This window comes from Anas platyrhynchos, chromosome Z (genome assembly GCF_047663525.1).
Source record: "Anas platyrhynchos isolate ZD024472 breed Pekin duck chromosome Z, IASCAAS_PekinDuck_T2T, whole genome shotgun sequence".
NCBI lineage: Eukaryota > Metazoa > Chordata > Aves > Anseriformes > Anatidae > Anas > Anas platyrhynchos.
The window spans coordinates 24,202,328-24,344,712 of record NC_092621.1 but is presented as its reverse complement, the minus strand read 5'-3'; the positions used below and the strand labels follow the sequence as shown (position 1 = coordinate 24,344,712).

Sequence of the window (142,385 nt, the reverse complement as noted above, 5' to 3'; positions counted from 1 at the left end):
AAGGGCTGGCTGCTTATGCTTGCAGACCATCTGCAGCCTCAAGCAGTAGAAGAAAAGCCAATCAATCACTGCAGCCAGTTTCCACCCAGTTTTGTAGCAATCTGCCTCTGAAGTTGGAAGCTAAGGCTTCCTTTACATGCAGTAGAGATGCACACTTTCAGGACTGAATTAACTTAGCTATTTTAAGTAGCTACTGTAAGGAGATGAATCACACCTAAACTCCACCTTTCTCCACTAGCCAGAGAAGGAGCTTTAGCTTGCTTTGGATGCAGATAGCTACCTTTACTCAAACTGATCCCACTCTGGACTTGTAACTGCCCAGGTTCAAAAACTCAGGCACACAAATACAGCAGTAAACTACTGTGCAAATTTGAGTTGTCAGGCTAGAAACGACACTTTCCGCATAAAGGAGTTTGATTTTGAATTGAACTCAGATGAAAATTAAAAAAGGAAGGAAGCACGTGGCTGTGCAATCACATGGGTTGTCTGGAGTTGTGTATACCACTGCAAGCAATGCTTGCTCTAGCCCCGTTGTCCTATCCCATCCAGTGACTGAAGCTGCCAAGCAGATCTTGCTGTCACACCAGCAAAGGGTCACGTTCAGTAAGATTAGAAAACCTGTGCTTCACCATACTGCCACAAAAGCAATTGTGTTGGAAAAGAAAGGGGTGGTATTGAAGAATTGTAACTAAAATTTAAATCGGACATTTTGGATACACTAAAATGTTTGCCCAAGGAAGTGGTGGCATCACTGTCACTGGGGGGCTTCAAGGAAAGGCTGGATGTGGTGCTTAGGGGCATGGTTTAGCGGGTGAAAATGGCAGTAGGGTCACAGTTGGACTTGATCTTGGAGGTCTTTTCCAACTTCAATGATTCTATGCTCCAACTTCTTGTTGAACAGTCAGCACTTTGTTGTTGTTGTTTTGGCTTAGTTTTTTATGGACAAGATAAAACTTTACACGAGGAAAAAAAAATATTAAAAAAAAACTCATACCTGAGAATCTGCATAAAAGTCACTACCAAAACTCCAATAAAAGTCTAAAATTTTAATCTTGGAACAATGACCTTTTTACAAAGAGATTTCAAAGACTGAGTGTACATATTCACAAAAGCAACAAACTAAGGAATGTTATCCATAGCTGTGTTCATAAATAAAAGATTCTAAAAGCAGTGTGATTGATCTCATTTAAACCTTGTCAAGATACAGGCAGTACAAATTTTAAACATTTGACTTACCTTTACACTTACTAGATAGCCAGTTTATTCAATTATAATGAGTCTGAAATAGATTCATTTCAAAATCAAAAACAAGTATTCTAGTAAGAGCAAAAGCTTGAACTTTAAAGTGCTTATTAGACACCCAACATTTTAGGTGTAATTAGGAAATGCTAATGATAAGATTATTACATTCCTTAAATAGTCTGAAAGTACAGTATGTACACGATCTACAGTCTTGTCTGTATAAACAGTAAATAATTTACCTTTGTATCTGAAATGTGTCTAGTAATGAAGTGATGCTGAAAGACTACCTTGATTTTGCTAGGAAAAAAAAAAAAAAAAAAAACACAACGGAGAAGTCATCCTACACATACAATCATCAGAATTCTGTGCCCTAAGTGCTGCCATTGTGGTAAATCCCCTTGACTAATTCTGTTTACACCACTCATGGAGCACCTACCAGTACATTACCATCAAGAATTACAGCAGATCTCTTGTGATGGAATTGCTTAGGTCCCTAGAACAGGCAAGGCTTCTACCAAGAGGAATTGTAATGAGACATAAGTCCCTCAATTAAACAGAAGAAATATGTGCTGCAGTGTATTACATTTTGTAGCAACAAAAGAACTTTGAACTAGACTGCCAAAACATAAAAATTTAGATGTCATATATTTTAGCTTTTCAGTGAACTGTAGTGCTTATAAAAAGTAAGACAAAATTGATTAGAGGCATCTGTAACAAATTAAAAAGCCTACATCAACTTTTTTACAAACTCATGATTAGTTAATTTCAGTGCAGAGCCACACTGTATTTCCCAGTCAAGTCTCTCACCCAAATCAAACTTTTCCATCTCACTACCAGTCCACTGCAACTTTGACTTAAGGTTTTGTAGCCTGTGGTATTATCATGCACACAGGTTAAGCCTGTTTCACACAGGACTAATACCAGGCATCTGTGAAACGTTCATATTGTGCCTTACTGTAATCCCCATGGCACACACACTTCTCAACATTTCCCCTCTAAGCACAACTTGACAAGCTTTCAAAAATGCAAACACCCTTAAAACACAAGAAACAAGAGCGTTCATGAAAATACAATAAAAAAATATTTAACTTCCTCTTGTTGCTTTTCATTTCTCATCTGCTGAGAACAGCAACACATCCTTCTCTTGCAGTCTTTCCACCAATTTTACAACTGGACTTTGTAATTTTTAGGAAGACACAAAACTACATTCACTCATACACAGTAACATGATTACAATAATATCAAAAGCCATACACTAAAACAAAAGTGAACAATCCATAAACATATTGGAATTCCATAAAAAGAGGATTTTAACTTTTGGTTAGCATTTCTGCTAGGCTAAAGGCAAAAATCTGCTGTACAAAATGACTTTAACATGTGCAGGAATAAGCCCCGTGTTTAATACTTTAGTTTAACCTCATCTTAGTGTGTGGTCAGCCTGAACTACTAATTTTCTTAAAATAACAGGTAGACAGTACACTGCAAAGCTGTATTTCTTCCCTACTTGTACCCATGAGCAGATTCCTCCCGTGCAAAAACACATTCATGTGAAAAAATTACTGTGAAGTTCAGAAGAGTTGAAGGCAAACACATGTGCATGGGCACCAAGAGCTGTCAAGGTGACAAACGATTCAATGGACTTTCTTCTCCACCTGCAGCAAGCTTCAGTGTTGTTAGCTTTCGAGGGGGGTGCTGTGGACTCTTACGAAGGTTGTCATCCATCTGCAGAGAAATAAGGAGAGCCGGATCTGGCAAACAGTAGAATACAAATTATACGATTAGTCTATTTGTCAGGACTCCTATTAAGAAGTACACTGGTTTGTTGGCTTGTTGGTTTTTTTTTTCTTTGGTTGGTTGGTTGGTTTGGTTTGCTGGTTTTTCACCTTGTTATTTCAGCCCTAGCCAAAACAGATGTCTTGGTTCCTTTCTACTCCCAAATATCTGCTTTTGTTTTGTTTGCTATTCATGCCATTAGCATATGGCACAATAAACCCAGGTCAAATGGGAATGCTTCTGTTTGAAGCATTTCATCAAGATTACCACAGAAAACAACATTGTTACCTTCTTCTAAGAGGTCAAAGTTTCAATTTTGTTCAATAGCCAAACCCTGCTAGAAAGCAGATCAGAAGTCAAATTGCTAACATCAATGGATACTTTTGCATGATCAGCACCTTAAAGGAACAAATCTTTTTTTCAAATTAGAAATGCTCTGTAGGTGTTGAACGAGTTTAGATTAGCTCAGGATTTCAAAAAGCATTTACAAAAGAGACTGTGATAAGACCTTTCCAAAGACAGGTTAAATTTTGTCTCTGAATATGAAGACTTTACATTTTTACAGGATATCACTCTAATGCCCTATGTGTACTGATGTATCAAAAGAAAAATGGCATGTAGCTACTACAGAATAAACAAAATCACAGAAGACAGCATAGGGGAGATCTTCAATGACAGTCTAGTCCATTGCACTTCCTCATGGTACAATCAGCTTTATCTAAATCATGTCTGATAGATGTCTACTTTACTCGTTCTTTAAAACTTCCACAGCCACACTTCAATACCGCATGGAGATACAATCAATACCTAATGCTACAGAAGCCATACATAATTACTGATCTATCTGATACTCCCATCTTTTTCAGAAAGAAGTGCCTTCTATCCTAGTAAGAGCTTTATATAGAATTAGTTTACTGATGGAGACTGAAGTATTTTTAACCTGAGTTGCACAGCTGTTGACAGGTGCTGAGTAACAGATTTGGAAACAAAGTAAAGAGAAATAAAAGCCAGACACAGAACAAGCAGAAGGAAGGACTGTGTATCAGTCACTACAGCATTCAGCTGAGATTAAGCTGTGAAGAGTGTAGGTCTTAACGAGACCAGTTTCTGAGTTTTGCTCAGAAGTTTTCTTGCTGAGGTCTTGCAAGACCATTTCTGACTGTTGATAATAGATTTGCTTTCCCCCTTGCATGGTATGTGCACTCACGGGTAGACACACTCCTACCGTTTTTATGCACACTTGCAAGACAATATTGATTGTAATAAACACACCTTTTATGTACAAGTCTTCATTAATTATTCCTTTAAAATTATGTTATTTTCTTTCTACATCTCTACACAAAGTAACTCATTAGAAAAGAAAATTAAACTAAAATGTCCATTGTATAGTTGCAAGTGTATCTGTAAGCAAGCACCCGCAAAGAAGCAGGAAGGTTAGAGACTGAAGTAAAAGTAACCTTTTCAATCAAGTTGGATTCCTTATTTACAAGCTGTGTGAGTTTCTGCAGATTAGCATCTGCGGTATCCTGTCCAGATGGAGAATGGCCTGGAGGGTGAAGGTAGAAAGATGAAGAGTGAAAAGGCATTAACAAAAGCTTTTACAGCCTTAAACAGAAACAAACATTGGAGAGAAAGTTCATTCAGTGTTTTTATCCTTTCTAAGAAGAATTTAAGTGGAAAAGCCGTTTTGTGTCAGAGAAACCAAAGCACTAAGCATTAGCCATAGCAGAGATACAAGTGCATTTTACCAAGGCTTGACAGGCTCTAAAACTGATTATTAAAACTCGCTTTTGATTTTCAATCTTTTCTGCACAACTGTGGAAGTTATTCTACCTCATTTCTTCACAGAAGCTTCAGCACAAATTATATAAAATCTAATTCTGCTTTAGTTACATGCAGAAACCACCATTTCTAATTCAAACAGACCATACACAAAAAAAAGCAGAAAAGAAACATATCTTACCTGAGACAGTTAACCTAAAGTAGCAAGTTAAAATATCATCACAGAACCGACACAGGTTGGGAAGCTGTTTCAAATGTTCTTGTAATTGTACTCTGGGGAAGCACACTTTATAAACTGGTGCAAGAAAACCAAATACAAAGGCATCCAGGGTCGTAGGCCTGAAAAGAGTGACAAAACAAAACAACAACACAAAACCAATGTGACGGAGGTGAGACATTAACAACTCTAGTACATAACCATTTTCTGCATATATCAAACAACTCAGGATAGAATTTGGTCAACTTCTCTGGCATTCCATCATTTCGTGTCTGATAAATGCTTTGTACAAATTATCTACTGATTTCAGCACCTTTGAACTAGTGAGGTGCTGGCAAGCTGAAACAGTAGCTTCTGTATTAAAATCCAGTCATGCACTGAAAAACAAGCCACTCTTAAACACGTTTCTGACATAAAAAAAAAAACACCACCACAAACAAGCAAGTAAGATGGATGCCACTGGAACAGGATCCTCTCTCATGTAGTGGTCCAACTTCAGTAGCTAAGGGAACAGATCGCTCCTCTTACAGTCTCTTGGTGCTATGCTATTGGCAGTATCTTCTTCCTGCTCCATGCACATATGAAGAACAGCTTTCCGAGACCTACACCCTCTTCCCAAGGAGGTAGTAGTGGTAACACATCAGGCATCAAGTATTTTTTCTACGTAAAGGCACAGGAGGTGACATTTAGTGGCTAGAAAAGAATTCTCTAGTGCTACACTAACTCATCAAGCACCCCACATGAGCAGCTGTAGGCAGCATCTGCTGCTCCGTGGAAAGATGCAGATAAGGGAGCCACTGGACTAACTGAGTCCAAAGATCTCATTTGTGCCCTGTTTACTCATTCACACTTATCTGAAAAAGTAGAGTGTCAAACATGAAACTACTGTGCAGCACCTTTCAACATTGTCAGGTTAAAAAAAAAAAGTCTAAGTGTACAAAGGATCGTGTGGTACCTGTTTTATTAGCCATTAAAAAACAGAAGAAAAAAAAAAAAAGAAAAAAAGAAAAGAAAGCATACTCACGTATTTCCAAAGAAAAACTGAGATGTTCCCAACCTCTTAGACAGGAGATTTAGGCATTCCTTGGCATCCCTGTATATCTGATGAGACACAAAACCATCCAAGAGCCCTAGCTGTAGTACAGGCAAGTACATACAGCATCACACACCATTTGGCAGTGTGCTAGACTATTTATTTCACTTCTAGTCTTTTTACAGCATCAAGTTATGAATTCTATACCACGCAACACATACCTGTGCTTCCACTTCAGAGAGACTGTACAGTGGAGGTCCCCCCTTGGTCAGCAAGATCCTGTTAAGAGCTTCCCTGGACATCTTTCCAGGCAGATACAAACTCAGTGGGAAGGGAATCCTCGAGGCAAACCATGGCTTTGTTACGCTGCAGTAATTTTCAGCCTCAACCCAAAATGTGTGCAGCTACATCAACACAAGAAAGAATATCACTGGAATTTAAGCAAGGACACTAGACTTCTCTTATATACATCTTAAAATAAAAGATAATATATTATGACGAATTTGACAGCCTTGAAGGATAGCTGAAGAAGCTAGCCTACGGTATTACCTGGTCAGAATATTTTTGTCTATACAAATTCAAGTCCAAGTCATTCAACAGACCCAAAGTTTGAGGATTTTTATAGCTCCAATGTACTTACACTAAATTGGTGAGGGCATGTGGCCATGTGTTATTTACTGAACTGAAAAATGAACTACTGGTGGGTATTTAAATTTCTTAAAAGTTCCCACTGAACAGTTCAAAAAGCCTTCACAATTGTGCACTCCACATCAGACATATCACATCTTACTCAAAACTTTTTCAAAAGGATCAAGTGAAACAAAAAATGGCCAGAACAGGCTGCTTTCAGGATACTGTTTCCCAAAAAATATCTAAGAAAAAAACACATCAGAGGTGCCATTTTAAAATGTCTTTCATAAATTCATTATTATTACTTCACACCTCCCACACACATTTTTCCTTTTCCAAAGTTGCTAGGCAGTCTTTTCAAAACTGCACTAATAATGCAAATACATTCAAGCCAGGACTATGGCTGACAGACTTCTCTCAACTGGACGCCTGTTATAATATTCACTTTTAAACATTCTGGCAATTATGAAATATTTCCTAGTATTTACCAGAGCAGGAAGCAGTTTCTCTTCAAGTAGTGCAATATAAGCCAGAGTGTCAGCTCCTTGTTTTGCAGACAATTCATAATCAGCATTGTATTTCTATGAATTTAAAAACAAACAAACAAACACATTACAAGTAGTATTACACAGAACTTTCCAGAAAGATAATCTACACAACCCAAAACTTCTTCAAACTTAACAGCTAGCAAGTTAGTAAATACCACAATATTTTTCTGGACAAAAAACATGCAGGTAGGCATTTTTTTTCCTTTACTTCTTCAGGCTAGCTACATCAAACATAGCTATGTACCCTCACAACTTCCATTTTAACTGTCCCATTCATTGATTTTTGGGCCCTCCCATTGCCAAAATAACTCTTGTGCCTACTTCCACTGCCTTCCAAGCATTTGCCCAGTAACACAGAGGCAATTTTTCAGTACTCAGGGCTGTAAAAAACAGGTGGCAAATCCCCATCTATATGTTTGAGGAAGCACCTGGCCCTTAACTTGTTAAATATAAAAAAAACAAAAGCATTCCTATCTTTTAATTACCATTCCATAAAGTCAAAAATTGGATGCTAATAATTGAAGACACCAAGTGCACAGCTAAATTAAAGCAGTTACAGCTACCTGAGCTCTTGATTCCGACACAGAATCCTTTTAATGTGTATTAAAAGGGTTGGTAGCTTTTTCGGGAACTTCATTAATTTAGAAACAGTAAAAGGTCAGTACTGATCTACCTTATTTTTAGATATCTGAAAAGCATTCCCATTACTGTTATACTTTGAGTTAAAGAGGGTATTTTTTTCCCCAACATGAAGGAATCTTTGGTATTCAAATGGCTATGAAACTTCTGAATTTTAAAACGACTGTCTGAAAACCCAGCTCAAATGCTCAGTTTTCAGATTCTATTTTTCTCCCCAAAAAGCTTTAAAGTTTCACTAACATGCCATTCATCAGATAATCTTCTTGACTAGGCAGGAACTGAATTTCTGATGTAAAGGCAGAATAGTGGGCTGGAAGACCATCTTAGAAATAAAATGATGATACCACGCTTTATAAGACTTTTTTATACTTTGTGAAAAGATGATGTTGTATAGCTTTATTCTTTGTGAATAAAACATTAGGAGATCTGCAAAAGGCAGGCAAAAGTTGACTACACAATAACATGATGTGCATCAAGAAGTGCTTGCAGACATTTTTATGCAACAAGCTACAGAAAAACTACGTAAATTAAAAACAACACTTATGTATTATCCCTCAAAAAAAACAAACCAAAACTGTGCAGTGGGAAATGCTTACTCATTTGAACAGTTAAAACCATACTTCCCTAAGTGTGATCTCCTAGGTCTGCAAAGCTGTAACAATGTTAATGTATTATAATTAAGAGCATGATGAATCTCAGCGAGAAACTGCTCAGTTGAGGCCAGCTTGTTGTCCTTTTCAACAAAGGGTTTTCTCAAGCCTATTTTTATATCTCTCACAAAACTAATAAACTTTCAAATAGCAATCTGTGATCCACCATTTCACAATTCTCATGTGTGTATGCAAAACAGGAAAGCACTGGGTCAGAACTGGGTTCCAGGGTTTTGGAATTCTGCATCAGTCTATATATCATGTAGATTCTTTTGAGATCAACATACCTGCTTCCTTAAGAAGTTTAGTATTTTTGCTGGCTGGGAAATAACAATGTCTTCTGATATCAGGACTGGTATATCTCCTAGAAGGCACAAATGATGCAGTCAACTGAATTTATATGTAATAATTATAACATAGCTGGGAAGTGACAAGTCACTTCATCTGCTTTCCTTTTCTCCATAGCACGCTCTGATCTTCCAAATATGTATGTATAAACTAGGTTATATGTCACTCAGTTCCACAAAGATCACAAACATGTTTAGCATAACGTAGCCTTTGTTAGTAACAACACATAAAAAGGGCCCAGACTGAAGGCAATGTCATCTACTAGCTATTTGACACTTTGAGAACCAGGCTACTGGTATAGATTTCAGATATCCATCTTAAGAAAAATATTCCAACCAGTCCAAATGCCCTCTCAACTCGTTTTTCTCTAGGCCTATCCTTCCTTCTAGTCCTATTTTTCTCCTGCTCTTTGTCTCCAAGCCACTTTTAGCCACCTGTTTTCTCTAGCCTTGCTACAACCACTGCCCAAGCTAATAGTGCACAAATGACCAGAACTAAATAAATCCCTTCTCCCAGAAGCATATTATTCTGCCTTTACTCATTAGATTGAAGAATCAAAGACTATAAAAATCTCTGTAGCAGGAACTACCTTATAGGGCACTCATGAAGTACCTACAACAATGATGAGTCTAAGATGACCTTGATGCAAAATACTATTAAAATTTCATTAATAAAAGACACATATTATTTGGATGTTGTTTTTTTGTTGTTGTTATTTTTGCTTCTTGATATGGATTTTAAGTATCTCGACTATGAAAAAAGCAACAGAACTTTTGAGAAGTATACCCAGCTTGTTCTTTGAATCTCTGCTAGCAGAACATAATAAATCAAATACCAAGAGGCAGAGAGCCAAATTCTACATGGACGTAGTAGTGCCTAAATTGAGGACATAGTAAGTTAAAGTGACAGACTACTTTAGCCTTGCAGTGATTTCTACCTCTCTGGAGTATATGACAATAACCTAAATGCTGAGCAAACAGATAAGGATTGAGTAGAGGCATGCAACATGCTTCATATCCTCTGACACCTTCAACCATATCTTCAACCTGTCTGGCAACTAGGTTGTTACTCACCTTTTATGATTCAACCTCTGTAACTCTGCACAGTACTAAACACCCCAGCTAATGTAAGTTACACTTTGGGGCTGATATTCTACTTCCAACTGTACCAGCCTGTTAAATTATGTATAATTAAAGAACGCTACTTCCATATGCAAGCCTAGTTACTATCACATAAACATGCAAACTGCTTTCACTATACCCTCTATTTAAAATGCCTGACATTCCTGCTTTGTTGATTCTCCTCTGCTTCACCCATACGCATTTTAATAAAGTGCCCTTTAAGGCATTTTATTTATGTCTTCCATTATTTTACCCCTGAAAAACCATCACACTTGAAAAGCTGTTTATCAACGTATAATGGATACAGGAATAGCATAGGAAGGGGCTGCTCATGGACACAAAACCCAAGGAAACTAAGAAAAGGAAACTTTGAAATTAGAACCCACATTTATAGTGATGAGGATTAGACTAATAGAAATGCAAACAAGGTACCTTTTGGAGTTCTCCAAGAGTTATTTATAGTATTCACTGTCAGAGGAGCACCAGAAAATTTAGCATAAGCCTGCAACAGATTGCAGAAAAGAAACACAAAATGAAGTCGGCATGTGCAAGGAAAGTGTACGACAGCGTTTTAGAAGAGCGGGTCACGGTAACACACGAGCACTGCGACCACTTGGGTTAAACAGGCAACGTCCACCGGCACCACCTGCGCCCGCTGTGGTTTGAACCGGCAGGTTTTTAAGGATTTTTTTTCCCGGAACTTCCAGCCGGGACTGGCACCGAGGGCACGAGTTTTGTTGGTGTCAGCGAGCTGCGGGCCGGGGCACGCCGCCCCCCGCTCCGCCGGGACCCTCGCCCCGCACAGGCCGCGCCCGGCCTCGGGGCGACATCGGGCGGGCGCGCCCCTGGGCGCCTCCACCACCTCCTTCTCCTCCTCCTCCTCGTCCTCCTCCTCGTCCTCCTCCTTCTCCTCCCCGGCAGCAGCCGGCAAGCCCCGCGGCGCCGCGCCTCCCTCCCCGCCGCCCTCCCGTGGTGGCGGGCGGCGTCCCCCCGCCGTTACCATGACGGTCAGAGACTCCGGGTGCAGGGACGGCAGCCCCCAGTCGCCTCCCCAGCAGCTCAGCTCCATGGGAGCCGCCATCTTCTCGGCCGGCAGCGCGCAGCGCCCCGCTGCTGCCCTCGCATGGCCGCGACGCGGGGAGAGGGAAGGGGGCGGAGGCCGTGAGGGGACGGAGGGGCTGCTGCTGGCCCTGGGGGGCTCCCTCCGGTCTTAACCCAGAAGGTTTCCCTGCCTGCTGAGCGCCACCCGTGAACATTGCGGTTGTGAAATTGCCGCCTCGCCAAACCCCAGGTGGTTAGTTGAGGCGAAGTTACGGCTTTCCACGGGAACGAGGACGTTGATTTTTCATCAAATGTTAGGAAAAGTCGTCAGCAATTTGGCTTCACAGATAAGGAACCCTTGACCATACTGTACCAGTCTTGACCAAGTTACAATAACAACCTGCTCACTGTATTTTTTTACTGCAGACATTTAAAAATACCAAGTCTGCATTTCATTTTTGCAGACATGCCACAGCACTATTTACTGTTAAAATACTACACCAAGTAAAACGGTTCCATCCTTCCCACACAAAGAAAAATACCACTGTGCCTTAAAAACAGACTGCACTGACCACCCGTACTCAGGTCTACCATTCATAACGAGATGAGGAGACCAAGGGCAAAGCTTCTTCCTCCCTGTCTCCTCAAATCACAGAATCGTCTAGGTTGGAAGAGACCTCAAGATCATCGAGTCCAACCTCTGACCTAACGCTAACAAGTCCTCCACTAAACCATATCACTAAGTTCAACATCTAAACGTCTTTTAAATACCTCCAGGGATGGTGACTCCACCACCTCCCTGGGCAGCCCATTCCAATGCCTCACAACCCTCTCAGTAAAGAAGTTCTTCCTAATATCCAACCTAAAACACCCCTGGCACAACTTTAGCCCGTTCCCCCTCGTCCTGTCACCAGGTACACGGGAGAACAGACCAACCCCCACCTCGCTACTGCCTCCTTTAAGGTACCTGTAGAGAGCAATAAGGTCACCCCTGATCCTCCCCTTCTCCAGGCTAAACAAGCCCAGCTCCCTCAGCCCTCCTCGTAAGACTTGTTCTCAAGGCCCCTCACCAACTTTGTAGCTCTTCTCTGGACCCGCTCAAGCACCTCGATGTCGTTCTTGTAGCAAGGGGCCCAACACTGAACACAGTACTCGAGGTGCAGCCTCACCAGAGCCGAGTACAGGGGGACAATCACTTCCCTCTCCCTGCTGGCCATGCTGTTTGTGATACAAGCCAGGATGCCGTTGGCCTTCTTGGCCACCTGAGCACACTGCTGGCTCATATTCAGCCGGCTGTCAACCAATACTCCCAGGTCCTTCTCTGCCAGGCAGCTTTCCAACCATTCCCCTCCCAGCCTGTAGCTCTGCTTGGGGTTATTGCACCCCAGGTGCAGGACCCGGCACTTGGCCTTGTTGAACTTCATGCAGTTGACTTCAGCCCATCGGTGCAGCCTATCCAGATCCTCCTGCAGAGCCTTCCTACCCTCGAGCAGATCGACACCCGCACCTAACTTGGTGTCATCAACACACACACCTAACTTACTGAGGGTGCACTGGATCCCCTCATCCAGATCATCGATGAAGATATTAAAGAGGACCGGCCCCAGTACCGAGCCCTAGGGAACGCCACTAGTGACTGGCCTCCAGCTGGATTTGACTCCATTCACGACTCTTTGGGCCCGGCTATCCAGCCAATTTTTAAGCCAACAAAGTGTACACCAGTCCAAGCCATGAGCAGCCAGTTTCTTGAGGAGAATGTTGTGGGAAACAGTATCAAAAGCCTTACTGAAGTCAAGGTAGACCACATCCACAGCCTTTCCCTCATCCACTAAGCACGTCACTGTGTCATAGCAGGAGATCAGGTTTGTCAAGCAGGACCTGCCTTTCATAAATCTGTGGTTTCATAAATCTGTGGTTTCAAATGTCCGTGAAGTTTGTGGCAGAAAGTGCAAGGAAGAAAATCTACCACATGGATCTGAGATCGTTCAACTACAGTTTATGAGGAACATGAGAGAAGAAAAACATACCCATTTTCTTTCCTCAGAAAAATACATAATTGGGAATATTAACAGTAGTGATTGGTTTTCTAATGGCTAATTTACATTTCCCCTTGTAAAGAGATACTTAAAGTACAGGTTCTAAAAGATACCTTTCTTCACCTCCCTTCAGCAGCAGGTAACTCCCAGTCAGTCCTCCCAGGTACTCTGCTCACCGTGGTGTCATCTCGCTGAGGCAGGCAAGCTATGGAATCAAGACTGGCTCTTACCAGCCTCAACCCCCAACATCTATTTCTCTATGGAGGCTAAACCAGCTTATGTCTCTCCTTAAGGCAGGTTGCAAGAATGCTTAGAGGTTAACAGGAGAGTAAACTTCCCTTGTGTTGCCTTAGGGCCTAGTTCATCTCTGCACTGTTTTGTAGTCCTGAGCAAAGACAGGAAAAAAAAAAAAGGCAATCTGCATCTTCCCTCCCCCATCCTGAAGCTTTCCAGGAGCTTTTTCCTCTTGGTTGCCTGAGTGGAATTCTTATTAGTGTAAATGAAAAGTAAATAGGTATGTGGATGGATGCTTTGACTTGAAAAAGTGGGGTTCCAATTTGTGTTTCTGAAAAAGCAAAACACCCTCTGAAACTTTGAAACCTCATCTTCTACACACCCTTTTAATGAAAATGTGGCAGAATCAAACCCATAAGTGTTGACATAAGTATAGAAGGATGTGGCTTAGAGTTGTACTTTCCTGAAATTGCACTTGCATTAGGATTTCTATATCTTAATTTCCCATGTATCCTGACTTTTAATCATCCATATAATTTCATAAGCAGTGAGTCTCTTGATGGTTATTAGGAGCAAAATATGACATCTGAATTAGGCAGTAGAGATTCCTTCCTACATCCTCTACCTCATTACTTAGAATTCGAACAAGCTATGGACACTTGCAAAGCAAAAAGTATCACATTGGCAGCTTCTCTGTATTCTCTACATTTAGAATTTTATCATTTTACATAAGATAAGCAGGACAAATATTTTAACAGTAGAGGTTTACTTACTTGCAGATCTTATATAAAAAACGACAGTCTTACATTCCTGTAATAAAATTCCTCATAAAAGTTTACCAGCTCTGTGAAAGTTTCTTGAAAATAAAATGCCCAATAACCACTTCCTGTTTTGTGTCCAAAATATTAACATCCAATAAGTTAAGTTGAAGTTTGTTCTTCAGTAGAGTTTGTTCTACAGAAGAGTAAAAAAGTGATAGATAATATTCTATTGTTATTATTGAAAATGATGGTTAGAAGGTCAAATTGTCCCATCCAGACAGCAGATAAATATTATACTCTGTGAAAATCCCTTAAAGAAGGTTGTGCTTGAACACAAAATCTCCTTCAGTCTGTAACATGCTCTAGTAATAAAACTGAACGTAGAAATGAAAACTTGAAAAATTGCAGCAACCTTTTTACGTACTGTCTAGGTTCATTTAAACATGGAGTTAAACAAAGATATTGTGAATTTACCCTGCTTTGTTTTATTGTGCAGTATGCTCTGATTGCCACATTTTGCTTCAATGGGTATTCTTGGTGAATAAGCACAACCAGAAAGCAGGCAGAGCAACAACAGAATTTGGCTCTCACTAATGTAATACTAATGAGTATATAATGCTACAAACAAGATCTTCCTCCCATAGGGATGATTTGTATCAGTCCAACAGACCCTACGGTAACTAAATCAGGAGTGGAAAACAAGTTAAAATGATGTATTAAATATTTTTGACAGAGAAGGGAACTGTACAAGAAAATATTTCCTACATTTTGATAAAGAAATTATAGGGTAAATGGTTGTAAATAATTGATAGTCTTCCCTTAGATAGGTGAAAGCAAAACTTTACCATCCTTTTAGCATTTTTTTTTTTTTTGTTTCTGTCAGCTCTTGTCACTGAATACTTTAATATGCAGCTGTGATGATTTTACAGATCTTCAAGACATTTATGTGTCAGGTGTGTAAACCTGTGTTTTCAAAGAACGCTTTTTGGTGACTAAGGGTTTCTCCTTCGTGCTCACAGAATGCAGAGCAACATCCCTGCTGCTCTAGGTCCAGGTATTAGCCTCTCCAAAAATCCTGTGCTGTCTCCATCCTCTTGCTCAGGGACAAGTTCTGGACTGAAACTTCCTTCTAGGAAGCTCATGCCACTGTAAGTCCCCACTTTTTTTGTTTTGTTTTGTTTTGTTCCATGTCTTTACCTCTATCCCTACTCCTTCCTTCCTGCTCTGTAGTGCTCTGCTCCCACTGCTCTGTTTTCTCTTCTCACTCAGCTGTGCTGCTGCCAGCTGAAACCACCACATCATACTCTCACTTCCACCACATGGGCAGGGATGGTGGGAGTGAAACCGAGGCGCTTCTTACTGCGTGGAGACATACACGTAAGAGCAGTGGGGTGAGGACGTGGGAGCACATTGTGCTGGGACACACTGGTTACGTGGGGAGGCACTCTCCAGCCTTGCAACAGGCAGAGAAAGAAAACAGGCAACTGAAGGAGAGGGTCAGCGCTTACACGAATAGGCTAAGGAGCACAGTGTGTTCAACGGCATGGGGTATGTGCCACGTGTGAGGGCCACTAAAGAGGAGGTGGAATATAGGCCAGCTGAAGGTGTTTGAAAATCCCACTGCGTGTGTTGGAGAGGAGCCCACGCCCGTGCCCTGCGCAGCCATGCAGGCAGCCCCTTCCCTGTGCAGCGTGCTGTGTCTTGCCTCGCACACAATGAGCCCCCTGAGGGCTGTGCTCTTCAGAGCTTGTTAGCTGTACGCGCCACCTGATGTGGCTGAACACTAATCAACCCTACTTTGCTCCTTAACATAAAATTTTTCCTCCCATTGTTGCCCTTGTTCTTGTGATGTAGATAGCATCCGACAGCTCCGGCTATTCCCGCTGTGTGCCGGGCAGCAAGCTGGCAGGGGAGCAGCCACGGCCTCACGGCTTTCCTCTGCTGTGGCAGAGGTTTGTCTGTGGGGTGGGGGGGCACACAGGGACACATGGGGTGAGGAGGGGTGCACAAGCAGGTCGGGAAGCTCGCTGCGTGCTGTTAGTTCATTCACTGTGTGCAGAAGCACCTGGCCGTCACCCGGTCCCTCGGGACACCTCCTGCTTTGCTGGCAGAAAGCGCAGAGGGGGTCAGCTTGCCTGCCAGCTGGTTTCATGGGGACGTCGAACAAACCCAAACTTTGGGGCTGAGTCGCCCCCCCCAAGGGGGCTGCCTTGCCTGTTCCCTCGGTTCTTGAAGTGTCAGCAGCGCAGAGGCTGGAGTTTCCTGGAGGGGACACAGCGGAGCAATGACACCCTGGGGGGGTGTCATCGCCCCAACTCGAGGGCTCCTCAGAGACCCCCACCGGCCCCGGGGCCGTACCCAGCCGGCCCCCTGCGGGCGGACCCCGACCCCCTCCGCCCCACAGCGGCCGAGCCCGGCCCCCGCCCGCCCCCTTCGGCCCAGGGCAGCCCGCCGCCGCCCCTCCCCGTTAAACAGCGGTCCCGGCGCGGAGCAGCTCGCCGTCCTGCCCTGCCTTTTACCCTCCTCTCCCTTCCCGTCCCCTCCTTTGCCCGGCCCGGCCCTGGCCGCCATGGGGTGGGATGGCGGCGCTGCCCTGCTGCTGCTGCCCCTCGCCCTGCAGCTGTGCCCGGGCCGCGCCGCGCCGCCCGCCCCCCGAGGTAAGCCTCCGTGTCTCTATATCCATGCCTCTAGAGCTCCTTTCTTTATTCATTTGGCCTCCCCTCGCTCACAGGAGGCTCTGGGTTTGAGCCTCCCTGCTGCTGGCTCGGGGAGGGGAGCGCGCAAAGTGCCTGCCGAGCTCCCCTCCCTCTGCCCCTCCGCCCCGCCTGGATTCAGGTGTCCCTCGCTGCTCCATCAGCCGGCGTCTGCCCCCTCGAAAATCGGCAGAAATGGTGGACCTGGGGGCGCAGGGGTGCGCGGCAGCCGCCTCGAGCACCCGAAGTGTGCTCCGCAGCTGCGAGGTGCCGGCTTTTGAGCGAGGGGTGAACCGCGAGGCGATGGGAACGCGCCCAGCAGCTCCAGCTTGGAGAGTGCATCTTACACGGGGAAAAAGAGGCTGCCTAAACACAGCCGTGCCTCGTACAGCTGTGTGGTGTGCGTACGAGGTCAGCACCTGCTCTGCTGTAGAGCGCGCATCAAGCGAGCTGCTGGCATTGTAATGTTATCCCTTGGCTCGGCAGGTGAAGCGGAGCTGCAAGAGAGGTTAATTTGGCTGTGATTTCTGAAAGCCTGCATAAAAATCCGTCGTGATTAGAAATATTTCAGACAATTAGTCATCGTTGTTTAAAAAACAGTTCAACAGAATTGATTTTTTCTTTCAACGAAATGACTTTTTTTTTCAACAAAATCAAGAAACCCACTTTGGCAGGGCAGTTGGCAGTGAAAGAGCCGGCTCTCAGCCTGGGAAATCTGTAAGCTTGTCAGCCCGAAATCATTGCAGTGGGGTCGGGCTTTCACTCAAAATGACCGATGGGTCAATAATTATTTTGAAACGTGCTGAGCAGTGGTGGAGCTCTATTTACGTATGTACAGTTATCATGGTTAGTTGTGACTGGAGAAGAATCCTGGAGGGTTTCTGAAAGCTGGAGAAACATGGCAGCAGTATTAAGGGAAATAAGGGTATTTTATTTTGTGCTCTGTGCTCTCTTGTGTCACTAATTTATTTTTATCATGTCCCTTCCTGACATGTATTTTAGCTCCTATTTTGAGAGCTAATCTTGATGTTTTCGGTCACATCTCCAAAGATTGTTTTGCAGCAGTGTCCATGTGTAGCTTACTTCTTGTTACCATTCTCATAGGATGGTGAATTGGTCCCTTCAAACAAACAAACAAAAAAAAAAAAAAAAGAAAGGGGGGAGAGCTGGGGGAGAAGATTTTTGGTCTGTGCTGAGTGTTCTGAGTTCAACCTGGTGGGTACACACAGTGGCACTTGTGCTCTCAGGCATGCCCAAGCTGTTGCTCTCACTGCATCAATTGAAACCAGATGCTTGTGCCTTCCAGCTTTGGCAGTCCTATCTTACCAGTTTGTTTTCAAGTCTGCCTTTCCAAGGAGAGAAAAGAAAAGATGAGATTCTTCTTTAAAAATGAAATCTGAAATCCTTGTAGATCTTGTTCCTTCCAAACAAGCAATTCTCTGTAAGGTTTAAGAGCTGTCTGCCTGCCAGCTCTACTTAGGGTGGAGGATGAGCTTTTCTTAACCCCACTGTTCTTCTGCTAGCCACTTCTGCTAGCACATGTGTAACTTAAAGCAAAGGATAGATTCTCACACCTCTACATGCTATTAATGAAGACACCACAAGAGAGGGTTCAGTAACATGCTGCTGAAGGATCCAGATCAGGCAGCATGCTTTATGGAATGCAGCTATCAAGTAAACTAGTCTGAGCATTCATTTAAATATACAAATTTAAAGAAATCAATCACGTTTTTCTGTAAGGTTAGACAGAAGTTTGCTGGTGTCTAATCATTACTTTTATAATACTTCTGTGCTTTGTATGAAATCGACCAACAGAGCTAGAAGTACTGAACAAAATGTGATAGCACACTTTTTTTCCTGTCAGGCTTAAGTGCTGTATTGCAGTGCTCCATTTGAGGACACAGCTGTGTAGTAATGGTTATTGCCTGCAAAATGGTGTTGTACAGAGTAGTGAGTTGCATGTCAGTCTTTTGTTTGAGGAACTGTTTTGCTTTCTGTGGACCAAATGTGCTGAAATTCCCAGCCTTTCGCCACTGCTGTCTGAATCACTGATTTCAGTGGGAGCTGTGATCGTCCTGGGTGCTGTAAATCTGAACTGAATGAAAGGGGAGAGAATTTGTTCAATTCATCTTAGGTATGTTTCTTAGCTGTTTAACAACAATATACAAGAGCGTGCTGGCCATGGGCCTGATCCCTTTTGAGTAGGGTGATTTGGGTGAGGAAACTGAGTGTATCCACAGTAAGTTTGCAGATGAAAACGTGCTGGGGGGAAGTGTCCATCTGTTGGAGGGTAGAAAGACTGTGCAGAGGGACCTGGACAGGTTGGGTCAATGGGCAGAGGCCAATGGGATGAGGTTCAACATAGCTAAGTGCCGGGTCCTGCACTTTGGCCACAACAACCCCGTGCAGCGCTACAGGCCTGGGGCAGGGTGGCTGGAAACCTGTGCAGAGGAAAAGGACCTGGGGATGTTGGTTGATGCTCGACTGAACATGAGCCAGCAGTGTGCCCAGGTGGCCAAGAAGGCCAACGGCATCCTGGCTTTTATTAGGAATAGTGTAGCCAGCGGGACCAGGGAGGTGATTGTTCCCCTGTACTCTGCTCTGGTGAGGCCACACCTTGAGTGCTGTGTTCAGCTTTGGGCCCCTCACTACAAGAAGGACATTGAGGCCCTGGAGAGGGCTATGAAGCCGGTGAAGGGCCTGGAACACAACTCCTATGGGGAGTGGCTGAGGGCATTGGGGGTGTTTAGTCTGGAGAAGAGGAGGCTCAGGGGAGACCTTATTGCTCCATGTAAGGAAGGTGTGGGGAGCTGGGGGTCGGCCTCTTCTCACAGATAACAAGTGATAGGAGTAGAGGGAATGGCCTCAAGTTGTGCCAGGGGAGGTTCAGGGTGGAAATGAGGAGACATTTCTTCTCAGAAAGAGCAGTCAGGCACTGGGACAGGTTGCCCAGGGAGATGGTCGAGTCGTCGTCCCTGGGGGTGTTCAAGGCAAGGTTGGACGTGGTGCTTGGGGACATGGTTTAGTGGGTGACGTTGGTGGTAGGGAAATGGTTGGGCCAGATGCTCTTGAAGGTCTTTTCCAAGGATCCTTGGACTCGGTATGGGTGTAGACTTGAGCTATGATCTGTATTCTTCTATGAGATGAAGGGAAAAACATCTTCACTTTTTTTTTTTGGAAATAACATCAGTGTCCAAATGAATGGATGCTTTAGAAAGAGCAACAGAAGCAGCACAAAGATGGGCTCTAATTTAAGGGAATATGGTTTACCATATGGCTGTGGGTGGGACCATGTGCCCATATGATTGTGCTCTGAGCACTCTTGAGTGGCCTTCAGCTCACAGTGTATGGAAACACTGGTTTAGTAGGATGGTCCCAGCTTCATAGGTTGGGGAAAAGGATGGCCCAGCTCTGACAGGCCTGTTGGAGTGGCAGTGGTGTGCATCTACTAAATATACCTGCATATTTAAATAGTGTTTGTGTATAGTCATTTATCAGTCTTCATTGGAAGGGTATAATGTACATACTGCTCTGATGGCAGCAGGCTGGAATAAGAGTTTACTGAGAAGCTTCATGTAATAATTTGAGCTTGGAGACATCACAGATTTAGGAACACTGAGGAATAACCCAGCTTGTTGTTTCAATGCCACGAGGGGGATCACTGGCGTAGTTATGAGTATAATACTTAGACTCTTTGCTGATGTATTGTGCAAAAATTAAAAAGAAAAATTGGAAACAGATTTCACTATGCCTTCAGGGTTATTTTTTTGTCAGGCCTGTCTTTCTTTGTTATCTGTGCCAGAAGGGAAAGATGAGTCTTATTTATATATTATATCTTCTCAGAAGTCAGTGAAGTGAGAAGGAGGCTATGAATATCTTATTACTTACCTGGCTCTTTAGCATTTTAATTGATGCCCTGCAAATGTCATCAAAATATTTCTTAGGATAAGCATACTGGAAATCTGTCTGAAATTTTGATGCTGGATTCTGAACGTAATAAAAATATTCATTTGAATTTATGAAAGCAGAAATAGTTTGAAAAGCTTTCTGTTGAGGTACATTGCCAAAGACGTGAATCTTGGAGACCCACCTGGAAATATTTGAAAACATCAATTTGAAGACTATTTCTGTTTTTCTAAATTATCAATAATTCCTTTTAAAAAAAAGTCACAGAAAGGTAGTTTGTTGCAACAAAATCTCTGTAATATTTTCATATTATTCACTTCTGTTTTCATATTCCTTATTTTAGGAAGGACATTTTGTGTAATTTTAGAGTATCTATATGGAAATAGAGAAGAGTGTGCAATCTTCTACAGGGTGGCGTGGGGATGAACAACTTGCAGGTGGAGTTATTCTCTGCTCATTATTGTATTTAAGCTGCTGTTGAAACTTTATTTTTCAGTTATTGATCTTCTTTCATATTCCAACAAGAGAGTGGTAACAAACTTCCTGCAACAAGCACTTGGCGATCCTACGCTGAATGAAGTGTTCTTGCTCTCAACATTCAAACTGCAGCCAAAGAGCACAGCCACCATATTTGGCCTGTATTCATCAACTGGAAACAGCAAGTATTTTGAGTTTACAGTAGTGGGACGGATGAATAAAGGTGAGTTGTTTGGAGTAAGTAGAGTAAAACTAGTATGGGACCCATGGTTATTGCTGCCTCACAGAGGGACATTGAAAATAGCACGACTAACCTTTGTGCTTGAGTCGTTCCTACTGAGGGTTGTGTCCACTTAGCCCCCCCCCCCCCTCAGAAGGCAAAAGAGTTGGCAACATCCACTCTCCCCTTCTGCTGCGTCCCTCTTGCTGGATGCTGCTTGCTCCTGGGCAGGGAAAGCTGACCTGACAGCCAGCTGGTATCTCTGCTCTACCATGCAGCTTGCTTTGAGTAATGCTGAGAAAGTGGGGGTGGGGGCAAAGTATTGGAGAAAGGAGTCAATTTTTTTTTTCCTCTTTTTCTTCCCCCTTGGGACAATCACTGGTTCTTATTAGTTAGGAATGCGAGGGACACACGCACATGCCGCCTCATGCATATGAAAGGCCAGTTCTTGTTCCATGACCCTGGAGGTTAGCTGTGACTACGCAAGACAAACATTCCTAGCACTTACAGGATCTTTTGGGTGAATTAAAGTGTATGTTCATAATTTAATGAAATTGGTTCATTAGGAGGCAGAGTAGAAACTTCAGTAAATTTTTAGAAATGGATAGTTTTCATTACTCTCTAGACCATATCTAGGATATATTGCAATATTAAGGTTCAGTGAAAAATGATCAGATGATGTAAATTATTGTTGCTCCATTGACTTCACCACTGCTATGATAATTTGTTGCTGTCGTTATTATGGTCAGGCAGCTGACTGAGCCTATATATAAGAAACTACTCAAAAATGACAGCTGAGATACAGCAAAATTATTCTATGTGCTGAAGAAAAGCACAACTTTTATTTGGGAAATGCAGGGAAGTGAGTTGGATAAAACACTGGCAGTTTTATCAAAGTCTTTCTGAGGTCAGAGAATAATAACTTTTCTGCTATGTTTGTACTGAGGGCAGGTAAGAAGTGGTCACTCAGTCATATCAGTAACTGAAGTGCAGTTCCTAAAACTGTTTACTTAATTTCTAAATATGTGATATATCACACATGCTTTCTCTCTATTCCTCTCTCACTTGTGCATGCACAAGATTATGCCTGTAAATGTTATATAGGAATGCATACGTATGTACACATGTGTATGTAAATAAGTGTAAGCTCATCAAGCTTTTCAACTTGCAACAATACGTGTGTGACTGATAGTTACTGATATGCTCTAATTAACAGACTTAGGAAGCTTCATGGTGGAAAGTTGCATGGTTTCTTTTGGTTTTGTCCTCAGTATATTAGAGTTGTATTTGAGAAGTGTCTGTGACAGGATTGTAGTGTACAGATGGACAACGTGTAGAAGCTTCTACTGTCAGTGACTAGTGCCATTTTTACTCTGAGTAGTTGTAGGGCTCTTGTAACCTACCTGTTGCAAAGGACTGGTTGAACATGGGGAGACTTTTCACAGCAAGTCTGTTCTACGGAGGTCTCTTTGCCTCCTTGTTATTTTAGAGCACCTTGTTTAAGACGTATGGCACTGTGTGAATAGTAGGCAGTGTTTCACAGTGTTTTCACGTGTGATTTCTCTGGAAGTGTCAAGTGTCCCATATGGCTACTTCATATAGTAAGTTAAACTGAATCCAGAAGATTATCACGTGAGCTGGAAGTATGGAGCGTGGGGGCTGTTTGTGATCCTCTCAAGGGTGGAGATCATCACTTCAGTGGTGAGCCAATGTTGGCATCTTAGCAAAACGTAAGGTTTAAATATCTGGGCTCTTGGAAGGAGGCATACAGGCATTCCTCTGCATGATATTTCTGCTTATGCACCCAGGTCTGATTTAAGTAGCCCAAAGCCAGCCTCAGTTACCTTTTAAAATGCTACATATGAAAACTGTATTCCCTGTGGTTTGCTGATGCTCTGTTTTTGTTATGGTAAACATGATAGTAAATATGTTCATAATACCAAAATGCTTTTTAAAACACAAACTTCGTGAGAATTTTTTTCCCTTTGATTTGCTAAGTCCATACTGAGGTCTCGCCAGCCCAGCATTAGCTTACCTATGTGATGTAATAACTTTTGCCATGGTTTCTCTCACCATTTTATAGTCTTATTGGTGCAAGATACATTGAGGTAAGATGTCCTAGGTGTATCTGAATTACTGGGCAACTGCTCAACTTGTTTTGGTTACACCAATGTGCTTCTTAGAGGCAAATTGCAAATGAAGTCCGTGGGTTTCTTATCCTTTTTGAACAATTCCTTTCTGGGGAAAAAAAAAACAGTGGTAAATGCATAAAACTAATATAACTTAACAACTCTGTAAGGTGATTCCTACTTACTGTCAGGATTAGTAGTTTCATTGAAAGTTTGTTTCCTAAATAGAGCATGTGAGCCACTGAGCCTCAGGAATATCAGTGTAAGACATCTTAGCAGCAAAAAATTAACACAGGGGCTTGGATGGGTTAAGTCTTATGGAGGCAGTGGTCCAGCAGAAATCTCCCTTCAAAAAGCCTACTCTAGTTTACCAGATGGGTATTTGGCTTTGGCTGAGGAAGGAATACTTGATCATTCACCCAAGCCAGACTGCTGCTTGTCTTGAAACTGTTCTGGCAGGGTCTGTTCAGAGCCCTGCCACCATCTCTCCTCCTCCTTTAACTTACTGCTGCACTTGGTCACTATGAGTGCCGGGCCCAGATCCAAGGACCTTGCTTTTATACGACCCAGTGTGCATAATATTTACATAAGTAAAATGTCTGCAACATTCTCTGTCTTGCCAGATCTTTGAGTTGGCCAATAAGTGCTAACTTTTAGCAAGTTCCTGGTGACCTCATGCACCTTTGCGGAAATCTCAGCGCTGGCAGCATTTTGACATAGACGGCAGTGAAAACATTCCTGATATTGATCACAGCTGCTGAGGCTTTAGCAGTAGTGTAGAATTGAAAGATGGAGACATAGCCAGCCCTGTTTATGCTGGTATAAATCTGAATTATTTTAATCATTAGACCTAGCAATTAAAGATTGTCAGGCATCTTCTGAGTTATTGGGTACATGTCCCCTACTAGCTGAAATAGCACGATGTCAGAGGGTACATTAGTAGTTGGAAGTTGAGAAGAAAATTTGTTATGTGAGTAGAAGTGGCATGAATTCAGCAAGTGCTAGACTAATGGCTTCTCTGAAGCCGGTAAGAGCTTTTTCCTTCTATCATATCCACAATTTTTAGTCGTCCTCACTTCAGTGAAGGCATTTCTTGAAGATCAGAGTATGTGTGAGCTCTTGCTTGATGCAATAGTGGCAGTGCTCTGAACTTCAGACAGATGTTGAAAAGAGCCGGCACTTAACTGCTTAGGTGCACAGTGTCTGTGCGGCTTGACTCCTCAGTGCATGGAACTGTTGCCACGAGGAAATAAAGGACACGGAGAGTTGGTGATCGGTGGGATCTTTAAACCAAGATCTATTTAACACCGTAGAATTGTTATATGCTGTCTGGATGCTCTCAGCTCAGTGTTTCTGCAGATAGCTGTGTGCATTCAGAGAGCTAGAGAGAGATTTCTGTGGAGAGAAATAGCTATCTTGTCTAAGAGATTTTTAGCTTGGAGATCCTAGCTTACATATCCAATTTCCTAAGGAAGGAGACATTTTTAAAATACTATGCCATATGTAAGAGTTTTTGTTTAGCTGCTCTTGAGGTTTTGATGGTGCATTTTATTTCTATTATCCATTGTGTGAAGTATCAAATACGTAATTCACAGAAGTCTTAAAGTAAGAGTGAGAAGGGAATCAGTCATCTTCAAGGGCGGGATGTGTCTTTTCTCCATTGCATTTTTGTTTTCATATCCGATTTCTTAGAGTAAAATGCAGATTATCTCATTGGAATTGTGCTTTCTTCAGATTTTCTAGTTGTACATTTCTGCTACCAAGTATTTCTAGGACTATCAGATATGTACCTGCCAAAGTGCTGACTGCATGCTGCTAGCTATAACTGCTACCTTTATCACCGTTTTTTAGCACTGTGTGTCCTTAAGGTGATGTGTTTCATTGTTTAAGCCAGTTAAAAAGGCTTGAGCAAAGCAGTGGAAAACTTCCTACAGGCAGGAATTTTTTACAAACGGGGCGTCACACAAGAGTTCTGGTAATTTGAGGGTCCACATCCCATTTATTCTTACCATGTCCAGAGAGCAATTACAGATTTCCACAGGATCTTTCTTGATCAGACATGGATTATTCTCTACCCTCTGATAGTCATTCTGTGTTTTGTTCCAGTGGTACTTCGCTATCTGAAGAGTGATGGGAGGTTGAACTCAGTGATTTTTAGCAACATCCAGCTGGCTGATGGGAAACCCCATGCTGTCATCTTGTGGCTGAGTGGTCTGCAGCAGGAATCAAGCACAATAGAGTTGTATCTGGACTGTCTGCAAGTAGGTGCCATTCAGGACCTGCCAAAAGCATTTTCAACTCTGCCTGAGAGGTCAGCAGCAGTAGAATTGCACATCTTCCAGAAGAAGCCACAGGTGAGTGGGAAAACTGGGAGCAGGGTGAGCACTTGGAGGGACTATCAGAGATCCTCTGGATCACTGAATCCAGATCTCTGAAATAAATGTAAATAACGTTCCCTATCAAACAGCTGAAACCTTAGCTTCACTGAACCCAGTAGTAGTTTTATAATTCATTGTAAACACAGTTTCTGGCTTTTTTTTTTTTTTTTTTTTTTTTTTAAATACAGCCTCCATCACTTCTGTTTAGGTTTTTGGGGACTAAACTTTTGTAAGCTCTTAGCCGATACAATAAGGGCAGCTCTTCATGAGCTTCTTACAGCCATTGAGCAAGGGTGAGTAACCTGTGGCTGGTTATGTGGTTCTTCTCTTCGTAAGCCACATGGACTTAGAAGATAAAAGTGGCAACTTGTGTGCTGCCAGCTGAGTGTCAAAACTCCATCTGTTGCACTGCAATGGCTTTTCTGCTTCCATCTCCCAATCAGGGATTGGCATAGCCTCCTGTCAGTTCTATATCAGTAGTCCAAGGTAAAGAATATCCTCCTCCACAAGCATCTTCTGTCACTGTTAATGCAAAATTTGCTTTAGGAAGTGCAAAGGCATTCTGCCCCCAGGTTGCTCCTAAGCTTTGTTTCATTGCAGACTTGAAAATGGGGAATCACCAAGGCGCTTACATACTTGATATGAATGTAAAGCTGTTTGAGAGGGGGACGAAGGACTGCTTTGGATTCAGTTCAACAACAACAACAAATTGTGTACCACAATATATTTAAAAACAAAAAAAAACAAAACAACAACAACAACAAAAACAACCCTTCCCACTATGTGAGATTATGAATTTTAACAGGTGGGGGGGGAAGCAAGGAAGAGTTTGAAATAAAAGCCATAGGTATTTGAAAATCTGCAAGGCAACAATTTGGGATTTTACTACAGTTGGGATGGTGATGGGCATTTCTTAAGGGAAGGCTTAGGAGCCCTACGTGCTTGGGAAGTACAGATCTTCTCTGAAAAAGTAATCTGCTTTCTCTGATATTTTGCATTATTCCCATTCTTGTAACAGAACTGAACTCTCACTTTTTGTTGTGACTGCAGGATACACTGGATGAGCTGAAGCTGGTAACCGGAGGAACGCTTGCCCAAGTGGGGAACCTGCAGGACTGTTTTCTTCAGCAAATTGAACCTGCTTCTCAGTACAATGGTAAGGCCTGCAACCAGGAGTTAAAGTGGTTCATGGGGATACCAGTGCAAAGAAGTCATTCTGGTGAATATTAAAAATGTGGAGAAACTCTATAGACAAATATGCTAATTATTTGACCAATTTACAGCCATGACAATAGTCCAGGAATATTTTAGAAATGGCTCAAATTGGAGAGAAAACAAATACTGTCCAGTGATAAAGAACTGATGATCTAGTGGAGAAGGAGAGTCAGATGATTAGAAGAGGCTTTTTAGTGTAATTTTGTAAGATGATACTTCTGTGAACACAGTCTGTTTGTGTCTTTTTTTGTGGGTCACCTGAACACTCTGGAGATGGGAAGGACAAAGCACAAGAGGTTGCAGGGTGTGTTGGTGCTGCAGTTACACAGCCTGTGCATCTGTGTGGAAAAAGCCATTGCAAGGCAGCTACTAGTCCTGCCATAAGTTAGCTGACGTATTTGTTTACCTGCTGGGCCAGAAATCTGCTGCAAAACCAATTCCTTTTCTTGCTGTGCTATGTATTGTGGAGACCAAGATGGGAGGAGGGAGGAAAGAAAGGAACAGAGTCTGTTGGGATTCCTGCAGGGATGCATTTCTGCTGCATGCAGTCCCATGTGACTGCACTCTCAGGCGAGGATGCTCTCTAACCTCTCAATGCCACAAATCCAGGCTAGACTACCCCATCTGTACTCCTTCCTAGTCCCTGTCATCTGCCTTACTGCTGTGGGTGTGAGGGAACTGAATGGATTCACACTGTGTGCAATATGTTAATATGTGACAACAATGGGGGAGAGAAAATAAGTGAGCTCGAGACTTGAAATAGAATCCATGTGAAATATCCTCTTTCTCTCACACTTTCCTGTCCTCCAGGACAGGCATTGCTACTTTTGTTCAGAGTAGATTTGATGTGACTGCGTAAAAAGATGCAGAATGTTTATGTGAGAGCATTCTGGATGCTAAATAAGAGTATAGGAATCAGTGCTGTGCCTTGCAGCTGTATAAATCCTCTGTTGTACATGCTTCTGTTTTCTTGCTTCTTAACATATATTCAACCAGGCAAAAAAGTAAAATCCAAAATTAAACTATTTTATCATTGAAGGTCTGCTTTTCTTTTTCCATAGATCAACAGGGACTTGCACGTATGCAGGAAGGGCAATTCAGTGTCTCCTCCTGGAAAATCTCACATCTTTGTGAGCAGCATTTCAAAATTGCAGCTTTCTCATTTGTCTTTTTGCTCATTAATCAGTCTGAACTGTAGTAATACAGAGAGATATAGTTTCACTCTCTGGCTGTCTCCACCTGGCTGAGCTATTTGAACTGGCAACTCAAATTCAGTTGTTTATAGCCTTCATGTGGATTTAGTATCATATTAAAACTATTCTAAAAAAGAAGAAAAAAAAAAAACACAAATGTATTCAAGGTCTTTATAGTCAAATCCACCAAAGGAAAAGGTGCAAATGTTCCAATGGCAATATTAACTCAGCTGCCTTATGCTTTATATATGCTTCACAGTGCCCTTTTACAGGAGCAATATATCAGATAACCACAATTTTGCCTTTAGCCAGAAAAAACAGCAATGCAACTGCTTAGCAGAATAGGGGTATGAGACGTATGTATCTTGGTAAAAGCACGATTTTCATGTTAATCAGAAAATCATGAACAGAGCTTTGGACCTGAACTGTACATGAGTTAGGCTGCATGTCTGGTCATTGCTCACTGCTGTGGCAGCAGCATTCCCTCCATGCTCAGCTTGTGAGGCTGAAGCACCTTATCAGTGTAGCTGAGACCTGAGAATATGATGATCAGATAGATATTGAACATGTATTTGGGTCTTCCCACATGTGCAGGAAAATACTCTGCAAGAGACTTTGGTAGATGAGATTAGTGTGCCACATGTAATCAGCATCAGAAAATCACTCAGGTTGGAAGAGACCTTTGGTTCATGAAGAGACCATCTGGTTCATGAAAGGTAACTGAACTTGACATAGTACGTTTTTAAAAACAAACAAGCAAAAAATCCTGTGTCCCATGCGATCAAGGGGTATTTTTGTTGTTGTGTTTGTTATCATTTTTTTTTCTCACCTCGCTACTGTGTACCAGTATAGACCTACAGGGAAGAGTCTGAGTGAGAGGAATGATAGTGTTGCATTCCCTGAATTTCCCCAACAGTTCGTGGGAAACAGAGCTCTGTTACTTTTGGTCTTTTCTCAGGGGTCTCTAGTTTTCTGTTTGGTATTGAGAACTGGCTTTTTTGCAAGTTTGTAGCCTGTTGCATAGATGTTTTGTGAGTCGGTACAAACTCTGCACCCCCCAGTACTCAATAGATGTTTTCTGTGATAAGTCTGTACAGACTTGAACAAATGTCTCCTGGCAAAAAGATCATTACACATCTGCGGAGATATTTCCTTCTGTTTAGTTTTGAACCTGCCTCTTAGTAATTACATGTATAACATCTGCATGAAGCTTCTTTGGAAGTAGGTTACAGACTGACAAGAAACTACTCATCAACTACTATCTAGCTAACTACTGTCTTCAACTACTGTAATCATGGCTGGATCTCTAACTTTGGCCAAGTAACCACAACCTCTTTAAATGACACTTCAGGACTGGCCTTGCTGAATGGTCTTCAGTGCGGTGCTTAAGCCAGTATCACTCCCAAGAGGACTAGAAGAAGGGCCAGTAGATCTATGAGGCATTTCAGTGGCCCATCACCCTGCATGGGTTGGTTATCTGAGCAAGGCAGCTGGGCACCTGCTCCAAATGCAAGGGCCTGTAGAAGATACAGGGAAGAGAAGGAGACTGTCATGACCTCAGACCTGAAGAGAATAAGTGGGCCAAGGGGCTTCAGTTCCCTCTTAGAGAGTAATTCTTCAGATCCATCTCTGAATTTAATAATTGTCATGAAAGATATTCTGTCAGGTTGTTACTGACTCAAAATATAGAGGTGGGCACTCACTGTGCTGGGCAGATGCCTAAGCAGGTGGGGGCATGGATGACAGTGACTACATGGTAGAACCAGATAGCCACATGTACATACTGAAGCTATATGGCTAACTCCTGGGAAAAGCCACTCCAAAATATGCTCTGCAGCATTCTGTGGCCCAGCAGCTCTCTGAAGAGCCTTTCCAAGCTCTGACCATGGACATTCAGTTATTCTGCTAGAGGTAGGGCTTACCACAGGACTTGGCTTTAAATGTAGGAGGAAAAAGAAATGCTATGGTTAGTCATCTGTTTATGCTCCACTACCTAAATTTGTAAACAGGACATGTAGTTCGTGTCAGTATAACCTATTTAATCCACCTTAACATCCAACATTCCTCAAAAGTGTACAAAATTGATTGGTTTTTCATTGAAATGCTAGTGAATAAAGAAGCATCTAATATCTTGAGATTTCTTTTGCAAGTTTCAGTCAACAATGCCTAGACCATTCTTTATTTAATTATTATAACTAATGTATATTTTTTATTAAAAAAAAAAAAAAAGGTAAAACGAGAACAAACTCCTGCATCTGACCTGACAATCAGTGGGCCAGGGTTTGTGATTGGATTCTGAAATACTCAGAAATTAATTCTTGCTATCTTCCTCCACAAATAAAAATCAGAAAAGGCTGGGACTAGAATAGAGGGAAGTCCTTGAACAGGTTGTTCCTGAGTCTTTAAACTTGTTTAGTGTTCTGATGGAAAAAATCTGAAATAAAGGAAAAGTAATATATGAGGAGTAGAACAACTTGCACCAGAATATTTGGAAACATTTAGAGACACTCTGAAGTACCAAACTTTGAGGTAAACATTAAGAAAAGCATTTTTCATACAGGCTAAGAAAAGCATTTTTCATACAGGCTACTGAAGTACTCTGAAAAGCAATATGTGAATAAACTTCCCTGAAGCCACTGGGCATAATATCAAAATATCCTGCTTGCTTAGAATGCAAAACAGCATGTATTTGTGAAGGTTGTTTTGACATGCAGACTTTGAGAAGTAAATAATGGGAAGTAAACAAATAGCTGCTTGAGAGAGCAAGAAACTCAGAAGTGAGCTACAAACAAATTACTCTGCTAACCATACTCTTTTATTTTTCCCTGTCATTGGATCAAAATTTGTTTCATTTAACAAATATGAGTTTTGCGTGAAGATCATGGGTCAGGTTTGCTCTTTCCTTACAGCTCTGTACAGATCTAGCTTTTGGTCTTTTCTATGAGTTCTTTAATTTTCTATTTGGTATTGAGAACTAGTTTTGATGACAGTTGGTAGCCTGTTGAGTGGATATTTTGTCAGTCCATATGAATTCTGCACCCACCAGAAGCAAACACAGCTGTGGAAATGGTGCACAGAGCAACGGCCTTTTGGAAGAAAAGCCAATGGACAGTTGCAGTTATTAAAACCGCTGTTTTGGCCAGAGCAACTGCTTTTGATGCATAGTCAGAGCTGCATGATGAGTTTGCTCAAAAAGTCGGGTAACTTCATGCTGGAAAGTGTTCAGGGGTTGGTTGTAGTGATGTGGAATACATTCACATAGCCTAAGTTCCTGTTGCATGGGCAGATGCTTCATGCTCCTGCGTTGCCCTGCTATCTCAAATGGGATATCACAAAAATACTCCTTTACAGTCTTAGAGTTTCACTTAGGGCCTCGTAGGATCTTGTAATGCTGGTAGCATTAGTTGCCTGTATTGCTAGATCTTAGCAGAGAGCTTTGATGCTAAATTAATGATGGAAAAATCACAGTCTGCTTTTCTCTCTGTGTGAAAGAAGTTTGTGCTTTCTCTGCCTCTTTCTGTGGCATACGTTGAAGTTCAGTCCAGAAAAGTGTTGATTTCATTCAAATCCCTCTGTAAAAATTGGAGCTAGATACTACATTTCCTCTAAGTATAGCCACAGCACTCAAGCAACTGGCCTCCTTGGCTTTTCAAGGTGCTTCCATCTTGTTTTTCAGAAACAATCATGACAAATGAAGGAGTTATGTGCATTGTGCACTCTTTTTCATTGCTGTTTCCCTACAGGAGATTTTAATAGGCAGCTAATGAGCCAGATGATGCAGATGAACCAGATACTGGGTGATGTGAAAGACCTTCTGAGACAACAGGTACTGTATAAAGACTTCAGTGTGAAATCTCCTATGCTTGCGACTTCAGTAGGGTCAGTGGAGAATCCAAGTAAGCAGCAAGATTTTGTTCGTTGCCTCAGGTGTTTGACACGGTGGAGGAAAAATAACCAGATAGTTTCTGGTACAGGCCTGTTGCACAGAACTGAACTTAAATTTATTCCAGTTGCTGCTTGGTCTCAGTACTGGATTTGCATGGCTGGTGTTAAACATGGCATTCTTAAAGATCCTATTGATGAAGGATGAAGTGAAGTACAACCATTATCACTGTTCTTAGCTGTATGAAATACAGAGAGCATCTCATTTCAAGATAGGGAACATGTGTTGCACAATCTGAGTGGCACCTTGGGAAAAATCATAACAGTTCTTCTGGCAAACTGGAGCTGACTGCATCCAATTAATTTTTATTTTCTATATTCTCAAGGTCAAAGAAACGACTTTTTTGAGAAATACCCTAGCTGAGTGCCAGGCATGTGGTGAGTATTCCTGAGCTGCTTGTAGAAGGCAACCAGATGAGATGTATGGTCATTTAAAAGACAATATTGATTGTATCAGTTTTGTTTGGTTTCTAACAAGTATGTTTAGAAAATCTTGTGTTCAGAATTCCAGATACGTTGGTCACAGATTTAGAACAGATTGTCATTAGAGAAAAAGCTTTTAGTTTCCATAGATTCCATATTCCAACTATTCCATAGTTTCCAGTCACTTAATGGGGTATAACAACCCTGTAAATAAAGCAGTGACAACTCACACTCTACTGTCAGTTCTCACTCTGCCACAAAGGTGTGCCACAAGTTCCTGGAGACAGAGACATTGCCAGTCAATTGTCTCATGAACAATCTTAGTAGAAGCTGAGGAATCAGAAATGCTATGTGGAAGCTGGTGTATGTCAGTCTGATGAGGCAGTTTCTGGGTAGTCTACCTGAAACTAATCTGGATCTAAGTATGTTGTTGTTGGTTAACAGCAGTAAGATCCAAAGGAAAGTTTCCATCTTTTCACTAAATGGAAGAAGTAAATTTCCAAATACTACAGCATGGCACTCCTACACAACTGTAGGACATGCATGCACTCAATGCAAAAAGAGAAAATACTTCCTCACTGGATGGAGTGAAGGGCCTTAAACTCATCAAGTCTCTTAGCTGCTTGCTTCTTGCAGGATAATCAAAATTCCCCAAATGCTGCTGGGCTCCAGCATTTCATGTGCAAATGCCAAAGAAAAAGTCTTAAAATCTTTTACAACTGCAAGATGCAGCCCCTGCATTGGTACCAGGATTCAGCACCAGCCACTCTTGGAAAATCTTGCTTTAGCCCAGTGCTGGTCTCTGTGTGTCTTAGCCTACGTGTCTAGCTGTGCATCCGTGGTTTGCCAGCTGCTGCTTCTTTATTTCCCTTATTTGTATATCGTTAAATATGTTTTTGCAAAACCATGGCACCATTTTTCTTATAAAGTTGTGGTGTTGTTGATTTAGCTGCAGAAATACTGTATAACTTTAGTCCTTTGGGCATCCTTCTAGCCATATGAAGTCGCTGGCTTTCAATTTCCTACCCTGGCCAGCAGCAGATCTGTACTAGGACTAACCTAGAAGGAGGGCCCCCACGTGTAGCCAGGAACAACACAGGAACATAACAAAACTGCCTTAATTTTCACCATCTGGGGACACAGCAACCTGCTGGGCTGTTGCCAGCATGAAGTCTCTTCAGCCACAGCACAGCTGGTAGCAATGCAGTGCAAAAACACGAAGTTCCTGCTGAGCAGCATCCTGGGGATCTCTTCAGAGTTCTTGCCAGCCAAAAGCCATGATGGATGTTTCTATCAATTACTAAAACTGCTCTTCTTTTTGCTTTAAAGGTTTGGGAACTGTGAATTTTCCAACTCCAATCCCTAGGCGCAGCAAACCCAAATGTGAACCAAGTTCCTGCTTCAGGGGAGTCAGGTGCATGGAGACAGCTGAGGGATTTCAGTGTGGCCCCTGCCCTGAAGGGCTCACAGGGAATGGAGTGACATGTTCAGATATTGATGAGGTAAAACAGTGACTTTCACTGAATTATAAAAATAAAAAGCAACTGTCTCATATATAGCAATGGGTTGCTGATGCTTGCTGTTTGTAGCATTTGCTGACTGCATGCACAGTGTGCATATTAATTCATTCTGATTTGATTCTACCTCCCTATTTTGCTGTTGCTGCAATTTTATAGAGGTTATACATGTGAAAACTTGAAATACCCTGGTGGGTTGAAAAATTACTTAAAGGAATTCAATGTTTTTGTTTTTGCTTTAAAAAGGCACTTTTGACATAATTTTTTCTATTCCACAAGAAGATCCAGTAACTTCTGTCATATGCAGAGCTGCAGAAGTACTTCTTGTTGATGTGGGCTTTGAATCTTTTAAACTGTAGTGATCCTGAGTTGGCCTAGGAGACGAAAGTCACCCCTAACTGGAGCAGTTTTTTCAGCCTAACCTTAAATATCTATGACAGCAAATAAACACTTATTGTTTTACTTCTTTATGGATGTGATGAAATCTGATAAGGTTGACTTAAATTTATTTTTTTTCCTATGATATGTTAGCAGTTCAGAGCTTGCTTGTATTGAGGACTGAGTTAATAGATTTACAACATCTTAAATGATTAAATAAAAACTGTGTTCAATGAAACGTGTCACTTACTCAGTATACTTAACACAAACAACAAACCATTTACAACTTCACCATGTTTTTTCTGAGTGATGATTTTTGCCATTACCCTTGACTGTTGTTTTTTCTTTTATTTTTTCTTGTGGAAAAATGTCTGGATGTATTAGGCTAGGGAACTAGGTCATTAATTGTGTCTGTACTATGTACCTACCCAATGATGGCAAAGAGCAACAGCAATTCCTTTTTTCTCTCTCCTAGCTAACAAGAGATGTGCTTTGACTGCTTGTTGGGTTTGTTCCTTCCTATAGGCCAGCAGCAGAGAGGCTGCTTTATGCCCAACTTACGTCTGTGAAAAACACTGGGGAGAAAGTGGGTTGAGTGTGGCAGTTTCCTGAGTTGTAGGCGATGTCTTTTATTTTACCTCACATGGCATGAACTGTGTCTGCTGCAACAGAAGGTGCAAAAAAAAAAAAAAAAAAAAAAAAGGAAATTTGGAAACTGAAATGTGAATGCAAGAGGTGAAGAGCTGAGGCAGCTGTGGCATGGGTTCCATGCCAGGAAACCATCGTGGAAAACTCAGGCCAGCTGAGATAGAGCCCATAAGTATGAAAGGGGTCTACCTACTGATCCATATTCAAACTGAGGCAGAACTCCTCCCTGCTATTTTCAGTGTTAGAGCATTTCTGCCCATAATAGCTGTGGTAGGGAAAAAAAAAACCACAAGACTGATGTGAAGTGTCCCAACCTTGAGATTAGTTTTCCCTGAGTGATTAGGATCTCCCACTGGAGGTTTACTTATGTTAAAGTTCAAGCCACTACCCCACAAGGTAGAGTAGATCTATTATTAGAAAGAGTAAGGAAATTTTTCCAAAATGATGTCATAGAGATACAGTCTTGCATACATGAGGACACTTCTACTAAAATGCCAACCAGTCTAGTACATTTTGTTCATCAGAACATACCTCCTGTAGCAGGTGGATTTTTGCTTATGTAAGCAGAGGGAGGAAAGAGATAAGTGATAATAGCCTTATTTTGTGTAATAAAGGGTTTGAGTTAGCTGAAACTGTAAGGATAATCATACATTTTTGAAAGTGATTTAGGAATCTCTTCTAGGATAACACCTTTCTCCTGATAGAACTATTTCTGTACTTCCTAAAAAAAAAAAAAAGGCATTTAAAAAGGAGTTCACATGCAAATCTGAGAAAGTGGGAAGCTTCTAGATTTTTCTAAGAGCTGCCGTCATTCTTCCAGAGGCTGTTAACATCTCTGCAATAAGCGCCCCTCTTACTCATTGCCATCTTGAAGAAATTACTTTCATATGTTGTGTTTTGTGAGCTGCAGCCGTGCTCTGATGTAATTTGAGTGCCCTCTCCTGGCTACAATAAAAAATCCACATTAAATAATTCTCTAATAGGGACAAAATGTCTGTCCTGGGTCTAACATTTTCCTTATGCTAATTGCAGACACACTTCTATGAGATCTTTCTGTCCAAAATGCTTGGATTTCTTTGGCTTGTATCCCCCTCATATTATAGATGTGTTTTTTTTCTGTTACTGATGGGAGTAGAAAAGGCATATTTTAAAAACTTTTATTTCTTTCTCATGTTTTTATATACTGTTGTCTCTAAGCCATAAGCAGCATGATGACATGCTGATGTTTCTAGTACTCTTACAAATAATACCTACTGGCTAGTGATGATACTTGAGAGGCAGCAATACAGGCTGCAGTTCCTGAGCTGGCACCCACAAGGCCACGGAAATGGGGTCACAACCATTCTGTGATACCACATGAGGTAACGAACTGAGTAATGTCTTCAGTCCAAGGGTAATGCTGTGGGTATGTGGTATGTTGGGAGAAGTGCTGAGGGTTGCCAGTGGGCCTCTGGTCTAGAAATGTGTGCGTGCTACTGACACATCCCTGTTCATCTGGCTCACATGTGGTTTATTCCTGACTAAATTACTTCTGAAATTTGCCCACATACATACAAGGGAAAACACTGCTGCTGCTTCAGTGTGTACAGAACACAACTGCAGGACCTTTTCTGGGTTGCAGCCTTGCTGCTTTCCAGATAATGTGGTCTGGGCCCTTCTAGGGAGATTCTCATCCTCCAAGGGAGCTGAACCTGTCCAACAAAAGGAAGGATGAGGATCAGAACTTAGGGCGTCAACTGCAGGCAAAAATGGAATATTGTAATTTAAATTATGGGGATAGCTGAAGACCTACTGGGGTCAGACATACCTGAAACTTTTCTCTGCAAGCCAGTTGTGAACAGAAGACACTTGCATTTAGCATTGCCTAGGCAGGCTGACTGAGAGGTCTATGCACGTAGTCGGTCTGGATGTTACTGAAGTGCGAACCAGTGCTTGGTTGATTTTTTTTAATTTTTTTTCCTCTTTGCAGTGCCGTTACAGCCCTTGCTTCCCTGGAGTGCGTTGTGTGAACACTGTTCCAGGTTTCCGGTGTGAGACCTGTCCCCCAGGATATACAGGACAAACTGTGCAAGGCGTGGGACTCAGCTATGCCAAGAGCAATAAGCAGGTGAGTGGCAGCATCTCTGCAGGAACCTCCATTGCAAGGTGCCGGTTTAAACCAGTATCACATTTCATTTACATTTTAGTCATTCCATGGTTACCTTGCATAGTTAGACAGAGCTTGGAGCGTTTCAGTTAGAAGATCTTAGGTTATGTTTGTTTGTCTTTGATGTGAGTATTAACAGTCCGATAATCAGGACTGTTGTGGAGGCATGAAAAAAAGTCATTATTTTTGTAGGTATCTAATCAATTTTAAACAGAAACTCTGTTGAGCTTTGTAAACTTATTCTGAACTAGGAAGAGTGGTGATAGGAAGCCCTGTTTTGCTGTTTTTTTTGTTTGTTTGTTTGTTTTTAAAATTCCTGTAGTGCCCTACAAGGGGGTCATAGTTCTTATCTAAATTCTTATGGTTGAACCAGAATCCCATCCTAAGGCTGAAGTTTCCTGTATTGTATGGTGTCTCTTCGGGGTTGGTATGTGTCTGGAGATCCATCCAAAAACTGAACCTGTGGGGTATGTCTCTGACATTCTGAGTGTAGATGAATTTTGGTGGCTTATCTTCAGATTTAGATCTCAAGCTGACGTAGTTTTTGCTATATGTTGTTTTGTTTTGTTGCTAGATCTGCTTAGATATTGATGAATGTCAGAATGGCGGGCATGGACTCTGTGTTCCAAATTCCCATTGCATTAACACTTTGGTAAGTAATTTTTCATTTGTGACTACTAAAAAAAGAGATTGTTTTAAAATTCATTGAAGCTAGAATGGGATTCTTGGCTCTGATTCAAGAGCTGAATAATATAATCTATTTGTTGGCTTAATCAAAACTAAAGAATCCCTTCCCATTTCCGTGACTAATAATGAAATAATCAATACTTGATTTGGCATTAATATGTCTACCTGAGTTGTGTCCATATCCTTTTCAATGAGGAATGGCAGTAACTTTTCTTTCCACATCCTCCAATTACGTGTTTATGAATCTGTTATGGCAAGGAAACTCCTTTCAAATACTGAATCTTTGCTTCCCCTCATCTCTTCCCATCTAGCAACTGCTGCAGCAAGCTGTTCCTCTGAATGCTCTTTTTATAGAAAGTCTCCACTTCATTAGGATATTTTTTGTTGTGTTTGTTATCCATTTATATAAGCATGGAGAGAAGGAGAGGAGAGCTGCAATTCATATAACACATTTAATACCTATAAGTATTAAATCCAGCAAAGCAAGCATAGCATGAGTAGAAATGGTTTGAAAGATGTTAGGATCCAGTAGAGTGGTTACACAACCAATTTAAGGCTCTGAAGCAATTTGGACACAAATAAGCATTCGTTGAACTTATGGCAGGGTCAAATGTTCTTCTGCTACCGCTGGCTGTATAGAGCAGACTTTGCTCATAATAAGAGAGGGGTTAAAATAACCTACAGGTGTAAGGGTGCTCCTTTTTTTTTTTCTTAGCTGGGTGTTGCAGAGGCTACCAGCAGTGTTCCCAGTGATGTGTTTTCCTTCCAAATAACCTTGTCTTTCTAGGTTCATTGTTCAGTTTTCACTATTCAGTATGTTTCTCTCTGTATATGTATGTATTCGGGTATCTGGAGTGCTTCTCACTCAGGTTGTATCTTACTGCATGACTAGCCCTCTTCTGGCGGCTGTCAGGCCTCGTTTGCAGAGGGCGACAAGAGGTCTGCCAGCTGTCAAACAGAGCAGCGTGGGTTTTTTTGCTCCTGTCTTCCTTTAGAAAGAGTTTGGTCTAGAAATGCTGCCTCAAAGTCTGGTTTAGTGCATACCAGAGCTTGATATAGAACAGAATATACTGAGTAAATTTAGCAGGCTCCTGAGGATACTACCCTGGTGTCCATTAGGAGGAAGTGCACATACTGCTGAGTTTTGCAAAGGCCATACCATCTGCATGGGGATCACGGTACTGCTCATTAATCTGTAAGTCTTTTAGTCTGAAAGTTATGAAAATGGCATAAAGTTAAAGATTGCACTGAAGTTAGCTAGGAACACAGGAAAATAAATAAATAATGCCCAGTTGAGTAGTGAAGTTATCTCTCTGTCATGCTGGACTGGGGCAGTGCTGAGAGTTCATGCAGCACGCTGTGTATGGGTGAAGTCATCTGAAGCACCTGTTTCAGAAAGAGGTGGGTAGACAAGTTTGTCAGAGGACTGTTTACTCCTGTTCTTTGACATATCAAAAATAATTATTGATAGAATCGTAGAATATTCCAAGTTGGAAGGGGTCCACAAGGATCATCAAGTTCAACTCCTCCACACAGGACCACTCAAAAGTCAAGCCAGATGTCTGAGAGAATTGTCCAAACGCTTCCTGAACTCCATCAGGCTCGATGCTGTGCCCACTGCCCTGGGGAGTCTGTCCCAGTGCCCCACCACCCTCTGGGTGCAGACCCTTTCCCTAACCCCCAGCCTGACCCTCCCCTGTCCCATCTCCATGCCGTTCCCTCGGGTCCTGTCGCTGTCCCCAGAGAGCAGAGCTCAGCGCCTGCCCCTCCGCTCCCCTCGTGAGGGAGCTGCAGGCCGCCATGAGGCCTCCCCTCAGCCTGCTCTGCTCTGGGCTGAACAAACCAAGGGACCTCAGCTGCTCCTCAGACATCTTTCCCTCTAGACCCTTCAACGCCTTTGTAGCCCTCCTTTGGACACTTTAATAATTTTATGTCCTTCTCATATTGTGGCATGCAAATTCTCTATAAGGAAGAAAGGTTATTTTCAGTTAACTTTTATGTGAGACAAAAGCTATATTCAGTGCTTGAAGAAAGTCTCTTCTTATCAGCATTTATCTGTTTATATCTTTTTTAGTGATTGTCCCAACACAAACTGAAATTCCATGCCTTAGCTCTTTTTGCATTTGTTTATATAAGAGAGTTGCACAAATATAACTCAAAAATACATATATGTTTCTAGGTAAATCACTGCAAAAGGTTGCATGTATGTTCTTACTGCAGTGTAAACGGAGATGACTGTCTTCGAGTCATGATTTCCTTTCTAAAAAATAAGATTTAGCTCAGATTGGCTTGAAAACATTCAAGTTTGAAAAAAAATAATGGAGCAAAGACAAAGATGAACTTCTTGTCACTCTTTGTTGTTCCCAGTTCAGTTTAGATAAGTAGTCAGGTCAGCTTTACACTGAAATAAGAGCATCAAATCTGAATAATCAGATGCTGCTTAGAATTTGACACAAAGTTTTGACTATTTGGAAGTAGCTCAGATGGAACAAAAAAATGGTCTCAGCAGTTGAGCATGTTTTACAGCAAACATGGATTTTGTGTGGAAAGAAAGCTTGTTCACAGTGGAAAAAGAATCAGGGTATGAAAAACTACACTTGCACAGCATAAGCCATATGACATGAGTCTTGCTCACAAACTTGCTTTTTGAAAAAAAAAATAAAGTCCTGTTAAAAGCATGATTAATAACTTTTTGTTCTTACAGGGTTCTTATCACTGTGGCCAGTGCAAATCAGGATACACAGGAGACCAAGTCAGGGGATGCCAGGCTGAGAGAAGCTGCAGAAGTCGAGCCCTCAATCCATGCAGTGTCCATGCCCGGTGCATTGAGGAACGGAGAGGGGAAGTGACATGCATTGTGAGTTCATAAGTTCATGCATTTGTACAGTGCAAAACAGCCTCTTTTAGCCTGGAACTGAGCTAGTCTTTGTGGCCATTTTATCACTATTGTTGGGTTTTCAACCAAACTGCAACACAATGGCCCAGACCAGTTATGAAAATAACTGAACTGAATCTGTCTGGCAATTTTTTTCTCCTTGCAGCACATCTATAAGGCAGCCATACTTATGTGCCATATTTACTGTGTGGGCTGCTAGTGTTTGCATGATCAGATTTTTGGGGGAATGGCTTTTATAGACTTCCTACAGTCTCCTTCAAAAGGACTATCAAGCGTCACTGTAAAAAGACAGCACAAGGGCAAATTCCTCTGCTGGTGCTCTTCTGCATGCAGGCTTTTTAGCTGTGTAGCAGTAATTAGGGATCCTGTCTGCATAAGCACAGTGCCCGTATTTGTCTGCTGACAAAATTTGGCAATTTTCCAAACACGACTACAGATCCTAGGCACAGGTAGGTTGTACTGTGCTTTCCAGCCCTGGGAACAGAAGAACGCTAAATGGCATACGAACTTTTATTGTAGGAGTTTAACTGAAGTATATTATGTATTATATATTATATAAGTATATTACATATTTTTTTCCATGTTGCAAGGGGAAGCAAGAAACTAGTCCTTTGTCCTAAATTTGGGTACAGTACATGCTTTTGCTGGAACTTGCTTTGGTCTCCTTTTTAAGTACATCTATTTCAAAGATGAAGAAATGAGGATATTTTAGGTTCATGCTGTAATGGAAAGATGTTACTTGTGTTAGGCAAGTCTTTGTTTTAAGGAGAGGCCAGCGTTTAATATGAAATTCTCTGCATGTGTGTTCAGTTACAAATTAGGGATTGTTTTGAAACAATACCAATTTCACTGGCTTGGAGAAACTTGTGTCAAGATGTACTTGCTTTGGCGATGCAAAATGAGTAACTGTCAGAACAGTTTTCTTCTAAAATTTCCTCTAGTTGCAGATTTATTCTTGAGATACTGAATAAAGCACCCACCTAACCATGGGTCCCTTGCTGAGATGCTGTATGCACATTCTGCCTAGGTCCTGCTTTTCTGTCTTTTCTCCATCCACAGATGAAGAATCAGAACTGACTCCTGTCAGGTATCTGAAATAAACCTATGGCTCCAACTGAAATCATTAGGTGTTGCAGGTAGAGTCCATTTAAAATAAAGCCTTAGCTTATTCTGGCTGTTTGTAGATACAGAGAGCTTGAACTAAGGATTTTCTGTTCACATTGAGAGTTGCTGAGGTGTACTTCATTATACTGCAGTGACTGTGCCTTCTGCATGTCAGCATTTTCAAGACTGATGCCAAATTTCCCTCTTAAATATTTCTGACGTGACTCGTTAACCTTTTGGTAGTACTACCATGGTGTTTTATTGATAGTGTGGCATTGGCTGGGCTGGTGATGGTTATATTTGTGGAAAAGATGTTGACATTGATGGCTACCCAAACGAAGAGCTCTCTTGCCCTGCTGAAAGCTGCAGAAAGGTAAGCAATTCTTTCTTAATTCTATAATAATTCCTATAATAATTCAGAGCATGAAGGGGGCTGAGAAACATGACTAGATCCTTTTTCAAGTTACTGTATTCCTGTGGATAAGTTTAATTAAAACAATAGTAGAAAAGCTGATAATTTTATATTTTTAGTGACTTTAACCCATAGAACACCAGACATATCGCACTTTTTGTCTAGGACAACTGCAAATTTGTCCCGAACTCTGGGCAGGAAGATGCTGATGGTGATGGGGTTGGAGATGCCTGTGATGAAGATGCAGATGGAGATGGCATTCCCAATGACCAGGTGCTGTGCATAGGACAGGGTAAAGGAGTCTGCGCAAACAGAAGAATCTCACACTACTGCAGTAGGCAGTGATTTTGAAATCTGCTTGCTACTATTTACTGAAGATTATCTCATACACAACACTGTCAGCAGCTCTCTAAATCCTACTTTTTTCTTTATATAAAGGTCCCTTTTATTAGACCTAAAAAAGAATATACCAAAAAAACTAGGGCTACCTCACCTATCCTTAAGTCCCACCAATTTATACTATGTTATATTTTAGCATTGAATTTTACATCTTTTTTTTATACAGAACTTGTCTCCTTTCACACTCTCCCATAACATGGCCTCTAGCAACATAGTGTCTTTCATTTTAAAGAGCAGTTTGGCCTGACATAACATTTCATGAGGGATCCAACCCCCCTGTATCTCCCCCCCCACATTTCATGAGGGATCCAACCCCCCTGCCCCCTCCCCCCAATTAATGGGTGTCTTGCCAATAACTTGAAAAAGCTTTGGATCATGTTCTGAAAGAGAAAGAGGTTTCCATGTGGGGATTCTGCTGCAGAATACACCAGAGTGTAAATTCATGTTGTAAAAGCTCTTTTCCATTCACCCCATATTCTCACATGTGTGGTATTCTACACAAAGACCCTTGTGTGGTATTTCTTCATGCACTTGCAAGGAAGACAGCAAGGATGCCCTGTCCAGAGTACACATGTCCATGTGGAGCTAGGGCAAACTAGCAATCGTAGAAGGCAATCACAGTCTGTTTTGCCACAGAGACCAACCCTCAATTCTGGTAGTCTGAGGAACTTCATTTTCTTAATGTTCTGGAAGGAAAGATATTAAATCCTCCTTCAACTGTAAATCCCTATGCAGATTCAGCCTTTTCACAATCAGGTAACTTCCATACTGTTGATAAGCTCTGTTTTGCCTCTTGCTCCACATGTGTGAGGTCATGGGTGTGCTAGATGTGAGAGACTGTTTACACTTCTTTGAATTTCAGTTTTCCCTGTGTGCCTTCTGAGGGGAAGATAAAGTCAATAGCAGCTTGTATGACAAAAGAGTAAGACTTGTACATTTTTTTGCATCAAAAATCCTATTTTTCCAAGTGTTTTCCTTTTGTTTGAGTCTCTACCAGAAGGGGGCAACCATCTTTCACTGAGAGCATCTACGAGCCCTATCGAGATCTCTGAACAGCAGCTTTTCAGAAGGTCCATGTAAGGAAGACAGGGCATCAAAACAGGTTACTCATGTGAACCCATCCAAAATGAGAATCAGAAGTCAAAGTTATAAATAAAAGCCTTATGGTACTCAGTGTTCATGTTTAGTGTTTCCATGGTGTGGCTCAAAGTAAAACTTTGAGGGGGAGCCAGTGAAATCTAGTCTGGAGCTGATGTTCACATAAAATATCCAACTGCCCACAGTAAACATTTCTCATGAAAACAGAAATAAATGCAAGGGTTATATAAATCCACTAAAGTAGAAATGAAAGATTCAGGGTATGGTTCATTCCTAATTTGGATCTATGTCTTGCAGGATAACTGTGTCTTGACTCCCAATGTTAACCAGAGAAATAGTGACCAAGATATCTTTGGAGATGCTTGTGACAACTGCCGCAATGTCCTGAATAATGACCAGAGGGACACAGATGGTGATGGGAAAGGAGATGCTTGTGATGATGACATGGATGGCGATGGTTGGTAATTCTTCACTTACAGCTTCTCTGATGTTCTTGAAATTGACCCAGAAAATGCTGTGCATTAGAAACTTCCTGCTAACAGCTGCTAAGTGTAATGTAACATGTTGTCTTTCTTCATTAAACCTCTGTTTGGAAGTTGTTTGTTTTTTTGTTGTTGTTGTTGTTTTTTGTTGTTGTTGTTGTTTTTTTTTAGATTAATTTATATCTTTTAGTCTCCATCTGAAGCACCGAATGCTTTATAACAGATAAATTGAGCTTTGTTTCATGTATAAGTTAAGGTCATTGGTCATTCGGTAACTCCTTAAAGATGTGAACATGTCCCAGAGTATCCAGCTCTGCCTGTCTCAGATGCTCAGGAGCTACAAAATGTATTATTTCCGTTGCTGTAAGAGGCTTCAAAGAATTGGAAAAAGTCAAAGCCCTTCAGATGTAATAACAAAGATAAAATGTTTCATCCTGTAATATGACGTGGGGAACAAGAAGTGTGTGTAACTAATGAAGTATGTGTGATTGGGTTATAAGCTGTTCCTCAGCAAGATGTTTCTAACATCTATTAAATGAGCGGATATACTTCTAAGAAAGATTTGCTGTGCAGATTTATTATTTCATTGCAAGATTAAACAGTTGCTGGAAAGGAATAGTGTTTTTACTATCCTTCATGTTTACCTTGTCCATAAATTGCTTTTAACTAACATCCTATCCACCTTCTGTTAGGTATTAAGAACCTTTTGGATAATTGTCAGAGGATTCCCAACCAAGACCAGGAGGACAAGGATAATGACGGTGTTGGTGATGCCTGTGACAGCTGCCCTACAGTCAGCAACCCAAACCAGGTTAGCAGGCAGAAAAAAAAAAAAAAAGTCCTTATTTAAGGGAAGGGACTGTTTAGATCCAAAAAGATGCAAGAGAATGAGGCGGCCAGTGTTTATTTTTTATCAGTAGGTATTCAGGATGTTTTGTGGACATTGATCTGCTTCTGTCATTGAAAATAGGAGCCACAATGTGTATTCTAATATCCTGGGATGTTGTTAACATCTCTCCCCTACTAGTATCTTCAGCTGTCAGACTGTAAAACGTAGGCCTGCTCCAGTCCCATGAAGTGCAATGCCACACACCACACAGTGGCATGATATGGTTACATTCAGTATTTCTTTAATTAGGACCAAATTTAGATGTCATTAATTCGTAAAATTTTCACTGCTTGTGGGTGAGAAGTCAATTAGACTTTTGATTTGTTTTAAATTCTGATTAAACCATTTGAAACTACTAAATGCTGGAAGCTTTAAAGAAACATGGTAGATTTTTGAAGCCACGTAAGAGATGAACCTCAGTTAGACATAAGGGGTACTTAATTCCAGTTGTTGAGGAATCTTGTTTGAACTGCTCATCCTGAACTACTCCAGTCTAGTTTAACTCTGCCTATTCATTGTATGTGTTTTTCTTTAATAAAACTGACTTTTTGGTTAAATGAATGATGCAAAGAAGAAAATAGGTTTTACAAAACAAAGATTTTTCCGTGCTTTTATTTTTAATTGTTTATGTTTTGATAATACTGCCTTTTTAATAGATGCTCTCAGCAGCTGATACTGGAATTTCCTCTGTTTTCTTTTGCAGTCTGATATCGACAATGACCTGGTTGGAGATTCGTGTGATACCAATCAGGACAGGTACAGTGTGTTATAGCTTATGACAGCAGCAGGGAAGAGAACAGGCTATTGTGAGCTGAAGCATTCTACTGGTTCTTGGAGAATTGTTATCCCTCATATTAGGCAGCATTTGATTTTAATACCTCCTCAAGGGGGTCATTTCAAAAACAACGTTGTGATTTATAAGCCTTGTTGGTTCACTTCCCTGTAGCAGTATGGTAATGGAGCCCTTCACTCCAGCCCCATGTTCACACACACTTCCTATGAATTTCTGTGGAAATGACACTAATAGCAGTGTCAGGAATCACACTATGAGCACCTTGCAGAGCTTTGTAGTGAGGGAACATGCTCTCTTTTTTTTTTAATTGTCTTCCTTTTTCATTCCTCTCTTTTTTAGCAGAAACAAGAAACAGTTTAGCATTCCTCTCTCTGCTTTAGCAGAAATTTCACAGTTAAGGGGTATGTGGTTTTCCATAAGAACACAGTGTTTCAGAACTTTATTAGCATGCACAAAACATTTCCAAATATACCACTTTGCTTTAGACACAGCAAGAGTGGCAAGGCTGCTCTATTGCCTTCACATGCCCCGACTGTTCAGGGGAGCATGTCCTACAAGAAACTGCATGACACCTCTCTGGAAGCAGGTTCTGCACAACCACCTTTGAGGGCATCAAGTCCTCCCCCATGCTCCTCACTTGAAGCGAGGGGAAAGGGAAGTGATAAATCCTGTGCTGACGCAACCAAGCTGCAAGGTCTGACCTTGTGGCTCTTGGTGGCTGCTATGAGTTCAGGAGTCTACTTCCCCACTTCTGCTGGGAGCACTTCTGAGAGTTTTGAACCACTAGCTGATGAGGCCCCCAGTGTTTGGGAGCTGTTTCACTCTTAAGTATGGCCTTGTTGTTTTTTTTCCTGTTTTCAAAAAGGAACATGTATTTTTTTCCTCAAACCTAACTAATCTGCAGGAAGAATCTCCTGGTAGAACATACTGTTGTCCTGCCTGAGGTTAACCTCTCAACAGACAGATGTGCATGGTCCTCACTGTATTTCCACTTGAGGACTTGTAGGCATTAGTTGCTCTGATCTAAAATTAAAGCACCTTTCTTAAGCAGGGTGGGACAGGTGGGAATATGCATAGCTGTAAACTGCAACGCAGCCTCTTTTGCTCTGCCTATGCTAAACAAAAGGCTGCGGAGGGGAAATATGTCCACCTTGCCAGAAAACATTTTGTTTGTGGTGTGTGTGCAAAACACACCTGACTTCAGGCCATTGCTGTGGCTTTTATCCTAATCTCTGGGCACATGTCTGAAGTGTCCCTGCACCTCCCCTGGGGAATAAAATCTCATCATAAAAGTGTGCCCAGAATCCTAGAAATACAACAGCTGCATTTAGCTCTTGGGCTAAAAAAAAAATAAAAATCTGTTGGAAACAAGAAGTACAAGCCCCTCAAGCCCTCTTTTTTTCTTTGTCCCAGTGGTTAAGATGTACTTAGCCTTTTAAATGGAAAAACAAGGCAGCCATTCCATAACCCTTTCCTATACTTTGTGTCTCTGGTACTGGTGACTCTTCATGTAACCACCTGATGTTTTTTGTTGTGCTTGGGAGCTGCAGACTCCTTACTGCTCAGCTACCCATGGGAAAGTAACATAACAAGATATGGTATGCAGGAGGTTGAAAGTGGTGCTTTTTTAAAAAAAAAAAAAAAAAAAAAAAGTCTGATTTCTGGTGCTCACACAGATTCTTTCACAGATTTCACTCACACTCACGCATTCATGAGCACCGAGACACTTGTGGATGTTATGGGCAGAGATGCCGACTGTTGACCTCTTACTGTGTCTCCTGGGTGCCTTTTGGTTGGTGACACGGCACTTGTTGGGTGTGCTTTAGGTGCTTGTTAGGAGCACGTGTCATTTGGGATCCTGGCTGTGGAATCTTTTCCCACTCCCTGTAAGGCTTTCTTCTGTTTTCCTCATCTGGGTAGCCTTCTTCCTCTGCCACCTTACTGTATGGCCTGATTGTTCCTTGTCTCTTTGCTGTTCAGCTGCCTAAGTGACACCAGGTCACAACGTCCTCCTTCTCTGTTTGCCAGCTCCAGGGGGGCCCCTGGTGCAGGTCCCCTTCAGATACAGGTGCTCTCCCCCGTGCAGAGGCAGGAGCTGATGCCAGTGTGCTGTTTGTTTCTCTTTGTCTCCGTGCTTGCAGCGATGGTGACGGGCACCAGGACAGCACAGACAACTGCCCCACCATCATTAACAGCTCCCAGCTGGACACCGATAAGGATGGGCTGGGTGACGAGTGTGATGAGGATGATGATAACGATGGCATTCCTGACCTCCTGCCCCCTGGCCCTGACAACTGCAGGCTGGTCCCCAACCCAGGGCAGGAAGATGACAATGGTAAGCTGGGCTTTCAGTAGCTGATTTGGTGCTTATAGTACCATGTTTTTCCCCAACACACACACTTAACCTGCCCCAGTCACCACGTGTGCATACACTCCCTGCACAGCACTGTGTCCCAGGACTGTGCCTTTGGCCAAGACAGAGCTCCTTGGGTCCCATCCCCAGGGATTTTTTTTGGTCATCAGGGCTGAGACTCCATTCACCTGCTCCTTGGACACCCTGGTGCAGTGACTAGGCCAGGTGTGGATTCCTGCTACACCATGAATCTGCTCTCGCTTCTCTGCTGCATACAGGTGATGGAGTTGGGGATATCTGCGAGTCTGATTTTGACCAGGATACAGTAATTGATCGGATCGACGTCTGCCCTGAGAACGCGGAGATCACCTTGACAGACTTTAGAGCCTACCAGACAGTAGTGCTGGACCCGGAGGGAGATGCGCAGATTGATCCCAACTGGGTGGTTCTGAACCAGGTAAAAATACATCTCTCTGGTCTTTGTCACCTGGCTGAGAAAGATCATCTGAAAGGCACAGTAAAACTGTCTCTATAATTGCTGGACCTCTCACAAACAAGTGAGAAATGGAAATTGCTTGTTGGCTGACTGTTTTACAGGTGTTACAGTGAAACAACTTTTCCTTCAGTGCGTGACAGCTTGAAGCTTGAAGCTGCTAATGAACTAAAATAACTACAAGCTGGTTGACTTGTGCTGGGTGGATTTCACTGCTGCCAAGATGGCAAACATGAGACTGTTGTGTCATCCTGATGAAATAACGAAGTCTCATGAGTCCTTTCTATTGTTTGAAAGTCTGAGCTGCCATATAGCAGAGCATTTACTCCTAGATAGAGTCCAGTAAATGTTATTTACACTGACACATTTTAGTCTTCAGGAGGTGAATGTGTTCAGAGTTGCAAGGAATGCACATTTGACTCCCACTGCCAAGTGGAGCTGAAATACATAAGCCTTCCTTAGGGCAGTCCTGGCAGTCAGTTTAGTCTTAAAGTCTGTTGTCAAATTCTGTGAGCTAAGCTTTGCAAAAGCCCTCTTCCCTCATTTGTTTTTTTCAGTCCCATCTCCAATTCTGCCCAGGTTTGGTGATTTCAGGAGAATTGGGAGAGGGAGGGAAAGTACCAGAATACCAGTAAATTCAGTCCTGCAGTGGGAAGAGAAAAATCCTTCCTGCCTCTGTGCGCACAAGCAGCTGAAACATTAGGATTTGATTATAGCTCTCATTTTAATTCAGAGCTACAAGTGTTACAGACATGTTATGAGCCAAAGGAGGAGATGGATGGAGGGGGTGCTAGCAGGAGGCCAGAAGGGGCTTGACAGGCTTAGCCAACCCAATTCGTCACGCACACTAACCACCCTGAATTTAATCTTACAGGGCATGGAAATCGTGCAGACCATGAACAGTGATCCTGGCCTTGCTGTTGGTATGTGTCCCTCTTCTGAGATTCAGGCTTTACAGCAGAAAATCTTTTGGCATGCAAACGTGTTGTCTGCAGGCTTGGTTTTAACCTATGTGTCCTCTTAGGTTACACAGCTTTTAATGGTGTCGACTTCGAGGGCACTTTCCACGTGAACACAGTGACAGACGATGACTACGCTGGTTTTATTTTTGGCTATCAAGACAGCTCTAGCTTTTACGTGGTAATGTGGAAACAGACGGAGCAGACGTACTGGCAGGCGACTCCCTTCAGAGCTGTGGCAGAGCCCGGCATTCAGCTAAAGGTACCGGTCCTGCCTCCTAGCTGGGGACATGGTGGTCACAGCCTGGCAGTGCCACCCTGACAGCCGACAGACCTCGTGCTGCGTGTTGGCAGCTCTGCTGTGGCCAAGCCACTGGGCTGTGTGTCAGCAGTGCTGCCCAACCGCTGTTCTCCCCCTGCTGTGGGCATCAAATCTGCGGTCAGACTGCTGCCACTCAGCCCTGCTAACAGCGCTGTTTTGTAAGGAACTCCATCGCCAGTCCTGCCCCTGCTCATCAGCTGGGGCATTTAGTCTCTGCTCTGATTATCCTCTGACTGTAACTGGTCAGGTTGCTTGCTTCTCCTTAGTCCCAAGTGCTCACTTATTACTCTGTGCAAGCACTAGCTGTAGTTATGAAGGCAGTTATGGGCTTGTGAGTGGGAGGGAGGGTGCTTCTGCAGACCTCCCCACTACAAAAGACTTGGAGCTCCTGGAAACAACATACCTCTGTGGTCAGCACTGGAAAATTATGTTTCTGCAGGCTGTGAAATCAAAGACAGGCCCTGGTGAGCACCTCCGCAACTCCCTCTGGCACACGGGGGACACCAGTGACCAGGTCAGACTGCTGTGGAAGGACCCCCGGAACGTAGGGTGGAAGGACAAAGTCTCCTACCGCTGGTTCTTGCAGCACAGACCCCAGATTGGATATATCAGGTAAGACAGGAAAGGATTGCTAAGGTAACTACAGGTTGTATTTCTGTTTAAACTGTGCTCAACACCTAATGTAAGTGGGAATCTGAGAAGCCACAATGTATCCGTGCTTTGCAGTTACGAAGCATTGAAACAGGTCAGAATTGTGAATTTCTACCTGCAATTCTTTTCCTAGGAAAGACAATTGCAAGCCAACCCTGTTTTGTGACTCTGTTTTGTACCACGTGTAACTGCCCCACACTAATAAGCCATTTAATGGCTTTAATACTTTGTTTTCCAAGGTACTGTTGGCCTCTGACCTGAAAAACAATGCATTACAATGTTTCTTAATTTTGATCTTTCAGTTGGAATTGTAACAGTTCGCTTTTATATTCTGTGAGAACAGAAATAAAGTTGTCCACTTAATGGCTGTGATCCTATGGTTAGTAATTATCACGATATGAAAGATCTGAGATTGCATAGCATGTACCCAGAAAGTTTGTTGATGCTCTTAAGTGCCTGCTAACCAGACTCATTTTGTTATTTGAAAAAACAAGTTATTTAAAAACAGATCACTATTCAGAAGGAAGAGCTTGATTATGAAAAAAAATGAAAAAAATAAACTGCTCCATCACCCTGAGCTCAGGTTTTGCAGCCTCATAATAGAATAAACACAGGGAGGTGAGTTGTTCTTCAAGAAATCACCACCTTGCAGCTGAGATGCAGTATCTTGGTGGTGTAATAATTCCACTTTTCTGGTGCAGAGCATCACCTTCAGCAGTAATTGGAGTAAGCGTGTTTGATTTAAGAACATTTGTACTGTCAGTCACTGTGCCCTAGCCACTGGGCAGCAGTGAATAGATTTTGGGTTCCCTTTAGACCAGGCTGTTTGTGAAACTGCTTTACAAGCAGTCATCTGCCTGTGGTTGCAGTCTCTCTAGCCAGCCTAATTAACAGACCCTGTAGCTGAGGAACGAGGTAATGCCAGTGTCACAAAATCTGTCGAACCAAATGCAGTCAGGCTTAAAGCAAGTCTCTGCCTGCACTCCATCCACAGCTCACTGTGGTCTGTTCAGGCTGGATGCCACGGACCATAATGTGTCTCACAGAGCTTTTCCGACGCTACAAAGAAGCCTAGGAAAAAGGCACTTGAGCCAGCCTCTCCCATGGAAGCTTGGAAGAAAACAAGCTCTGTTCATTGTACAGATAATTCTGAACTGCCTCCGCAAATCAGAAAATAAACTCAGGAACATAACAGGAATTGTTGTTTGTTTTTTTTTTTTCATATTTTATGGAAAGACATAGGAACTTTCTTTCCCTTCACCACCCACTATTTTCTTGCATTTAAACTGGCTCCTAACACAATGATGCCCTCATCCAAAATAGGGCCCTCCAGGCTCATCATCCAGTAAGTTGTTTACCCAGCACCCCAGAGGCTGTGGACTTGGTATATCCAGCAGTGATAGCTCAGCTGGCTCCAGTGTGCCCAGTACAGGGCATGTGCTGGAAATCTGGCAGGGTGCAGCTATTCCCAGAGTTATTTGGGAATTTGCTGACAGTTTCTGTAACAAGGAAGTGCCAGATCATCAAAACTGTTCCTGGAATTAATCATTTTCACATTTTTAAAAGAAATCTGACAGTCAGGGAAGCAGCTTTAAGATTCTAAATGGTTTGTTTGAAATTTTGCCTGTTTAAAAAAAAGAAGTTAAACTGCATGAGACAAAGTCCATCTGGCCTTCTTCAGCTGACCTAACCTGATTCCCCCTTTCTGCTATAGTGATCAGCTGTGGACTGACACAGGACTGATGGCAGGGTAAAACATTCTTTTGACTTTTGCTGGCTATGTTAAAAAATAAATAAATTAAAAAAAAATCACCAAAACACAAAACCTTCTCCCATCTGAGCTCTTTCTTGAGAGCAGCAGTGTTCCTGCAAAAGAGCACTGCAAGGAGCTTGAACTGCTTTTTCTTCCCTAGGCTAGCTGCTGGCAGGAAGGCATGTCCAAGGCTAGAATCAACATGGATTGTTAATGACAAATGGCACTAATAAATGACACTACTTTTATAAATGCTGCAGCCTTAGAGAAGACCTAACACAGATTCTGTTTGCTTTCACTAAGGGCAAGATTTTACGAAGGCTCTGACCTAGTGGCAGACTCTGGTGTCACTATAGACACCACGATGCGTGGAGGACGGCTTGGAGTTTTCTGCTTCTCTCAGGAAAACATCATCTGGTCCAACCTGAAATACCGCTGCAATGGTAATTTTTCTCCTTTTTTGCTAACAACTAGCAAGTGGCCACAGAGAACTGCTAGTGTGGTTTTCGGATTAAGCCATCTTGCATCTTCTCCTTTGATTTTCATTTACAAGTTTTTTGCAGCTGTGAAACGCCTCCCCTGACACCAGCAACGCACTGCAGCCCAGCCAGACGGGAACTAACACCCCACCACTGCTCCTCCCAGAGCAGTCACTGCTGCAGAGATTGTGCCAACTAAGTAGTACAGCTGTCATCGGAGAATTAAAGTGTTATTTAAAACCAACCAACCGTGAGGGTTGTACATGCACAATATACTGAGGTCATCATATATGGAAGATGCCTTAAGCTCCGAATGCAAGGTGAAGCAAATCTGGAGATTCTCTGGGATCAGTCAGCAGACCTCAGCATCGCATGTGTTAGGGGCTGGTTGCTCCTGTCTGGGGGTGGAGAAGATGCTAAGATGGCCTTCCTCCTGGGGCTCTGGGGAGCGCACTATCTGTCCACTTAGAGAGAGATCCCCCAAGCTGGCATAGTTCCTTTGCTCTCTGTGGATCCCAGAAGCCCAGCCTGGATCTGCGTTGGACACAGCACAGACAGGCCCTAGATCTGCAGCTTGTGCTGGGGATGGACCTTGGTTCTCAAGCACTCCATGCTCCTAGGTTGCTGCATGCAGAAACAGGGGGACAGTGAAAGAGGAACCTCTAGACAGATTGTGGTTCTTACAACTAAAGATTACTTGATAAGAGTCTCAAGCAGTATGTGGTTTCCCAGAAAGCACATTTCAAAACTGCCACTGAAGTTGCAGATACTTTTCCTGGCAGTGAGCAAGCAGTGGCTTTGCTGCAGGCGCCACAGTGATTCAATGAAACCACTCAGGGAAGCCTCTGGAGTTCCCAAGCATCATTGCATTTTTTGGATAAGTTCTTATAGTTGCATAAAAAGATTGGAAAGAATTGAGCCTCAAACAAAGAAGTTACCAAACCAACAGCTGAAAAAAGCAGAGGATTTGTCACTTTTTTCCTAAACATTGTGTTTATTTCCTTTTTTTAAAGTTTAGAGTCCTGCTCTATGTCAGGGTGGAAATAACCATATCAGGTGGCTCAGCTTCACTGCTGTGACTCCTTACTTGGGTACTGCGTTAGCTTTCCCCTTGGTTCTGGGCTCTCCAGGTGAGATGGTCTGACACCTGGCAAAGGGACACTGCAAACACAGCATCAGTCAGAACTGCAGTCACTCTTACAACAGTGACCCACCCAGCTCCAGCTTCTTTCACCAATTTTGAAGTTTTTCTAATATTTGCTGCTGGTCCCTGGGTTAATGTTTCTGTCTGCTCCTGTGGCATGGAACACCATTACAGGGAAGCTGGAGTAGGATACACGAGAAATAGAGAAGCTGGTGCCATGAACATATCTGGGGTGCACAGCACGATGCCTTTTTTTCTTTTTCTGTTATAGAATCATTTAGTTTAGAAAAGACCTCTAAGAACATCTGGTCCTACCTTTAACCTAGCACTGCCAAGTCCACCATTAAACCATGTCCCCAAGCACCACATCCACACATTTTCTGGAGACCTCCAGGGTTGGTTGGTGATTCCACCACCTCCCTGGCCAGCCTGTTCCAATGCTGCACAACTCTTTCAGTGCAGAAATTTCTCCTAATATCCAACCTAAACCTCCTTGGCGCAACTTGAGGCCACTTCCTCTTGTCTTATCACTTGGTAGTTAGGAGAAGAGCCTGATTCCTCACCTTGCTAGAGCCTCCTTTGAAGTTAGCCTTTTCATCTTTCCAGTCTGCTTTTATTCATACAAATAGAAGAGTGGAAGCCACAAAGTTTTTGGGTGGAAGTAAATACAACCTGAAGATTGATGGTACTCCAGCGTGGGCCGACATGGTAGCACGCACGCTGCCTTGCTAGTCTGTCTGTGCTTTTCAGTGGCATATACTAAAACTGAAACTAGTCCCAGTCCATTCTGAGTGTGTAAACAAAAGAGAAGGCGTGTTATGTAAAGAAGTAGTTGGATAATCAATTTGTTTAAGTGTTCCTTTATTTCGTTGGAAGATACTAAAGTTTTTCATATTTTCCTCTTTTCAGACACCATTCCAGAGGACTTTCAAGAATTTCAAGCTCAGCAATTTGGAGTTGGGGATATTTAAGAAGTAAAGGCAAACTAACGTTGCTATTGCAAACAATAAAACAGTATATTTTAAATCCTTATATGATTGTTGTAAGAGTACACACCGCAGCTTGTTCTCATTGATGTGACTATGTCAGACTTTTTTTTGTATAAAAGTGAAAATAAAAATGAGACAAAATATTCTGGGGTTTCAGTTGTGTTCAAATTTGCCCTAATGTCTAAGGAGTGGTGTGTGATGTTTAACGATACTTAAAACATTCCCAGGAATAGTTTGAATTTGCTGCCATTTGGGGTTCTGTGTTAAGCAGGCTGGTGAAAAAAGGCAATTTTGGCTGCCTGGTCCATGTCAGAAACAAAAGTTTGCATTCAGCCTGGAACTGGATGTTAGAGGAGAGGCGGGTGCTGCTCATCAGTGTCTTTTCCAAGTCAGCTTACACACTGGTTGGAAGATGTGCATTAGAGGAGTTTAACTCCTTTCAGACTTAGTTACCTTTAGGGGACTTGTACTCTGCTCTGGTGAAGCTGCCCCTCGAGTGCTGTGTTCACCTTTGGGCCCCTCACTACCAGAAGGACATCGAGGCCCTGGAGCGTGTCCAGAGCAGGGCTATGAAGCTGGTGAAGGGCCTGGAACACAAGTCCCATGGGGAGCGGCTGAGGGCACTGGGGTTGCTCAGTCTGGAGAAGAGCAGGCTCAGGGGTCGGTCTCTTCTCACAGATAACAAGTGATAGGAGTAGAGGGAATGGCCTCAAGTTGTGCCAGGGGAGGTTCAGGGTGGAAATGAGGAGACATTTCTGCTCAGAAAGAGCAGTCAGGCACTGGGACGGGTTGCCCAGGGAGGTGGTCGAGTCATCGTCCCTGGGGGTGTTCAAGGCAAGGTTGGACGTGGTGCTTGGGGACATGGTTTAGTGGGTGACAGTGGTGGGGGGGAGGGTTGGGCCAGATGATCTTGGAGGGCTTTTCCCACCCTAATGATTCTGAGACTTCCTGAAAGACCTGTTAGACCTCCCCACCCCCAGAAACTTAGGAGTACACCATCACATCCTGTAAAAGAAAAAAGCTGCCCGCCCCCCCCCCCCCCCCAGGAGTTTTAGCCAACTCTTACACAGTGCATGACTTGCACGTGACTTTAAGAGAAAAAAAAAAAAAGAAAACAGAAAAATAAATGCAGAATCCTCCACAGTGGTGGATTCTAACTCACACACGAAGCCAGGCATGGCCCTGCTGCCCATTCCCTGCCCCAAGCCAGGCTTTCTCAACAGGTACTGCAATCCTATGACACTAAATCATTAACTTAAACAAACAATAACCACAAAGAAACAAACCTTGAGTCAAGCACTGGCAACCATCAGGAAAGGACTGGAAAACAAAAAAAAAACCCAAAGAACAAGTTGTCCCAGTGCACTACACCATTCAACGGGCAGTGAGGTTGGACACCACGTGCACCTCTGCCACCTGCTTTTCCAAAATAGAGCTAGGGAAGGAGAGAGGACAGCTGAAGAGAAGGATACTGCAGGCTGTGGAAAAATTGCTCTTCAGAAGGACAAGAGTAAACAGTAGGGAGAAATAAATAAATAAAAAGAGGCAGGGGAGGAATGTGGCGAAGGTTTTAAAAATTCAAATTTTATTAAAAAATTAAAAATTTAAAAAGGTAGCCCTGAGAAAATGACCAGCCATGGCCGCTGCCCAGTACAAATGTAGAGTGGGAAATACTGAAGTTAAATGATCAGTCTCAGAAAAGGAGGTTCCTGTTCTCGCTATAGTGAAAACACCCTTAAGGTTTATGATGCTATCAGAGGCTTGTGACCCACCCTCTCCTAGCTGTACACAGGCTGTAAATGCAGTAACGCTCCCTTAGGAACTAGAGCAGAGACCATAACAAAAAGTTGTGTCCTCCCTAGCGTGCATTTGCATTTTCCTGGCAGGAGCACCTTCCCCAGGCAGGTGTCCTGTCTGAGTGGGCTGGGGACACCCCAGGCAGCAGCAGGTGAGGCTGCAAGGTGGGCTCAGAGCAGTGGCTGTGGTTTTAAGGAATGCCCTGACCCTCCTGCACCAGGTTGCCACCTCAGAGCTTGCTGTCTGAGCCCACACCTCAGCCAAGCTGTCCCCCCACTGGCTATGGGACTCAAAACACATTGCCTTGCTCAACTGCTTCCCACAAGAGCTGGTCACAGCCCCGACAGACGTTTTCCTATCAGGGATCTGCCAGGGGATGTCAGAGCTCACGAGTCTGCTGTGTTGGCACAGCGACTGCTGCGTGGCCTCCAAATTCAGGAACTGCAGAGCCCGACTCCTGAACCACCACCACCCCTTCTTTCTGGACTGTTGTACAGCAAAAACAGAGCTTCATGTGTGGCCTCTGGCAAGCCAAGGCACTGCAGTCCCACATTTTCTCAGCCTGGCATGCAGATCTTCCTCACCCCCACTGCCTGCGCCGTCGGGGTCCTGGGGCTGCGGCACACCAGCCTTGCGTCCCACCAGAGGTGAACTTTTCTCAGGTTTTACATATCACAGCACTTCGTTTCAAATGTAAGAAAAACTTTATTTATTGGTCCATTAAACATTAAACCTATAACAATACATTCACTCAGTATACAAAAGGAAGTGTCCATAAAAACCATTAACATGCTTTAAAAAGGCAAACGCTGTTTTACAATTTAGTTCTGAGAATTCTGAAGTCTACCAACCCTTAAAAGTCAAAGCGTTACAGTTATACGGGTCACAACACTCACAAAAAATGTTAAATAAACTAGCAAACCTCCACTTCACTGAGCTACAGATTAATAAAACAAAACCACACATACACACCAAAGAGTTCCCTTGAGATATTAAGAACCTTGAAAAGGACTAATTAAAAACCCTTCACCATTAAGAAAGTGTTTACATTTTCCCTAGTTTGCATCCAGTTTTCAAACATGGTATACACGAGACTAAACACCACTGGTTTCTGGTAAATAAAAACAGACAATGAACCATATGTTCCTTGTAAATATCTTCTCAGCTTGTAGAGACAAGTTGAAAAATTTTCTCTGAACATCAGTTTTCCTCGCTTGAAGTCTGCGTGGATACCCAATGACATCTAAGCACCTGGACGTGTATCAGCAAGAGGAAAAATAAAGCTAAAGGTATGAGTAACGGCACATTATTTTCCTACAGCTCTCCCAAATTTTCCTTGGCTTCGGACCGAGACTTCTTTGGCAGAGACACAGCCCCAGGGCTGCACCCCACAACTCCGACTAATGCGGGCCCTGGCAGCTGCCGGCTGCTGGAGCGGTGTCAGGGCTGACGGCTGCAGCTCCGCAAACAGCCGGGTGCTGCAGGGCTGCGAGCTGTGCGAGACTGGCAGACGGGGGGAGCCAATCTGGTTCGCATTTGAAATAAATCCGAAGTGTTTTTGTTTTTTAAAAAACACAGTATTGTTGAACAGATGTGGAATGATTCTAAACCAGGGTTGGGGAAAGAAAAAGCAAAACAACACAAGTGGATTTTTGAAACCTACAGAGCTTCTCCTGGCCTTAGGAAGTGGCCATCACAGTGTGAGGCCTCCTGACCCAGAGCCCCAGGCTGCTCCTCCGGGCGCTGTGCCCTGTACCTGCCTTTCCCCTGGATGCTCTGCACTGTGCCTTGGGGATGTTGCAAACGCAGACGCACCAGTTCCCAAGCTGCGTGTCCTCTTCAGAGCACAAAAACTCTTAAGAGCACAAAAAGCCCACGCTTCCTAAGCACTTGACCCCTGGCATTCCCTTGTAGCCAGACAAAGCCCCGGGTTCAGACTGCTGTTTACAAAGCTGGAAGCAGAGAGTGAAGCTCCACTGCCCTGGTTACGTGTTTTCCTCCCACCAGAACTTGCAGGCCACCTCAGGAAAACAAAAGATGCATTTTTCACAGAGGAAAGCTGATACCTGTACAAAACTATCATCCTGGACTTTGCTTCAACACTGCAGGCTGTCCTTGTACAGAAAGGCAAGGAACGAGAAAAGCTGGCAGAGAACTCAGCGCGTCTCTAGCACCGACCGCATCCCAGCTGCAGGCAGCAGAGCAGGAGTTAAGCAGGCTTACAGCGCCTTCAAAGAACAGACTCAGGGAGAGAAAGGTAAGGAAAATGAGGGGACACAACTTGCATGGAAGAGACACTGCATCAAAGCCCTGAAGGAAAGATATATATATTTTTTTAACTGCAGATAATCTCGCTGATTTAGCCCCGTATGTACAATCTCGCAGTATTTTGCTTCACTGACACATTTAGGAGGAAAGCGTGATGGTTTATAGCATAAAATCCTTTATAGCATGTTTTAAAAACAGCCAGTGAATTATTCTGTTACCGGTTTGTTCAGAGATCCCTGTGACGCTGTGGACTGTTCGCCCAGGTCCCCAAATTCCTGATGCAGTGGTGAGAAGCCAGCTCCCCTCCCGCCCCCCGCAGTGCAATGCTTGCTCCGCTCCTGGTGATGCCCCAGCCCAGAAAATGCTGCGCCAGTGGCTGGTGAAGCAGTTACAGGTGCACAGCTCACACTGCCAAAGCGCTCCAGGGCTCGTGAAAAAGGTGCTAAAACACAAAATAAATAAATAAATAGGTGCGCAGCGTGCAGAGGTCATGCTACCGCGAGGGGTGAGCCCTCTCTCTGGACTGCGCCCACACCAGCAGCACCCCATTACCCGTTTCAGACAAAAGCGGCCCAAACCTAGCCAGGATCCACCAGCTCAGCTGGGTACGAATGAGCTTTTCAATCCCAAGAGGAAACGCCCGAGGGACAGAGCAAGAAGCATCAGAAGCGCCGAGCCCTGACCTGTGAGCACAGAGCACCCAGCCGCACGCTGCGAGGAGGGGGGTGGCAAGCAGCAGGCAGACGTCTCCACCTGCTCTCCGCGTGCTTTTTGTAAGGTTTCGTGGCCTCACTTGTTAGTCCGGCTGTCTGGGCTCTCAGGGACTCGCTCTCCGAGTCCATCCCATTGATTTTTATCCCCAACAAGAACCAGTCACAATTTCAGCTCCTGGTTGCCCTCACAAGTAAAACTGCCCCAGCCTCAGGCAGCAGCGCAGCAACCAGGTTCCACCTAACCTTCCATCTGCTGGCAAGTTTGGGAAAGTAGGAAAATGCCAGTACGGTACTCCATTTTCCCAGCAGAATTGACTTCTGCCAACCCGGACCGTTCCTCCAAAAGTCCCCTAAACAATGGCATTAGTTCACATTTGAGTTCAACCAGAGGAAACGCAGCACAGGACATGTTCTCTGGTCTTCCTGTCTTTGAAACAGCAGTTTCCTCACTTCACACAGTTCGAAAATAGCAGGAGCCAGAAGTGCTGCGCTGCTGTCTTATTTCTGGGAACAAACTCAGAGCACAGCCACGGTGCAGGGCACGTGTCGGTGCAGGAGACACCGCACTGCCTCGAGCAGAGCAACCTGCCCTTTCAGAACCGGGGGAGAAGGTCTGACAGCTTACCGTGTAAGTGTCAGCAGCAGCTGCTTGTTTACTTACAGAATCATCAGGCTGTCTGTGAGTTTTCCCAGTTTGTCTTCCACTGCACCGTAACATCTGAAATCAGTCCCGCTCCAGCAGTTTGCCAAGCACAATTGTTTGGTCTTCCACATGCACCACAGGTCATGGCCGCACCTCGTACGCGCCGGTGTCGTGTACAAGGCAGCAGCACCGAGTCACAGGCTCAGCCCAGGCCTTCCAGTTCCAGTGCCACCTGAATTACTAGCTCTCATGGCAGTAGGTCCAAAGGCACTTGTTAAAAAGATTATAAAAGCCCATTTGTGTCAACTGTTCACAAAGTACGTTTTGGGCATTGGAATCTTAGACGCTAGCCCCGGGTTTGTATGAAGTAGTTGCATGTGGGCAGTTCACAGTACAGATTTCACTACAAATGCTAAGGCTGCAGGATTTGCGAGGCCATCAGGAGGCTGTCTGGGCCTCACTGAGGAGCCAGAGGCTTTGTGCACCGAGGTGCCAGCGATTATCAGTGCCGTAGAAAGGCCTGGAGACCCACAGCTGTACCTGGGGTCTCAGCATGGACAGACAGGTCCTAATAATTATTGTCAGGGTCATTTCCACAGTGTTTGCTCAGAAGCATCGGAGGCAGCATAGTCAGAATTCCAACCCTGTGCATACCTGCAGAGATCTAAGGTCTGGTGGAAGGGAAGGATGAAGGAACAACTCAGCAAGACAAGTGCTGTGAAGAAGAACAGACTCAGGTCTCACCGTGGATTTTCCTCTTACAACCCTGTTTCCTCTGTGCAAAACCTATTTCCCTAAATACAAACTACAAAAAAAATGAGCACAAGGAGGTACATCGAGTCTTTGCGTAGGAAGATGCTACCTACCAAAAATAAACATTTTTGTAAACAGATAAGATGTCATACACGCCTTCTTCTGTGGAGCTCCTTTCCCAGATTGTTCTGTTACAAAAACCAATGCTAATTTTAATAAAATACACTTGGTTTCTCATACCATAGCATACGTGACACGAGAAGGCCACTCCTAGGAGCCTCTGTATGTTAGGGATCGGCATTCACATTCACCACGCGAGAGGCAAGGAGCTGGACCATCTCAGTTGCAGCTCACAGTCGTAGCTCTGGATCAAGGCTGTCAGATAACTGCTGCCAGTAAGGTGAGGCAACTGTTCCTCATCACTGCACAGCCCATAAGCTCTTATCCTGGAGATGGGGCAGATAAACGCTTCCTGGATGTGCATTAACAAAGGCCTCCCTGCTGCAGCAGCATCTACGTGGCTAGACTCCAAATGCACGAGGGGATACTGACAGACCCCATGCTAGCAGAGCTCTTCATCAGACCAGGATCTCAGAGCATGAGCAAAAGCAATGACAAAAGCCTGCCACCACCTCCAGAGCTACTGGTTGCTCTTCTAACTCAACATCAAAGATAAGCTTCAACTGCTTTTTTTTTTTTTCCCTAGGTGAAAATAATGAGAAGAGCAAGGGGTTCACCTCTGAGCAGACTCCTCTTTTCCTCAGACTTCATACCAGAGGTATTTTGAGTCCTGATCACTGGGGTAGGTAATACAAGTATGCAGGACTACAAACCTGTGGATTTTGCTCAAGGTAAGAGTGCTTGGAGTTGGGAGGATCACACTCCTAGCACGTTCCAAGCAGGACAGAAGCCCTACGATACCACAGCAAGATGTCAGCTAAAAGTGTCAAAGGAAACGGAAGCAAAGCTGAGATTTGTTGCATTTTAGGATTACTCACCATGCGTGCCTTAGCTATCAGTTATTGCAACAGAACAAATAAGGCATGCAAATATTTTGGCCATCTCATTGACCTCTATGTTGTGCTTTTGTTTTGTAGAAAGCATTGAGTGAGGATTTAAGGCTCAACCATATTAAAAAAAAAAAGAACCAACAAAAATACCCTGCTAAATTGGTTGATTTTGTTTATATCCTGCACATTTCACATTGTATGTATATATATACACAGAGAGAGAAGAGAAAGACTCTGGTACTAATGTAAGTCATATTTTTTTCCCACTGGAATGTAGATAACTGAAGTGTGTTCAAACGTATTCAGCACTTAGAGCAGCTGAGCTGTTGTTCTACCACCAAATCATCTGCTTGAAGCAAACAAAAGCGATATAATAGGGCTTAATATTGTCAAGTCAGTCATTTGCACTAAGGCAGCTGCTGTCACACTTGTGTTTTCTGGTTTTACTTTCCTGGCTGCTTACCCTGCTGCCTGGAATAGGAGTTCTCCAAAAGAAGTTCAGTCTCCATGAATTAATCAGTTGTCTATCTCCCATTCCAACAGCAAAATGAACATCAACAGAGGGTATAGAATTATAGCAGTTAGGAAGAAACCTTCCAACCAACGCACAAGCAGAAAAGGAAGACGATATACTATAGTCCTTTTTCTGACTACCACTGCATTTTAAATATTATCAAATTAGGAATAGAAACAGAACTGAAGACCCTGGGAGATTTTCAGGAACAGGCTGAGACAGCAGGGTAGAAAAGTGACTTTAAAAGCGGAGTGCTCAGCCAACAGCAACTGGCAGCGCTCCGGTAATTAGCATTTTCTCAACAGCAAACATTCCAAATAAAGAATGTACCATATTAAATCCCCATACAGTACACAAACTTTATAGTTACTAATCTTACTCTGGCAAAACATCATTTAAGAATCTGTGTGTAAAACTCTCCTTTTGTTAACAACTAGACCAATTCTGAGTTACTTAAAATATTTAGGTGCCTGTTTAAGTTAAAATAGGATAAATACTCTATTATCAATGGTACATTCCTTTCTCAGTCTAGGTATACAATAACTTAAAATATATTTTAACATTTTTACAATTTTTAGAAGATGCTTTGGCAGTCAAATTCTTGCATATTCTCTATTTCTACAGAAGTATTTAGGTATCTTTCTGGAAAAAAATTATCTGGTTGCTACTTACAAGAATTATAGGCTGTAAAAACAGCAATCCAAATTATCATTGATAAAGACACGGTGAATAAGAGTATAAAAAGGAATGCATTTTGCTAGAAGATATTCAACATTCACAGGAAGAAGATACATCTGCACCATATTTTTTTTTCTGTTCTTATCAATGAAGTAAGAGAAAGATTGTCAGTTATTTGAAAAGTATTTCACCTATTCCAGTTTCTGCAACAACCAAATTTCCCATACTATACACGAGTGTTACAAAATTTTGGAACAGATTTATCCCCTTGGGCAACACTTGTTCCTGACAATTAGAAGAGGTTAAAAAATGTCTTCAGTCATTTTAGTCTGACTAAAAAGTTAATACCTGGTATATTACGGTAACTGGGCAATAGGTTTCTCCTCATTACAAAGTGACTGCTGTACTTTATTTGTAACAGGAAAAAAAAAAAAGTAAATATGCAGAAGGATCTTCTGAGTGTTCATACTGAGAACTGTCTGGTTGGGCAACACAGTGGAGCAATAAGAGTCCATAAATATAGAAAGACACAAACCCAACAGGAGACCATCTTAATCCAGAAGATGGACCAGGTTCCAGTGAAGAATTTTTCAATTTGAGCACTTTCATAGCTGTTAAAGGAAAAAAAAATGCAATAAATTCACCATTCTTATCTCAAATTGTAGCATCCCCTGTTTCTTCTAGGTGGGTCACAGACTTCAACTAGGTTATCCCAGCCATGAAGTAAAGGAGAGCTACTCTTTTGAGCAAGACCTTGCTCAAAAGTACCCCAGGATACACTTACATCCTCTCTCCCAGGTTTTTACTTAGGAGAGGAGACACACGAATGGCAGGCATTCCCATTCAGATATTTCCTCTCAATACAAGAGACATTATTTTTTCAGCTTTAAAAGAAATGCACTTACTGGAACCAGTGGGTTACTGTCATCATTACATAGAGTGAAGCCAGGAAGAAAACAAAGTGGAAGTAAGCATAGCTGTACACTGTGCCCTTCTTCTCATCGTAAATCACGGTCTGGCCTCCTCTTTTTTCAGTGTGCTCTTCAGCATCAGCTAAAAGAGACAGGAAACAAGAAAACTTTTGTAAATTTAATGAGAACTGAAAACATCAGCTGGCATCATGAAGAACAGAGCAACACGTCTACAGTGTGATTCAGCAAAGCATAATACAGAGCAATACTCAAACATTTTCTTGCCCTCGGGGCTTGAACCTAACCCTTTAGTAAAACAAACACTAATGCCACTGAAACGCTGCACTGCATCATGTTCCTGGTCCACTGGCTGCTTTTTAAGCATTTGAGCCATTTATATTGCTCTACCTGTAGGATATTCTCCGGGCAAGTACAGGTTGATATCCTTGATTGTACCAGATCTGCAAACAGGACACTCCCTCCTGAACTGGAGTCCCTGTAGCACTGTTCAGCCAAAAATCCCACAGTTGGTCACACCCACAAGCATACAAAGAACAGAGATTACTCTTTGTATGTTGCATTAACAAGACACCCTTTAAGAAATTATTAACTTGCCTCATGTTTTAAAACAATATTGTTATGTCTCTTACTTTCTTCCCTAGTCTAATGTTGAGTACTGCAGCTACTTCAGTTTGACACACTACAGAACAAGGCAATACAAGAAGCTTTGTCTGTGGCTGTGTCCTTAACTCTCTTTGGTTTGGTCTGGAAGCCACAAGCTAGATAAAAACCATGTAGTGCAAATGTAATTACCATCTCCATCAGGCACACAGCAAAAGCAGCAACGAGCTACCTGTGGAAAACAACAGGAAGGGTAAGAGTCTGTGCAAGACCAAAGAAGCAGAACAGTTGGTGGAGGAGGCCTTATTATGTCTAAGTTACAGGCACTAATTTAGAAAAGTCTGGTTTGTGTTTCCAACCAGCACAAACCTCAGATTAGGATTTGCCAAATTGTTCATAACAGCAGTTTCTAAGCTTTGGAAAAACCTACTCAGTAAGAGTTGGAGTAAATTAATTGTTCTTTAAGAATTACTCTATTCGTTTTATATAATTCAAGGTCAAGTACTGGTAGTGTTACAGTTCAAACAATTTATGATAAGATGGCGGAAAAGCTATAATAAAATGGTTGCACATTAGTAATTCACAGGGGACTAACCTCTTTAGACTTGCATCTAAGTGCTCTTTAAATAAATACTCCACCGAAACAAAGATACAAGGAACTGCATGGGTTGGGAGTCAGAATAATAAACACCTAAGTCTGAAATGTACTTATCTTTGCACGGTTTTGCTGAAATGGAGCCAGAATGAGTACAAGCAGAGAGTGGTTTTTACCATTTCACTTAAATTAACATTATTGGTTTTTAACTGATAGAAAAGGGAAAGCTGAAATTGCTGAAGGGTCAGACACTCCTTGTGTTGAGTGGTAATGTAAATGGAATAACGGTGCAGACAGTACAATAAATATATAACTAGGTGCATTTCTGCACCAGACCACTGTACAAGTCAGTATGTTCTGTACTGTGTCATCAACATCATTTGTTCTGATGAAATTCAACTCCAGGATTTATTTTTTTTTGGTGATCTGATAAAGACAATGAACTCCAAAAATCACGTACTAAGTCTTTACAGTTTCCAACAGAAACAAACTAGTTTTTACCCTGTGTACCTATGATTGATTACATGTATTCACTGGGTTCATAAATTTAGGAAAAGCCAAAAAGCTCGCTTTTTTTTTTTAAGAGACTATATTGAGAGTTTAAGGAAAGCTTTTATTCTGCATCTCGGTGGGTTAACATGCTCTTTCCACTGTTACACTAAGCCTCACCTAACACTGTTAGCCTGAGTTTTCCTTTGGCTGTATTAAGATTCTGAAGCAAGTCCTGGGTTCCCTCAAACATTTTAATTAGTTGCATTTGTCAGAAATTAAGTCCTTGCACACATGCTGATGCTAACAGCAATCCTGGCACACATACAACTAGCCCTTCATCACGCTTAGCTGTCTTCAGCATGGACACTGAAAGAGTTTCTGTATACCACCAGTAACTGCTAAGTTATGTTTATATTCATGTTTGGGAAGACAAGGGCCCTTTATTACAGAGAAAACAATCAGAATGCAATTAGTTGCTCTTTGCTAGTCGTTTCTTTACATTAACATTCAGTGGCTCTTGTACTGCTCTTTAAAATCAAATGGTGCAGAAATAACCCCACTGGCAAGTGTGGCAGGAGAAGAGCTAGACCTTCCTAGCAAACCGGCCACATCCAGCAGCTCACCCAGCTTGTGCCCCTCCTGCAGCAGGGCACGCATCAGCCATGAAGCCATAGGGTGACGCTATGAAGCCATGGCTTGTATGCTTTTGCTAGAAGTAAGGAGAAGCTCCCACAGCCCCTGATATGGTCCCAAGACTAAATGCGTTTTCCTTCTTCCTGTCCAGCTGCTACAAACAGCAAGTTCCTCATTATATGTTTCTGCATTTTTGTATTCTCACAAACACTTAAACATTTAGCTTCAATTTTTCAGTCCTTAATCAAACTGCAGGTGCAAGTAACAGCAGCAAAAAGTGAGCTAGGAATGCAGATCCATCCTCCACACACAAGCACACACTCAATGTGTGACACTACTAAGCCTAAGTATGGAGTAATTGTTACATACCAAAAAAAAACAAAAAAGCACTTTCTTCCCCAGTATTTCTGGGTATTGCTTGGACAAGTATGCCAAATTAACAGGCAGGTAGAATGAAGAACTGTGCTGAGGAAAGAAAACATGGATCAAAAATAAATACAATTTGAGATATAACTAAAAAGAAATTAAATACTCACGTACAAAAATAAAAATAAGATGATCTTGGGGTCATACATGCTTGTTATGTTGTTGCAAAACCAAAAGCAATCAGGATCTAAAGTGTTCAAGAACTGCTTTATCTAGATAGCTTCTTAGTGTCCTGCAGATTTTTTCTTTGAATGAGAGGACATGAGCTTATGAGGAGCAGAAGATTTACAGGAAGTTTATACAATGCTGTGTAAACTGTACTGAAATAATTTGCTGCTCTTGCATAAAGGCACTGCCAAGGGACCAGCAAGAGCTGCAGGAAGGCCAGTGTGGAAAAAATATTCTGTCAATTCCAGACCCAGAGACAAGTAGCACGTGTGCTAACAACCTTTTGTTTTTACGTAATTACAGATTAACTAGCCATGAAAACAACAGCAAGGAAAGCACACGACAAGTCTGCACAGAAATAATGTGGGAGGAAGCAAGAACTCACTTCAGTTTCAGGTGCTGCATATATTCCCCTCAATGCCTCAGAGCTTGCACGTGTTGTTGAGGTCAAACTAGGAGCAGAAGAAGATCGAGTCAGAATACTGGCATAAATATAAGCCTAGAAGGGTGGTTTTTCACACCCACAGGAAACATAAGTAGTCTACTCCCACGCTTAAGCATCAAGCACTAAGCATGTGAAAAGTTTCTTCTGCATAAGTATAAACCAGCCTGACAGAAAGCCACCAACCAACTCAGACAACCTTAAAAGTAGGTCGCTTCTGGAAAGCGGTGAATTCATCACCAGCAGACACCAGCAAACAGCTCAGCACTCCAATTTGCATTTTAAATGAGATCTCCCCTGCTGTGCATAACCAATGCTTTTATATTAACTTCACAGCCGTCAATTTTGCGCAGCATTCATAAAATGCTTCTCTAAAGGCTTTGCCAGAGAAGAAACCTGTCACTGGCTGGAGTCAGTTTTCAGCAGTAGTTTACCAACCTCTATTGTCAGTGTTCCAGTTGCAGAAAATCACCTTCCTGCATGACTGTAACCATCTGGGGGGAATCCTTCCTAGTTTCTTCTGATTAGAAATATTTCTTAGCCATCCAGCCTTCCCCTCTCAGGATGTGTAAAGAAAATTTCCCATTACCCACAAAGAGATGTGTGATACGCTTTGCTGTACACACTCATCCTTAGTAAGCAATAGGTCAGAACATTCCCCTTGACGGCCCTCATCTCCTCAGATACATGGTGCACTTCTCCAGCAGGCCACCTGAAAGCCATCCACATTCCCCAAACACCCTCCTGTCACATTGGAAATGCTGTTCTGCTGTGAACTAGATCTACGCAACCAATCCAATATTTGATATAGGAACTAAATGCAACAAATATCCATATTTGATGGCAGAAGAGACACCATACTACCTCTTCAAAAAAACCTCTCACATTCACTTCAGAATTATTACAGAGTCTCAGCACATCAGCTCCAAAGTGGACTTGAAGCAGAACATGCTCCAATACCTGCAGTACAGGCAGTACTGTTCCTGACAACCCACGCAGTCAAAACAGTGATGCATAATGTTTTTATGATCAGCAATTGTTTTCCACCCAGTGTATGGCTTAGTTCATTGGTCCAAGCTGCGATAATACATGGTGAGCAACGTAACTGTACAGCCACAGACAGATTTTAGAGGAAGACGTTGATGGTAAATCCTTACAGTAGTCCTGTACTCATCAGTTGTTCAAAGGAAGGCATAATCCCTCCCAAGTAGTTTTTAGCCTCTGCCAGGACATTACAGAAACTTCAGATACCTTTTTCAGATGGACCTAACTGCATGGAGTAACTCGTAAAGAGAAGATTAGATGCAGAATCAAAGCTCCTTGAGACTGTTTGCCTTCATGGACAGCTGGAAGCTTTCTCTCTCTACCTTTAGCTGTGAATTGCTCTAGTTGGTTTTAATGAAATGAAACATTTGTTTCAGAAGTTATATTATCTTGTTGAACATTTTTGGCTAGAGCATCCAACCATTCTGAAATTAAGGAGAATAGGAACCTTCCAGCTCAGTTTTATTTATCACCATGATGTTGTCTGCTTGAAAACTGCTATAAGCCTTTATTAGTTCGATGACACTGCATTTACAGCAAGGTTAAGTGCAGACCCCCAGACTTACCAAGAGTATAAAATGCAGCCAAAGAGAATGGTAGTACCCAGACCCGTAACAAGGTTTTCATCTCCATGCAGGCCTTGGCTAAATTCAGGTACACAGATCGTGATGTTCTGATTGTTTTCATCCAGGACTTCACAAAACAAAAATGAAATGAAAATAACAGTTACCAATACTCATTTCAACGCATTTCAAAGGACTGTTCAGAGTAAAGATATTCAGGGAAATAGTTTTATTACTTCAGACACTGGGTAGATACATCTCAGTTGTTGCCATCTATCTTTTAGAAAAGTCATAAATTCTATAAATCTGGCCTGGCAGATCACATGTTTTGGGGAAAACACTGCAACTTAGTAGGGTACTAGAGCTTCTTCTGTGACTAGAGCTGCCAAACAAGGAAAGAGACTATCTTGTGAACTAAGAAATAAAAAGCTGGAAGTTTCCCAGCCCTTCATGCAAGACTAAAAAGCTATATAAAACTGAGATAGTATGCACCGGAGACTATAAATTTATTTGGCTGCAGATGTGCTTTAAGGACGGCTATGAAATTAATAGTCAGAAAAAAGAAGTAGCATGTAGCTGTCCTGCCCTCAGATATACAGAAGACCAAACACAAAGAGATGCATTGGTTGCAGGCAAGATTTTACTTTAACATTTAAGCAAATATTACTTCTAGGTTCCTGAAATGAAACCAATTTAGTCCTTGATGTTCCAAGATGTGTCTGGCCTTTTGGCATCTGCTTTTGATCCAAAGCAGAGTAGTAGTCTAGCATCACCCCAAAGGAGCTTATTCCAGCTGCCCCTTATCTCAAATCAAGAGATTTTCATGCCAACACCACTCAAAGCAAGCTGTGTTCCCATCACCTCTTTCCTTCCACTGTATCCCCATTGGGGCAGCATAACTGTTTGGAGGGCCAGAGGGCAAAATACAGCAAAGGCTACACCCAGGTTAAAAATAAACTTGAAATCAGTCCCCTGACCTGGTTCTATGTAGGACTGCATAAACAGCGTTATCAGCAGATGACAGGGACAAAGTAATGCCAGGAGCAAAGAAGGGAAGACAAGCCTTTAGGGAACACCTTGGCAGGAGACAGGCAGAATCCCCCAACTATATCCCATCACAGGATACAGCAGCTAGGCAGGCCGCTGTTTGGCAGGCCTTTTAGCTAAGTCTGGCATCAGAAATCAAAGGCACACTGCGATAAGTACAGGTTCAACGGCAATTTCCTTTTGTTTGCCTTTCCCTTCTAAAGACATTGGCAACTGTGCTTTTTAATGTTGCAAATAAGTATTTGTAGCTTACGCTTTCTTCAGGCCTAGTTTGTGAGACAGCTTACTTGGAGGTCCCTGCTTAAGGTACGAGTCCACACTAGGTAGCGTGCGGCAAATCTGAGTGACAAGGTATGGGACACTTTAGTAAGTGTCAGCTCCAGCATGTGCCACAGTAAAAAGTACACAAGGCATTATAAAAGTCAGTATTATGAAAACAGGAGCAAAGACAATTAGGAACAGTCAATGCAGGGAGCCTGAGACAACATGCTTGAAGCAAACTCTGCCAAAGGCAATAATCACAGTTGCAATACATACCAGAAAAATCAGAGCATTCACTTAACTACTGAAAGCTTTGATTGTCACAAGTATGAAATAACACAAAACCAATGATTTAATATCATACATCACTTTCTTTTCTTTTAGACTGTGTCAAATCTTATGAGTAATTCAGATGTCATCTAAATGAGTTTCTATATTCATTTGAAAGTGCTGCTTATGTTACATAAGTAAATCTTCCACCAAAACAGCCTGTTTTTTGTTTTTAGCTCTGGAATACATTTGTTTATGTGTCTATGTTCACATAGACAAATGTGAGAGAGAGATTCTTCCCCTCTCTCCCGTTTCTTCTGGGCAAGTGTCTATAAAACTTCTCCTTCCTGCCCATGTACTTCTACTTGTTGTTGCTTCAGCTTTTCAACACTAAAAGCTGAGCAATAATAACGGAGGTCTTTTTTCATTACTGATCTGAAATAAGAGACGTCTTCTGTGAGTGAAAAGCATGTTCCCTGTCCGAATAGGTGAATATAATGATTACAATGATTATGCAGGAAAAGGAAACCAATTGAGTTGAACGTGTGAAGTCTTGATCTGTTTTTGCACCACAAGGGACTTAAGACACTAGGGAAGTTCCCTGCTTCTTGTTTGCAATGTGAACTGTTAGAATGTGTGGAGTACGGGAACTCTGCTGAAGAACACTGTCAACTCAAACAACTGCAGCATAACCCCAGGTCTTTTCCCAGAACGCTTTCTTTCATAGTGAAAGATGAGCAATACTCAAGTTTTTGTTCCATCAGGAGACTAAGGGAGCCTAGAGCTAAGGGTACCTAGCGAAACAATCGTAGGAGAAAACAAGCAATTTTAGTAACCACTCTGATGGCCAGCAGAGCAAGAACAGAACAAAGCTACCTGGGTGCAAGGTACCTACTAATGGTGGTGGACCTAGTAACCTTCTGGATAGAGCTGGTCACCAAACCTCTTCCAGAGGCATTTAACAGCCATTTCCATTTGTCCCAACTCTATTCCCATCATGTGACCAAACATGTTATGTATTTAGTCATGTCCTATTGTACGAGCACATACACTTGCCATACAGAGGGACAGAATGCAGGGCTCTGGGAAACTTATCAGTAGTAAACAAACTAGAATGACGCTGGTGCAAGAGATGCAACCCACACACAGTGAGTTGCAACTCCCCTAGACCAAAGTGTTCAAGGTACAAGGGAGAGCATCCATTGCACAGTCTTTCAAATACTGCAAAAATTTATTATCTGCAACTTCTTTTGCACAGGCCAGAGCAGATCAAAACCAGCACTCCTAAATTCCTCACTGCTAAGGTTTACTAAAGGCCACCTTGCTTTTAATACATAGCATGTCTCAAAGGACTTACATAAAGCAGAAGGTAACTTACTGGTTTCTGGTGGCTTGCTGGATAATGCTGAGAAAGTGAGGTACATGACATAGCAGCTGATAACTCCTGACTGCAGCAAACCAGAATGGGGCTGGCCTTTTGAAGAAAAAGGACAAGAGATTATTTTTGTGGGTATTTTAACAGACTGAAAAATAAATTCATATCCCTTAAAGAAAAGCACACTTGTATCTTTCAGAAGAGAAGAGTATCTTTTACATTTTACTTAAAGCAGTTCATAAGTCTTTGAGGCAGTTCAGATATGTTTCCTCTGGCAGGTAAAGAGAAAGGAGCCTGTCCTTTAGTTCTACTGACTGTTTTAGAAAGGAATTAAAGATTCCCACATAAGAAAAGAATCACCCCTCTGTTCTTGCCAAAAGAACCAGCTTTCCAAAAGCTATTGACAGGCTGCCATAATCGTTTTATTTGCCCATAATATTTGTTTTGGAGACACTCAAGTTACTATTTCCAGGTCCAATGTATGCAAGATACTAACAACATACATAAAACATACCAGAGAAGCATGAAATGCTGCTGTCAGCTGCTACAGACCCCAGCTTTACAAATGGTAAATCATAAGCAGCCAAAAAGCAATGCTAAAACAGGTTAAAGGGTTTTACAGCCATTGCCTCAACTGTTACTGCTGCAGGAGTTGTGTAAACTCCTCAACACATCACCAGACATCAGCATTTGAGTGTTCTTTAAGTATAAGTGGCTGACGGCACACCCACAGCATCTCACACCTAGCAGCCAACTTGATCAGCAACAGCACTTCAAACTGTAGATAAGGGGACAGGGACAAGAGCAGCACTAGCTCTGAGCTATCATGAGTCTTTCTGCCCAGAACATAGCTCATGCCTCAAGGCACACAACCATAGAAGTACCCAAAAACCAGGAGGAAAAGGTCAGCAGACTCACGATTCTGGACACAGGGCGATATGGCTACCAGCGACACGAAGAGGCACAGGCCACCATTGACACCGATCAGGACCTTGTTGTACATGCAGCCCTCTGAGCGTGTGTAGAAGAGAGCCATGAGGACCAGGGCTGCCACAGCAACAGAGTACAAGACGAGAGTGACCAGGGCGAGCAAACCGTTCCACATCTGCTTGTGGTTTGCACCTGCAGTCCTGGGGAGACAGAGACAAGCACCTTATCTTTATCTCCCTTTCCTAAAAAATAAAGTTCTAATAGTTGAACAGTTTATATAAAACACAAAAAACAGGGCTTATGTTCCTGAAGCATGTGTGTATCACTACACTAACACAGGTAATTGCAAGGTTTCTCCCATGAAACTGACAGAAATGTTCCTTAGCATTAGTGTTTTTTTCTGTGAAAACATGGCTCGTTTGAAAAGAACATCTATTGTAGAGACTGATAGCATTACATGCTGCTGCTGCTGGAAAGTTTTCATCCACATACTTGTCACATAAGGAGATCTCACCACTGCCTACATGAAAATGGGTATCTAAAAAAGCCCAAAGGCTTGCTGAAACCTTTCCTAACAGCATGCTAAGTGAAACAAGAGAAGGCAGCAAAGGCTGTAGGGGAAGAAATGAGAGACAGGACAAGTTGTATGGGGAGGCAGGAGTTCCTGTGTGTATGTGGGAGAACAATTTCAATACTTCAACGCATGATGAGAGGCTAAGGGCTGGGGTGATAATATCAAACAAATTAAGTCAATGCCAAAACATGATATATGTGGGTTGATAATGGAATCTTGCATGTTTAGATGAAAACAAATAAGTTGGAGGGAGAGAACATTGCAGTTCTCGTGACCACAAATAAATAAGTAAGTCATTTGACGTGCATTAAGCTGACGTCAAAAAACAGGATGTATCAGTTTGTACCACTGCATACAGGCAGTTTCATTGTTACATTTTGCAAATCCAGTTTTATTCTCTTGCACCTCTCTGTTTCTTGGCAGCTGCGTTTTCATCCAAAACTGGAACAGCTTAAAATAAGTGATGTTCGCATCCCAACATGCTACTACTTACTAGAAGCAGAACAACTGAGGTTAAGAAAGGTTAAACTGAGGTTCAGAGTAGAATAAGGAGGAAACACCTCCACCTGGGAAGCAGAACAGTGTATAAAAAAAAGATGCACAGATCTAAATATCAACTTTAAAGTATCTTCTTTCAGAAATTATATCCACACTACTTTTAAATGCTGTGCTCCTTTGTTCCAAGGAATGTGTTGTTCAGGAGTCCATCAGAATATTACACAAATAATTACTTGCCCAACACATACCAGTTTTTGTTCCACTTGTGTGCAAACTCAACAAGCAGGATGAGCTGAATAGCAATAAAAAGGAAACCTCCTGTTGCTCCTACATAGCGCCAGGCTGCAAGGCAGAGACACAAAATAGGTAAAACTGCGGTCACCTTTCCCTTGAGAGAAAATGGAATTAGGTCTATCAAGTGAAGCTATTACACAGCTCAAATATCTCAAGCCCACAGATGTAACAGGTGATTAGAGATTTCATCCAACACATCAGCTGAGCTACCTCAAGATTGATGTTGAACTCAGCTTGCAATGCACTACACCTTCAAAATAAACCTGTAAGGACATTCGAGACTCCCTAACCTAGAAAATTTTTGTGGAGACAAAGTTACTATATTCAGACAGAAAATACTGAAGCCTTTATTTGTGACTGGTTGGGGGTGGAGCAGGCCTGAAGGCATTCAGAAGTCTAAACCCTAAAATTGCAAGGTATTGGAACCCAGTTCTAAAAAGGGCAATTACTTTCCTTGATGCTAATACCACAGAAAAATAAAGGCGAGGCTCATCTGTTTACAAATGCTGTCCTGAGCCACTCCCAAAGAAACCAGAACACTTGGTATTCATTGACTAGTTTTAAAACAGGTTATTTGACTACTTAACCACTGACCTACATATGCTCTATTCTATACTGCTGGAATAATTTGGACAACAAATCCCTTGTGTGCAACACCAGGAGTCTCTGAGAAAATATCAATACCTATCTAAATGTTTATCAGCCTGTGTTGTTGTACAGCCTACAAATAAATCCAGGTACATGTATGCAGCTGATTTCAGTGAAGAAGACTGAGAAAGTACATTAGCAAAATTCGTCCGTATGCTAATGGAGTATTTTTCTTCCAGATTTAAAAAAACAACAACAACAACAAAAAAAACTTAGCTTGTCTAAAAGGAACAGACTAACAGAACAGCCCAGATACACTACCCTTAGCAGATGAAGCAGAGAGTTTTTTTTTCAACTGTACAATAAGTTCATTGTCAGAAAGCAAGCAAAAATGCCACTTGCCTGGTTTTGCTAAATGAAAAAAATCCATTTGATTAGCATGGTGCTCTTCAAACAAACAAAACAAAATAGGACCAAAAAAAGGATGTAAGAAGCTAGCATGCAAAAATACATTAAAAATAGGGTGTGCCTGTGTATTTTGAATAGGTGGTGTAGGAAAAAGCAGACCAACAATGCAGTGAGTAATTAAATATCCAGACTCTCAGTTATGATCTCCCATTGCCACAGGCAGGACACTGTGGCATATTTTATACATCCATCATAGATAAGGTTAGCATGGCCAGAGTGGACTTAGTGCTTCAGCCCCCACAAGCCTAGCATATAATGTCCCTCCTCCATGATTAAAAAAATGCTAAGTATGGGAAGCCTTGGAAGAAAATTTTACATTTTTATAAAAAAACAAACAAACAAACAAAAAAAAACAACCAGACTGACAGAACGGTCTAAGAATATTCTTAAGCATAAAATACAGTGCAGGTTTCTTGATAGGAGGGGAAAACCAAGAGAAAACAAAACCACACAATGCTCAGACCCTCTGTAAAGCTGAAATTTAAGGGCTTCATAGAAGGCAGTTTAACAGGATGTATAGAATACTGCTTTACAGAGAAAAATTGAGATCTAATTTAGGGATGAAAGCTTCCTACGCTGAATCTCCACACTAGGTTAGACTGCAACTGAGAAACAGTCGTCTAACGAGCACAAAAAAAATAATCTTGTTTCACTTCTTCCCCAAACACTTGAATTCTTGATGACTTTTTGCCATGGAAAGAGTCACTCACAAAGATGACAGGGAGTCTTGCTTGCTCATGAGTGTAACACACTGTACCACTGCATCTTTCTAAACTAAGCACTCATCAGCCAGTAAGGGCAAGCACAGACAGCCATCACATGTCTTTGAGGAGAAGAGAAACAGGGATAAGGACCCCTTCACATATGGGGTATCAAACTGAACCAGTACCAAACACAAGCAGCCCGTAAGAGCATGAAGGTGAAGTAAACCTCAGTGGTTTACTTCAAGTGTTTTTTACTGTAGTTTCCCAAAGCAGCACGTTCGTAGTACATCTGTACACTGCATTCTCTTCCCTTGTGTTACTCCCTCCTCTTGCCCCTCTGAACATCCACAGAAGATTGGAGTTGAAAGCATGCACACCCAGAGAGCTTCAGTGGAAGCAGGTGGCAGACAGACAACTGCTATTTTGCATGACAGAATCTACCCCTTTTCACCCGCCCAGACTAAAAAGCTTAAGGGCTTAGCAAACAAAAGAGCACAAACTCATCTTGGTATCATAACCAGCACTTCTGCTGCCACCCAAGAGGCCTCTGAGAAGTAACCCATAGAAATGGCATTTAAACACTTGCCCAGCAACAGTATGCTTGAGCAGCACCAGAGCGTCTTCCAAAACTGGAAATGCATTGAGCATAGCACTCTGGGCTTGGCACTTGCAACAGGCCATGGGAAGTCTAGTTTTACATTACTAGGTTTACATCACCAGCCTGAAAGATAGTGACATCCCACATTCTTTCATGGTACTGAGAGTTTCCTGCTTCCTACCATCAGCATGGTACCACTTCACCACATAGCATGGTCCCCAGCTGCTGTGCTACAGCAGAGCTACTTGCAAAAGCCACGCTAACATGCGTCTCTGTGCTCTCAGTAGAACAATTTCTGCCACATCACTGCGGTCTCTGCTTCTTAAAGAATTTGCAAGACAGCACTGCAGTTATTTTACCTACCCTCTTGGCCTGCTTGTGGTCAGCACGAACAATGAGTGGTTAATCTTTGTGCGTGTGTGGTTCCTCACAGACAGCTCCAAATATCCCTTCTGTACCTGGACTATACTGGCTTTACGTGAAGAAGTACAGCCATACCCACATTGATCAGACCTTTAGGATTTAAAACCACCCCCAAGGTAGTACAGAATGAAGCAGCATAACAAAATGAGAAGCACGTACCATTGAGGAAAGTGTCCTGATCAGGAATGAAGAATGCTCCTGAGCACATTGCTGCCAGAAGTAGAAGCTTAATAAACCAGAATCTGGCCAAGAGAAAACAAAAGATATCATCTGATTATAATGGGAATTAGAGGTCTTCAAAACAAGTACCATGAGAAATCTCTATTTAAAGACCAGCAAGAGAAAAAAACAACTTTTGTTGATCGATTGCTGTTTAAGTTTGTTTGCACTTGACTGCATTACACTTGACAGAAGCAGTGACAAACTTTTTTTTTCCTGCCTGGTACTACATGCAACTGGAAAGTAAGCGGCACAAACCGATAAACAGAAGAGGTAATTAAACAATCAAATACCCACCCATTATGAATATAAGCTCGGCAGCTTTTGCTGTTGTTAATTTTGATGGTGAACAAGCAGAAGAAAAAGAAGAAGCAGGCCATTCCAAAGCAGACTTTGTACACTGCAGAGTATCCCACCAACTTCTCGCACATTTCACCTGCTTGAATTCCCTTGCACATCTGCTCATAGAACGGAATCTGAAAAACAAAACACATGACAAACTGTTAGGCAGGACACAGGGCTTTACGTAACTATGTATGCATAAGTCAGAGCACCACTGATTTCTTAGTGGCTTCGCTTAACACTGACATCTTTCACTGTTGATTTCCCTCACCCTGGATTTAGTGGTTTAAGGGACACAGAACAATGTAAAACCCAAGGGACTGGATCCTTCCAGAGCCTCAGCTGTAAACTACTCCCAGATGGCTCTCAGATATAAGTCCACCTTGCCTTCCTTCAGTTTTATTGGCTTAAACCATCCCTGCCCCTTACTGCAGGGACCCTCTCCCTTCTTCCTGTGCTTTTTAACAACAGACTTTGTTTCAGTAATCCGGCTTACATAAAGCCATACTGGCTGTTTCACCAGCCAAAGGGGCCATGCATGGGGACACATGGCAGGAAGCTCTGGCTTGTGCTGCCCTCAATGAAAATGTAGACTGAAGCACGCCCAAGCAATATGGGAGCAGTGAGTCCCCTCCCCTCCATTACAGCTTCTGAAAGGGAGTTGTGCCAGTTGTCCTGATTTTATGTTAAAGTAACAGAGGCAGGAAAATTCCACTTTTCTCCTGACTCGTTAAATATTTGCCTTTGAGGCTTTGCCCTTGCTGTGAGGGGAAGGCAAACAGCCACACATTTTGGCCTCGGTTTCACCAAGGTGGGTGTGACATGAGCGCTCAGAAAGCAGGACTCTGTGCACAGGTCCCACTCCTGTGCAGAGCCTTTGTACAGACCAGCCTCCCCTTCCCACAGCCAGGGTGTTGAGCAGAAATAGAGGCATTTAATTAAAAAAACACCAGCTGCTTCAAAGGAAGAAGGGCCTCTGTATGCTCAAAGGGTTCAGCCGAGGCTCGTGAGACCAGTTGAGCAACACATCAAAACCTCTGGAACTGATCGCAGCTACCTGCATGGGTAACTGGGAGAGACAGAGGACAGCGCATGCCAGGACAAAACATTGTACAAATAAATAAATCAGGCAGATTAAATGGGAAATCGGGTGTGAGAAAGTGTTCAGCCAGGCCCGATTTTGCTTAGGAAAAATACACAAAGATTGTGGGCAACACCATCCTTGAATATTTCCAAGAAAGAAGAGAAGATACTCATGTCTACTTCCTTCAGCAGGCTAGTAAGTAAACAGAAACAGGACAAGGGAACAACGAACAGGGCTCAACAGCCAGCGATCAGGCAGCATTCCCAGCTGGGTGGAGAGCCATCAAAGATGCAGGAAACATGGGATCAACACATAGAAATGGATTCAAGCTGCGCCACCCCAAGATGCTCTTTTAGAAGTAACTCAGAGATTAATATCCAATGCTTAAGAAGTCGCACAGCAATTGAACAACTGTGACTTAACTCGCATCCAAAAATTTTGGAGGGCTCCTGAGAAACCAGCTGGAGCATCAGCAATGCCTTTCTTAAGTCCTGAAAGGCAATGAAATGTCAGACAGGCCAAATGTGCCAGCACTCAAAACGAGCAAATGGGTTGGGTGAAATAACTAAGAGACCTATCAGTGCCACAGCAATGCCAGGGAAAGCAGCTGGGCTGTCAGTTAACTCTTTACTTGTAATTCCCATTAACGATGCGTGGTATTGAACTAACAATATTTCTGAGAAAATCAGAGCTTTTGGTGGAGATGGTAATGCTGATTAAACGGCTAGTTTCTGTTAGATCTGCACCAAGCACCAAACATCGTTTTGATTACTGGTTTTAAAGAGTAAAACAACAAAAACAGCAAGGAACATAATTAATCAACTAGCCAGTTAAAAAGAGATCTCTTTGTAACTGTAAATGAGAATCTTCTTTAACTACATAGGTTTCCACTGAGGTCTAGAGGGGATTCTTGACCCTTTATGTTCTTTTCTCTATTTAGTAGTAATTTCTTTACAGAACAGGCTGACAGAAAACGCATGGATTCACAAGAACAACAGCTTACTTTGTGCCTGCACAAACAACAAAGGGCTCAGCCGTTGTGTAGCATGCACAACGCTACACAGTGATAAATGATGGCCGCAGGAATAGTCCTGCGAGATTGAGCATCTTTTTTCAGAGACCACTGATCCCAAAGTAACAAATCAAGAATAAAAACAAAGACGTGGGACCCCAGCAGATAATAAACACGAGCACAACACTGAGGACAAAAGGGTGGATGTAATGAAAAGGGCATGTTTTCATGAGAGGATAATCTACTGCTGTAAACAATTTATCAAGCTTTATGCGAGTTCTTGATCACTGAAAAGTTTGAAAAAGACATTTTCTTCTTGAAAATCTCTCTCTCTGAAATATGTTCAGCTGTCAGAAGGTTGCCTATCCAATGTCATTTAGTACACTTTCTAATTGCTGAGTAGTTTTGCCAGTTGTTGAAGTCACAGATTAATTACTTAGCTGATCCTGATGGAGTGAAGTATTTACCTTTCTCTCTTTAAAAGCAACAGAAGTAAATTCCCCTGGCCTCTAAGCAGGGGACAAAGCATTCCAACTGCAGTAACTCAGGATCCACTCAGATAATGTGAATGCCTCTGTAGCTGCATGCACAATGATGTTATCAAGTCGGTTTTTTTTTTGAGTGCAGTGAAACAGAAAAAGGCAACATCCACAAGAACAGGGTCAGATTGCCCCAAACTTGCTTTTTGTCTTCAGTGCGAGTGTCTGTCTTCCTAAATTACTGCAATGCTGCAGCGAGCTGATGCAGCTGTGCTGTGTCCAGGCTCCAGCCAGCTGCGTCTGGGACACCTCCAAGCTTGGTCTGTCTGTGCCCGGTCCCGTGAATGCAGAAGGGCAGAAAACGGCATCACAGGGCAGCAAGAAGGAAGAATTGTGTAGAAACAGGCCTGGAGAGCCAGAGAAACCAGAAAGGGACTGCTTTCCACATGGATGTCCTCATCCAAGAGAGGGGGAATATAGAAGGTGAAATTTGTTACAGAAATTGAGAAAGCATAAAAAATAACCATGCGAGAAGAGAGATAGTGGGGAAGAACGCTTGTAAAGCCACTTGTCTTGAACATGTGAGATATGGACTGAAGAAATAAAAAACAATCTGATCAAAGCAAGCATCAGCTTACATCCATAGCTAAATTCTTACCAGAAATAAGTAATAGACTTTTTTTTAAAGAAACTGTTTTGGCAGCAAATTTATATTTTAACATACTGTAATGGATTTAAGGACAGAGATATCAACCTGGCTGGGGAAACAAGTCTGAAAGCATGCTCTACCAGAACATTTAACCACCCAAGACTGAAATGCTTTCACACAACTGAATTAGCTTTCACTGTATTTGCTTTCCTGAAATCCTCTTTTCCGATTTTCCTTTCCTTGTTTAAATAAGGCATGGATATTTTCAGGATGAAACCACAAGTTTTGAAACAGCTTTGACATTAAGACAAACATTAAAAAAAATCAAAGTAGTATTTTGACTGACTAGCACAATTCTCTCCCTCCTCTTGTGTCAATTATCCTTTCAAAGCCTGTGAAGCAAGGTTATGCTTCAACAAAATGTTTGTGGGTAAAGCTGTAGCTGATTTTCAACAGAATAAATGGAAAAGCACATACCTGGATCAGGGCATAGAATGGTTTGGGTTGGAAGGGACACTAAAGACCACCCAGTTCCAACCCCCCTGCCATGGGCAGGGATACCTCCCACCAGACCAGGCTGCCCAAAGCCCCATCCAGCCTGGCCTTGAGCACCTCCAGGGATGAGGCATCCACAGCTGCTCTGGGCAGCCTGTGCCAGGGCCTCACCACCAGAGAAAGCCCTTCCTCAAGCTGGATCCTGATCTACTTCCTTTTGGAACAAAGTCAGGTCTCAAAACTGTCTTGTGTAAGTGTATGTTCACCTTTTCTGCCTTGCTGTCCCCTTCACTAAAGCTTTCATGTCTTGATTGATGTTGTATCCTATCTTTTGCCTCAATACACGACCTTGCTCCTCTAAAATTAGTTCTACATGCTACAACTCAAACTGCTTTCTTAGTAAGAGCCAACCACTCCCTCCCTATCTGCTTCACTCCCTCCCCACTGCTTCTTGCTTCTTCCACAGAAGATCAAACAGAAATGCCTTGGTTTCCCTGCACATTTTTTCTGAATTTAACTCTCCAGATTCTCTTGGTGTCTCATGAACTTGGGAGCAGATCTGAAGATGAAGTGTGAAAATAGGAAAAAAAAAGTCACCAAAAATAAATAATCTTTTATTTGTTCAATTCTTAAGGCTCACCACAAAAATAGATCATCAAAATACTGCCAATTAGATTAGGAAGCAAGGTTTTGAAACCATGATCAGATACTCTACAGGTACTGTACCCTCCCGCTGACACAGGGCTTTGTCTGCCTGCCAGCTCTGGGGAGGAGGTGGAACCTGGGACACTGACTTGTTTTTCCAGACATGCTGCAGGGCATAGAGTAGGTCCCTGACTCTGGGCTGGCACCTGCAGAGTCTGACACCTCAGAAATGGAAAACCTGTCTTAAATTTATTTTAATAGACCTACAAAGTGAGGCAAATGAATACTGCTGAACAAACACATATTAAGTCTTTCTTTAAGGTGTCCATCAGAGATGTACTTTGCTGCTACTTCCTCTCAAAATAACTTCAAAGGTCCAAAGGCTACAGTGTTACAATAAATACTTTTAGAACTACTTCAGACTTGGGAACTTAGCACCAATAAACAAAACAACTGAAAAAAAAACCCTTCACTGACAAGGGTGAGATTCCTTTCACTTAACATCAGTGTGATTATTTGATTTCTAAACTGGTAAAGCAGACATGTTGTTCCCTGCCAAGGCTCCACAAAGCACTGCACTGAAATATTAATTGTTACTTTAATATACAAATTAAAATAAATAAATAAATAAAATGAATTAAAATTCTGTCCCCTTTCAAGAAAGAGGGCATAAGGTCCTTGAAACATCATGCAAAGTATTTGCTTACAGTCGGGCTTCAGGATCTCGGAGTGCTCCACAGTCCAGCCAAAAGCAAAGGAATCACTAAGTGACCAGCACTTTCAAAATACAGTTTGTCATTGGGAAGCTGAGACCAGTTAGTCTGGACAGATATTTTGAAGGTGCACGCTACTACAACTGGGTTGAATTAGCTTCAGGAGTCTTTGAACTTTTAACAGCCCAGAAAGTAATTATTAAATTAGAGAGCAGAGAAAGAAAGACTACTTTCAGATGGTCCATTTCCTATTCAAAGTCACCAAATGCGCTAAATTAAGAAGGCAATTATCTTTCCACTTCACACTAACAGCTACTCTTTGTGCCATTTCTTCCTACACTGAGCTTTAAAGGCTACAAACTGGAAAAGAAATTTGGCAAGGCTGAAAAGCACGTTATTGAAGACTGCTTGAATCACTTTTCTGTTGGATAAGGAGAGGTTTGGGTTTTTTGTGTGTTAGGGATACAAGCTGCATTAAAACCACACTACTGATGGAAAACGACTTTATGAAATTTGGATACGAGCATATAGCTTGTCTTCCACATACTGTAGTTCCTTGGATTATTCACTTCATTGCCAATCTAAGCATCTAGTAAGTCAAAGTAATTCCTGGCAAGAAACTTCAGCACGCACATATTGAAGAGTTTTTAAGTCACAGCTCAGGGATGAGCATCTTGTCTGTACTGAGCACTCTTACAGGGCTGTCAGCAACTTCTGGTGATCAGGGATAAGACGGCAGCACTGTGATAGTCTGAGCAGTGTCATATTAAATAAAAGAAAATTAGCAAAGAATGTAGGAAAGGTCACTGGCACAGAGCACAGAAACCCTCAAGATAGTCCCTGCATAAGCCTCTTGTTTTGTCTGCCTTGCAGGCACCGGGTGTTACCACCAGCTTCTGGCCCCAGGATGCTGCAGAGGGACATGTTTCACAGGTAACTGAAAGTTAAGCAGGGCATCAACTCAACCAGCAACAAGGAATTAGCTTTAACTGCGCACCCACTGGCACTCCCCTCTTGGGAGAGAAAACACAGAACAACTAGATGCCCACATCAATCAAGGCCTTCTCATCCTCCAGGGCAACCACAATGACAGCCTCAAGGCAGTCAAGTTTGGTGTGAAAAAGTTTCAGTCCCACATTACTTAATTTTAAAAAATTAAGTAATCCAGCCATTGTTCCCTCTACTTTAAAGCAGACTTATTTTCTTGTAGTTTGTAGAGGGTGAGAGAGCCTATTTGCGCTACTGAGAGCAACTTGGGTGGCTGAAGAAATGAAACCAAAGACATGGAACAACAGGTCTAGTGTCTGACCTCAAGCAGGCAGAAATTGAGCTCAGGAAAGTTACATATTAAAAACCAAGTTCCTTTCAGAGTCTTATAATCTAGTTTTTGCCACAGCTCCTTTCATGCTCTTGAAGCTTTTTAATTAAGAAGACAATCAGAGCTGAACAATGTCTGCTGTGGTTATAAGCCATGTGAACATGATGACTCAAAGCACGCTGAAGAAAACCCCTTGTACAGAACCCACTGCACTGTACTAGTCTGTCACATAACACCAAGAACACAGAATTAATGTTATAAATGCAGCCGTTGAAGAGCTGTTTTCTAATTGCTTTTTCTGGTACTAACCTAGTTGGTAGCAGAATTTATGCTGCTACAAGATGTCTTGAAACTACCCACGCAGAATACCTGGAGTGGGTTTGCTGGAATGGGTTTCTGCACAACAAAAGAAGAGGAAGGATGCTAGTTCTGTGATCCTTGACTCTTCCTGTTGTGAAATAGACTTGAAGGCTGAGCAACTGACAGGAAGAGGGAGTCTGAACATGCACTATCCTCCTGTCTGGGCCTGGAAGTGAGTGGGTGGAGGGAATCGACTGCCCCTTCTTGAGCAAGCGCCCTTGTATATGAAGAGACAGAGAAGGAGCCCCACTTCCCTTCAGGAGCAGGGGAGGATCTCTTACTTACGCGTGCTTTCATCTCGTTAGCTACCGTCGTCGACATCATGACACAGCAGATGATGGTCACCAGGATGAAGTAAAGCGCGTACATGAAGCGGGTGCTGGTTGACTGCTTTATCTTGGGGCAGCATCGGCAGCACAGGGAACACGCAGCAGTGCCACAGCAGCAGGCCAACTGGAGAGGAAGACACAAACACAAATCACTCTATCATCACTGCTGGGTTTCTGTTGCAAAACTCACACAGGGAAACTGGGAGACTTCCTGTAAAGCTCCAGAGTTTCTTAAGTCATCTCTTTCCAGCATATCGGCGTTTAAGTGGAAGCAGACTGTCCTGTTTATCCGAAGTCACTAGGTCCAAACACACCAGTTTCTAGCTCTCCCACACACTAAGGATGAGGGCGAGGAGGAACTGCTGCTGATTTCTTAGCCCTCATCTCTGCCATCCTGCACAGCTCATGGCCCTATCACGTTCCACCCAAAAGAACAGGCACTGCAATGATCAGGCTCTACTGCCTGCAATGTACACTTCCCCTTACATGGTGAAGAAACAAATCTGCACAAGAAGAGCAGAGCCTCCAAATCTGTTTGCTTTTAACACCGAGACAAGATGAATTTTGTTCCTGGGATGAACTAGAGATGGGTTTTGTTTCACAACAAGCTGTACAGATCCATTTTCAACTAACCAGAGCCATACTGTCCTGTTTAAGGTGCTTTTCTGGTATGTATGTACATATCCACCCCCACACCCCTCATTATTTGGCTATGGGACTTAAATGCTTTTTAAGACTTAGAGCACATTAAAATGAAGGAAAGAAAGATGCTTAAGCAACATTTCAGGACAGTTGTGCTTAAGGCTTTATAAAGAGGTAACAGCTACAAAAACAAATAAACAAAAACCACACTGGCAGTTTAAATATCTTGAGCAATAGAGAAAGAGCCTGGAAATACTTTGCTTGCTGCAAACAAAGCAAAAAACATCTGAGCTTGAAAGACCCCAAAAGACAATGGCACAATCTTGTAATGAAGAAAGCCAGAGAAGAAATTCGTATTTACAGTTATTTAGACACATTTTCGCAAAGATGAAAGTGGTGATTCCATGTGCAAGATGAGAAGCATTAACACAGCTACAAAGGAAAATCATGTGGAGTCACCCTCCAGCTGATACTGTCTATTATATCCAAACACTAATAGAGACAGAGCTGGTTATATGTTTTTTATTTCTTTTCTTCCTGCAGCTATCCGAAGACCCACCAATTCAAAAACTTAAAGGATTCCTAACAGCACTCCTAAAAACACGTAATTTCCTTATTTAGCAGGGGAATAGACACTGAACAAATCCTGCGAAGGATTTACCTTGGGGCTCATTATTCCCTTGCTGTTGACAGTATCATTAACTTTCAAAGCAGCTGGACTTCCCTTCCCTTCCTTCTACTTTAAGAAAAGTCATATATAACAACATAAATGCATTCGTTATTTCTGTACACAAGGCAGCAGTGTCTCTGTCCAGGCCCTTCTTGTAACAGGCAGCAGCTTCATGTGGCTGAGCCCAGCAGAGGTGACCACAGGAGGAGGTTTGAGACATCAGCAGGCGTCCAGGCACAGGGCACCTCTCCTCCAGGTCCCGCTGCAGACCCAGAGCACCCTCAGCCCCCAGCACTCCTGTTTTCGGGGACAAAAGTCTCTGATGAGACTCCACAGAGCCTCACTACCCGACCGGCTGATCAAAGAGCACCAAACCATCCTGATGAAGAAGTGTCTTTAAAAAGTCTCCCAGCTTATTATTTCCTTGCCACTATTATCAGCTGCAACACCCAAGCTTAGACTTCCTGCCTGCAGCCCTGCACAAAGGGTGCAGCAAGGGAGACCTTGCCTCACTTCACGGCGGCTGCTGGGTTTGCAGAGCAAACACAAAATGGGGACAGAACAACCCGGCGCTCGCTCTGCCGCGCTCTCGGTTCATCGCCGCGTCTCGTGCCAGACGAGACAGGGGCCTCCGAGCGAGCAGCTGCTAAAACTGCTGCTGCTGCAAAACAGAAATCCTCCCAAAAACACACAGAGCTCAAGCTGTGGAGGATAAACAGAATGGGCCCGTGTTGGCACCAAAGCTGGAAATTAAAAACACAGCGTGCACAAGCACATCATGCAAGTATATTTTCAGAACAGAAGACAATGTCAGCTGAGTGAAGTTAACTTTTACTGCATCATCTACAAATCCAAGGCATAACAAAGCTATGGTGAGGTACTGATTCATTAAGCCAATGGAAAAATAGTATTTCAAAACAAAAACGTATCAGAAAATTATATCCACCCACTTCAGAACTATGAAAAAAAATGTAAGATTAAGAGTAAATGTCCTTTCGGTCTTATCAGCCAGATCCAAAGCATCCAGGATGAACTTCAAATGCTGGCTGTACTCACCATAACGTTAAAAACTATGTTGGAGAATGAGAAACGTATGCAGCTTTGGCATTTGTAAAAGTGAGAGTGGAACATCATTTTCTTAAGTGCTGCAAAGCTTTGCCAGTGAAACCTCATCCATGTCCAGCAACATGTCTGCTATTCCAGTCCTGGGAGTCCTCCAGTCCCTCAAGCTGCTATTTAAAGCGACAAACACGTAAATAGATTATACAGATCATCTGCACATTGCTCCACGTTATCCAGAGACTTTAATGATAGCTTCTAATAGCTCGCTTGTAGCCCATAAGTTGACGGTATTTGTGAAAAGTAAGAGCACACCCATCTTATTTCAGACACACTCCTCTCAGCACTCTGAATAGCCATGGAAACCATAGAAAGTTGGTTAGGTTGATCAGCCACAGTCTCAAATTTTATTTTTTTTCTGTTTTAAACTCAGGTTATGTTTAACTACATTCCAGAGCGGACTGTAATGAAATAAGTGTTATCCAAAAATAAATGAAAACTGTCTCTGTCCCAGAGAGCAAAATGCTGGCAGCAACCCACCGACCTGAGAGGTTTCAAAGATGTTATCCTTGGATGACAGACTTCACCGTTCAACTCTGCAATGAGTTCTCCTAAAAGGCTGGTGTTACTGTGCAGCTGAACTGTGCAACCTCTCTGATGCCACATGCTGGCACATTACCCTGGCGTCGCCACTCTCACCTCCCTCTGCCTTCCTGACTGCTGTGAGGTCTGCCCAGGGGCTCGGGACCAACAGGTGCAGAGGTGTAAGCCAGCAACAAATTCTCTGCATGTTAAAAAAAGCAACAACCGGGCTGTGAGAACAGCAAGCAGTGTCACGGATCTTTTATAAATCTAGCTTATCATTAAACAAAAGCTCCTCCAAAGGCTGAGCTCTGCTGAACGAAGATGCTTTGCAGTTTTCTGCGTAGAAACAGACCAGACAACCCAAGATCTGTGACCTCTGCGTGCAGACAGGCCCCAAAAATCCTGGTGCGTACCTACAGACCTCCTCCAGAGTCCTGTGACCCCTCTGAGCCCTGAGTCCCAGGAAGCCCAAGGCAAGAGCAGTGGACAGTCTGTCACAGGCACAGTGGGCTCTGGCTTTAAGTCTCCCTGGTGCAAAGACAGCCAGGAGCCAGGCAGTCAGCATCAGCACGCGCAGCCACCCTGGCTCCCTCTCCACGCTTACTCACATCTCCTCCCTGCTCGGGTCTGGCAATATTTACAGGCACTGCACAAATATTTATGCTTTCCACAAACATTTCCCCAAACCCACCGCCTTCCCCTCACAGCGCGGGGCATCCATCTGCTCTGCTGGGTGCTGTGGGGTGCGCAGTGCTGGCTTACCTGAGCCCTCCCCAAAAACACAGCGCAGCGGTTTGAGCTGTCTGGAGGGTGGCTCATCTGACTGGTTTCGCAGCAGCAGCTGTGGACGGTGGCGTGGGAAGTTATTCAGTTAAAAATACTGAAGGCAGGGCTACGCAGGTGTTTCTCTGGGTGGCACTGGGAGGTGTCAGAGCCACCAGGCACCCCCAGCCCTGCTCCCTGGGCAGCCACCCGCTCCTGATCCTGCACCACCACCGCAGAGTTGTTTCTGCTGCTGTTGGTGGCCAAACAAAAGAACCAGACAGCATAAAAAAAAAAAAAAAAAGGCAAAGGAGGGAAGTGAAAATGACTTATCAGTTATCAATTGAGAGGACAGCACGCATGTACACGGGGAGAGCAGAGGTAAGCACCTCACGTCACTCCCACGTGCTTTGGCCCAAACCTTCTCCAAGCTGGCACTTCGCTGGTGGCTTTCTGCCAAGCCATTTGGGATGAGTGCAGCAGGCTCCCGCCAGGTCAGACGGACAGACAGCACCACATCCACGCAGCCAGGACCAGAAGCGATCAGCACAGGCTGCCCCAGCCAGTGCCAAACGCTTTCTGGGTGCAGGCAGGAGCGGGTGAGAGTGTGCTCCCATCCGATGCCAGCGTGGGCAGCAGCTATGGTTAGCGAGGGAGAGAGGCAGGAGGACACCACAGGCTGAGAGCAGGTTTGCCAACATGCACACGAGCCATGCGCTCCCTGCAAATAAGGCTCCACCAACATGTATTTAACACCTGCTGCACGTGCAGGGCTTTGCAGGATCCAAGGAGGAGTTAGACAGGATGGTAACGTTAATCCCACACACGGCTATTTACACACAAGGCTGAGGAGTGAAGTGGATGTGTCCTGCCTACTGCTTTTGTAGACACCGTGGCATTTTAGAAGGTATTTTCCAGCGATGCTTCCAAAAAAAATCTCAGAGGTTGTAGGAAATATTTTCCATAGCCATTAAAACAAAGCGTATGTCCGCGAGGAGTTTCAGGCTCGCTGCCCAAAATAGCCGATGGTATTTTTAAAGCATACAAGCCATAGGGAAGTATCGAACTTGTCACAACAAAGCTCTCTTCCTTTTGGGAGACTTCAGCTGAAATGCTAGAAAATTAAACCAAAGAAGTTTGTTGGGGGAAAAAAAAAAAAAAAAAAGTGCATTCTTAAACGAAACGAAGACCTAACAGCGTTTCATTTCTTCCCTGCTATGCGACCACCCGGGCAGCACGATGGGGGACCGCGTGCTGGCCGTGCCAGAGCTGAGGAATGTGCCACGCTGAGGCTGCCTTCCACCAGGGCCAACCACGGCTTAGTTTTCCATCCCCTGTTTGATTACTTGACCACCAGCACGATCGCGGCCGTAAGGCTTGCAGATAATGCAGTCGCTGATCTGTCAGTGGCAAGGTCTCCCGAAAACACCCAGGCAGCTCCTGGCAGAGCTGCAGGAAGCGTGCAGGCACCGAGCACACGGCTTTAGCCAAGGGTTCTGTGACCAGCTCACCAGCCCATTAACTGGCAGCCTATTTTTACAGGCACACCTCACACTGTGCACTGTGCAAAATTATAACTGACCTCAGAGAAGTGTCAGTCCAGCACAGACGCTGCCTTAACACTGCTTTCTGGTGAGGTGAGGCTTTCGTGCCCCAAACTGCAGGCTCCTGCCCTGCACAGTGGGTCAGGATGGACAAACAGCCAAGCAGCAGGAAGCAGACCCAAGCCTAAACGAGGGAGCAGCACCCAGGACAGCCATGCCGATAGCCAGAAACTGGGCAAGCTGCTGGCAGACACCGGCAGGTAAAAAGTTAAGCAGCTGACTGGGCTGAGGATGATTAGCTTTTGTCTCCGTGCTCGAACGGGACTAAGCAGTGACTCAGCCCAACATTAGCAAATAGCGTCACTGCAACATTTCTAAATTAAAGACTGCTCGACTGCTCTTCTCCTGATGATTTTGGAAAATTCAAGACAATTGTTTAGTCTGACCTGAGCGTCGCATGCATCACGTCACCCAGCTCCCCAGTAGTATAGCTATTTCCCAGTTATTAAATTTAGTGCAGACCATCTGGATTTGACAGCATAGGAGATGAGCACTCTGTCCCTCCTAGTCATTACTTACATCTCATTAAAAACAGAAAAAAAAAGATTTAATTTGTCTGCTACAGTTCCCAGACCCTGGTTCTCAGTGAGGCTTCTTTCACTAGCTCAGTCTTTTTAATACCTCATCTTTTCTCCATGTCCATCAAAGAAGGCGCCCACACTGAGCACCCCAAGTTCCTCATCTGAAGGCCTTAAGACATCTCCTCCCAGCAACTTAGCATTTCTATCACTGCATCCCCAAATCCACAGCGCATTTTGCAAAGCCACGGCCACAGGAGCAGCACTGTTACACCCCATACGAAGAGCAGAGCCCAGCACCTCGCTCCTCTCCCCAGCACGCAGCCTGGAGGGGGCAAGGCTCTGCCCTGCAGTGCTCCCGTGAAAGCACTGGTGAGGCAGTGAACATCCTGACCCTGCTGTGTGCTGACCCCCTGATGATCAGGTGCTGCCTCTGCTGGGTGATGAGTTCTCCCACCACTGCACGTTTCACTGCCTTCTCACCTGCAGGCTGCTCCAGCTCGTACACCAGCCAGTTGTAATTGTGGGGGGAGGAGAAGGGGGAAGAAATCCTAACACTTCATGCAAACTGACAGAAGCCAATAAATTTGTACAGAAAGCTAACTATTGCTCACCACATCAAAATAAATAAAAAAAAACATCTAACTTTCAGAAACATTGCTAAAGACCTTCCAGTCACAACAGCCAACTTCACACCCACTTCCAGGCTGGCAGGTTCCGCACGGAGCCTGCTCCTCTCTTCCCATTTCCTGCTTTCTGAATAGCACTTGTAAAATTCAGCTACAGCAATTTCTTCAGAAATGCCTTGAGTAGTGTTCCTAAACTGCTGCTTTGCCAGTGACTGTAACATAAAAAGCCAAGGAAAGACACATGAGTCTCTTCTGGAAACACTACGAACAGCTTCTGTTTGAGGGATGGCACACTGAGACGTTTTGGGTCAGTCATGTTGTACAGAAAAAGAAAGGCAAAACTCCACGTTTTCAGGCAGTGAACTCTTTTATACCTGTAAATGTTTGCGCACGTGCTATCTCTAATTGCCGGCAGCTCCAATCAGGACTGGCAAACACCAGTCCTCGCCTAGTTAGGATGAATTAAACCGAAAGCGAGACTGCTAGGTGTGTCGGGGCCCTCTTCCAAGCAAAGGCAGAGCCACGCTCCCACCGCTGCTGTCACCCCAAAAGCTCTGTCTGCCTGTCACCAGCTGCCTCAGGCTCAGCACAAGGCAGCACTCGGGCACCACCTGCACTCAGCCGAAGGCTAAACCTGCTGCGGGGAGAGGAGAAGCGAGAGCGTGCACCCGGAATTAGAGACGCGGTGATTTTACTTTGCTTTCCTTTCGTGGCACTCAGCTCAAGGAAATCCCTCAGCACAAATACACTCCCATTGCTGATGGTGAAGTTTATTTCTTGTGTGACCTGAACAACACAGGAGGTCAGATTCGGTAGTCGTAATGGTCGATCATGCCCCAGAAACCCAGGAAGCCAGGCATTTAACATGTCAAGACCTATTACAGCCCCGTGCAGCTGAGAAAGAAATGGGAGTGCCATTAACTCTGATGTGAGAAGGATTTCATCTGCACACAGCTAAGCCAAGGACCCAGGAGCTTTTTGGGATGATCGGCTCCAGGTGAGACCTCAACCTAACACCTGCACTCATAGCCAGGGGCTTTCCTTTCACCCAGTCACTGCCCTGAAACACAAACATCTCACACTGGCAACTGTGAATACAAGCACTGCAAGGCTCAGCAATGAAAAAAACACCCTGGAATACCCGTGCTTGCAAATAAAATAAAGGCAGCAGTAGCATTTAAATCCTCCCACAGAAAAACGTCACCTTGACTTTGAAGGCAGAAGGTCTGTTCTCACACTGCCTTCACTCCACAGCTGTAGAGGAATGGGTATTTAAGCTGTTCCTTTAAACACCCAGTGCAATCAGCTGACAAACAGGATGTGAAGGGAAAAGGCTGAACAAAGTAAAGCATCAATGAGAGACTAAGCAGGAATGAGAGAGTATACTCTGCCTCTTAGGCAGTGCCAGAGAAAGAATTAGTTTGAACTCAACCCAGCAATGCAAGCGCCAAATAATAGAAAACTTACATGACCTCGCTGTCTTTTGGTAGCTGCCACCTCCCTTTCCAAACGCTTTTGGGTCCATCAGGAAATTTTATCCAGCTATGAGAGGGCAACGGGGCCTCGATGATACTATTTTCTTACTATTTCCATGAAAACAGGCAAAAGGGCTAGCAGAGAAAAATGATCTCTCAACCCTGCACAAACACAAGGCTGCAGTACTTACTGGAAGGGGAAATCAACGTGAGATACCAACCTCAGCGCTCAATGCCGTAGGAAACCAGGCTTTGCTACTTCAGCTGTTCAGGCAACCATTTGTTTTAAAACAAGAACTCACGTTTCTGCAAATGGGGAAAAAAGCCTTTTCCCACCCCGGTTTTCATAGATGTGTTTAAATGGAGTACACTACCGTGCTCCAAGCCAGACCTTGGACAGCTAGCTTGCTCCTCAGCCACCAGTGGCAGTGGGGACAAACAGAGGGGTGTGGAAAGGCAGCTGGGAGAGGGGAATAGGGTGCACAGGTGGGAAAAAAAAAAAAAAAAAAAAAGGGAAAAAAAAGAAAATTGGTTAAGTTTGTGGTTTGGGCTTAGCATAATCAGCCTCACCCAGTGAGACCATTTCCAGCAGGCAAGGCATCACCTGGGGAGCTCCAAGAGGAGCAGAGCCAGCAGCAAGCCCACAGCAACCTTGGCGCCCAGGTTGGGGTCAAGGCAGGCTGAGGTGACAGAGCTGTCCCTCACAGCCTCCCCTGTGAAGCGATGAAGGGGATGGGGCTGCCAAACCCCTCCTGGGCCTGCAGATGCAACCAGGCAGCACTGCACAGCCTGGTGGCCCCAGCACACTTCCTTCCCCTGCCACACAGACCACCAACCCCATCAGTCTGATGCTGACCTAAGCCATGACTTTAAATAGGGCTTTTTTCATATTTTTGTTTTTTAAACCCTCAGCATTAGAGGTCTGGGTATAAAATAAAAATCTGATATTCTACTCGTGGCACATCTTACTTCATTTACTACACTATAGGACTTCTAAGTGCTGAACAGCACTAAAGAAAGCACTTGAGATTTAACAGACCTACAAAAATAGCTTTGAATGCTTTATAAGCTTTAATAACTACCAGTTCTAATTGAAAAATCCATCTTCTTGAACAAGCCAATTGGAGCATACTGCCCCCTAAAAACTAAATGCTAACTATTTAAATTACATTTATTTAACTCTGGAAAAAAAACATATTCATTGTAATAAAGATTTTCCGCAACAGCTGCTTTTCTTAACCATGATCTCAACTTTATTCTCTTGAGAATAACTACTGAAGAAAAGCCAAATGTAAAATCCTGTTTCCTGTCAATTTAAGCAGATGTTTTTATGTAATCAAAAGCATTGTGGAGGCCCAAGCTAGACTGTATTCACTCTGCATTCTGAAAATAGGTCCACCAAAGAAATGCTAGCAAAAGAAACATTAGTAAGCCTATTACAGCACAAACACCTAAAAATGACAATTTTCTGCCAAATAGGTTTGCATGCTGCACAATAAAAAACAGTGGCAAAAATTAGAGCTTATAAATGACCAAGACAGAGGCTTGCTTCCTTCAGAGTAAGTTCCCATGGTCTACTTGGCAAGGATGCAAGTCGCACAGTAACGTTAATTGAGATTATTTCAAATAACTTCTGTTAGTGCAAAATCAGCATAACCAAAGGACATTGAATTTTGGCAGCCACCCCTTTAACAACAGGAATCTGGGCCGAGGAACCTGAAAGCATTTATTCAGACAGGCATCATCGGCTAGATGTTCAGCACAGCTTGGTCCAAGCCCAAAAGAACTGATAACTCCTTGTCTGCTTCACATCAGGAAAACTTGCTGGCATTACGAATGGAGAAAATTGATAGTCAAGAGATGTTAACCCACAAGAAAACTTTGATATCAGCACTTTCACAGCTCACGAGGAGGATGCTGAAGTTCCCAGTCAGTTCTAGGAGAGCAGACCCAGAGAAACACAGCAAGGCAGAGACACGCAGGCCAAAAACACTTTTTTTTTTTTTCTGTTGTTGTTACAACACAACACTCCAACAAAACAAACGCCATGGGATATCACGCACATTAAACCAGCATTTCTTAGGCCAAAAGGAGAGACCAGCATAAGGGCTGTTTTTCAGGACTCACTGTGTAAGGTCCCATCTCTCCTCAAGCATATCATTGCTGTTTCTGTAGGGACGGTCACATCCTGCAGAACGTTTAAAGAGAGGCCAAATTCCTCCTCAGTTTTTCAGCTTGATTAACAGTACTTGTAAAATGCCTGAAGAAGTTCAGCTGAGAGAGAAAGAACTTCTACCCCTTCTTGTTTACTATAATGAACACGCGGGAATAACAGCCTCCCCTCCATCAAGGTTGGAACTCATCTAGCTGTGAACTCAAAGACCATTTTTCCTTTTCAAAAAGTTACACTGTACACTATCGAAGCACGATTTATGTCATTTATCATCTTAATCTGTATATAAAAAGGTTAGCCACGCTAAGTGTGCTGGTACAAGCCCAACAATATGCTGTATTTAGTGCAGATAAGTCTTACATCAAAAATAATGTTTGAGCCAGCAGAATACATCTCCCCAGGGTATTGCATAATTCTGGCACCATGACTGCATGGTTAGGGCTTTTGCTTAGGCTCCAACATCACGAAGGAGTTCAGCTTCTTTCCAGACTCCAAAGTGACGCATCAGTGTCAATAAAACACATTACTACTAGATATTACTACACTGAGAGTGGCTCTAAGAAACCTTCACAGTTCAGTCGTGCTGAATCCATGCCATTCAGCACATGGCCCTCATGACAGCTTTGTCCTCCTGGTTTTAAGATGCTTCTCCAGGAGGTACACCAAAAAAGCAACGAGATGTGAACAGCCACGAACCACCCCCGTAGCTGTGCCTACTGCCAGCACTTTGTTCTTTCCACACTGTGGAAAAGACTGAGGAGGGCTAAACCTTGCTTCAAGCGCTGCCAGAATGTGTGTGAAACAGCAGCCAAGGAATCACAGGATCTTTAGGGTTGGAAGAGACCTCCACGGTCATCTGGTCCAAACATCTCCCTACCACCAATGTCAGCACTGAACCATGTCCCCAAGCACCACGTCCAACCTTCTCCTGAGCACCCCCAGGGACAGTGACTCCACCACCTCCCTGGGCAACCCGTCCCAGTGCCTGACTGCTCCTTCTGAGCAGAAATGTCTCCTCATTTCCACCCTGAACCTCTTCTGGTGCAAATTGAGGCCATTCCCTCTGCTCCTATCACTGGTTACCTGCGAGAAGAGGCCGACCCCCAGCTCCCCACACCTTCCTCTCAGGTAGCTGCAGAGAGCAATGAGGTCTCCCCTGAGCCTCCTCTTCCCCAGGCTGCACACCCCCAGCTCCCTGCACACCCCCAGCTCCCTCAGCCGCTCCCGCAGGACCCGAGACCCACCGGCGCAGCAGCGCTGCCCCACGCAGGCTCTGCCCCCTTCCGTGCTCCCTGGCGAGCTGCAGGGAGCCCGGGGGACGGGCAGGCTGAGCCGCCCTTCACCCCCTGCACCTCCACAGAGCCGCAGCCGCGGGGACGAGCCCACAGCGACCGCTCCAGCTCGAGGCAGCGCCAGCGGCTGCCGAGACCCGCGAGCACAACGGAGAGCTCCGAGCCCCCCGGGGGCTGCCCCCAAGCCCCCCGCCCCTACCTGGCCGGCGCAGCAGGGCGCGGACATCCCGGCTCCGGCTCTGGCTCCGTCCCCCCGGCCCCTCGCCGCCTCCCTCAGCCCATGCGGGTGCGGGTTTGGGTTGGGCTGGGCCGGGCCGCGCAGGGCACCGCGGCGGCGGCGGGCGGGGCCGCACCGCCTCTGCCCGCCGCCCTCGGCCCGGCCCCGCCGCCCGCCTTCCGCTGTCGTCAGGGAGCGGCGGCCCCCGAGGCCCGGGGAGCCCGCTCAGGGCGCCCCGCGGCGGGGAGACCCGCGGCAGGTGCGGGCCCGCAGCCCCCAGCCCCCAGCCCCCGGCCCGCTGCGTGCACCTGCGGGGCGGCCCCAGGGCGCAGAGACGTCGGGCGGGTGGCACGGCCAGGGGCGGGTTGGGGGGGGAGGAAGGGCGGTGGGGAGAGGGTTGGCAGCTCCGCCTGGCAGGTTCCTCAGGACATTGGGGTGCACGGCCCCTGCAGCGCTGCAGGGCTGCGGCAGGGTGGCTGGGAACTGTGCAGGGGAAAGGACCTGGGGGTGCTGCTCGATGCTCACCTGAACATGAGCCGGCAGTGTGCCCAGGTGTGTCAGGAATGGTGCAGCCAGCAGGAGCAGGGAGGTGATCGTCCCCCTGTGCTCTGCTCTGGTGAGGCCGCACCTCGAGTGCTGTGTTCAGCTTTGGGCCGCTCACTACCAGAAGGACATCGAGGCCCTGGAGCGTGTCCAGAGCAGGGCTATGAAGCTGGTGAAGGGCCTGGAACACAAGTCCTATGGGTAGCGACTGAGGGCACTGGGGTTGCTCAGTTTGGAGACAAGGAGGCTCAGGGGAGACCTCATTGCTCTCTGCAGCTACCTGAAAGGAAGGTGTGGGGAGCTGGGGTTTGGCCTCTTCTCACAGATAACCAGTGATAGGACCAGAGGGAATGGCCTCAAGTTGTGCCAGGGGAGGTTCAGGGTGGAAATGAAGAGACATTTCTCCTCAGAAAGAGCAGTCAGGCACTGGGACGGGTTGCCTAGGGAGGTGGTGGAGTCACTGTCCCTGGGGGTGTTCAGGAGAAGGTTGGACGTGGTGCATGGGGACATGGTTTAGTGGGTGACACTTGTGTTAGGGAGATGTTTGGACCAGATGATCTTGGAGGGCTTTTCCAACCTTAATGATTCTGTGATCCTATGACCTCACAGGGCTCTGTAGACTTGTACCTGTTCGGTTTCATTGGGTCATCCCAAACCCAATCTTCACTCACAGCAGGAAGGATTTTGTTCCCCCAGTCCCTGCCTTGAGGCTCAAGGGCTTGAGAGACTGCAAAGTTGTGGGAAAAGTGAAGACTGAGGCAAAAAAAGTTGCAGAGTACCTCATCCTTCCCCATATCTGTTGTTACCAGTTCACCCTTCTGGTTTATTTTGGGGGGGGGGGGGGGGGCGTACCCTCATTAGCCTTCCTCTTTTAGCTAATATACCTCTACAATCCCTTCTTACTATTCTTTGCAACCTTTTCCTACTTCAGCTCCAACTGTGCCTTGGCTTTCCTGATCTTGTCCCTGTGCATCTGGGTGACATCCCCATATCCTTCCCAGGCCACATACCCCTGCTTCCACTGCCTGTGCAGTTCCTTCTTGTGCCTCAGTTTGACCAGCAGCAGGTCCTTGCTCAGCCATTTTCCTGCCTTCCGTGCTTGATTTATTACACATGGGGATCCAGAGCACTTGTGGTCTGTGAAAGCTGTTCTTAAAGAGTTGGCAGCTCTGATCAGTTCCTCTGTCCCTCAGGACAGTGTCCCAGGGGATTTCATCCACTAGAGTTCTTTAAACAGCTGGAAGATTGCTCTCCTAGAATTCAGGGTCCTGACTTCACTCTTGGCCAGCCCTATATCCCTCAAGATCACAGATTCCACCAGGAGTGATCACTGCAGCCCAGACTGCCTCCAATTTTGACCTCTGTTATTATTCCATCCACGGTGGTGAGCGCCAGGTCCAGTAATGCTTCTCCTCTCATTGGGCTATTACCTAGATAACTCAGCTTCTTGTGTGATTTCAGGGTATTTTGCAAACAAAGCCAACAGTGGTAGCAATCGGGTTCTCTGTGGGAAGACTCCCTTGTTTTGTTTGCTTTGTTGCCTCCATGTATATCCATGCTATAATATTTAATATAAATATTTAAGGCATTTTAAAACTAAAGTACTAGTCTTAAGAACTCTGTGACTACAGGCTATTGTACTGTGTGTATGTGTAGGTAACACAGATTTATGGAGCAAAAAGGAAATCAGTATGGACTGCAGGATGTATTACGTAAAACCCCTTCCTCTTTCCCTTTGTGTGCAAACAAACAGAAATTTGATATTTTAGGAGAAAAAGCAGGTCATGTGATGAACCAGTGTTGCATAATTCGGTGTTCTGCTGGGGACTGAAAAGCCCACAATTACTCTGAGGGTGTAGTTTATGGAAGGCAGACAGGTGCTTTATTTTTGATGGCACTCTGACATCCATATATACTAGTTAGAGACGTGGTATTTACCCATATCATAAGATCAGTTTTGTCAATCGGATGGCAAAGGACACCAGCTCGCACTGATCCTACAGAACCCTAGGCAAGAGTGCAGCTGAGACCCGTACTTTGTAGGAGCATCAGCAGCCACAACCTCAAGCGAGGACTCCTCGGGTCAGGGCTGAGTCTAAGCACAACTTCTCTAATTTACAGCCCCTCTCTGTAAAGACAGGGCCAAAGAAAAGGAATCAAGGACTGAACAGTGTACAGGAGAGTGGTGTGGCCAGCTGTAGAAAACCACTGTTATTTTTAACTTTGAAACACAGTCAGGTTCTTGAAGCATGTGGTTGAGACACGGCAATACACAGAATAGTAAGAACTAAGCAAAAATGTGTTCTTTTTCTATTTCTGTTCCAGACTTCTTGTACAATCACAAAAAGCTGACTGGTCAGGCATGGCTTAATTTCCACATCTGCAAAATTAAATCAAAACATGAAAGAGAATCTGAGGTTTTATTTAAAAATAAACTGTCTTACAAGAAGAGGCTGCATAAAGGTGACATATGGGTGCGGTGGAAGAGTTCAAGCATCAGCATATCAGGAGGTTGGTGGTGGAGAGAAAAACCTTGACTCACACAGTGCAGTGTTTTACTGCTTTGGGTCACTCTCCGTATTCTCAACTAGCGTGGGGGACCAGCTGTATCCCAGTCTCTGACAGCAACAAGAGGAGCTGGATGAGCTAACAGGAGCTGGTAAGAGACTGAGCTTTGTCCAGGTTAATGCCGTGCTTCAAATTCACATCACTGGAGACTCCTTGCAGCACCCCAGGGATGAACGCTAATTTAGCAGCTCACATCCGGTGCCTAACCCGAAGTGTTAGCTCATGGTGCTGCCCCTCCTCAGCACTCCCAGATTAGCTTCATGCTTTGTGTTGATAGCAGCAAGCCTTCAGTGGGCGGGAAACGCAGCTCCACGCAGGTCTGTTCCTGCCAGCACTCTTATCACTGAAACAAATGAGCCTAGCTTCTGCACTGAAGAAAACAATGGAGATCTGTAACAGACTTGCCAGTCAGTAGGCCAGAACACCCCAGGGCTTTGGGATGTATGCTGTGGCTTTTAAATAAAAAAAAAAAGTCACTAGAAATTCTTGAACTTTCCTGCTGTGTTGCTGGCAAGGATTGAGCAGGCTCACAGCTAAGCAATGAGCAGATGCTGCTGCGTGAACAGAACTGTCACTCTGAAACTATCCACGCATTTAGAATAAGGTTTACACATCAAACGTAGATTCTGAAATCAGAAATGGCTGTTGTAGTCCCCTAATCTGATTACCAGCCAGAAATATTCAACCAGTAATTCCTGCCTCTTTACCCTGTTGGCAGGGTAAAGAGTGTCTCCTTGAGGAGGAGCTAATTCTGATTCATGGCATTCAGAAATCTGATGGGAAATCCATAGTTTCAACTGAGAAAGGCAAGAAGATTTGGGTTTCCTTCATATAAGGAATTCTAGCAACACTGATTTACAGAGATTTAATTAGTCAGGACAGGAGAAAACAGACCTGTGCCAGCCCCAAAGGTTATGCAGCCGGAGCTTGTGACACAGGGGGGTGAGAGGCTGAACGGAGGCATCAAGGGGCCCCGCAGGACACCTGAGGGGTACCCAGGAGTGGACTTCAAACTCTGGTCACAGTTAATGTGCTGGAGAGCAAGGAAAGCAGGGAGGGAAGTGCTTGGTTAGAAGTTGTAACTACACAGCTTTTTCCAGAAAAAACACTGTTAAGAGCCAGTTGTGCCCTGGGAGCAAGCCAATTTCCTCTCTCAGTGTGTATGCAGGCAGCACAGCAGAGCCTGAAGCCCCAGACACGTCACTTTGAGCCACCTACCTTCGAGCAGCCTACAAAACTCTGCCTACAATATATCTGACCTCGTTTCTTATGCACTTGTAACCTTCTGGTGGCACATCAGCTTCGCTGAAGCTAGCAGGAAAGCCATTACGCTTGGATCCCAAGTGTAGTTTCGCTTGCAGATGTTGCACCTTCGCGTGTATCCACTTCACCCATGCCCGAGTCATTTCTACAGGGATTATGTAGAAACAGGGACTCTCACTGTTCCCCTTTGCTGTGAAAAGAATGCAATATTACCAGCTCTATAGAGGACTCAAAAGATGTTAGTGATGAAGCAAAAGGCTCTTTGGCACCACAAAGGGAAATCATAACTTAGCAGGAACATTTGAGGACTCTGTGCTTCCTCAGGACTTGCACAGTATAAACCAGATCTCCATATTTTATTGTAAGAGTATTAGGAATTGTACCGTTTTGTTCACACCTTATGAAAAGAAGCTGCAACTGGGAATGATGCTTTTACTGTTCTGTAATTCCATGTTTTTTCAGTAATTAAAGAGATTTTGGTTTACATCAACTGGCAACGAGAATAATGCAAAAAGGCTGCATGTAATGAGGACAAAAAACTTCACCATTTGGCCATGTTTCAGCTGAAATGAATGAAATACATAATATCTTTCCAAACGTAAATGTGATCAGAAAGAAAACAAAACCAAAATCTATCGCATGTGGTGGTGACACATACAATTAGTTCATTTTTATAGCATACATTTACACTTCATATGCCTATTAAAATATAAGAGATTTGAATTCGCTTTTTAGGTAAATGTATATTTTGCTTGAGCCTAGGAGTTAGACACCCGTCAAAAACATGGTTATGGGAAGGTGGGGAAATGTGTGTCAATGCTCATGCACATGTTCTGGAAACAACCACTCAAGTCCAAATGGGACCTTTTACATAGCTAATGACCTAACTGCTGCGATGTTTGCTGGAACAGTGTCCTGTGGAAAAGGTATTCCAGTTAAAGGGAGCTCCACGCAAGGGTGTGAATAGACAGTCAAAATAATTTCTGCAACACCTAGCAGTTTTACTTGTCAGTGACTGAAAGACCATCCCCATCTCACAGTCCAGATGGCTGCAGGCCACAAAGTCAATTTTTTCTGAAGTATGCACCACCACCTGGTAACTCAAAGTTTCTTGGGGATGATAAAGCACTTCTTCCCAAATCCTCCTAGGTAGCCAAAGGCTTCCACAACCTTTGGAAATCTTTCAGAAGCCAGCATATCTAGGAATCATGTTGGGCCCAGTACCCACAGCACAACGTAGCCCAGCTTGTAGACCTGACAAAAAGCAGCTGGGAAAAGCCCACTCTGACACAAAGCATGCTGTTAGCAGCCACAGCATCTCACCTGTTTTAGTGCTTGGCTGAGGGCAGGAAGCCCAAGGGCAAGGTATATCCCATTCCCGTGTTTGACGAGGGCACTGAGATCTTGGCTGTTACAGCTTACTTGCATCTTTGTAAGGAAGGGAAGGGAAAAAAGGAGCATTACAATAATGGCTCCAGAGTTCACCGACACTTTGAAAAACATCTAAATTTTGTGTTGTTTTATGATGTTTAAGCTCATAGGAGCTCAACTTTCACACTGCAGTCAGCGTCTCTAGGGGCTGGAAGTATCTTCCACCAGCAGCTTCAGGAAAAGAATCCGTTGGTTTGGCATCCATTAAGATTCTTACACAGTGTAGCATTTGTTGCTGCTCTAATCGTATGATCCCCTTCAAGGCTGTATGTAGATATTGTGGGGGCACACAAAGCAACCGTAACAGAAAAGAAAGCACTGGGACATCTACTGAAGCAAGGCAAGGGCTCTACTGCAAACAAAGAGACACCTGAAATACAGATCTCTGAGATGGGGTGGGAACAGAGATTGCCTGTGCATGTGCGGCCAGGTACACAAGTGTAACCAGTCTTTCCAGAACATCAGGTTGGTCATAACAACAAATGGTGGTATCACTCACTACATCTTTGTTAGTGACCCGTAACTCACACTCATCTTTTCTAGCAGGTAGGAGTTATAATTAAAAAAAAAAAAAGGAAAAAATTCCATGCATTTAAGTAGTCAAGTTTGGTTAGATTCTGATCAGATTGTTTTACATTGCTTGTTAGATTTGTAACAAAACACTTCATAGTAGTTGAAGATTTTAATCTTTACACAAAAAAAAACAGCATTTCCAGACAAATTTGCGTAATAAAGGTTTTAAAGAATTATAGCCTAATAAACTGCTTTTTTTTTCCCCCACTGCAACTCAAATTTAACATAGATTAAAACCTGCATTTTCTATTAATGAGGTGCAACAATTAAACCTTTCTGCATAGGTAACTTTTGTAACCAAACTACATTATGATAGCAATACATAGCTGTGTACCGAACTCTACAGTTGATGCATTTGCACATTTTTATTGACACTTTTTAGCCCAGTACCATGTACAACCAGTTATAAATGTCATTCTTTCTGACCTGTTAAGTGTATGCAGTCCAACTTCTAATTCCTAAATCAGGTTTTAATTAACGACATCTCAGGTTACTTAATGCCTTCACCTTACAAATAACTGTCATAGACATTTAACTCTGGTGGCACTAAGGACACATTGTGCTCGTAGGAGACGGCAGAGTTCCCAGCCACATTTACACATTTCTGACACTGAGGTAAGCAGCCAGCAGCTGGGAGTCTGGTGCTGCCTTATTTACCCTTACTGGAGTTAATGAGTGACAGATGAAAGAGAGAAAACGTGCGTGCCCCCAGGTTACTAAATAAGGTCAAAGTAAAGGATCTTATTCAAGAATATGAAGTAATGCAGGCATTAACTACATGCTGAGAGTCAGGCCAGTTTCCCATCCTCACAGGAGCTCCAAGCTGGCAGAACAAGGACTTTCAGAAAAACAAGTATCAGGAAGACAGTTCAAATTGTTACTGCATCTGACTACCTGCTTCATGTATCTGACAGACACTACCTCCGATGGCAGGAAAAATGTGTCTGAATGTATATCGACATCTGAACTCCTGCAGTTAAGCTTGATGGATGGCCTAAGTACTATTGGAAGGTACCTGCCTACCAGTCTGACCCAAACTGGAGCTTTTTCAAAAACGAAGCACACAGTCCACATTCTGTTTTCAAAGTCAGGTCACTGCAACTGCCAGAATCCCTACTAAAGTGGCACAAATCTCCTGGAGTAAGCAATATACCACATTCCATTACACGTAAATTAAGAGCAAAATGCCATCTTCTCCTCCTCCTTTCCTTGCATACCATTCTGTTTTTATGGCAGTGGTGAATGCTGCTTGTATGCAGGTTTCTGGGTAAAGTTTGAACTGACTGCACTAGAAGAAATAGTCACAACACTGGCAGCCTCTGTGCTGACTACACAGCGTGTTTTTCAGGACATTCTCACGCAGGACCTGCCTGCCTGTCTGCAGATTCAATTCTTGTAAGGAAGACAGAAACTCCTTAAGTAACTGTTTGAAAGAATAAGGGTTTCTAAAAAGAAATAATTATTTGCTGAATAAGTTTCTCACAAACGGAGTAAAAAATAAATTAAAAAACTTAGAACTGAACACAGAGATGACACGAGGATATTTCAATAGCATCAAAACTTATATTTTATCCCAGTTCTATTTGGGTAAGCTTGACAGAGAGATACAAAAAAAGATGAATGAAGTTTGCACCAGTGATTGAGATGTGTTAAGAGAAATGCAAGATGGAGTTCTCAAGCTAGCAATAACAGAGCTGCTGCTGGTGCCTTCCAGGTGGTGGTGATGGGTTATAGGGAGAATAAATCTAACACCCATCAGGCCTTTGGGAAGAGAAGAATCAATATAAGGTTATCTTACACAATACTGTCTCTCATGCCCCGAAGAGCTACAGCCATACATGTCTCTTTCACATCCTCTCATACTACTACACGTCATTACAGTCTGTGAAGAAGAGTGTTCAAAAAACTCAATTTAGCTCTCCGAGAAGCTCCCCATCTCAACCAAACTAAACTTAGACCTGATTTATCCTGTGATTTTATTACAGCTGCGTGGAGAGAATACCTTACCTCAGACAGAGTTGATATAATACAGTATGAAATGCAAGGAGAAGTGGAGGAGGTTCAATAAAAAACAACCTAAACCACAGCTTTCTTGTAGTAATTCCTCCCTTCTATCTGAGAAGCAAATAATATGAAGTCAGGTGAAACCTGCTACAATTTTAGAGGTTTGTAAAGGAATCATCATACTGGTGTACATGGAGCATAAGTGACCATACACCAGAAGAAGTGGCCAAGCAAGAGTTAAGAGAATACTGTATATGCAGGAACAGGGACAGTCACAAAACCAAGAACAAACACTGGCAGAAGCAAAGAACTAGCAGAACTGCCTGGAGTGCTCACAGTATGGAGGCTATACCATAGATAAGAACGTACCACAAATGCAAAGCAGCAGTGTTACACCTCATCCTGGCTCTAAACTTCTTTGTCAAAAGAGCATAGAGGCTGGAGGGATCATACAGTGTTGGCACTAATGAAGAATCAAGGAGATGAGATGAAGACATGACAGCTAGGAGTCTTGCCTCTCCGTGTTATCACAAGTAACCCCAGTCTCTGTGAGAAAACAAAATCAGTTTTGTTTAGAACAGAGAGCACGTTCCCTTTCTGTATTGTGTGTTCTTACAGTGAGTTTTGCTGCTTTTATTGTGGCAACATAGAAAGGAAAAAAAAAAGGCTTTATTAAATTATATAAGTAATATCAGCACAATCTACAGAAGTTACTCAAACTCCAGTAGGTCTGAAAGTGGCTCACAATTTAAAAAAAAAAGTGATGAGGGCAGGGAAACTGTCTCAATCCAAGAGAGAAGGCATTTAGATTAAGTTCCAGTTTGTATAAAGGCTTATCTTGTACACTTGTGCAATTACATAAGCACACATATTGCAAGCTCAAGACAAACCATACATGACCACCGTTAATCTTAACAGAAGCCAAGTAGGTTGCAACAGTTATATATTTAATGTGCTGGTGTGATAAAACAGATTGTCCAAGCTGAAGCATCGTTAGCATGACAGAAAGCTTGCAAGGTAAGCTAGCTACAAATTTAAACAGTAGAGATGACCAGTTGCATAGTAATTGATAGTCAGCAGTAGTCACAAATGCTTCTTCCAGAGTTCTGACCTAAGTCAAGAGTTAAGTCAAACTATCCAAAAGACTGAAATCAAGAAAAAAATATTGTGCTGATGTTTTTTCTAATCTTATCTTACTCTGTGGTATATGTACACTTAAGGTATGCACAAAACCACCATTAAGAGCAAAGTTTAGTCCCTGACACAGAAGGCTTCGTTCACAAACACAGATGAAGTCAAGACATGATGAGCTGCTATATACACTCACAGCACACAACAGCCTTACCTGCAGCACACAGTATGACAAATGAATTCCAGTGTGGGATTTGGAAGAGAATGGTTCCTGACCTTCTATTATATAGGAGCACTGCTTTTTTAATTCAAGTCTTCTGTGATAGACACATGATTGGAAGCACACAGGTCAGCAGCATAGGTTACAAAATGCTCAATGTCCTCTTTTCAACCTCTCTTGCAGAGCACAATAAACAAATGCTCAAATTCAGTATCTACTTGACAAGTTTCGCCAATAGCAGCTTGGAGGATTGCTCCTTGTTCTACTGGAAAAGGTTCCCTTCAGGCCAGGGTGTGGTCTAGGCATATGCTGTGTTTGACAAGAAAGGAATGAAGTAACTCTCACGGCAGAGCTGGTACAACACAAAATTGCCACTGCCATACAAGCTCTATTTGTTATGCTCAAGAGTTAGGCATGAGTATACTCACTGAAAGATTCTGTACCTGTATTAGTGGCTGAATGTTTCAGGACTTTGAAGTCCAGTCAGAATGCTGCTCTAGAGAAGATGAATGCAAAAAAAAAAAAAAAAAAATTACAGTACTCCTAACTCTCTCTTCCCTATTGAGATTAACATATTTTTTAAACCTATCCCTGCCCGAGGTAGGACTGCAGCTCTCCTCTTAGTCCCTCAGCCTGCACTCAGGATGATCTGTGATTACACAGATAATAAAAAACCTGCTATAACTAGTATAGAGAAAACATTCATGAAATAACATTGTTATTAAGGTCTTTGTAGAAATTTAATTTTCACTCACCAACAACCAGAAACACAGTAGGATATTGCCATGAACAGAGTACGTTACTGAGGGAATAGCAACTGCTGTCCCTTTAAGGCCAACATATTTCCAAGTTGGCTGATGGTACAAGTAAATTGAGTTATTTCAGCAGCAAGATGATGGTTACTAGTCCTCTACAACTTTAACTCTTCTGCTAATATACTTGCCATATACATTAAAAAAACAGAATGCTCAAAGAGGGTCACAACTGGGAAAATGACAATGGCTCACCGGGTATCCCTGAGATCCACTGCACAACAGGGGAGGGCACGCAGTTAGGCTGCGCATCAACAGCATCTACTGGCTTGTTTCTATCCACTGAAGAAGTCTGGTTGCCCAGCAGCCACTTTGCAACACAGTTATGCTGGAAGTCAGGCAACTTGAAGAGCTGAGCACAGTATCTGCACTATGAAATGTTCAACAGCCACAGGTTGACAGGAGGGCTGGTATAGTTTTCCCAGCTGGATCTCCCTCCATCATTTATTGCAATCTTGAGGCTGTGAAGAAAACAGTATTTATATGCGCTCTCAGATAACTTTTCCTGGAAGACTAGAATGTGTAAAAGAAACAACTTCACATTCAATCTACGCATCATATTGTTTTCAATGTAGTAGATGTGTCCTTTGAAAGTCTTAAGGCGTGTCAAATGAGAGCACAAGCAGACTCACTTGTTACTTCACTGGCATATTAAAAAAAGAATCCTGCCCTTCTCTTACAATGATACAGTTTTTCCAGCATGTATTACACATCAGACATATATACTTAAGCTCCAGGTGAAAAGGCTGTATTTGCAGTTTTTCTCCTTGTTTTGCAGTTTTGCATCTATACAGGATAGCACGATTCAGCATAAAGGCTTTGCAAAATTAGGCTGTGTAAATCTGTAGCCAGCAAGTGTCTTTTTATGGAATTCCTACCTCAAAGCATGGGTCGAAGTAATGAAACAGCAAACCAGAAAAAGCAATCTTGCTGTTTTGTTCAAAAAAAATTTATTATAAAAGAAGTTAATAAAAACTCAGTTTCAGTTACTAAAATCGCATTCACATTTTACATATAAAACAAACAAACAAAAATAACCATCCAGTGACTATTACAGCGTTTTTCAATGGTTGGCACTCGGGTCATATGATCACTCATTTTCATCCACCATCCACAGCAATCAAAAAATCAATTTTTTTGGTAATCCTGAAAAGTGTAAATCACAATGTTACCAAAGTAAAGGGGTTCAGTCCCCTCCTTGAGTTTTTAATGCTCATTTAATACTATTCTTCACATTCATTTACTCCAAGCTAGTTAATGCTGTCTGCAGCAGCACAATATTTCTATTTCAGTAAATCTATGGGGGACTGCCAGAATCAAAGCCAACTTGCATCAGTAGCTGTACTCCATATGAGTCCCAAATTCCATAATTATGGGTTAATTGCATTTGGGATACATGTATTTCTCTTTGTTGGTATAAAAAGTTAGCCAATTAAATCTATTCTAAATCTATGAAAGGCAAGCTGTTCTAAGACTTAACCCTGCCCTACTGCATATACTCTTAATGATCTTTTTTGCATACTGTCTGCAGGAGGTAGCGGCCCTTTTTGTCTATGACTCATTCTTTAACCGTGTTTTTGTTAGTATCAGCTGTAGAGATGCAGGGAACAGCACTTTTCTGATTCCATTCTATCTGTCCTCTCCTTTACTCATGTGCTATTTAATTATAATGTAGGTAGCTTATACCATCGTTGCCTTGTGGGATGACAGATATGAAGTTTGCTATGGGAGGTCCAATTGTTTTTGCCTGCCCTGTAAGCAGAATTGTCCTCTAAAATACACTGGCATTGAATCATTCCCATGAACTTTAACGGAATACCCAAACAGCAGAAGTTTTTAATCTTAGATATGAATGGACTTTTTTTTTTTTCAAGCCAAAGTAGAATAGATCTGAGATTAGGTAGGTTTCCTACACTGTGTTGACTTCAGGAAGAGTTTATTGCTGTTATCTTCTACATTCTGTTTTGTGAGTTTACAGCTCTGTAGAAATGCAAATCTGCAGGACTGGAAATCAGTGTTCTGGGAAAGAAGTGCTGTATTTGACTATGTGTTTTCCAGGGTGGAGAACATGGACAATGATGTTATAATAACATCATTGTCTCCACATACCTCACAGATGAGCAGTAAGTGGTAGCAATAGCTAGCAATGATGTATGCTTAATACTTTGTCATTCATTTAGTTCGTGAGTTTTCCCCTGACAATAGTTTTTTTGTTTTGTTTTGTTTTGTTTTTTTTTAAATTTTCCCTGAAGGGTACAGCCACTGCACATTTAAGTTTGGTGAACACTCCTGAAGGCTATAGCATTTTGTTCTTGTGGAACAGCAGCACTTCATGGGGATGTAATTTCTCTCTCCCAGAAGCAAGCCTCTGGTGCCAAGATTTTGTAAGAGGGCACCCACTACTAACTGCTTCAGTCTACTCTAAGTTCTAGAGTGCTGCCTCAACAGGGCTGAAGGAGAGATGCTATGCAAGATGCAAGCACAGCTTAGTTTGAGAATTTCAAAGGATGAAATTTATTTTTCTTTGAAATGACTTCTGCACATTTTCGTTCTCAACAGCACTAAAAAATGCCGTATTTCCACCTTTATTTATAAATAGACTGTAGGATTATTGCTCTTCCAAACTAAAAGCATATTCACATTTTAACTTGATGCTCATGCCATGTAAGGTCATCAAACAAAATCCAGGGTAGCAAGCTTGCTAGCTCTAATTTTGTCTCTCTCCTTTAACGTCAGTTGGGACTAGGAAATATACCTTTGGTACACTTGGGTTCTATCAGCCTAGCTAAGGCAACAACAGAACATAAATTTTCTGATGTGCATCAACCAGCACTGGGAGGAAACAATATACTTTTTAAACTGATATTCAAATGTCTCAGGAAGCAATGATGACTTCCTAAATGCCTTAGTTATATCCAATCTCAAACCTTATAGCATTTAACACTGATTTCACCTTGCTGAAGATGAGACTTTTGTAAAGACATTAAGCCAATTAGTGTTCTAGTTCTGATACAGCTCTGGGAACCTTGTTCATTGATAAATTAAATATTTTTAAGTCGCAGAGCTCAGGGAAGCACTTCCTCCTCTTTCCTGTCCTTTAGTTAATTGGCGTATTTTGGGGCATGGACTCGAAAACAGTAAATCACAGATCCTCACATGGTGTCGCAGAAGGAGATAAAGAGCTTAAATTAAGCAATTAATTACATACGGGAACCTGACAAGTCATGGTACTGAGGTCACCAGACAGTGTGTGAATAGTTAAATGATTAAAGATTCTAATGAGTTAATGCATTTTACTTTTAAATTGACAAAGACTATCAAACAATGAATTGAAGTGCCTAAAAAGTAAGCTAAACTCTAACAATTTATCTGTCTGAACTCAAGAGGAAATGTACTTTCATGCAAGTATTTGCATTCCTAAAATATATATGACTTTAGTATCAAAGAGCCTCGTACTGACAAGAACAAAAAGCTGACAATAACCTGACAGCTGCTATCTAGCAAATTTCGGCTGTCAAGGCAACAAACTCCCAGTTTAAGACCTAACATTTGCCTCTCTGATAGAAGTCTGCCTAGTCCAGTGTCTGACAGAAGTCTTGAATCCTTAGAGCTTTATTACTATGAAGGTAAGAAGCATGTGCTACTGTCTGGGGGAAAACCGGACATTCCATATGGAAATTAATATTAGAAAATAGGTTTGCCTTTTAAAAGGATCACTGCAATGTGCTTAGAACTTCCTTACAGAGTGATCATAACACTTAACTTGCTTAGTCCAAGGGAGACAGCAGAAATCTCTCTTCTAAAATCTGATCTACAGTCTCTGATCTGTCACTTAAAAGAATGAAATACCATGTTTCTCTCATACTCTCCTCCCCCCATTTTCTCTCTCTCTCCCTCTTTTTTTTAAAGTGACTTCCACCTCAGTTCAGTAAAGTGTCTCGGGAATAGAGGGTCTAATAGTTGCCTCTAACTTACTATGTAGTACCACACTCCATAATGGAAATTAATGGTATTAAAAATTTATTCTAACAAATAGATTTCAAAAAGCTTTTTTTTTTTTTTGTACTAGTTCTGCTAGAACACAGAACTAAGCCATTCTCACCCTGAAGTGTTTATCCTAAAATATAAATTGTCAGAGGGCTTCAGATGGTGCTGGTGCCCAGTTGTCCATTCAGAAGGTTTTTGTTCTGAAACACTGGAAGCATCACTTCCCCTCTGAGCTTGTAGCTCCTATTTTAAAACAGGTGAAACATTAAGACGTTACCTTGATCTATTCCTTCTGTTCTTTTCCTTTTTAAATTTGGAATTGCATTTTGTTGCTCCTTTACAGCTTCTGCAGGACAGTTGGGTCTGGGTAGTTGGCTTCCTGGAGTGGGTCCTGGTCGATTACTGAAATACTTCTGTTTCAACGCCTTAATGATAACGGAAGAAAAATAACCAAATAATTAGTATATAGCATCAGAACTCCATATATTGAGAAACTATAATGAAATAAATCACTTTGTATGGAAGGTGTTCTTGGTACAAATCAAGGTTCGGTGTTCTCAATTATTGCCATGGTACTTTGATTTTATTAGACATGCAATAATTGCGAACTGATGTTTTTAACTTGTACTGAGACATCTAAACATCCAAACTCTAGACTACACTGCAGGAGATTTTGGAGATATGAACTTCTTGTTTGTACAAAGAGCTTACATACTGAAAAACAGATGAGACATGAAGATAAAAAATAAAGAGTAGAAAAAGGATTAAAATAATATGATAAGATTTAGGGTCCAAACACCTGTTTTGCTAGCTTTTAAGATAAGTCTTCCCCCACAATTTCTTTAACTGTGTTGCTTCTACAATGTAAACTGCAAGAAAAATGTAGTTTGAACTAGAAAAAGACCAACACAAGTTAACAGGGATAGTTTCATGTAGCAATATTACATACCCTATTTTAAACTTTTGGAGTTCCACAGGTTCCATAAACTGTGGAATATGGTCTTACCTAAGCTGTCTCTTAGGTAAACATTATTCTTGCTTATGCCAATAACATAGTATTCAGATCAGGATGCTGGTTAAAATCATCAGATTTCCAAATAAAAAGAGTCAAAGAAGTTTAAATAAAATAGAAGAGACTAGATGAATTAAGGATGAAAACCTTTTAAGAGCAGGGAATGAGACCTGCTACACCAAGATTTAAGTTGCAAACTTTAGGTAACTGAATTTAGAATATCAAATATAATGATTGTCTGTAGACCATGACTCATACACCTTTATTTACATTCTCTTTATAATTGGGCGTGGAGATTATTAGTGAGAATTGTTCATGCCTTTCAGAGTTCTCTGTATAAAACACTGGAAATATATTTCTAACATTTCAAAGACAGGTACCTGACATTTCATTTCAAACCTGGTTTACTAGCTTCAAACCACATTTATTTGATATTAACAGTAGGTTAATGAACATTAGGACACAATGCAAGCATATGATACCTGAGTAGCTGTAACCCTAGCACAAGGATTAAAAGTGAATAAGCCTTGCAGAAGACTGAGCAAATCATCACCAGCTGCACTGAAGATATGCTGAAGCGGCATCCCAGGGAAAGGCTTAAATGTGACATAATCTGGAAGACTTGTCATATCCTGCAAAGACAAAAATGGGATGCAAGTATTTTCAACTTTGAAATAATTCACCTTTTCACTTATATTGGTACAGTTGTTTCACACTTTCCGTTTCCAAGCAATCTGTCCTTCCCTTGCAAAAAAAATTGCTAACAATGAAAGGAAGCATGAAGGAACTTCATAGAGTGAGTGCAGACAAATGAAGTAAAACTAGCTTTGGCTTTTCTCTTGCAAACTCACATGGTAGAAAAGACAAGTTTCACTAAAGAACCAATCTGTATTTTCTCCAATGTAGTAACAGGCTGTCCTCAGAGTTTGCTGTTCATCACAACAGTTTTAAGCTACTTTTGAAATGCAAAATAGTTAAAGTTTTACTTGTGGAATGGAGGGAGGGAACAAGAAATATACCAAGCAGTTAAACAACAGATGAATGGCATACTTTTATCTCCCTTAGGTACAAAAAAAAATAAAAAATAATCAATCCCATTTTATTCAAATTCTATCTTAAAAAATTGCTATAGACAATTATCCAAACATCTATAAGTAATTTAGATCTCTAAACATCACACTAAGTTTATCCAACCAAAATAGAACACTAACACTGAAGTGAAAAATGTGTACAATCAGTCTCAGTTCTAAAGGTTTCAATTCTCAAAATGTGTGGGTTTGCAAATTAATTTGGGAATATCATCTCTGTTGTGCCATCAAATCTCCTATTCTGCTTTTCCCACCTGTTTCAACTCTTCTCCCAAGAATGCTGAAATGTCACTGCAAAACAACTTTGTACATTTCCTTTAGAATCTCAGCACGATGCAATTGTGTGGGACTAGTACTGCCTTCTATTTCTCCATATGGCTATAGCTCCACTTGGTGATTGTGCACCATTTACAGAAAGGAAAACCAGCACAGAGAGGGAACACAGGCAGGATGTGATTACTAGTTAACAAGTACAGAGGATGCTTCCACAACTTAATAAAACAGGACAGTGGGATCAGGGAATTCAGAACTCCCCAAGCCCTCTGGAAGAAACCATCACTGGAGAAACTGTGTCCTGTTTTATGTCAGCCTGCCTTAAAACCATGGTATGTGGGTCACTGTGCATTGTGACGCTATGTTTGGCTAAGCATTAGTGAACGACTGCATTTACTGTCATCTTGATCCAAGTAATTGTGCTACTGATTTGTATCTATTACTGTACTGTTACCCAGATAAATTGTTTATCCCTACAGTTGTTGGTCTGGTGTCTGTCACCACATCCTAAACTTTTAACTTGATTGGTTCACCTCTGGTCACAGAAGGGGGGGGGTATGGTACACAGCATCATGACCTGCCAGGGCACCATAGTGGTTGCCTTAATTGAGTTTTTTGGAGCCTTGCCCCACCCATAGACACCAGATTGCCTGATTGTGGGAACTGCCTATTCTCTTTCCCTAGCTGCTTTGATTAGAGAAATTCAAAACAACAAGCATATGCCTATCCTTCACTCATCGTTTCAGAAACACTTAGCATAATCTGTATAGAGACAATGCCTTTTGTCTCCCTACAAAAAGAATTAGGTCAAACCCAGTGGAGTACTCAGGCTGCAGTAGAAGATCAGACTTTCATTGCTGCCTGTGCTTAAAGTGTGTGGTCTAACACAGAGACATGAGTGCATTGCATGGTCCCCCTAAAGTAGCAGTATGTGCCCAGGAAAAGCTTGACCAGCAGCCTGAAGCTACATAAAAAACGGACTTTCTGAAACAAAAATACATAGAAATTTACATGCTGAGTAAGACAACTGGTACTGAAATAATTCTTAAAGCCCAAACCAAACTTAAGAATCCCAGCATTTCTGGAAACCCAACATGATGCTAATGGAGGTACAACAAGCATCTCTACATGCTTGTCCACAAACATAGCACCTGCTTTATGTGGCTAGGTATATTATAAACTTATTACTGTGGATTACTTAACCTGATTTGGACATAAATAATGTGATGGGTGGAGGGGGGGGGGCCGAGGGAGGGGAGATGCCATACAGATTTCAGAATCAGATACCCAAACCCCCACTTTATGATCTGGAATCTGACTACAGGTTCCAGCAGAAAATATGGACTATATTTCTGGGTGTAAGTAGCTTAGAGTGAATGAGAAGTGCCCAAAGGACTCCTGGTTATTTCATGGCCAATCCCACAGATTTGGACTGAGCACAGCTAGGCTGGTCATCATTCTTGCTTTAGATGCAACCAGCATGGCAGATAAAGGGGAAGCTGTCCCAGTGAGACCTATTGGTACCCACTAGTTAAAAAGGGTCCACTCAGAGGATGGATACTGATTTGTATTTATTACTCCACAGTTACTCTGAGATGAACTATTTATCATTAAAGCTGTTAGTATGATGTCTCTTACTGTCTCCCAAACCTGTAACTTGCCCAGCCTAGCTTAAGCTCCTACTAATTGCCTTCAAGAGCAAGAACAATTTAAGTCTTTCAGGTTAAAGCAGATTAAATTAATCAAGCATCTCAAGAACATTAAGCAAATGCCATTCATTTCACACCAATAGCCATGCGAAATGTGGACCAAGAAAAGAAACCAAGAATCTCCATTAACATTGCTTGATGCTAACAACATTGCTATATTAAAAGTTTGCCAAGAGGAGGGAAAAAAACTTGGCTGCTTGTCCTCTTTCTTTTCAAGATAAGGCAGTTCCTTCCTCAAAACCTACTAAACTAACTGGTATATCACTTAATTTCAAAAGCTAAAACAAAGTAAATGTAAAAAAGCAAAACAAGGAAAACTAATGTCAGTGTGTTAAACAAAAAGACTCACAGGCCACTGTTCTTCTGTTGGAGTGCCCAGTGTTTCAAATATCCTTGTCAGCTGGTCAAGATCAGAGTCTCCTGGCAAGAAAGGAACCTAGGAAGAACAAAACAGAATTATACAACATAATTTCTCATTGAATTAGCTTCTGAACTTCAATTCTAGAAAGCAACTTTGAGTGCCTCCTCATAATTGCATTGTACATTCACAGCAAAACATCTTTGCTCACTAGCTGCCCACAGCAAAGTAGAGGATTCCTAATCATTTGAGGATTCCTAATGATGCTCAAATAGATTTTGAAGGTTTCTTGCAACCCAGGCTTAGTATCACTGACTCAATAGCATAGAAATAAACATATAATTAAACTACCGCCACATTAATATAAAATCTTTCTTTTCCTGTGTTCTTTTCCTTTAATTTCACATCTGAGCTGAAAGTTCAGTCTGTTGTTCAGTGATCTTTCCAGGATCTACTATCTCAAGTTAGGCTTTGTACAGATTCAAAACAAAGTAAATTGTAACTGGACAGCTAAAATAACAATAGACTAATAGAATTAAGATGACATTGAGGGTGGATGGTGACTCATACCCACTAAGACAGAAACAGTCTACCCAGTGTCACGTATCAATTAGATTAGGCAAAAGACAGAAAAATGAGATTTGTCCAGTTGGAGTTGTAGTTTGTGCATCAGGCACACAATGAAAGAGAAAAAAACTTCATGAACTAAAGTAAAATTAAGAAGAATTAGAGGCAGTATTTAAATAATTAGGACAGAAAGAACATAACTATCCCTGCTAGGAAGTGCATTCAGTTCTGGTGTCATAAAAATTGATGGAACATCAAATTCTTTCACAAAGCTCCCAGAGGTGCATTGTCCCTCTATCTAGTTTACCCAAGAAGAAAGAGATAAGACACATTTAAAACTATAATGGTGATAAAACACAACCATAAACACAGTTTCTGCTTTGTGGGAAACCAAATTACTCAATAGAATTCAACAACATATTTGCTTTCTAACTTTCCACAAGCTTACTGAACTTTAGAGAATCTAGTCCATGTTTATTTACCCATTACTAAAGCTGTGTAGACAACAGCCACTATAAATTCCTGTTTCTGAACCAGCAACTAAATTGTAACAGCACACTTGCTTGTATGATAAATCATACAAGGTAAAAGACATTCCAGGGTGTTTTCAGACAGACCAGTTCCCCAGTCTGGTTCATGACATGGTCACACAAACATTTAAAGAAAACAGCAGAAGCCACTTAATTGTGAAAGGTTAAGTTATAGTGCAGGCTATTTCACGCTTTCAGCTGTGTCTGTACCCTTGCCTGCCACTTCCTACCTCATATTTTCATGTTCTCTTGACAGAGCTACATAATACATTGTTTAATTCCATAAAACATACTTAAGGATGATTACATCTGTACACCTTATTCAAGAGTGATATATTAGAATCCTGTCGGTTACCAGGATTTCTTCAAACTACTTCACTCCAATTTGTTAAGCAACCACAGCTTAGAATAACATCAGTACATCTCCTCATGACAAATAAACCCATAGTTATCGTACTGGTGCTAATTATTTCCAGTTACCGGGAAACAATTTGTGAGGAATAGAATGTGAGTATCTGTGTTGCCAGATTTCCAGAAAGATCACAAATGAAAACGGATGGAAGGCTGTATGAAAGGTAACATTCAGAGGACTGGAAGAGTTAACTGCTCTACTTACCTTCCCCAAGGCAGGATGTGTGACAGTTTGCTGCAATTTTTTGCTTAGCTGTTCTTAAAGACTTCCAATGATTGTGACAGTTATGTAACCTCAGTCTATTTGAAAACTTCACTTTCCTTACAGTTAACAAACTTCTGGACGAAGGGAGGGGGGAAAAAGCTTTATTTTCTAGAGAGTAGCCTAACTTCCTTTTCCTGCTACTGTTACAGCAGAGAGGAAGCCCGCACCTAAAAGCTGTAGCGTAACACACTGAAGAGCAAATATAAATGCTTATATTTGAAAACTTACCCTGAGGAGCAACTCTGCTAAAATACAACCGACAGCCCACATATCAACACCAACACCATACATTCTAGCACCAAACAATAATTCTGGGGCTCGGTACCACCTGAAAAGAAAAAAAAAATTAGGAAAAAAAATCACCTGATTCTTCTGATATTAAGTGCTGTATTCAGTAGTAATGCATGAACTACAAAATGGATTCTGCTCCTGACTGTGTATTTTTCTAACACTGAAGAATTGCAAAGTCCTTTGTTAAAAAATAAAAATAAAAAACTGTTCCTCACCACAGGCACAAGAATAACCACAGATCACCTACAGTTTCAGCTGAGCTGTTTGACAAGCAACAGAACTGTAGACGTGCAAAGGAAAAAGTAGGCAGGTTTGCAAGTTATAAACCATAGTTTTCTTTAAATTTGACATTCATGAAGTAACACAGAGAGAATTCTTTCCAGCTTTTAGAAACACCTGTAGCAACAGACCTAAGGATTAGTTCTGTACAAAATAAACCTTGGCAGTAGTTATTTAAAGCTGCAAAGAAGATATGGTACATACTGCATTTGAAACTACGGTATCAACTCTGCCTCTTCAGTGAATGAAGGTGTTAAAAAGGAACAATTTTGCCTAAATAGTTTTAGCATTGCAGCAAACAAAAAGAATTTTTTCTTATTTTGCAATCCTCTACTCTTTAAGAGTACATGTCTTAATTAAGCAGGTCATAAATGACATTGGTAAACCCTTTGTCTCATGTTTTTGTATCATAACATGCCTAACTAAAAAAAAGACTCTAGATCACAAGATTAGCAGCAAGTAACAATTGTCTTTCTCTGAAGACTAGGCTTATAGGTAAATGAGTACAATTTTCATGTGCTTCAAAGGAATGTCATACCATAGAACAATTGTCATCGATACAAATTCCAGAAGCTCTTACAGACTTTGCCAAATAATGCTGTCTTGTGTTTTCTGTTTTAAGACTTTTCCCCCTACAGATATATAATGAGGTATACACTAAACTCTAAACATGTTGATTTGACATGGTTTATTCCAGGAGGCAATATAAAAGAGCTACACAATCAGTGTCTAAGAAACAAAACAGAGTATGCCTTACCTTGTTACTACTTGGTGTGTATAAACTCTATTTGGGCTTCCAAAAGATTTTGCCAAGCCAAAGTCAGCCAATTTTAAAACCCCACTTTCATCTAATAACAGATTATTTGGCTTAAGATCCTGTCAGTTTAGAAAGAAAAGAATTAATCCTGTCAGTTTTGATAAGGACAAATATATATTGAACCTCCCAGCAGGTGTCCAGAAATGGCATTCTAAAACTCAGCGTTCTGATTCTATTACAAGTTTACATAGCAACGAAAAACAAACAAAACACAAAATCAAGTATTTCCTTATACATGAAAATCAAAACTAGCCAAACACTCCTATTTGAATATTACAATACTTAATCTCCAAAGCATAAAAAGATGATCAGTTTTGCAGGAATATTAGTTTTACTGCATTGATTGTCAAATCAATAACAAAGACCTAGCCAATTTTTTCAGACAACTGTAGAAATAATGAATCTGGTACAGTTTAATACAGTAATGGTGTTGTGGGTTGGCCCCAACCAGAAGCCAGGCAGCCCACACACCTATGACCACCGATACCTTTAGTGGGTCAGGGGAGAGAAAAGGAAGAGTAAAAGCAAGCAAACTCATGGATCGATATAAAGGAAGTTTTACAGGTGCAGGAAAGGGTAGTGGTGGGGAGGAAAGCAATGGACGCAAAGGAAATCACTCATCTCCTCCCACAAGCAGGCCATTGCCCAGGCAGTCTCTAAGCAGTGGCCATTCTTCCCCTGCCTGATGCTGAGCATGATGCTACAATATACAGAATACCCCTCGGGCCAGCTTGGGCCAGCTGTCCCTGCTGTGTCTGCTCCCAGTTTCTGGCCTAGCCCCAGCCAATTTGCTGGACTAGGGACAGAGTGGTGGAAACTGAGAAAGCCTCGACAATATACAAGCACTGCTTACCAAGAGCAAAAACACCAGCGTGCTATCAACACCATCTTGGCCACAAACTCAAAATAGAACAGGTGACTACGAAGAATATTAACTTCATCTCAGCCAGACCGAGTTCACAGTTCTAATTAAAAAGTCACATACTTGAGATACTTTTATATATGCGCCTACCTGATCACCGTGTGTAACTCTTAGCATTTCTGGTGTCACTATTGCCACTCCATAATGGCTAGCATGAAGTCTTACACATTAAAAACCTATGAATTTCAAAACTATCTACGTTCTTAGACTCAACTTCTACCAAATGTGACTTTCGTTACAGGCATAAAGGTTGTCAATTTAGTGCATGCTTACCCTGTGTAGAATCCAGTGCTGATGTAAATATTCTAATCCTTGAAGCGTCATCAGCATGTATGCTTTGATGTGAGACTGAGTCAACACAATACTACTATCCTTTATAATTACCTGTAAAGTGTTAAATTGATAGTGAAGCTTATCATGCAAAATTATCTTTCTCCAGTTCTTTTGCGAAACAGTTATTTTTATCCTTTAAGACAAAGTTTGAATTGGCTGCCGTGTATGCGCTCCTGTTCTCATCCTTTCTCCAGAAAAGTGTGTCTCTTCTGATTTAGTGACCAGAAATTTAAACAGGGAAACCAGACAGCCTATACGAACTTTGCATAACCAGCAAATAAGAAAATTAGGGAAAAACTTAAGTTTATCATTTTAACTCCATTCCAGTTTGGTACCCTATCTTACAAGTCAAAGATGTGCAAATAAAAATGTTAAATGTGCTAATCAGATCAAACAAATTATATTCCTACTTGTTGTTTCTTCCTCTGTGCAAATTAAGCATCTAACTTTTGTAAATGTATCCTTTTCCTTTTCCCTTTTCAGGAAGGCAAGATACTTTAGCCCCTATAACATATTTTAACAAACCTATTCAACATTCAGCATTCTTTTGTCTTTAACAGTATAAGCATGACATTGACATAGAGTTTTAATACTTTCTACATTACTTCCCTCAAATTGCTTGCTAATATTAGTTTGCAGTTCAAAAGCAGCTTTTCCCAAGCTTTAAGTTGTTTGAGATTTACAAAATAGCTAAAACTATACAAAGAATTTCAAATGTGCAGCACATTCCCAGACACAACAGGCTGCAGACCCAAATGTTGGCCTCTGAGTGATACCACAATGCAAGTAACTTACAGAGCATTTTATTCATTGTTGTACACTGTATCTTCTTCATTTCTAAATACTACATAGTTACTAAATAACCAGAATGAATCCTCTACAAAGTGTACTTGTTACTGTAACTTCTATTAGCAAAAAAACTTCTGTCTCACATTCCTCTGGGCTTCACAAGCCTGTCAATGTTTTAATATTTTAGATGCTAGCCCCAGTGTTTAAAGCCATACCTGTAATGGGTTAGCTTAATAAATACATCAACTTCCATCCAGACTATGGACAGATACATAGATCTGACATGACTGCTACCTACAACAGTCTTCCAAAATGAAGAAGCTGCAACAAAATATATGATACAAAGCCTTCAAAAGACAAACTAATTTAAGATCTTGGAGAATGAAACACCTGCAAGATTCAGACTCAGAAGTACGCAGCACTGTTATGTTTAAAAGAAGGGTGCAAAAGTGTTTGACTTTTAGCATCAGATCATCACTTGGTATACTTTGCTTATTTGGTATACCACGCTTACTTGTACATGTTTTGTGCTATTGTGCTTGACAATTGCATTCTAAAAGCCTAGCCTGTGACCAGAGGTTTCATGCTCTACTAAAGACCCAGAAAACTAACATAGTAAACATAATTTGTTTCCTGAAGATTATTCTGACAAAAAAAGTATTTAGAAGCAGAGGCATTTTGAGAACATAGAAGAACCGTACAACTGTTCAGGCTTTTTAGAGGCATAATCTTAATCAAGTTACGCAATTAAATGTCATCTTTCTAGAAATCAGTAAGTATAAAGCTGTTAAGTACTTTTTTCCAAAAGCATTTGAAGATACTGAAATAATCTTACCTCTAGATCTGTTTCCATAAAATCAAACACCAAGCTAATATTGGATTTGTGGCCAAACGCATCTATAAGCTGTAAAAACAAAATATATTATGATGTATTATACTCTCCAACTTCCAGTTTTCTACAATTCTACACTGTTTTAGTCTGCCTGTGGATTTTTAGGTTGCTGTTGGGGCTGGGGCAGACAAGCACAGAGCAACTATTGCAAAGACCTGATAATCAGAGAGCAGTATAGCTCAGACACCTTAGTTTTGTCTCAGCTCTGATTTTCTTTAACATAACCTGTAAGAAATTGCATCGCTTCGGTTCTTCAACCTGCAATACAAAACTTCTTACTTAGTTTAGCTTCTTAACTCAGTTGCCAAAGAAGTCCCCGTCAAGTGTGGTAACATTTTACACAACTGCTTTTCCTTTCTGAAGTTAGAAATTTTAAAAATAGGGTTAACTTCACCACGTTAACAACAACAGAAACCCTAACACACACCTCTCCCCATACTTAGCTGTTCTACAAAACTCCTACCCTCTTCTTGAACGAATTCACGAATGATCACAATTTTGCCAATTTCCTTTTAGAACTGCTGATGCTATCTGCTTCAATAATACCTGTGGTAACAAATTTGAGAGATTCACTATGTGCTGTGTAACTTAATACAGTCCTCCCTCCCAACCCCCGAAACATAATGTGAACACATCTCCCATTTCTAGTATTGTTTTTTTCCCCCCCGTATCCTTTCTGCATGCACTTTACCTGCTACCTCAGTTTTGTAGACCTCCCAACACCCATGAGGAATCCTCAACTTTTTCATAAAGGAAGTGCTCCATCCCATTACCATTTTAGTTGTCCTTCTCTACATATTCTCTATTTTTGATAGCTAAAGCAACTGTTTTGAAAGTAATTTCACAGTCCAGAAGAGTACTGTATTTCCAGTCTGAAATTTTTAATAAAGTATCTGGAAAATTAGTATCTGCTCTAATACTTATGGCAAAGCTTCAAATGATCTACATTAACTAATTTTGAAGTATCTTCAGCTCCAGCTAATTATCTGTAAGTCAATCTGAATTATCTGAAAGTCAATCTAATCAAAACCAAAAAGACACAGGCATTACTCCTACCAACAGGTTTTCAATATCAGCACTAAAACCTAGTAAGCCCCGTGAGTCACACTGTAACATCGCTTACTAAGCTTGCTTTTGCCTGTCATTGGTTTCACCCGAAGGTAGCAAATTCAGATAAATTCAGTATTGCATTCATATGCATATCTATCACAGAGATGCAGAGTCAGGCGATTTAAGTTTCCACAAGTCTTCCCACCTTTAATTTCCACAAAACCCAAGAGGTGTTTTGTGGAAACAGTAATAGGAGTTCAAAATTAAGGACTTTGTTATTGAAATAAGTGTTTTGCCATAATAACTGTTTGACTGCTCATTTTAGGTGACAAACAGCTACAATAAAATTAAGTAGCATCTCCACAACCCAAATAATTCTGAATTTGTTTGAGATTGTACCAACGGTATTTGGGGACCACTTCTAGAAGTAGCATTCATTTTACTTACACCAATAATATTTGTATGGCTTAGCTCCTGTAACAACTTTATCTCCCTGAGGGCTGTCCTGTTGATTCCTACATTGACAAAAAAAAGATGAGAGAACAAAATTAAAAACTTTATCTTAAGCTTCAGAGAAACCTCTCATTCTGTTATTCACTGATTTACTATTAGAATCTACTTCCTCACCACTCATCTACTTGTCAAATACCAAGTACATCGCTATAGATATGTTGATTGCTGAAGCCTAAATAAAGGTGGGTGTATACTTTTTTCATAGCAAATATATCATGAGAATCAGAAGATTCAGATTACCATGTTCTTGAACAAGCCTAGAAAAAGAAAATTGTTTTGTTTTAAAATAAAAGTTACTTCTTGCAAATATTAGTTCTTCAATGTGTCATTTCCAGAGGGAGGCACAATGGCAAACTTCATGAATCTCTTCTTTCTGAATCATAGAAAGAACGTAGCATTATTTAGAAAGGCTGGAAGTGCACGCTTTTCTATACTTGTATTGTGACAAAAAACAGTAGAATGGCCAAAGCCTGCTCATCTGAATGAGAATCTTATAGAGAGATTTTATACAGAAATCCTGGGGCATGCACTTTGGCAGTCACACAAGCTGCACCACATCAGACCCTGATTCCTGGGTCTTCCTTCGAATAATGCTGGTATGTATGGCTCACACAACTGGCTGGCAAGCACACATTCCTGTAGCATGTTGTGGAAGAGTTTCAGCTGCACGTGAGCTGAAGAAGAGTGTTCTCCCAAAACTTGTGATCTCATTCAACATGTAATATTCCAGCAAAGCTTTGGGCAAAGCGATGGATTAACCTACACTCCTGCTTTGCCTACTTTAATTCCAATTTTAGACAGGCACCTGAAAGCAGATTTTGCCTGCTGAAACCTGCTGTAGCACAATTCTTGGATTCAGAAAAAAAGTATTCCAGGGTGTTACCAGATAGCACAAGGAAACCAGACACGATTACTATTTTTTGAACTGTAGGTTTAAGCCAAAGGTAATGACTGTCTTTGAAGGACACTAGCCCAGTGAAGACCAGTTGAATCATGACTCTGTGGCGGTCAGCACAACTGGTAGACTCTGGAATGTCTGAAAATTCATCCTTAGAATGAAATTAGAGATTTGAGAGTAAAAACTCATCACAAGAAGTTGGTTCCCTGAAGGATGGCAGTCTACACACATACTACTGCATTTTTGGGCACCACATGGGTAAGTAAGAGATGACCATAATTACTGGGTTTTACTTGCAATACCCATGCCTAAAGACATGTGGCTGGTCAGAGCACATGATCAAAAGACACTGCTGCATGGGCCTATTTCTCAACACAAGAAAAACAAACACCAAAACCAACCCATACAGAGACAAGATTTTTAAGATTTTGTTTTTATGAACTTTTGTTCCAGCGTAAATCACAAAAATGGCACAAAGCAAACATCTGACAACAGAGCCAAGCACTCCCACCTGTCTTAAATATTTAAGGCATAGAGACACATCAAAACAAGACAGTATTCTAAACTCAGTGCTGTGAATACTATTATTCTATATTGTGTTATTATTCTACTTAAATTGAGAAGCTAACTGGTTATATATACACAGTTAGCCATGGTAGATGTTATACACAGTTACAAAGAGTGTGCAGATATTTCTGTTGCTTTTTTCTGTCTCTCCAGGTTGGGAAGCAGCCCTCAATTAGACCTTACACTGAAGGAGTAAATAAAGCTCATTTTTCCTCAGCCAAGCTACAGTGTGAAAAATTAACCCAGCAGTTTGCAGAAACAAAGAAAACAAAGCCACACAACATGAACTTGTTTTAAAACTTACCATCTTTAGCTTCTGATCTATTCCCAAGTTTAATCTGAAAAGAAATGTTTCACATTATATAAGGTTAAGCCATCTGCGCCAACAGTTAGGGTACATTCTTCAGTGTTATTACTCTAAAACAGAATGAGTTTTAGCACCAGAAAGTGTTTTACCAGCTAGGCAGTTTTTTCTTCAGAAGAAAATTGATTCCACAGCATTAACTTTTATGAAAGTTGAGAAACATTCATGATGGCTGAAAACAGACATGTTACAAACTGGCAGCACATAATGCTTTGTACTGAAAAAGCTTTATGATACCAGTACCAAGCCCCTCCCCTGGGAGAAGTGAGGCCAAGAAACTGTCAGTCTTCTCAGAAGGCCTTACACCCTGCCCAAGTACAAAGAGAACACTAATTTTACTAGAATCATTCTGTCTTGAGCATTTGCTGAATGAACTTTCAAGTACTGACATTTCCAGGTGACAAAAATAAGAAAAGGGTACAAGCAAGCAGGTACACTTTTTGCAACAGCTGCTTGTATTAGCAACCCTGCAAGAACAGTGTTGTAACGCTAAAATGGACTGGTGTATACAATAGTTACTTGTTATTGATATGGTTCAACTTATCTAAGTAAACCTCGGCTCTTATCTAACCACAGTACCATAACATACAGTTTCATCCCTCACAAAACACTGCTAATCACCTCTTTCTAGTACAAAAACTTCCCGTAATCTCTTCAAGTAGCATGAAATTAAACACTTTATGACAACAGCAGTTTCAATGTTTGTATTTGAACAGCTATACTGAAGATATGAGAACACTTTTGCCAGATTCTGCCAAAAAACTGCCCTCTATAGTTAACCAGGAGTAACATTCTTGGACTGAAGGAAGTAATGAACAGCAGACAAAAAGATTTAAGTAGGAAGCTTTTACTAGGGACTAACAAAGCCTTGAATTCGGAAGCGTGTGCTTTATCTGGTTTTAATGTGTAACAAACCATTTCAAGCTGCAGGCAGGGTAGCCCTTCAGAAACTCAGATCTAGTAGGACTGAAGGTCGCCTTTCTTCTTAGAAAAACACCGTATTAAAGGCTGCTGAAGAAGCGGGGTGCTTGGAGAAAACGCTGCAGATAAAGGAAGAGCGCTCCCCCAGCCACTGCGGGCCCGGAAAGTACAGCACTGACACCAGACGGCCACGGCGCGGGGAGGGAGGCACGCCGGCACCCACCTTTTTAATAGCCACGATCTGGTTGGTGTTCTTATCCCTCGCTTTGTACACGGTGGCGAACTGCGGGGAGAGAGAAAGGAAGAAGGGCGAGACAAGGCGTGACGGGGCCGGGACGGGGCCGGGACGGGGCCTGCAACGGGCCCCGGGCCGCTCACCTGCCCCTCGCCGAGGAAATCGAGCTTCTCGTAGCGCTTGGCCCGCGCCCGCGCGTCCATGGCTTCCGAGGGAAGGAGCGGGGGGGGAGATGCGAGATGGCGGCGGGCCCGCCGCGGGCCTTCGACACCGCCTCGCTCCCAGCCCGGGACCGGGACCGGGACCGGGACCCGCCCCGGCAACCGCAGGCGCCGAGGCCTCAGCTCCGCCGCCGCGCGTCACCGCCTGCGCCACGCGGGGACCCAACCGTCACCGCCCCCCCCGTAACCGTCACCGCCCCTATAACCATCACCGCCCCCCGTGACTGTCACCGCCCCCCGTAACCGTCACCGCCCCCCGCAATCGTCACCGCCCCCCCCGTAACCGTCACCGCCCCCGCCCCCTCCATAACCGTCACCGCCCCCTCCATAACCGTCACCGCCCCGCTGAGGGGTCCCGTGAAGAAGCAGGCAGTGGCGCCGCGTGGTAGAATGGCTAATTAGAAAAAAATATTTTAATGGTGTGCCGCTGCTCGTTAGCCATCGACGGGGGAGGTGTGCGGGGGGGTCATGCCTGCCCTCCCGCCCCTCGCGGCGGGGTGCTGCTGAAGCCGTGTGCGGGCGCCTGTGACGCTGAGGGGACGCTGCCTTGGCGGTGAACACGAGGCTTCGTCCTCCCGCAGCGGGGACAAGCTCGTCTGCCAGCCTTATTCCGGACCTCCACGCTGCAAGAGAAAAGAAAGGGGACAGGCTAAGCGCACACCGCCACGCCCAGGGGAGATGCAAGCTTTTTCCTCACGCAGCCCAACCAACGAGATCTCTGCTCTAAGCTTCTTATTTAGACTTTGATTTCTAACCTATAAAAGAATGGGCAGGAAATAAAGCACCATCATTTATCTATCAGCAACAGCCCAATTTTCAGTGAGGCACATTAAAAAAGAAAAACTCCTGCGGCCCATACCTACGGCTGCAGTTCTTCCCGTCTGAAGAAACCTGGCCCTTACTCGCTTTACAAAAGGTCTGAGAGACACAGCAGTGCTGAACAGAAGTTTGAGGGTTATTTCCACTGCTCAAATTCCAAAGTGCAAAGGAAAAAAAAAAGGCCCAGGTCAGCAATTACAACCTTTGTGACAAATTCAAGAAGCGCTTGGACAAGGTGCTACGAGATATGATTTAGTAGCTTAGAGATAGGAGGACGGTTGGACTAGATGATCTTGTAGGTCCTTTCCAACCTTGTGTTTCTATGATTCTATGAAATCAGAAATGCATAAATGTGCCAACACAATTTACAACGTATCTCACCGTTAAAAAAATATTCTGGAGGTGAAGAAGTGTATAACTGTGGAAAATAATCCACAAACTCCTAATTATGATGCACTACCCATATGTTTGCAGAACAATTTATTTTCTTTACTCCTGTGGTCACGCTTCAGGTGTCCTTATCATTTAAAAAAGTGTCTTTTCATTTCAAACTTTCACCTGTCTCTCCAATTCTTCAATTTTGTGCATTCTCCCCTTTTAAGTAACAATGTTTACAGTTCAAAATTGTTATGGAGGGACGTCTCTCTTACCTTTCCCATATAATACTGTAACTGCAGATATTTCAGGAAATATTTACATTGAACTTAATAAGATGTTCCCAAAAGTTGAAATACAAAAGTTAGCTTACTATTAAATAACTCATAAAAACTAGTTTGAAAAACGTTTTGGACTTCTGTCACCTGGCAATAGCTTCCGCCGGCCCATCTGTAGACTCCAGTCGCCGCATCCAACACATTGAAATTACACATTAAGCAGCTGTTACAGAACAGGTAGCGACTATGGTTGATGTAGGCTGTACCTATCACTAGCTCTCCATGTGTGCTCCAAGTCTGTATCTCCCCGTGACAGCACGAGCTGATGATTAGTAAAAGCTGGGTACCCCGTGTACCAAGGATTTGTAGTTTGGGTACTGTGCTTTGAAGCTGTGAGAGCTCTGAGTACACACTTACCAAGAACTGCAATATACTACCGTAGTTCTACAGGTCCTTCAAAGTTTCAAATTAAGATAAATGCTGTGTAAACAGAGAACACACCATCACTGAAACTTACTTGAATATATTCAATCTCTTCATCTGACATAAGTTTCCTTCTGTATTTCTGAGGGAAGGTTCTCGCTAATTCCGAAGTGTCTGGTGTACCTTGTACCCTACTAACAGGTGAAATACTTTGAAAGGCTGGTGCTCTGCCTCCGACAGACTCCTGTGCTTTTGAAGCATGGGGCGATGGCACACTTGCTTGTAGAGATTCCTGTACTGAAACCCAGATTGCAAAACCGTTTACAGAAATACAACAAGACTGTAAAACAAATTAGATGAGCAACCAGTAAAAGTTACTAGTTATTGACAATTAAAATTCTTCCTTATAACAAACATTAAAAGAATTAAGACACTCTGCTTTTCGCAACTTGTTCTAATTGCTGTTTAATATATCAAGAGCACAGTATCAAGAGCACATTTATCTGAAATTAAAAGAATACACATTCGAATGGCAGAAATGTTCATGTGGAAACAGATCTCCATGTGATATATCCTAAGAAAGGCTTTCCTTCGCTGGGAAGCTTTCCTTGAAGCATGAAGTACCATCAATGTGTGTGTGGGGAGGGTTACGCAGAAAGATATCTAAGATAAGTAACTGAGGTCCACTGAGATGATGCTTTCTTTTTTCTGCAACTGTAAAGACAGACTGGTGAAAAAGAGAGAGAGGCTTACAGAAGGATGAAGCTCATGATGCACAATGTCGAACCCATTTTTAACATCGTGCCGAATGAACACCACTATTGGGCATCAGCAGTCAAACTGTTATGAAATGCAGATCAAGTACTGCATGAAATACTTCAGAGAAGAGGGCTCGAGGAATTCATGTTAGGGAAGCTGCCTTCAGTTTGAGGATAGGAAAAGAGACGACAGAAAGGCAGTGCTATCAACGTCAGCCTGCTGGACCTTAGGTCTGTCCCTCCATGGTGGATCTGACAATGGAAATGCACAGTTACCACGGCAGGGAGGACTGCGTCTCATCGCAGTATGTTTCCTTCTGAAGCACTTAGGCCTGGCTAAAAAACCTGGTAAAGCAGACTGCTCCTGAAGGAAGTCCTTCCCGGTGTCCCTGGAAAATGAGCAAGATAAACACAACTTCAAGCAGCTGGGACAGGCGGACTAAGATTTTGTAAAATACGCAGCGTCAAGACTGAGCAGACCTGGATGTGTTAAAATGCCATGGTATTGCCTGCCCCTCTCCCCGCTGCCTCCACCAAGATCAGTAGTGACAAAGGAGAGGAGCCATGGTGAGTCTGAGTTGATTGGCAGGGCAGGGATGTCAAACAGCTGCAGCAAAGTCATCAAACCACTGTTGGTAAAAAAAAACACCATGGAGGGGCACACTCAGGAGTTCTCGGTCAGAAGACTGAAAGCTGCAAATTGACCAGGTGCTTTGGCAAGGCAGGTCCCGAACAGAGCAAGGAGGGAGAGAGCTTATTGAAAGGAACATAATCTGAACATGGGGCACGCCACGAAGGTGAAATTCTAAAATTTAAGACCAGGAGGCAAAAGAGGCAGAAGACGAAAACAGAAGAAAGCTGTTTCTGACAACTCAGAGCTGATAATTCTGGCCAGTAATGCCTATAAAGTATTTTTGTTTCAAGAAATAAAATTCCTCATGAGAAATAGCTTCTTCGAGTTTGTCTTATATGCCACAAAAACATTTAGAGATTTGCCCGAGAGCTTCCTCTACTGTACAGTTTTGATTCTGACACGTAGCTGGACCTGAACCACTGGCCAATTAAAAACACCAGAAATCGGGACTCAGAAGCACTAGACCTAACACTGCAATTGCTCTAGCGCAGATACAGCCTCTCCTATAGTTTTCCCTGCCCTGTTTGACAACGTGTTGCAATAGTAATACCATAAAAGAATTTGGCTGGCCTTTCCAGCGCCCATGGCTCTAAAAGTGTATCCTTGATCTGCAGAGCTCCGCATGGCCATGCGCGAGCAGCAGCCTGGTGCGGTGAGTGAAGGCAGTCACTGCCACAACCTTCAAGCAGAGAGAGGCCGGCTGCAATTTGCTGTCGAGGTGGCAGAACACGGTTCTGGTAGAAAGGTCTAGCGGACTCGAACGCTACCGTGACAAAGTTCTTCTGGCGCAGAGATAAAAAAGAACAGAATGCGTTTTTTAAGAATGCAATTCACTGGCTTGAGAGATGGTGCAGCCGGCTGAGCTGGGTACAGCATAGAGTTCTGGCAAAGTTATCCCCAAATACGGCTCCTGAGGACTTCACAGATACATCAGAAGTGGCGCTCATGTACGCGGTAGATACTTTGAAATGTCAGTGGATAAATGAAACAGCTAAATCTCTGGCAAATATACGGTGCAGTTACTGGTGTGTTAAGGTGCTTCCAACCGTTCTTTACCGAATAGTCACCCTTCAGACGGTGTTACAGGATTAAGTGTGTAAAGTTTGAAGGTGGCAGTCTCTGAAATTTGAAATCTGTATGTTTTTAGCCACCATAAACATTTGAATAGCAGGAAAAAAATAAAAAGAAGAATCCTCAGATGTCTAAATTAACTATCTGCTTCAAGGAGATATGCCTGGTGTTGAGAAATTTTGACACCAGTACTAGAAAAAAAGACATCAGAGGTAACAAACTAAAAAAAGAATGAGAACAGCCATGGTTTCTAAACAAATGAGGACAATGTAGCTGCGCTTCGCAAGGCACCTGCTGTTTTAGTCTCAAACGCTTTATTGCCTCATGCGAAAAGCAACACACAGGTTATGTACGTTTGATGTGTAAATGTACCAACAGCAAGGATCCTGTAAGCATCAGCGAAGCTATAGGTGTAAAAACCGATGTCAAAGACGGCCACGGAGGCACGGCTTTGCCCACGCTGCGCCAGGCGCTCCCTAAGCACCGACACCGCTGCGCGGAGCCCCCGCGGGCACGGGGCCGCGGCTCGGGGGCAGACACTTACTTTTAGGCCTGGGACCGCTGCTCCTGTCCGGGAACTTAATGAGGGGCGTGTGCGGCTTCACCACCTGCGGGGCGACACGGCAGCGCCGCCCGTCAGCAGCGGCCCCGCACACCCCCCGCGGACCCCCGGGGCCCGGCCCGAGCCGCCGGAGCCCGGCCCCACCCCCGGGCGCCCCCTCCCCGCGCCAAGGACACGGCCCCCGGGCGGCGCCCCGAGCCCCGGCCGCCCCCGAGCCCCGCCGGCCCCGAGCTGGGGGGGGTCTGAGGGGGCCCCGCGCCGCGCCCCGGCCCCGCCGCCCCCACCGCGCCCCCCCCTCCGGGGCCGCCGCCGCTACCTGCACGGCGCGGGCGGCCGCCGCCATCTTGCTGCCCATGGTCACCCCCTGCCCGCGGCTGGGCGGGGCTTCGCGCGAAGGGGGCGGGGCCTCCCGCAAAGGGGGCGGGGCCAGGGGCGCGCCGGCGGGAGAGGCCCGGCCCCCGGGTGCTGGCAGCGCGCCCCCAGGTCCTCGTGCGAGACAAAGCGGCCCCGTTCTTCGTTTTATTTCTCGGTCAGCGTAGCAGTGTATTAAAAACGCGATTGTTGGCGTCTAAAGGCTGCGGGAGCTTCCTGCTAGGTGCAGTGCGGGCAGCTCGCTCCTCTTCCTGCACCCGCCGTGCTGCGTGGCTCACCACCCCATAGCACAGCCGCACAGTTAAAAGCATAAACGTTTCTAGGCATAAAATTCTACAATAACTAAACAACAACAACAAAAAAGCCGCCAGACAAACACTTTCCTAATCAAGTTTTACACTTTGAGCTTTCTACTGGGACACTGCAGGGTCCGGTGGTGTGGGCAGGAATACAGAAACAGGAGGAAGGCGGAGCAGAAAAGCAGTGCCAGTGCCCTGGTGTAATGCCTTCTAGGTAAAAGCTTGTCATGTGTAGGTTATATAAATTGATACTCTTTCTTGTCTTATTGCTGAATTTCAGGAGGAAACGAGTTCTTGACTTCAAACAGCTATAAAGTAGCCCTTCACAGGCTTCTCAGCTCCATTACTTGTTGCAATGACTGTTCTTTACCAGGAATTAAAAATTCACCTCAGTGAGTTGCATAGCCATATTCTGAGTCTAGAGAGAACTTCCAGAAGGCCAAAATTTCAAATTCAAAAAACTGAGCTTCTATGATGCATTGAATATTGATTATATATTGATTATGTACACTTTAAATATGAAAGGTCATCTTTCTGACTCGGAGACGTTTTTTTCAAGCTGTAGAACAATAGCCTTCAAAGATGGATCTTCTGCCCAGTTAACCTGGCTTCCAATGATGATGCTCTACAAGACAGAAAGACTAGTGGTTAAAAAACAAAAGCTCTTAAAAAGGATCAAAATTTCTGTTGGTCTTGTTTAAAGTTTGGAAGCCCTTGAAATTCACAGCAGTGTTTGAAATGGACAGGACTTGGGAAGAGAGGAGAAAATGATTGTTTGTAACATTCTCACTCTGCCACTCTAGATTGAAAATGGGAATTTTTAATTTAACCAAAAAAGAATTGTTTTACTTATTCTTCAGAAGACCTCAGGAGTACAAAAACAGAATTCTGGGAATCTAAAACCCATTAAAATGTTTAATTTCCTATTCTCAATTTGAGATGAAACCATATTATATTTCAAACTAGTAGCAGAAATTGCATGCAACAGAAAGAACATGTGGCTCTTCTTCTGTTCTTGGTACTCCACTGGTCATGCAAATTCACAGAATGGTTATACCAATTTTTCTACCTTTTTTTTTTTTAGTATTTCTATCAAATATATTCTTCCCCAGTCTTTTTTTTTTTTTTTTTTTAAATAAACTATGTGTGTTCTTCACTGGTATTTCACAGGTCAGGACAAGCCACACTGCAAGAGGCAGAGCAGGGGGTGGCAGCAGAGGGCACATGACCTCTAGTGGCACCCCTCTGAGCACAGGATGCTGCAGGAGGCCCACCTCCCACCCTAATCCCACCAGTATCATCAGATTAAGGCCTATTTATTTGTCCTAGGGAACTGGTTTGGGGGGATGTAGGAGTGACCACCAGTGTAAGGAATTATAGCCACTGCCATTATAGACATATTTTTGGAAAATGCATTACCTTTGTACCTTTAAGGGACCAAAGAAATAAAGACAGATCAATAGCATGTTTCTAAACTCTGGAAATAATAACTCCAGACAAGTTTTATAGTTTTAGTCCTGAAAATAATAAAGATTTCCTTTCATACTGCAGTTTTTCCATTACTGCTGTTACTTAAAGAGTTTAGAAAACATGACTTTGTTTGAAGTCACATTCATTACACAGTATATTATTCTGCTTGTAATGCAGAACTGCCAATCTGCTTATGAAAGCTATGAAATTACCTGGAATACATTTTGAATTACTGTAGTCATCGCTCTTTCAGTTTGTAGGTTTTTACGTATTTTCTCCAGCATTTCATTCACTTCCTTACTCCCTAGTTCCTTTATTTTTTGCATCATGAGATGAATTTTCTGTAGTTTGTCTTCTTCAGCCTGTCTTAGAACTGTTCCATTATTAGTAAAACAAAGCATTAAAAAGTAGTTCAGTGAGCAGAAGACCTAAACAGATACTTTTTTTCTTACAGACATCTAAGGCATTTCTATTGCAATAGCTCAAACTTCTCTCTCCCTCCACTTCCTCCAACAGACCTCACAACATACCTTTTACACAAGACACAAGTACTGCAGTACCTGGTATCAGTACACACCAATTGGTTCCTTGGCTGCTAACAAAACCGAAAGTCCTCTGAATAAGGTCCGCATTTCCTTCAGACATAGACCCTAATTTAAATACCTGTCCTACGCCCCATCTTTAGTTGTCACGGCATTTATAGTTGGAGATGTTTAAAATCATATTGGATTGAAAACAAATTCAAAAGTCATAGAAGGGATACATGGACAACATCAGTGAGTATTGCCAGGTTTTGGACGATACCAGGCTAAAAGTGAGACTGAAAGACACCGTGAAGGGAGATTTCATACATGGTCAGAATGCTGCTGTTCCTGATACAGCATTCCTTAACTGAAGGAGGGAGTTAGGGTGCTCATTTCTTTTACTGTGAAAAGACATACTTCATTGTGTCTATTACTCTCAACATACATACCAATTTCTACGCATGAAACACGCAATTGAATTAATAATTGTTAGAACTGCTGTCAAACCTCGTTGTATGACATTAAGAACAAACTTTTAGTGCTATTCAAAAAAATTATTTACCTTACTAAGTTCTGAAATGCGATTTCAAATGTAAATTTGACCCCGTGTAATAAGCGTTCTGAATACCAAGTTACATAACACTACACTGTAAGTAAGTACCCTCTTGTTCAACAAACATTTCACAAAAGTGCAGTTTGAGAAAAAAAAATCCTTTCAGTTTTGCAGAACTGATTTAAATTACTAAATGAAGTGTAAGTTTCTGGGAAGCTTATAATAAATAATGAAAGACCATCGCTCTTCTTGTTTTTTAGCAGATACGGAACCAGAGATACAAGAATACGACTGATATGTTCTATCAGTCTCATCATCATGTAGACACCACACCAGCTCATTTTTATAGCACCTAGTAAAACTGTTTTCATAAGTTCTATAACTGCATTAAGAATTTTGTAGTCACTTAATAATGCTACAAGAAGCACTTTAAAATATGAACAGTATATTCAAATATGCACTTACTGAGTCTTTTCCTTCTAATGGCATTCACTTTGTCTTCAATGTCACGTGTTTCCTGAAAGAAAAACATATTTCGTAGACTCTCATTTCCAATAAGTGCTGATGATGTTAATTCAGTCCACAAAAGCAGCTAAGGGCAGTTCTTGCAGACTTGCTTGCATACTCACTTGAAGCAGGAAATTCAGTAATTTTAACACGGCTAGCAACTATGCCCTTTGAGCCACATACTTACTTTCAAATGACTTGTGCATTCCTGTTATTTTCAATTACCTTTACAGCAAGTGTGCACAACTGCAGCAAAAGGTACAAATGGCACTTACTTTTTGAAATTCAATTATTGCCCGGCTGAGCTCTACTGTGTTCAGTAGAGTATCCACAATCAGTCTAAGGAAGGAAGAGAAGTTGCATTTAGACCATTAATATGTGTTGACAGCACGAACACTTTAATCCAAGTTATTTAGATTAAACAAAAAATGATCATTTATCTTAACAGGAAAATAGAAAAATACACATCTAGCATACTTCTAGTTGTAGGCGCCACATAGGCTCCTTGTTTCGCTCTCAGTTTTGCTAAAACATCAGTTAAGTTTAATTTTTCAAATCATAGAGCTAGTGGTTAGAGCTCCTGAATTCTGGGCTGTAATAGGGACATCATGGAAACACATTGCTTTCAGCTGTATTTTCAAAAGAAATGCAATTTCTCATACGACACTTCATATGCATATATCAATTAACAGCAGGCAAGAAATTAAAGCTGATTTTAAGCACATGTGAAATCTTCGGTTCTGTTTGACAGGCATTAAGCTTCTACATAATTATTTAATGAAGGCAGCAAAGCAGAGGCAAGGCTCCATTACCAGCTTGCAGTATGCGCTCAGCTATTATAAATGCTGGGAATTCATATCCCTTAGAAACAAAAAACTGTTAACTACAAACAACTCTTACTGGTGCATCAAAAACTAGGAAAGCCACTTAAGCCCAGACAAAGCCAAATCCAGTCTTCACAAAGTGACTTAATACTGTCTAAACCAGGAAGAGAAGCTGCCCGAGTCCACTGCTCACAAAACATCCCCATATTCAATCAACTCTCAAATGTCAACACGAATCTACGGACATGATCCAAAGAGGGCAAGAACTCACATAACATTCAATAAATGTTCTTGCGGCTTCATTTAAATATGGAAACACCAGTGCTGGTGGTGGGGAGTCCAGTGCATTTCACAAGCACAGCCAAAATAACAGAGCTAATGATCAAACCACATTGGTGCTTCTGGAGTTGAGCTGGTTTCTGTGAAACAAGCTTAAGCATCTCTGTAATCAAAGGCTAGTTAATTTAGAGTCCAAAGGTAAATCCACCGTGCACATAGCAGTTTTGATCATGCTGTCTCTAGCCAGAAACTGGTGGACTATATCTCTTCCAGCCAAATCTAGACAAGAAGTTTGCTTTACAAAAGTTACCATGAAGCAAAATAGAAATGTGCCGCATCAAAGGATGGTCCTTTCTTTTCTGGCCATCCTTTCCCCCAAAACACCTTACCTTGCCTCACCATCATTTTCAGCCATTTTCTTTCGCAGGGCATCCGCAAACTGCATCCTGCATGGTATAAGAAATACAAATAACTGATGAGAATTGATAAGAAACTGAGAACTGACTGCTGATATATACTGGAAGAGAGATTTACTAATTTCACTTATACCCACTTAACATTGGAAATACATATTTAAAAAAAAAAGACGACAACAACAACGACACTTAACTTTTTAACTATTTAACTTTTAAATATAACACTTCTTAAATACTGGGGCTTAATTCTCAGGACAAGAAAGGTGTTATCAAAGACCATTTGTAAGAGTGACAATGCATTTCTATCTTGATGATGGCATCTACCTCAGATGCCATCAGTCCCAGTCTGCTGAAGAGAAGCTGGACAAAGGTGGGAATTCAAACAAACAGTCGTCTGTCTAGTTTAGGAGATACACAACAACTACCAACCTCAACCTCTTCACAGGAATTTGTAAAGTACCACCAACTACTTTTACTAATGTACACTGTGTGCCTTTTCTTAATTTTGCAGAACGTCTGAGGCTCACCCATGCTTCAGTTTGTGTTTTGTTGTTATTCTCTATGGTATATCCCTCTTCATTCCTATTGAAGCAATTGTATTAAATCTCTCATGTTTGCAACACGTGCTGTATCACTCTGAAATCCTATTTTAATCATAATTATGCATTTCTGCATGCATGTGCACACATGTAAACAAACAGAAAACCTCCAAGTATAAAGAAAAATCTACCTTTGCACGAATAATGTCTTGTTCTTGAAGGAGGTTTTTATTTTCTCCAGTTCGTTTTCCAAATTTTGCATGGATCTGAAACAAAGCACGAAAGGAAGAAAAACTGTAAAAGCAACCTCGCATTTTTGACTCGTTCTCTGCATGTCTGAAGGAAGAACTTTTCCTCCAAACTACAAGTCATTCAGTCGTATTCTCTCTTCATTTCCTTTGTTTTCACACAGAATCACACACAGATTCCTCTAAGTTGGAAGAGACCTCCAAGATCACTGAGTCCAACCTCTGACCTAACACCACCAAGTCCTCCACTAAACCATATAACTAAGCTCTACATCTAAATGTCTTTTAAAGACCTCCAGGGATGGTGACTCCACCACTTCCCTGAGCAGCCCATTCCAATGCCTCACAACCCTCTCAGTAAAGAAGTTCTTTGTAATATCCAACCTAAAACACCCCTGGCACAACTTTAGCCCATTCCTCCTTGTCCTGTCACCAGGCACGTGGGAGAACAGACCAACCCCCACCTCACTACAGCCTCCTTTAATGGACCTGTAGAAGCGATAAGGTCACCCCCGAGCCTCCTCTTCTCCAGGCTGAACAAGCCCAGCTCCTTCAGCCGCTCCTCATAGGACTTGTTCTCCAGGCCCCTCACCAGCTTCGTTGCCCTTCTCTGGACTCGCTCAAGCACCTCCATGTCCTTCTTGTAGTGAGGGGCCCAAAACTGAACACAGTACTCGAGGTGCAGCCTACACCAGAGCTGAATACAGGGGGACAATCACTTCCCTACTGGTCACACTGTTTCTTCTACAAGCCAGGATGCTGTTGGCCTTCTCGGCCATCTGAGCACACTGCTGGCTCATATTCAGTCGACTATCAACCAATACTCCCAGGTCCTTCTCCACCAGGCAGCTTTCCATCTCCCAGCCTGTAGCTCTGCTTGGGGTTGTTGTGCCTCAGGTGCAGGAGCCGGCACTTGGCCTTGTTGAACTTCATGCAGTTGGCCTCAGCCCATCAGTCCAACCTACCCAGATGCAGAGCTTATGCAGAGCCTTCCTACCCTTGAGCAGACTGATACACACACCTAACTTGGTGTCATCTGCTTTTCACCACATTCTTGCATACTACTGATTGTTAAACCAGAGTATCTACTGAAAAGGAGTAACCAGAAGAGAGCTTCCAAGCTCAGCCCTTCAATTTATTTTACAATACATACAGAAGCTCAAAGTTAACAAATTACGTACTCCGTAGTAGCCTTTTCTTCCACGTCATGGTCAGGGCACCCTCCTTGACCTGCAAAGCAAGAACACACTAGAACAGCACAAGAGGAAGACTTTAAACACGATTTACAGAACATAAGGGACAAAGCCGCTTAATGCATCTTTTATTCTGCCTCCACACCTCACCAGCTCTTCCAGCCTCAGTGAGACTACACGGGGGGGTAGGAGGGCTGTGCAGGTGCTTGGCTGAGGGACTAAAGCACAGCACCAGGTGGGGGTGTCAGGGGGTGTCAGAGGGATTAGAGGGGTCTCAGGGGATTATCTAGGGGGTGTCAGGGGCTTGAAGGGGAGGCGCTGCGTTACTCACAGGCTTGGGCTGCGGTCTGGCACTCCATCAGCTGCTGCTTCAGCTGCTCCCGCAGGCTGCAAGGGAGCCGAGCGAAGCCGTCAGCGCGCCGTCCCCGTCCCCATTCCCCGTCCCCGAGCCCCCCGCCGCCCCGCACGGCACGCACCGGATCAGGAAGGGGATGTTCACCGTCACCTCGGGCTCGGGCTCGGGCTCGGGCTCGGGCTCGGCGTTGGGCTCGGGCCCGGCTCCGCCGGGCTCCGCCATGGCGCCGCCTTCGAACTGCCCGCGCGGGCCTCGCCCGCCCGCCCCGCAGCACCGCCCCCGTGCGCAAGATGGCGGCTGGGCGGGGCTCTGAGGGGAGGTAGGGGCAGGGCCAAACTCGAGGCGTGAGGCAGGGTGGCAGGGAAGATAAAACCGTGTTTGTTAAAGGACGAAGCACGCAACTAAAAACTAAGGGTTTATATAGACACAGCTCTGACATTTTTTTATTTTTTTTTTTGAATTTTCACGGGGTTATAGGAATGCAACCACGGGTTTGGCTCAGTCTTCTATGATAGACACAAGGGGGTTTACCCACACGAAGACACAAAGTTTACCCACAGTATTTCATTATTCCAGCCCATCTGAGGCTTGGGGGGGGGGGAGGGGAGGGTTAGGCTAAGCCAATTCTAGCAGCCAGACCCAGGTTTTTCCCATTTTGGTCAGTTTGTGCCATATCACACCACCCTGGGGCAGATTTTCAGCTGCAGTAAGCAGGGCTGATACAAGCCTGATGGCTCAGGTCACAGCCAACACAGCCCCAGAGCACCATGCGCTGACACTTAGCCAAGCTCACTCTCCACCATTCCCAACAAGCTCTTGCCACATGCCCCATAGAGCCCTGGCTCATTAGAATTAGGTTCTTTGCCAAGTGTGGCATGACTGGGATGAGCTCACTGTCACTGTAGGACATGTGGTACTGCAGAGTTGTTGTCTGAAGGGGAAGGAAGTTATTAGACAAGCCTACTAGAAAATGTTGGGCTTGAACATTTGGCCTCCTTGGTAATGGGGGAGAGCTAACAGTCACCACCCTACTTCTGGCCCCCAAGCGATGCAAAAGGCCTGCATGCACTTGTCCTGGGGTGGCCTTTTAAACTTGTGCATCCAAGTCCGTGCTTGCAGGTGCAGCGTGACTTACCGACTGGCTTCCACTGGGAAGTTTCAGAGCCAAGCAGGAAGCAGCAGCTGCCATCCTGGATGGAAGGACACTGACGATGGCATAGTCCAGAACAGATAGCTCCAGCATGTACTTGGACAGAAGTGTTGTTCCACACTCACCTGCATTGTTCAGTTGCCTTTTAGTCAACCAGAATACTTTCTTAAACATTTTTCAAGCTGTAGGCTTGAAATTCAAATGGCTTAATCACAGAGCAGTTCTGAGTTGTATTAGGCTGCTCATATGCTTTTAATAGCAGTCTAGTGACCACCTGCAATATCAACCATTTTAACTTTGGTTAACTAGACTCAAGTGACTAAAAGCAGGCAAACAGCTGCAATACTGTCTGGGCTCATATGGAAGTTTTGAGCCATTATAACAAGCTTCCACAGTTAAGTATTACAACTTCCAGGTACTGCTTAAAGAACACTTGTTTTCAGCTTTACCTCTGCAATCTTCAAAGCTCTTCTTAAGAAGGGTATAGAGAGAGGACAACCCAGATGAAAGTCCAGGGCTTGCAGAGCTGTCACCTCGATTTTGTGAATTTGGAATGTTATATACATGTCTTCAGCTTTATTGTATCCTACATTGTGTCTTATATATGAAGTTTAACAAAGGCAAGTGCCAGGACCTGAACCTGGGACAGGGCAACCCTGGCTATACGTACAGACTGGGCGATGAGATTCTGGAGAGCAGCCCTGCAGAGAGGGATCTGGGGGTTGTGGTTGACAGCAAGCTGAATATGAGCCAGCAGTGTGCCCTGGCAGCCAGGAGGGCCAACCTTACCTTGGAGTGCATCAAGCACGGCATCGCTAGTCGGTGCGATTGGACTGTGCACTTAGTCACATGGTCTAAACTTTTGGGCAGACCTGTGCGGTGCCAAGAGTTGGACTTGATCCTTATGGGTCCTTTCCAACTTGGGATATTCTGTGATTCTATGATCGTACCTTATATTGTACCTTATATATCTGATTATTATATCTAGTCACAACTCTAGCATTTTCAGTTGAGGAATCACTTGTAAGTGCATCCTGAAAATCCACAGGCGAAAATGAGTGCCATCCCCAAGCTTCCTCTATGATGACAGGCAGATTCCCTGCGTCAGCAGGTTGTCCCTGTAGCTGGAACTACTATTAGTACTACTACCAACCTCAAGTTCTTTCAGGTACTTACAGATGTCCTTCACATACTTGCTGCATAACTCTGGGTTGCTACTATCTTCTGCATCATCTTCCACTTCAAGCAACGCATTAGAAGTTGCCTCGCACAGCATGTTCTTCATGCTGATACATGCCAGTCCCTCTGTGGAAGATGAGGCTGTGGGCTCCTGCTGCAAGGAGAAGGGGGGGTGGCAGATCAGAGGGCATGGGGGCAAGCCCAGTGGCTCACGGCCGCTGCTTGAGCTCAGGGCTCCGGCAATGGTGTCGGTGGTGCACTCTTCTTGGGGGCTGCCCTCAGCAGCCTCTTCCTGATTGCTGGCTTTGGCCCGGGCTGGGTGGTGGCGGCTCTCCTGGTGATGCCCAGCAGCCTGCCACAAGCTGTCAGTGGCTTTTTGGGGGTGGCTGGCAGCGGGGGCTTGGCGACACGGTTGCTGATGTCCTGCAGGACAGTGTGGGGTGGAGGAGTGCCCGGCAGAGCAGAGGGAATGTGGACCGGCAGGCCTGGGAGGTGCCGCAGAGAAACAGCCTCAAATCATCACCTTGGGGCAGTGGTCCAGGGAGGCAAATCCCCTCCTGTAATTAGCTCAGCTACATTTAATCACCGTGTAACATAGGACTGCTGTGAACAGACAAAGCTGAGATCCAGAGGCCTCACACACCCAAAACAGTGCAGGCAGTGCAGATGCCCCCTCCCCAGCAAAATAAATCAACCTTTCCCAAATAAATACAAGCACATCCTCAAAGTCCCTACCTGAAAGCAGCTCCTGCACTGACAGCTCAAGGTGGGGGCTACAATGACACGCTATTACAGGCTTTTAAAAAGTATGTTTCCATCTCAGTTAAACTGTTAATGAGAAAAGATGCAAAAGTGGATTTCTCTTCTTAAAAAAATAATTTGATACAAATTTAAAATGGTAACAACTACTTGCTCTGACTCAGTG

At 42.9% G+C, this 142,385-nt stretch overlaps 5 protein-coding genes across 27 annotated transcripts; 1 reads left to right on the top strand and 4 right to left on the bottom strand.

Moving 5' to 3' along the window:
• Positions 1-1,031: 1,031 nt before the first annotated feature.
• MTX3 (metaxin 3) lies at positions 1,032-11,254 on the bottom strand. 5 transcript variants are annotated; one of them, XM_038170986.2, is made up of 9 exons: positions 10,984-11,141; positions 10,416-10,485; positions 8,802-8,878; positions 7,166-7,258; positions 6,269-6,451; positions 6,039-6,115; positions 4,979-5,136; positions 4,473-4,561; positions 1,032-2,990 (listed from the first exon to the last, which is right to left on the bottom strand). In XM_038170986.2, exons 1-9 carry the CDS (start codon positions 11,062-11,064, stop codon positions 2,916-2,918), a joined length of 903 nt encoding a protein of 300 aa, XP_038026914.1. In that variant the 5' UTR covers positions 11,065-11,141; the 3' UTR covers positions 1,032-2,915. The 5 variants fall into 5 exon arrangements, with proteins under 5 accessions (XP_038026914.1, XP_027302403.2, XP_038026917.2 ...); XM_027446602.3 differs by having other exon boundaries at positions 1,032-2,964; XM_038170989.2 differs by lacking the exon at positions 10,416-10,485 and having other exon boundaries at positions 1,032-2,964; positions 10,984-11,254.
• Positions 11,255-16,484: 5,230 nt separating this feature from the next.
• On the top strand, positions 16,485-55,366 carry THBS4 (thrombospondin 4). 3 transcript variants are annotated; one of them, XM_027446801.3, is made up of 22 exons: positions 16,485-16,712; positions 21,151-21,354; positions 25,587-25,834; positions 26,909-27,014; positions 32,010-32,092; positions 32,535-32,586; positions 33,961-34,133; positions 37,144-37,281; positions 37,895-37,972; positions 40,712-40,864; positions 42,276-42,380; positions 42,585-42,692; positions 44,214-44,373; positions 45,091-45,209; positions 45,991-46,043; positions 48,222-48,415; positions 48,712-48,890; positions 49,801-49,849; positions 49,951-50,147; positions 50,647-50,819; positions 52,915-53,054; positions 55,144-55,366. In XM_027446801.3, the coding sequence occupies exons 1-22, from the start codon at positions 16,625-16,627 to the stop codon at positions 55,203-55,205; spliced, it is 2,862 nt and encodes a 953-aa protein (XP_027302602.3). In that variant the 5' UTR covers positions 16,485-16,624; the 3' UTR covers positions 55,206-55,366. The 3 variants fall into 3 exon arrangements, with proteins under 3 accessions (XP_027302602.3, XP_038027000.2, XP_038026999.2); XM_038171072.2 differs by lacking the exon at positions 55,144-55,366 and adding an exon at positions 53,175-54,499; XM_038171071.2 differs by lacking the exon at positions 55,144-55,366 and adding an exon at positions 53,165-54,499.
• A 2,339-nt stretch (positions 55,367-57,705) lies between these two features.
• Positions 57,706-96,940, bottom strand: SERINC5 (serine incorporator 5). 3 transcript variants are annotated; one of them, XM_038170078.2, is made up of 12 exons: positions 96,778-96,940; positions 85,126-85,293; positions 78,041-78,219; positions 77,684-77,766; positions 74,698-74,791; positions 73,366-73,577; positions 72,451-72,546; positions 69,498-69,624; positions 67,831-67,897; positions 65,324-65,363; positions 64,505-64,652; positions 57,706-64,210 (listed from the first exon to the last, which is right to left on the bottom strand). In XM_038170078.2, exons 1-12 carry the CDS (start codon positions 96,802-96,804, stop codon positions 64,063-64,065), a joined length of 1,389 nt encoding a protein of 462 aa, XP_038026006.1. In that variant the 5' UTR covers positions 96,805-96,940; the 3' UTR covers positions 57,706-64,062. The 3 variants fall into 3 exon arrangements, with proteins under 3 accessions (XP_038026006.1, XP_038026005.1, XP_038026004.1); XM_038170077.2 differs by lacking the exon at positions 96,778-96,940 and adding an exon at positions 88,888-88,959; XM_038170076.2 differs by lacking the exon at positions 96,778-96,940 and adding an exon at positions 87,538-87,661.
• A 2,695-nt stretch (positions 96,941-99,635) lies between these two features.
• On the bottom strand, positions 99,636-126,845 carry CDK7 (cyclin dependent kinase 7). 15 transcript variants are annotated; one of them, XR_011806053.1, is made up of 15 exons: positions 126,555-126,841; positions 126,400-126,459; positions 125,196-125,229; positions 123,361-123,428; positions 121,807-121,875; positions 120,123-120,233; positions 118,868-118,986; positions 117,769-117,868; positions 115,759-115,845; positions 112,822-112,971; positions 111,605-111,752; positions 107,536-107,801; positions 105,547-107,024; positions 102,493-102,597; positions 101,224-101,359 (listed from the first exon to the last, which is right to left on the bottom strand). XR_011806053.1 is itself a non-coding variant. In XM_038170170.2 (12 exons), exons 1-12 carry the CDS (start codon positions 126,612-126,614, stop codon positions 101,136-101,138), a joined length of 1,230 nt encoding a protein of 409 aa, XP_038026098.1. In that variant the 5' UTR covers positions 126,615-126,843; the 3' UTR covers positions 99,636-101,135. The 15 variants fall into 15 exon arrangements, 5 of the variants coding, with proteins under 5 accessions (XP_038026098.1, XP_038026099.1, XP_071887775.1 ...); XR_005261572.2 differs by lacking the exon at positions 102,493-102,597 and having other exon boundaries at positions 101,226-101,359; XR_011806052.1 differs by lacking the exon at positions 101,224-101,359 and having other exon boundaries at positions 101,596-102,597.
• A 173-nt stretch (positions 126,846-127,018) lies between these two features.
• On the bottom strand, positions 127,019-139,438 carry CENPH (centromere protein H). Its single transcript, XM_027446138.3, has 12 exons — positions 139,253-139,438; positions 139,108-139,163; positions 138,765-138,813; positions 137,527-137,601; positions 136,770-136,826; positions 135,553-135,616; positions 135,236-135,287; positions 133,906-134,066; positions 131,869-132,848; positions 131,535-131,598; positions 128,522-128,584; positions 127,019-127,255 (listed from the first exon to the last, which is right to left on the bottom strand). The coding sequence occupies exons 1-9, from the start codon at positions 139,351-139,353 to the stop codon at positions 132,750-132,752; spliced, it is 714 nt and encodes a 237-aa protein (XP_027301939.2). The 5' UTR covers positions 139,354-139,438; the 3' UTR covers positions 127,019-127,255; positions 128,522-128,584; positions 131,535-131,598; positions 131,869-132,749.
• Positions 139,439-142,385: the final 2,947 nt, after the last annotated feature.

Excerpts from the sequence above, each read along its gene's own strand:
- MTX3 (XM_038170989.2), bottom strand. The coding sequence starts at position 11,239 with ATGTTCACGGGTGGCGCTCAGCAGGCAGGGAAACCTTCTGGGTTAAGA. Across the intron at positions 6,452-7,165 it reads AGAAACTGCTTCCTGCTCTG|CTGCACACATTTTGGGTTGA; the intron begins GTAAATACTAGG and ends GTGTTGATGTAG. Across the intron at positions 4,562-4,978 it reads CTTTAGGTTAACTGTCTCAG|GCCATTCTCCATCTGGACAG; the intron begins GTAAGATATGTT and ends TTCACCCTCCAG.
- THBS4 (XM_038171071.2), top strand. The coding sequence starts at position 16,625 with ATGGGGTGGGATGGCGGCGCTGCCCTGCTGCTGCTGCCCCTCGCCCTG. Across the intron at positions 21,355-25,586 it reads AGTGGGACGGATGAATAAAG|TGGTACTTCGCTATCTGAAG; the intron begins GTGAGTTGTTTG and ends GTTTTGTTCCAG. Across the intron at positions 25,835-26,908 it reads TCTTCCAGAAGAAGCCACAG|GATACACTGGATGAGCTGAA; the intron begins GTGAGTGGGAAA and ends TTGTGACTGCAG.
- SERINC5 (XM_038170076.2), bottom strand. The coding sequence starts at position 87,654 with ATGAGGTTTCACTGGCAAAGCTTTGCAGCACTTAAGAAAATGATGTTC. Across the intron at positions 77,767-78,040 it reads CGAGCTTATATTCATAATGG|ATTCTGGTTTATTAAGCTTC; the intron begins GTGGGTATTTGA and ends TCTCTTGGCCAG. Across the intron at positions 67,898-69,497 it reads GGCTGCATTTTATACTCTTG|TTTGACCTCAACAACACGTG; the intron begins GTAAGTCTGGGG and ends TTCTGCTCCTAG.
- CDK7 (XM_038170170.2), bottom strand. The coding sequence starts at position 126,614 with ATGGACGCGCGGGCGCGGGCCAAGCGCTACGAGAAGCTCGATTTCCTC. Across the intron at positions 118,987-120,122 it reads AGCACTGGATTCTACACAGG|GATCTTAAGCCAAATAATCT; the intron begins GTAAGCATGCAC and ends CTAAACTGACAG. Across the intron at positions 117,869-118,867 it reads ACACACCAAGTAGTAACAAG|GTGGTACCGAGCCCCAGAAT; the intron begins GTAAGGCATACT and ends TTTTCTTTTCAG.
- CENPH (XM_027446138.3), bottom strand. The coding sequence starts at position 139,353 with ATGGCGGAGCCCGGCGGAGCCGGGCCCGAGCCCAACGCCGAGCCCGAG. Across the intron at positions 139,164-139,252 it reads AACATCCCCTTCCTGATCCG|CCTGCGGGAGCAGCTGAAGC; the intron begins GTGCGTGCCGTG and ends GCTCCCTTGCAG. Across the intron at positions 136,827-137,526 it reads AAGACATTATTCGTGCAAAG|GATGCAGTTTGCGGATGCCC; the intron begins GTAGATTTTTCT and ends TATACCATGCAG.